At 37.6% G+C, this 144,179-nt stretch overlaps 2 protein-coding genes across 3 annotated transcripts; one reads left to right on the forward strand and one right to left on the reverse strand.

The window, feature by feature from the left end:
* Nucleotides 1-9,019: 9,019 nt before the first annotated feature.
* On the forward strand, nucleotides 9,020-36,630 carry ASB5 (ankyrin repeat and SOCS box containing 5; the record flags this gene model as incomplete). Of its 2 annotated transcripts, none has more annotated exons than XM_080636461.1 (7): nucleotides 9,020-9,215; nucleotides 29,922-30,001; nucleotides 30,890-30,997; nucleotides 32,460-32,610; nucleotides 32,746-32,880; nucleotides 34,956-35,147; nucleotides 36,503-36,630. In XM_080636461.1, 7 exons carry the CDS (start codon nucleotides 9,020-9,022, stop codon nucleotides 36,628-36,630), a joined length of 990 nt encoding a protein of 329 aa, XP_080492587.1. The 2 variants fall into 2 exon arrangements, with proteins under 2 accessions (XP_080492587.1, XP_080492588.1); XM_080636462.1 differs by lacking the exon at nucleotides 9,020-9,215 and adding an exon at nucleotides 26,726-26,783.
* Nucleotides 36,631-42,498: 5,868 nt separating this feature from the next.
* On the reverse strand, nucleotides 42,499-91,557 carry WDR17 (WD repeat domain 17; the record flags this gene model as incomplete). The annotated part of the gene is made up of 30 exons (XM_080638919.1): nucleotides 42,499-42,618; nucleotides 44,320-44,503; nucleotides 44,689-44,784; nucleotides 46,935-47,036; nucleotides 47,919-48,021; nucleotides 48,111-48,252; nucleotides 49,009-49,120; nucleotides 50,081-50,101; nucleotides 52,516-52,655; nucleotides 53,910-54,009; nucleotides 54,898-54,989; nucleotides 56,367-56,499; nucleotides 56,875-56,939; nucleotides 57,223-57,378; nucleotides 58,891-59,016; nucleotides 60,761-60,891; nucleotides 61,021-61,170; nucleotides 61,306-61,508; nucleotides 63,576-63,740; nucleotides 64,496-64,582; nucleotides 65,487-65,569; nucleotides 66,745-66,836; nucleotides 69,323-69,491; nucleotides 70,117-70,304; nucleotides 70,642-70,764; nucleotides 71,586-71,837; nucleotides 74,675-74,905; nucleotides 80,477-80,660; nucleotides 81,189-81,317; nucleotides 91,447-91,557. 30 exons carry the CDS (start codon nucleotides 91,555-91,557, stop codon nucleotides 42,499-42,501), a joined length of 3,990 nt encoding a protein of 1,329 aa, XP_080495045.1.
* Nucleotides 91,558-144,179: the final 52,622 nt, after the last annotated feature.

Here is a 144,179-nt window from a genome sequence, read left to right on the forward strand (position 1 = left end):
AGAAATTTTCACTTGCCTTTATATTGTTATTGCTAGTCCTCCAGCAAGAAAATTTCAAAGAATTTAAAAATCCTGATTTCAGAATGAACTTGATATTTTATTACATTGTTTCATTTTAGCGGCATAAGAACGCTCCATCAGTGATGGAACCAAATGTTCATGGCTCCAAAACCAACTCTAAGTATGTTATGTTTTGGGCTTAACTAGTAAGTTATGTTTTGGGCTCCAAAACATACTTAGAGTTGGGTTTGGAGCCCAACACAGTTAATTTTTGGCTGCTGGCAGATTGCTATTGCCCATTCCATGTCATACGAATCCATGTTATGTAAAGTCCTTTCATACATCACTGATGCAGCTGAAGCTTTTACACTTCATTGTGCTTTTCATTCTGTGGCAAGCAGCCTGTGTGCTATGAATCCACCTCATTCTGGTTTTACCTCATTCCCTAAGTCAGTTACAAATTCTTCATCACAAAATATTTTTTGTGTCTCTTGTAAAAGTACCAAGCCGAGACCGTCATGCCTCGGCTTGCAGAAAAGAATGTTTTGCCAGCTCTGTCATGATGATATCTCTTAACTGATAGCAATTTTAGTGGATGGGAAAAACGTTTCTGATATGAGCACTAGCCATGGGAGTCACTGTGTAGGGACATAGGCTTGCAGAATAATCTTTTTAACTCTAGTCCCTATCAAGTAATGAAATTGACTTTGTCATTCCCTTTTATTTGTACGATTCACAGACACTAAAATATACTTTGTACAGAAAGCAGTCAAATAAAACAGTTTTTATTTATTCTAGAAGAAAGCTTGGCAAAAGTTTGAAGAAAGTATGAAAGTATGAAAGGGGTATAAAGTTAAAGGAAACAGATGATTTCACTGGTTTTAGAAACAGTTTGTAATGAAGAAAAAATCAGTTAATTAAAGAAGAAATAAAAGACAGACCATAATGTAGGATAAAAATTTTGAAAGGAATTCAAATTGGTGAGAAAACATTCATAACTTGGATATTATTTCAAGCAAACTTTACATTGAGAGTAATTGACACTTGTCTTATAATGACAGCATAATTTAAAGGTCTTACATATAAATAAATAAAAAAAAAATACAATGGATCTAAAATAGGTTCATAAGTCCAGGAAGTATTAATTCAAACAGCTGAAACGGTCTGTCTAGATTTCATAGTGGCAGAGAGATATTATTTACAGATGCATATTCGGTACTTTGAAAACTCTCATTTGAAACATGAAATTTCTGTCAAGTTCATTTCCCATGTACTAAACGTATATGTGATGAAAAATCTGCACATGATGGCTGTTCTGGGATTTGAATGTTACTAATTTATTTACTTTCTCATTTATTTAGAGACAGCTATTTAATAAGAACATGTGACATTTTTGCAGTTCATTAAAGCAAAGGGTAACTGTAAAAACTACAAAAATACCAGGGTCAGTTGCATGAATTTAGATTAATAAGGTGATTGCACTGCCTACTAGAAAAATAAGAAAGAGCAAAGTTTGTTCTGTCAAGCTACTCCAAATACCGAAAGCATAGTAGCTACTGTACCACATGCCTAAGGAAGGGTGAATTAGTTGCTGAAGAAGGAATTTTTAAAGTTCTTACAGACATGGGGCTGGTGATGAAAACACTTATTTGGACCTAAGAAAGGAACTGCACAAAGGGAAGGAGATGCAAAATGAGACTTTTCAAAGTTTCACTGATGCAGCCATACAAGTACACTGAGCCATCAAAAAGTACAGCTAAATATCCTTTAGAGGAAGCTTGTGTGGTGCATTGTGACATACTCGCCCCTCAGTTTGATACTATGTTTTAACAGACAGTACGGTCTCTATAGCAGAATGGGTGGTAGGGGGTGAGAGTGTTTTTTTCAGTGTAAAGGCCAGCACATTAGGTTAAACTCATCAACAGTTTAAATTGCCAGATTTTGAACTGAAGTGGCTGAATACCAATACACATTCCCTCCTGTGGGTTTCCAGGAAGGGAGAAAGAGGGGAGGAACCTTTAGCTGAGGAATGGAATGGGCAGCTGGAGGTGGTAACTTTTTTAACTCCTGGGGGCCAAGATTTGCTACAGTTTGTCTGTCAGCAGGCCGTGTGTGCCTGCTGTCTGACACGTTTCTAGTTCGAGTAATGTCTCCAAGCACATACATGACTTATTTTGGAATCATCTTCTATAATGCTTTTAATAATTGGGTTGTGTTATGTATCCAGAGGACTGCAACAAGTACTGTAGAGCAAACTTACTGTATTAGCAGAACTCAGATTGAATTTACTTGTAAGCAGGTCAGTTATACTTCCCTTCTGTATGGAACTCTGCTGCCAGTGATTAAATAGACTGGTTAAGCAGATCAAGCATGCTCATATAATAATGTTGCTGAGAGCAGGGATTGCTTGACATTAGACTTGTACTTGAAGTGGCATCTGTCACCATTGTGAGAAACAGGGTGTATAACTAGATGATGCAGCTTTAAAATGTCTGTGTATTCTTTCAAAGGAATGAGAAAGTGAGAAAACTGGAATTTCATAATCTCTTAAATATCCAAGTCACTTTTTATATTTTTAAATACACGTGGTACACGGAATGTCTGTTTTGTCTAGAGATATTGATTGATATTTAAACCCTTGACTGGTAATGCCATTCTCTGGAAATCCAGATATGCAAGTCCGTAAGTTAGAAGTGTTGCCTAAGATAGGAGTACAGACAGGAAAGACGAAACACCCGAATAAACCCACCTTAAATTCATTAAAAGTTAGCAGCAGAATAAGCAAACTTTTTGTGATGTTACAAACGAAAGGGTGCGCCATTCATGTACCAGAACTTTGTTTGTATAGAGCCTAAACTGTATAAGAACACCAATTTTTATACAGTGAAAGAAAAAAAAATGAAAGTATTATGCTATCCACCCAAAGGCATAAATTTCTACTTTCCGAAACAGTTTGAGAAATAATGGAAATAATGTACTACACTAAAATACAAAGAGAAACTACATATGTAATGAAACTTGCTATAAGAAATCTTTGTGTTAAAGCTTTTTAAATAAAGTGGTGCCTTTCATAGTCATATGAGAGAAGAGGAATGGTGTCTAAATACACAGCTGCCTAGCAGAATGAGTGTCAAAAGTTGGAGCATGACTACTAAGAGGAGGAGGGTGACATGTTTTACAACACTTATTCTGATTTTCCCTATTACGACACTTAAGACACCATTGCATTGCATTTTGAAAGAGACTTTTGGTTAAAGTCTTCAATTGGGTGATCAGAGGGTTATCATGAATTATAAGAACTGAAAAAATCTGAATGAAGCATAATTTTGGATATCAGAACTTTATGCTGCATTGTTTATGTAGATTCGGGGTAGCCATGTCATGAAGGTACTTCAGGAAGAAAAACTGTAAAAGGGAGATACAGACCTTTTGTGTGTTTTACAGTGTTGTGTTTGCTTCAGTGGGTGACACAACTCTTGGGGTTTTGTGCCACAAATCTGGCTTTGTCATGTAAGTCTGTAGAATTTTTAAGGATAGCAATAGGATGCAATGAAAAAATGGTTCAGATCTGAACCAAGCTTCGTCTTTTCTGGACCAAAGTTTGTCTTCTCTCACTATTCTTCTTTTCATTCCCCCCAGAACAGACACATAAAGTCCATGCTTCTCTTTACATTTTACGAAGAAAGAGTGTCTGAGTTGTGCTAATGTGCTTGTGTTCCTGTTTGGAAAAGGACTCAGCAGCTGTTCAATGTCTCCCAGTTCTCCAATTTCTGGATTTCTTGTAGCTATCAGATGAATATGATTTATTTGGTTTTCTATGCCTAAGCGTAGATGCATAATATCCTTAAGTTGTGAAGGTTATTGAACAGAACATTTAACATTTTTTGAAGATCGTTTTATGGTATGTCTGTCTTTTTTGTCTTACTGTCAACGTTAAGGTAACATTTTGTGTAGCAACATATATGAGCAAATGTATTTTAAAATAGATGCTCTAGATTTGTTCAGTTCAAATGCTTTGAGTAGGACATAATAGAAAAAAAAAAGTTTAACATACATCAAGGAGGAAACAACATAAACAACATCCAGTAACTTTAGAGGAATCATATAAAATTTTAAGTGTTGAGGATTAGCATCCTGTACACCTGTTAAAATACAAGTCAGCAGGTCATTTTTCATTTTGAATTAGACATTGCCTTTTTAGTAGCTAGGGCTTCTCAGCATTTCTAAGTCCTTCATCAAGTGTTGTGTGCTTACATCACAAACTTGGTACTAGAACTAGTGGCTTCTTACTGGTTTTATTTTAAACTCTGTTTTGACATCATTGTTTTAGAAGTTTTTCCTGCTTGGTTGTCTATAATGTATAAAATAATGTATTCTTCCAAGCACCTATGAGTTCCTGTTCCTCTGCCTGGCATCCCATTTCATTAAATCATCTCCTGTTGTACTTGGTATTAGCCAGAAGCTTCAAAACAGGAACAGCTACCTGAACTTCTTGTGTATTTTTAGCTATGTAGAGAACGACATGCAAGTGAAGCATCACAGGAATAATTCCTTATACTGCATTGCATATCTTGTCCTTAAAAAAAAAAAAAAAAAAAAAAAAACCAAACAAAAATATTTTCTTTTTCAGACCTTTAGATGCATCTCCAAAATATTTGAGAAAAATATTAAGACTAAGTGTAACAGAATTTGTGCCATAACTATAATTACTCATACAGCCCATGTTAATCTCACTTAAGGATGTTATTTTAAAAGATTTAATTAGAAATATGTTTTCCAGAACCAGAGGCACCATATATGCTATAAAGAAATCATATTTCTAAGGGGTTTACAGTCATTAGTATTAAAAAATGCCTTCAAAGTCTAAATATTATGTCAGTTGTGTTATTTTTCTTGTGTACTTTGTCTTACTGAAAATTAAGCACACCCATCTTCTAAAGCATTGAGGAAAAATTGCCAGAATAAAATAGTTTATTAATGTGGTTATGTAATTAATCATAGCATATAGCGCATACTTGTTTCTAAAAGTTACTTCCTTAGCTTGTAGGCAAATTGCACTAGATTTCACAAACAGTTGGAATTAGCATGAACAGGTGCCACTGCTAAATACTTTCTTTCTGTGTTTGACTCCTACATAGTAAAGCAGTAAAAGGCAGGTTGATTTGTCTGAGCATTGGAGTTTGAAATGAACCCCTTTCATAAATGTCTTAATAAATGGCAATATTGCTATCTGGGATGTACTGATTATGTTATTTAGAAATGATAACTGACCAACCTACATTAAGTTTTAAAATGGTTTTAAAATTAAAATAGTTAATAACCCAAAATTGGGAAAGCATACCAGATGATTACATTGTTCTTGTTCTTGTTCCATTTGCTGGGAATGTGCTAATATGTCAAGCTGGAGGGATCCTTGTGTGTTGCAGTATTATTGTGTTTTTAAAACAAACAAAAAATCCTAATACTGTTTATCTGAAGTGTAGCTTTGTGCCATTTTCCTGTGTGCTATAATAAAACCTTAAAGGTTATAATAATTTTACATGCAATCCATTTTATAGCCATTAAGTGAGTGAACATTCAATATTTCATCTAGGTTTGTTATTCAAATTTTGTAAAAGAAAAATTATTAGATACCTAATGAGTTTCAGTATTGTTTTTCCAGAATATCTGAGTGTTTTATTAAGGGCAATGAAGTCATCTTCAGAATACTCCTCTTGAGTGGTCATTTAAAACCCGTTTTATGAGTGAAATGAGGCAAAACCCAAAACTATACAGGAAATGTGAATGCCCAGACTAAGCTACTGCTCTTTTCAAGTACTTTGATGCTTTTGCAACGTATATTTGTTGCATGTTGCTGATGCATTTCTATTTGGAAGCTCTCAATATTCTGTACTGCTGCAAGACCTGACTCCAATCACTTCATGTTACTGTGCAATAGAAAATTTGGAACATTTATATGCCAGGTTTTTTACACTTTAATGGCATCACATTGACTGTTGGATCCTATATTTGTTTACTTACTCTTCTACTTTCTGATTTCTGCTACAATGTATGTATTTTTCTGTTCCTAGCTCTCCCAGTCTGCATGGGCTTGCTGTCAGCTATTTGATAGGTGTTCAAGTCTCAGTATTCACATTCTTGATTCTTCCAAAATGCTGTGTGAGTGTTAACATCTGAACAATTGTTCTATTTTCATGACTGGGTGCCTGGTAGCATGGGTTTGTCAACAAGCTGTAATGGCAGTTTCTGCAGAGCTTTAGTAGCCTTAGATTAGGATAATTTGGTTGTTCTGTGCAGTTCGGAGAGTTTCCAGTTAAGCTGGCGCTTTAAAAAAGGAATATTATTAGGAGAGTAATTTTTCTAGCTTCTTATGAGCATGTGTGAACTGAAATTCTGAAAACTCATAATTTCTTTCATTTTTATGTAGCTTATAGCTGAGAAGGGAAATTTTTGAGAGGATAGAAGACAAGCTTTGTTGTAGGAATAACTCTCCTGCTCAATATTCATATTGTTTCTAAGAACAGGAGTTTTATAGATCAATGAGGATTTTTAAAAGATCTCCTACAAAATATTACATACATCTACAGCCTTATTTTTGAAAAAAGCTTTTTTTATTTTTGTTGACCCTTTATGGAAAAATTCAGGTTGAAGAAGACAACCTAACAACTGAGAAATTTCTTTTCAGTGATTTATCTAATGCAGATATAAGAAGCAGGAGACAGTACTGTAAGGAGAAGATTGACTCTGAGCACTGCTGTTAAGTACAGACAGCTGTTATTTATAGTAATTACTGTTTGGATTTTTGCCTCTACACAGAAAGACTATTTTGTTAATTAGCAAAACATGGGAAAAGTCCAGATGACAAAGCACTGTTACAAGATGACACAGTGTGGCATGAAGAAAAAATGGGTCAGGTAGAACACTGTAAAGAAGAGAAAGGTTTTCTGTGAGATAATTAGGATTCTTCCTTATTCTGCATGGTAAATTTGCAAAACAGGTACTTAAGATGACTGTGGAATTCTGTGGACTGATTAAGCTTAATAATACTAGTAGAAATATGGAAGAAGTAAGAAATTCCAATACTAGATGTGTCACTAAGGAAAATATCATTTCTATTAATGATTGAAACGGAAATTGGCAATGGTGTCTCAGAACATAATGCCTATTTATCCCTACGGAAAACATGACACCTCAATTCAGTGTCAGATAACAATGTGCCAAATATAAAAAGGGATTTTCATTTGGCATTTTAAGTACTCATTCCTGCTTCTAACTATGGTATGAAGAGAGCAGCTCCTATTCTGGCTGGATGAGAAGATGTCTATAAATGAAATTTAGGAGAAAATGTGTTTATTTTTCTTCACAGACTAATATAGTTAACAGTATAACTGCTTTTAAGTTGCCTTTTCTGGATACTGTTTTGACTTTTGTGTGGATTAATTTTTTTTTGAAAGAAAAAGACAAAATGTCTGTTTCTCTCAAGATAAGCTCAATTCAGTTTCTGTCTGTAAAAAAAACTTTATTTTCAAGCACATTTCCTTTTATCATTGTCTTCATTTTATAGGCTTATTTCAATTTAGTTTTCAAACATTATATATTCTTACTCTATTAAATTACCTCTGGAGCCAGATGATAAGAGGTACTTTATTTTGCCACTTTCGTTTCAGAAATATGATTTTGTATCATATCCTTAGTGTCTGCTATGTTGTTCATTGAAGTCAGGGGATCTGTGGATGCAGTGACATTTGGATCATACTCTCTGTTCCTGATGAACACTTGCCAACATTCTAAAATGTTTTTTTCTGACCATCAAAGTAGAGAATCCAAGACAGAATAGAAGGGGTGTTTCAGTTTAAGATTACTGTGGGTAGACTATTTTAAACTGTAATTCAAGACATTATTTCTTTTATTTAAAAGGAAATATAAAAGTTTAGAACAGGACCCTTTTCAATGCTGTCATGATTCTTTATTTTAGGATCATAACTTACTTAGGAATCCAGTTCTGTCTGGCAGCTTCTCAGTTTGTATCATGTTGTGACACCATTATTCACTCAGCAATTACGCTAATGGAACAACTTGTGCATAACTGCTGATGACTGTGAGTAATAGCTTTATGGTATATAAGCAAATTAATACTTGAATCATCTGAGGAATTTAGATTCCCCTCTCTAAAACTGGCCAAGAAATAAAGCCTTTCATGTCATAGATTTAAAATAATGCAATGCAGTACAATGAACTGTATCATAAGCATTAGAATTTTCCCATGTTGTATGCTTACCAATTGCATTTACTCAATTTTAATTCCATTTTAAGTAACTTAATTTTAGATGCCTCAAGATCTTATAAAAATATCTAGTGGTTTCATTCTTATAATATGCTCTCTGTTTTTTGTATAATGCTTAAGGACATGTATACTAGACGTTTTCATTCAGCCTGAACAAAATAATAAGAGACTGTCATAGCTGGTATATATTCAACATCTGTTTCTTTATTAATGTGTATTTCATGCATTCAACTGATGTGATTTTAGTTTTGTAAGAAAAAAATATTAGTCTAACATAAAATGAAGGATTGTACTTGAGAAGCAGGAGAACTTGTTTTAGCAAAAAGTGATTACCTGGGTTACCTGGTTTAGTGCATGAAATTGTAGTCCTTATTAATAATTTTGACAGTGTATTTTTAAACAAGTATTAATAAGGTAAGAATAAATGAGTTAGAAAAGCAGAATTTGTAATGAAACAGACCTTTCAAGTGGAACAAGTACAATCCTGAGTCTTGGAACTTGTCTCTGTTATATTCTGTCTCACTTTGATATCACCAGGCTAGCAGGAGTGGCAGTGAACTCAATACTATGTACAGTATAAATAATCGTCATATTTTGAGCAGCAAGCATCATGACCAGCTGATATGTTCTCTCCTCAGGACCAGTTGTTCCCAAGAGTGCATGGCTGGAGCCATATGATCTTATCAACACATTTGAGAGCCCTACCCAAACACTGAGAGAGGTTTTGCTGCAGCAATGACTGTCATAGAAGAAAGTCGCCCTTTTGCCCAGCAGCTATCCAATGTCTACTTTACTATACTTTCACTTTTTTGTTTTAAACTTTTTGTGAAGATCAGCCTTGCTATACTTAGTCATTTCTACATTGTGAAAGGAAACCGTAAGGAAGCAGCAAGAATAGCTGCTGAATTTTACGGAGTTCCTCAAGGACAAGGTATATTTGTACTTACTATCTTATCACTACTGTTTGGGGATTTTCTTGTTACTCTTTGTTTTCCCAGGTAATTACTTACTTGCTAGCCTCATTTATATTCAGTTTGTCAAATGATATGTGTGACTTGTTTTTTTCTCTGTAGTTCTCTCTAGTTTTTATCAATCTGTTGACAGATTATTTAAGCTTTTTTCTTTCCTTTTCTCTCTCTTTTTTTTTTTTTTTTTTTTAGGTTAATATTAGGTTCAGAATGAAACTACAGTGTACAGCCAGTGTCTGTTAGGAGAGAGGTCTATACTTAAAATGGCTATATTTAAGATTGCCAGATACTTTCCAATCTAAGACTTTTTTCTCAATTTCTTCTAAAAGTTAAAATGTTCTTATAATAATTTATTTGAGAAGATATAGTCCTTCTGTACTTTGAATAAGTTAGTGTCTTGGCTCATATCAGGAAGCTTATTCACTGTTTGTCAGAGTGAGATTTTGGGCGTCTGTGTGGAAATCCATCAAATTTTACTTGGTTGAAAGCTCTTGTAAATATTCCTCTTTCTGTTTGATCAAGCAGAATTTTGGCAGAGCTTGGCAATGGTGTTCCCCAAAGCTCATCTGTGGTGAGGCAGTACCCTCTCTCTTCTCAATTGTGATATCCTAGCCATGATTTTGCTCAACTTGGGATCCCTACTGCCTCACTTGTCTTTATTGTTGTTCCTTTTATTCTGGGATAACATCAAATTTCAGTTAGGTGATGGAACAGGAAGACTTGTCTTTCCTCTTATCGCCTTCATCACTCATCCCTAGCTACCATAAACAAGAAGAAGTAATCCAAGTTAAATGCAAATGAAGAAACTATAGAAAGGAGCCAGAAACTGTTTCAAACCTAAAGATATTTTCCGTCTTCAGTGACAAAAACTAGACATTTTGTGTGCATGTGTTTAAATTTGCAAACCAGAGAGACTTACATCCTAAAGCAGGAATTAACATGCTTTGCAGAATATTTACTCAAGGTAGGTTTTTAACATGTGTTCCCTGAAAAGTTTAGAGGTAAAGTTCAGAAACCTAGGAGTTTTACATCTGAGCATGTTAATGACATAATTTGAACTATTAAACAGTGTGTTTGTGTGTGAGTATATGTACAGATATATATGCATGTGAAGTTGTGTGTATGTATTCACTAGAGTAGGATGGGAAGGACTGTCTATCCCATTGGCAGAAATTCAGAGAATGTGGTAGCCCCCACTTGAAATCAAGAATTTTTTGACAAAAGGTGCTGGGTAGCTCATTCTGGGAAGGCTGATGCAGTATCTGAGTAAGGAAGGAAAAAGACTGGGGAAAAAACAGGAAAAAGAATAACAACATCACATCCAGCACATAAGGTTGGAAAGTAAAATGATCTGTCTACAGTGTTACTTGTTCCTAAATCCAGGAGATTTTAGATTGGTCATTTGTCAAATGTCTGAACTATTATATCTAAATAAATGTATATTCAGCATTCTAGTAGCTAGCCTATGCAAAACATGAAAATCTATCACTCTTACAGGTTACTGTTTTGCTCAGGTAGCAGAGATTTATATTGATTTCAAGGCTTAAACATATGGTAGAGTTTTTTGGTTTTCTGCTTGGTTTATTAAAAGAAAATAGTTGATGCAACTATTTTGCTCTTAAACTGTACTTCTTTCAACTTGACACCAGCGTGTCTTAACTTTTCACTGCCCAATTTGTAGTGATTTGTAGTGTTTAGGTCTGGGTTTGTAACAGTTCTAAGCACATGTTCAGCTAATGTTACATAATCTGCAAATTCAGCCATTTGTTGTGATTAACAAGACCAGTCTTTGCTCTTTGCAATGCAGGTAACTCTCTTCAAAATTATTATTTTATCCCATTTTCTGTATGCCTTTGTTCTGTGTTTGCAGAAGGGGGCATGTAACTGTCTTAACTCACATCCTGTTGTGGGATTTGGTTTGTTTATGTTTGTGAAATACAGGACAGAGATACCTCAGTAGAGTTTGTACGATACCATGCAACGACGTATCCTGTTCAAAGTAATAGCTAGAAGATGTACAATAATTAATGTGAAGCTGCAGCTTGATACATTAGATGATAAAATTAAATACTTATTCTCCTAATTAGTGTTCCTGTTCTGCGTTTTTTCTTAAGAGTGATGCCTGAGCAGAAAAAAAAAAAAGAAACAAACCAGAAAATTAGCCTATCATTGCCTAATAGAAGTTTATAGTGTTCCAAGAAGTAATTAAAATTAGAGGAAATGTTAGTTTTAATTTTCTAGTTGTAACCTGATTACATACTCTTAAAAGTCTGTTAGTGCTGGTATTTTCAGTTTGCTGGTAATAGCAAAAAATTACTTTTTGCTGTTGTAATGGCTTGGTTAGGATGGAGTGCTGTAGTTTTGAAGAACAGCCTTTGGAAATAATGTGCTACTAGGAACAAGCATTATTTCATGTTTGCTGAATTTAGCTCTTGAGTTAAAATAAGCCTGCCTTTTACAAAGCCTGTATAAATTACACATTCCATGGCTGACTTTGTTTTGTGTCTTGTTCTTTGTTGAATACAGGGAAACAGCTTTACCTGTGTCATCTGTCTACTGTGTTTTTGAAACTACATGTTAGTAGTGAGACAGGTCATATTTTGTTCCTTAATATTTCGGGAGTATTTTCTCTCCAGTTTGGATAGTCACCAATTCACTGTATTAAATCTATCCTTTGATCTCATGTGTATGTGAATAGCTAGATAGGGATAATGTCCCAATAATTAATTAGAAATTATTATATTGTATATATGGTATTGAAATATAAGAGCTAGATCAGTGCTCAGCATCAACTAAGACCACAAAAGTGTGTATAAAAGCTCTATTGATTATAAGTCGCATTCAGTTGTTTATGGAGAGGAGGTCTGAATAAAACTTTTCTTGTGTACAGGTGAAAGGTACCTTCAGAGGTTATTTGGATATTCTAGAATCAAATACACATGGGTTGTCTGGCAAATGTTTCACTAACCTGTTTTTAAAATGCTTAGTAATCATAATTCTTGCAGCGTCCTTATGCAACTAATCACAGCTTTTACTGTTCTCATTGCTAGGCTGCTTCCCACTCCACCCAAGACCTACCTAAATCTTCATTTCTGCAAACTAATACATAAAATATGATTAAGATATTCATCAGATTTTCTCCATGTATGAAAAGTAATCAATTTAAAAGCTATTCTGATGTGTCTTCCTACATCTACTGTGTCTTTTTTACAGTAAAGGGATTTAACTTAGTCTGTCCTCCTAAGTCTTGTTTTCTAGACCTGGAATTGCTGTAGTTGCTCTCCTTTGGATTTGTGCCAATTCATCATATACAGTTCATAGGCCTCTTTACTGAAGTCTAATTCCTCATGTTAGGCAGAATGCTCCAGCTGAGAATTGATTAGTGCAACCAGTTGAACTATTACTTGCATAAAAGTGGAACAGTCACTTCATGTGCCATATATGATACCCTATGTATGTAAGGGTACAGTCTGTAGCTTATAAAACCCATGTTAAGATAGAGTCACTGTACTATGTATTTGCTTTTTCCTCTCTAAGTATAATATGTTGTGCTGGCCTTCAGCTAACTTCATGCTTTTGATATCAGAGAATTTCTCCATTTTGCTCAAGTCCTGTTTTGAATTGTTTCCCTCTGGGCAGTTGCAGCATCTGCCATTTAGTGTCATCTACTGATTTTATAAAAATAAATGCAGTACTCTTTCATCCACAATATAAAAAACTGAACAACACCAGTTCAGGACAGAAGTTTGTTTAAAGTTAAAGACCCATGTCTTTATAAACTATGAGAATTGATTTTTTTTTCCCTCAGTGAAGTCAGTGGTATTACTATCATAAAAGAATTAAAGAAAAAGGGATCCATTCTATTACAAAGGTCCCATTTACTGGATTAATTTTAACTTTGGCACTAATTTTGTATACTCTTACTCATGTACACATATTTGCCCAATTGAATTGAAAGGGACTGATAAGCTGTTCAGAGCTAAGTGATTTGCAATCAGGGACTATAGCCGTGTTGTAAATAGGCTATGGTGCCTAGCTTTTCTTTTTTTATTGTGTTGAAGTGAATGTGTATTTATTCATTACACTAGAAACTTTGGAAAAGTCAACACTTTATTAATTTATTTCTTTATGGAAAAATTGCTGTACATATATGTTTATTCCATTTTAAAATTTTGTGCCCTACCAAATGACCTACAAAAATGAACTCACTTGCAAATTAACTGTGGATGTAATTAGCTCCTTAGCAGGCTAGTTGCAGTGGCAGTGATCTGCACAGTAAGGTTACTTCTCTCGCTGTATTTCCAGACCTGTGCAGATTTACTAACTCAGCCTTTGTACAGCTGTTGTTGGATACAAATGGGAAGATCAAAAGCAACCTTTAAATTCTCCCTACTATACTGAGTAGCTGGTCATATTGTGAAAGTGCTCTGTATATGCAAGGGCTGAGTTGGACCTTCAGCTGAATTTTATAGTTCAGTTGCTTTAGGATGAGGTAATAGCACTGTGGTATGAAGTGATTTCAAAGTGTGTGTAGCAACTCTTAAGAGTTAATTCATTGTTAGGTGTTTTGGGTCTGTAAGGTATAAACTTTACTGACTAATGGTAAGAGCTTGGTTTGTATGGAAAAATCCATTCTTTGATAATACAGATGACTTTATAGAAGAAGATATAGTTCCCATTTATAAACTTTTTATAAGGCAAAAGGTCTATTTTATTAAAATTAAACCTGATAATAACTGTCAAAATGCTTTTAGCTGCAAGCAGAAGGTGTTACAGAAGAACTTCCTTACGAAAGAATCATTTTGAAGAAGTTAATATATCATAAATGACAAACTAGTCACGTACTTAGACAGATACCTGGAGTCTGATGCACAAGCTGAAACATAAACATAAACATAAAATGCATTTCTTTAATATCTTATTTTTTAATCATGTCAACTCTGTTTGCAAAAATTTTCATAGAATATCACTTTATGCATAACTACACTGCTTTAAAGTAATATTTGAAAGTTCTTTAAAAACAGAATTTATAATTGTTGTTTTTGAGTATAGCTTCTCAAAATACACTGGTTTTTGCAGAACTGGCAGAATGAACATGGCCTGATTTCTTTTAAGCATTTTTAAAACTGTTTACTCTTGAATGAACACAGCAAGTTCTAAGCTACCTGTCTTTTCTCTGTCTGCCTTTGCCAGGCATGGTAGGAATGCTCAGTACACTAGTTACTCCTAGTTACCATAAATTAAGCCATTGTGGGATTGTGGGAGTTCAAGACTGGAGTTGCCATCTCCTTTCAGGAGTAGGAAGCTTGTAAATAGTATGAAGCCTTATGTTCCCTTCTTTTTCTTGTACATTGAGTGCTGTTTGGGTGGACCCAAGAAACTGGTCCATTAAATACAACTCATAAATAGGAAATAATGCTATGTTTCACTGTTAGAGATCCACTATTTGGGAATCTTGATTACGTTTTGAACTGTAGTGAATGTTTAGAGCAAAGTTTTCCTATTATTTAGTTTTAACAAGTTGCAATTGATAATGTCACTCAGCAACAGTTGTTAGGTAGGGAAGATAGGCATGAGGCATTTTCTCAACTTGCATTCCACAGAGATCACAGTTCTATTAATAAAAGCCATATAAGACCTCTACTAGCTTCCTGGATACAATAGAGATTAATTTAGTAATGATAGGAATATTGTATGGCATACCTATTTGCCATACCACTTGGTGTAAGGCACCACATTTAGCATTTGTTTTTCATATGCAGCATGTAAGCTAATGGTGTAAAAATGCTTAAGATGGTGTGAATGTTCTTTTTGAAAGTTCAGGATGGAGGCTTTCTTTGATACAGTTCATCACCTTCTCTTAATATGCTAAATAACTTTGCCTAGTATGACAAATAACTGCCAAAGAAGACCGGTGCTTCAAAATAAATCTCAGGAAGACACTTGCTTAGAATGAAGCAAATAACACCACATATCAGCAAGATACCAGAACCATTGATATAAAGAATATAATCTACCTTAAAGTGGTTTTGGTGAAAGCTACATGATGCAACTAGGCCGGCATGGCCGGAGCACTGACCTATTTGCATCAATGAAAGCCAAGCACTTCTGTTGACAAGCATTGATTCTTCCTTTAACTTTAAAGAAAATCTTCAAGGCTAAAGAAACTTATAGTGCATATATCTGCTGGAGCCTGTCTGCATACTTGCTTCCCTGAAAGGAACTGAGATATCCTACCAGGTGGATTCCTTTGTGGTTATTTTTTTTTAACTTCTCTCTGTATTTTCATGTCAGGACCTTCTTGAGAATAGCATTGCCACAGCTGTATTTTATTGTTAGTATAATTTATGTGTGCATCCTTGAAATGTGTCTTATCTGAAGTTGGACCTTAACTTGTCACCAGCCTAGGTCCTATTGGCTTGCTTGATGTGCACACTCTTAAATCAAATAGAAATCCTCTTCATCAAATTATTTCTTTAATTTTTCTGGATGAAATGAAGAATGTTTGAATTACAAACAAGTGCAAAATGAAAGATTATGAACTCTGATGTATCTTAAAACCTGGAGTTTTAAAGATACATAGCAGTAAGACTGAAAGCTTATCCTGGAGCAATCTGCCTGTGAGGCCTTAAAGACAACTGTTGTTAAAGAAAAGCCATTAGGAAACTCCATTACTGGACTGGGGTAAGCTCAAACATATCACCTGCACTGGTCTTTTTTGTGGAGGTGCGGAGTAAGGCAACAGGGAAAGACCGAAATAGTATAGCTCTCTGAAGGTGATGTTCCTTCTCTCAGTCATAGACTTGTTATGGACAGGGTTATGCTATTCACACTCCTCTCTTGTAGGGGATGTTCTCAAACATTTGCAATGCAGGCAAGCAGCGAGTGAACTTTTGCCAGGTTTAGATGATGGCTTTGGGGGAATGCATTACATGCCTAAGTACTGAGCTCCCTTCATGATTGCAGCAATGCTGGCTGGTCGGTAATAAATCCATTATGGCATGCTGCATCTGTTGCACTAGTGGATGTTACTCTTTGCTACATCTAGTCTTTTTGGCAGTACGTATGATCACTATGACTGTTCTCTCATGGTAGTTGGCTGAAGATTCACACTGTGGTGCTCTATGCCACTCCCATGCTGACTGCTGATCTCATGCCTTCTGTCTGTCTTCTCTGTCAATATCTGAAGTCCAGGCCTGCTTGATAACTGATTTGGCTAGATTCATCAGCATGACTGCTGTGATTTGTTTTACTTTAGTCTGTGTGTTAGCACATATGCATTACCACTGCCTGCTTGTGTGAAAAGGTCTGGCAGGCATGCATTGCAAATCCACAAGCCAAGAAATGTAGTAAATGTATCATTGTTCCATATTTGACTTCTGTGGGGGCTGAGACAAAGCCTTTATCATATCAGAATATTAAATCTTATCTTAGCCTTCTGTTCTGATTCCCAGCATCCAAGGATACAAGGCCTAACAACTGTAAAAAATTCAGGGGAAGAGGTAGCAAAATTACTAGCCATCCATGCTGCTGCTACAATGATGATGATAATAATAATTAATATAATAATTCCCTGCAGGAGAGGTAGATGACAATGTATATAGAAAGAGCAGGAGTGTGTAGAAGGCTTTTTTAGTCCTTACAGTGGCATAGAGAAATGTCATTTTATGCTTAAATAACTAATGACCATTTAAGTGATGTCTGCATACTTGCTGGCATTTGTCAAGATGTGGAGGACAGAGGGTAGTTTGGTGACACCTGGGTAATGCCTAAGCTTCTGGTTGTCTGCTAATGACTTGTAATCATTGTATTGGCCATGAAGTATGGCTTGATACAAGAATGTGTTTAAAAAAAATTAAAAATGTTCCAGTCCTTTCCCTCTCCTATTCTTAGAGCTTTATCCTGTACTTTGATGGTGCACTTAAGTTCCCTGGTGCTGAGCCAGCACTGCAGGATGTAATAGTGGCACTGTGGCCTTTTAGGATTTTGGTTTTGTCCGTAACCATGTTTCTGTAATTATTCCTAAAAACCTCCTTTGTCTTGGCTTCTCCTACAGGGAGAAATATTCGAGATCTCTGCTGGTTCCTTTTTGGCAATGTCAAATGGCAGGCAACTCTTGGGGTACTGGCACTGAGAACCAAGGAACCTGTTGATCATTTAGCTTCATGGCTGTAGTCTGCGGATTACATCAGCAGGCAGAGATGGTTCCTAGTCCTGTTCTAGAATTTAGTGTGGCAGGTCCAGTGTAGTCACTGTGACCCTACGATAATCCTGGTCATTAGAGTGAATCTGAAAATACAGAATGGGATGTGGCTCATCAGTTGGCTACCTTGAGGAGGGTTGCACATATAAAACACTCACATTTGAAAATAGTGCAATTTTGTCCAGTTTTTCCCAAGTTAAATTGCTGTTATGGGAATTCGGACTGTATTGAATTGGGCTGCATCATGTGTCAAAAGGTGAAGGGTAGAGGGGGATTGTCATTGTTTTTCTTAACACTTTCCTTGTGCTGTCACAATTGCATCTTTATTGCATTAAGAACAGTCTTCAGAATAGAACAAGTTCCCCACTGAAGGGGAGGAATAAAAATATCTTTCCATTTTCATTCCCACCTATTAAGAATTGCTGCCCTTGTAAACTCAGAGCTATTTGCTGACAGAGAAGTTGAAACTGTACTGACATTTCTTGTTACAGAAATCTGAATTAAAGACTAGTCTGAAGAAAATCACCTTAAAGTTTCCTTTAACAATTCTTCCCTTGCATTATAAAAGTTGAATACAACTTATTAGTCAAACACAACATCACAGTGGTTTGTTTAAAGCTTGTCTGCTAAATTAAGTCAGAATTCCAGACTCATCAGTAAAATCCTCTGATTTCCTTACTCTCAGACTGTAGTGTCCACCCCTTCCTCTGGCTGCTTTTTGCGGGTAGCTGTGTTGCTTTCATAAGTAACCATAATCTACTGTCCCTAATTGCTTGTGTTCCCAGACAGGGGAAATAATGGTCTATTGTGCTTTCTACATACTCGTATGTCGACTTAGATTTCTGTATAGGTTTTCTGGCAGATTTTGGAAGTGTCTGAGTGTCTTCTATAGAGAAAAAACCTGAAGAACAGAATATGAATACCAAGTCTAAGTAGTTTCAAATATTAGTAGTTTTATTACCTAATGAAGTCAAGAGATACTCATTTTTATATTGTAGCTAATATAACCCACTGCATGGACAGCTGACTTGAGGAAGACCACATGCTATTTCACTTCCACCTCTAACATGGAATTACTGAGTTCTTCAGTCTTACTCCACAGCTTTAATTTTATGGTCATTCCCTTTTTATGTCAACATTTCAAGTATATTTTTAATACATTTTCAGTTGGTTTCTGATGTTGGTCTGGCTTTTTTTTTTTTTTTTTTAAATACCCCTTTTATTTACACACTGCTTTAATAGGACTTTTTAATGGGGAGGACAAACAGTTGTGCCTAACGGAATTTAGTGAAAAGTTGCTTCTAGAGTCCTGAATGGGATAAGCTTTTCCTTCTTTAAAGGCTGAAGAAAGATAGTGTGCCTATTTTTATACATCGCATTCTGATGTCCTACAAAGTATTCAAAGTAACTTAAAAATAGAGTGGTACATCCCTATGGAATAGAGGTACCTTTCCTAGTACCCTTGCCTTGAAGATGGCAGATTCTGTTGATAGCGGACTGCTTCCTGTGGAGCATTGTGGGTGAGGGGGACCGGGTGCTGCTGGCTTCCTCTTTGAAGCCATGGCAGCTGTCTGTGCGTCTGCTGGTTTTCTTGCTCCTGCAAGTTGCATCTCTGAAACTAGTAAGAGAGAAGGGGGGGCTGGAATATCTGTGGGAAGCAAGTTGTGTGAACTACTTCCATGTTTGTACCACTCTTCTAGAAGGACTCAGCTTCATTCTCAGCTGGATAGCTCACCCACAAAACTCTTACAAAAACATGTAAGTCTTTTCTTCCCAGCTCACTGTCAATCCCTGCCCTGCAGTGCCAGATGTTTTTTTGCTTGATCCTGATCCTCACCACGTTCTCCTGGAAGTCCTGGGATGCCATTCCAAATGGAAAGGAAGTGTAAAACTGAGATGAGCCTCAGAGCTGTGGCAAAGCACAAAAATTGTCATTGGTTATTTCTCACCTGGAGAATAGTGCTGATACCTCCCTAACAGAGACATCTGTAGTCAGCTTTCCTGTTAAGTAATTTTCCAGTATTTATTTAGTTGAAGAAAGCATAATTTTTAACAAATAATTCTAGAATTAAAGTGACATATTTTCAATGTGCCTGTTATAATGAGCCCTTTAGTAAAAGCTCTGTTCAAGACTTATTTGCTGAGTCTGATTGCTGGATGTATTGAAGTGTTTATGTCAGTCTGTGAGATACCCTGGCTCATTCAGCTAGATAAAACTGAGGAGAGCAACTGTCTGAAAGCAGCATATACGGCCTGAGAGAGTGCAGTTTTGTTCTGTCTTGCGAGAATAACAGTAGCCTACCTGCTTCTGTTCTGTAAAGAGTATAGCACCATTCTTGTGGGGCAGTTCTCATGTGCTGCAATTTCAAGGCGAAATTTGCAGCGCTTGTCTTTCTTTCCCTCAGCCTACCTAACTATAGTCCTGCCTCTGATTTTTCTCCGAAAGAAAAATAAGAGGGATATAAAAAATTTCATTAAATGCCTGTTTGTTATGTCAACATCTTAGGGATTAATTTTTGTCAGGTACTGCAAGAGGTAGTAATAATGAAACCCTGTAATGGTAATTTTCTTTTTAAAAGTTTGCAAGTTGCTAGTTGTTATATCAGTAGAAGAAGATAGGGAGGAAATACTAAAAGTGGTAAAGCCAGCATCTTGGCATGTTATTAGTACAGACAAATCACTGTCCTTTTTATGCATTTGGAATTCTACAGATTGCTTCTCCTTGCAGATTTCTGTTGCATAGTATCAGTGTGATGCACAGTAGCAAAAAAACCCCACAAACACAACCCCCCCAAAAACCCCACCAAAAAACTCCCAAAAAACTACCATGTGTTTTTGTTATTATTTAGATAATATTGACTTGTGCTTCTTTAGACAAGACTACAGCCTTACTTTCATAATGGGATCAGACTTTCAATGAACCAGTTTTGTGAGTCAAACCATGCTTTTGGTTATTCAGGTTTTATTTTCTAGTTGACATCTGTAGGATACCTTGTCACCTATTAAAAAAAAAAAAAAAAAGCCCCAACCAACCCAACCCAAAACAACAAAAAACTCCAAACCAAACAACAACCAAACAACAACAAAAAACCTACAAAACAAACCACAAAAGATAGAATATCAAAAGTTGGAAGTGTTTCATAGTTCTGTGGATTCCTCTGAACTCCAAAATCTCTCTTGACTGCAAATTACATGAATAAAGCCTGATGCACTAATAATTATTGTTTCTATTACTAAAATAATTGATAGTCTGAGAATACAGCTTTATTTTTTCTGTTTTAGGTTGCTTATTATTCAAGCAACAAAACATTGAATAAGTATGCTTTAAGAATCTGTTTGGGGTTTTTTTTTTGGTTATATTGTTAAAAAACTAACACCTTCTTTCCATTTAAATCATGTAAATAGTTAAGACTCATGCTGTAGCTAAGCTGATTCTTTCTCTGTTTTAAAAATAGAAAATGCTAGAGCAGTCCTTCCCTTCCCCCACTACGTACTCACTAGTCCAAGCTAGTAAATGTTACTGAATGGATTTCAGTGTTGTAGCCATTCTACAGTAAGTACAGCAAGATCCTTTGTGAAAAAGCGAAAGGAGGAAAAGAGGTAGTAGAAATCCCTTTGGCAGTGCTCGTCAGACCAGAGTACCTGCACCAATGACAGACAGGCTTTCCTCGAGAAACAAATAATGACAACAAGCACTGCTGTTCAGAGGAGCCAGAATCTCCCCAAAAGACGCCTAGAATGTATAGGGGAGTGTCCTGCGAAACGAAAAGCTAGCTGGGGTATTCTGACCAGCCAAGGTTAGTATAGCAGCCATTTCAGCAACCGTGTACTGAAATATGCTAAGCTGACCCAATTTGTGATATTGTAGCTCTAAACTGTTTTTTATTTTTTATTTTCTTAGCTGTAATATAAATGCATGCTTATGTTAGTGGCACTTTATTGTCTTGCATGGGTTAACACAAGGGTGTTGAAGCTATTTTAGTCTGTTCTGCGCTCTTATCAGCTGATCTAAAATACCTTTTCTTGTTTATCTGCCCTATTTGTTTTATGCAAGTGTTTAAGGCTTGACTTACCCTGACTTTTGCTGTCCTGTCACAAGGTAACTGGATACTGAGGGGTAATTGTTTACAGCAAGTAACCGGGGAAGGAAAGGAGGGGGAGGAGTAAACTTTACATATAACTTTATACGTAAAGTGTATGGGTAGCTGAAATAGGAGGCAATGGAGGAACTACAGGTGACAGAACTTGTAATTTGCTAGGATACTAGAACCAAAGATAAAATTGTAAAGGTTTGCATAGAGAAGTACTTAGGGGGCATTTAAGTTGCTGGACACGTTTTCAGCCATGAGGAACAAACTCTATTATAAAAGAAGTGTTTTGGACTGCAGTTGTCTGTGTCATATTTTCCTATATTTTTCATAACACAAATGTGTAAAAGGGGGCCATGAGCAATTGCAAGAGTAATAGGAATGTTCTAATCATAATTATTCATATAAGTCATTGTAATTCCAGTTTACATTGATCTTATCACAAGGCTTAGAGTAAAGAAAAAAAAAAAAAAGAAACCCATAATAATAAGATGTCAAGCTAAAACCTGGAGACGCAAAAATAGTCAAGGAATGGCAGATTTGATATATTGTACATAAAAATATTTATGAATTTACCATGTAAAACATAGCTGTATGCTACAGGAATCAGAGGTATTCTTAAAATACTTTTGCTAATTTCCAGTACTGCCAGTTTTAGAATTAAGCAAAATTCAAGAACTTAAGCAACAGTTACCATAGCTTCACAAGTAGCTGTTTGAATGTTTTAATATGCAGTGTATCTTTTGCCCTCACACTGTTTGCTGTTACAGATTTCCTGATCTATAGCAATTTCTATTTCTGAACATTTCAGCTAGTTAGGTCAGTAGTTTCCAAAAAACTAGGATATTCTTCCTTGGACAGAAAAGAAATACACAAGTTTATCAATGTTAGCACTAGTCCTCCTCGATATGGTTCAGGGTTAGCCTCTTTTGCCATTCTTATAAAGAATTAGCCAAATTCAAGTTTTGAAATTTTGAAAATCACAGTAAAACATGGAAAGTAATTTTTTCTGAAGAGTCCATCTCAACTCAGTGCAGCTACTTACAACCACTTTGTGATTGCCAAGCTGGGCGTATATATATTTATTGATGGACATCTTTGAAGTACTGAGAGGCTTGTGTTGCTGTTAAGGCTTCTGGTTGCTGCAGTTCACTTGAATAGCAAGTATATCTAATATCAAATCTGAAGGAGGCTCTGTTCTTCCCTCTCTGTTGCCATCCATGAAGGTATCCAAACCTGACTTTATTCTTCAGCCACCCTTGCAGAGCAAAGTCATACTGCAATGCATCATGAAATTAAATACGCAGATTGGAAAATGGACTAAAAGTGATGCAGGAGATGGGATGTGTCATGAGAAGATTTGGTAGGGGGGTGAAAAGATAGAGTCATGCTAGGAAAAGGTCTTCAGCCTACTGGCTTGAGGGTCCACAGCCAGGCTAGTTTGCCAAAATCTCCTGCATGTGGTAAAAGTCAGCACACTAGGCCCGGGTTTGCTGCCCAGCTGGATTCTGCTTTTAAGGCTAGGGTTTAGGTCATGTGCTACATTCACTCTCCATCAGGCTGGGAAAATACTAAGAATTTTGAGCACAGCTAGGGGAATATTGCTTCCAGTCTGGATTAAGGCTGAGACTGCATTTGAGGAGCAAAATTATTCCCGGCAGAAGTTCTCCAGAGTCTGGACTCAGCTCAGAATGTTTGTATGCCTTTTCTGTCACTTTCTAGTTGGGAAGGCTACTTAAAAACCCTTACTTTGTTGTTGTGACTTGTTCAAGGAAATAATAACAGCCTAAGAGTACTACCACCTGCTCCATGTACTCAAATCAAATCTGATGTGGATCTAACAGATCACTGAATTTAGTGGTTGATGTGATTTTGTACTTGTCACTCTACCTCTGTCACACAGAGCTTGCAAGCTACTTTCAGCTAGAAAATTATCCAGCCAGTTGTTGAGCTTTCAAGAAGATGGCAAAACCAAACTGTTCATGAGCAATGGACTAGGGGAGCTGTGGCTATGCTTTCATGTGATGGGAGAAGGGGTTGACACATTTCCTCCTGTGTGAGCAAAGCCTGGCACAGCTGCCATCATCATTGCCAGTGGCTGCACGTAGGATAATGTTGCTTCTGTCAGGAGCCAAGTGAGCTATGTTTGGATACTGCTGCTGTGATTTTTTAGAATTTTTAATACAGTTTAGTGACTCATGTCTCTGTGTGAAAAGTATGTTAAATTGCAATGCCAAAGCACTCAAAATTTAGGAATTGTTAAAAGTAACACTGCCTGCACCACACTGATTTGACCCTCTGATGCATTATCTCAGAATCACAGAATGGTCAAGGCTGGAAGGGACCAACACAGATTGTCTAGTCCAACCTCCCTGCTCAAGCAGGGTCATGTAGAGCACATTACTCAGGATTGTGTGCAGAAAGTTCTTGAGCATCTCCAGGGAAGGAGACTCCACAAACCTCTCTGAGCAGCCTACTCCAACGCTCAGTCACCATCAGTATTTGACAACATGTTGTACTCTTCCACAAAACCCCTTCTTTCTTTAATGTGTAAGATGGGTAATGTGCTGAGAATGCAATCACTTTATACTCAGAAAAGATACACCCTATATTTTCATGTATATTGTAAAGTTTAGAAGGCCTGTAGTGAATGGCAGGGGAAAAGGGTTGACATTTTAATGTCCTTGAAAGCAAATTCTATTCTTGTCTTCGCTGTGGCACCTGTGTGCTTTAAGACCAATCACCTAACCTGAAAGTTTCTTGACTGATCATGGTTATTATTATCTAAGGCTGAAATTTCAGAAGCTCAAAGGTCTCATAACCGTAATTAAACTATGCTTTCAGTGTACACTCTAAGGCCTAACTACTCTGAAAAAAATAAACTATTATATTGGTCTTAAAATTTTAGCATTAAAACTCTGTCTTTTGGTTCCTTAGTTATAAAATAGTAGGAATGGATGACATTATGAAGATAGATTCAGCAAGGGTTATTCTTTGTTATTGGGAGAATACCATTAAAATGCAATATAAAGTTAACAATGTTATAGTCAGTTTATAATTTAGATAATGTCTCGAAGAGCAAGAGATCCTATTAGATATGGAGGTAAAAAATTGTTGGAATGCTAACTCACTCATCGAATAAACAGTGGAATGGCAAAACTACTGTGTGGTCACATAATATGGGTGCACTGCAAGCAGAAGTGTGTAGGAAGATAGACACGGTTTGTATGGTTTTCAAGAGTAGGATATAATTGGCACTTGCATTTGGAATGAAATCCCCACATTTTGAAAGTCTACATGACAAGAAACAATGGAAAGAAAATTGGTTTGAACTAATAAAGGTTGAGTTGGGGTTTTTTGCATGTGTATATTATATGTATATATTTAGTTATTGTTATATAATTTTTAGTCAAATGAGAACAAAGATTTTTTTAAATATTTAAATGGAGTATTTAAATGCCACTTGAACTGTATCTTCTCCCTTAGACACATTTTAATCTTCTCTAGACTAAATTGCGATTCTTTTGGAGTTCTTCAATGTTGATTGCTGGAATTTCATTTGTTAAATAGAAGTGGCTTGTTTTACTGTTCATATTTAATCACAGTAGTTAAGCACCAAAGATGCATTTCTTAACTTTTAAATCCTTGACTTAAGATTCTTTAGAATTGTTTTTAACATCAAATATCAATTAAGTAATTGATACGCCTCTTTATCCTGTATGGGCATTAGAGAAATGGGTAATGTTTTAGTTCCGCACTAAAAATCTGTTAGAACTTAAATCCATGTACAAAATATCAGGCAGTTTTAATAACTGAAGTGAGACCACTGATCATGGGACTATAATGTTAGAGTTTTTCTATTCTAGTTATTGATCCTGTGTGTTGCTTCTGTTGCCACAAACTGAAACACTCAAAATACATCTTAAGGCATAAAAGGGAGCAGTGATGAACTTATACATAGCATTTGTTGGATTTGCAGAAATGAATGTTAGCTGCAACACTTCCAGAATAGTTTATGTTTCTCATCTCCCAGTAAAAGACTGTGGCAGGACTCTATTTTCAGTTTTTCTCTGATGATATTGCTTTTTCTGAGGGCTGGGACATCAATTTACCTTTATGCAGTATTTTTCTGAAATGATGAGCATTGTCATGAATCTTCTCTCACTGAAGTCACGGAGGAGCCTTTCATTCATTTCCAGTCTTCCTTGCTTCAAAAATCCCATTTTTATTTTTTTTAATATATCTTTTATACTGGTGTGGGGTTTGCTTCGCTTTGCTTTGGTTTTTTTGTTTGCTTGTTTAAGACTACACAAATTTTTAGAAATAAAACCAAAAAGGACAGGATGAATGGAGTGAAGGACTTCTACAAAAATTTATTTCTACTTAGCATTTTACTATTGTGATCATAACTACAGGAACGACAAATAATAGCAGGTAGATGCAAAGAAATGAAGTCTGTGGGAAAACATGAAGAAAAGAATATTAATGACTCAGAAATGGATCAAAGTCAGAATTAAAAATCCCCATTTTGGGGATTTTCACTGCTGTGAATGGTTATCAGACCCCCAATTTAACAATCAAAGAATTGTTTAGAAAATGACTGAGGCAATAGTGAACTGCTAAAAGAAAAACACAGTTCAGCATACAAATCAAATAGCTTTTGGCATATGTTCAGAATATCTGTACATATTTCTTTTCTAAGTATGTTTTGAGTAAGTAGTAAAATAACATGAACATTTGGCAGTGCTTCTCTTACAAATTTGTGTACTAGCACTGATTTTTGAGGATACAAAACTGTGTATCTCATTGCATGAGGTTAAAAAGGAGGAGTTTGTCCTGCAGTTCTTATTCGCCTCAAGGTACTCTTGATTTCACTGTGAGTTTCTCTTGTGTTGAAATTCCAGTCCATCTGTCGTGGAAGGCAAATGCACAGATACTGGTACTATGAAAAGTTGTTATATTACAAAATGAAATGTGAAAATGAATAAAAAGGGCTGCAGTCCTTCAGCATAGGAAAAGTAACCAGCAACTTGTTTACACGCATATCTTCAAAGCTGTGTTTACTGAAGGGTGCAAGTTCGTGTTACAGTGAGCTGCTGATCTCCTTCCAAACATAGCTGGAGTGAACAGGCCCAACTAGCAAGAACAGATGTTTGTTTTTTTATTTTCCAGATTGAAAGAAATGAGTAGGATTTATAATTGCAATTGGCTGGAAGTGCCATGGGGAGATGGAGACTTAGGTATTGTATGATACTTTGTAATTTATTTAACTTCACCTATTAATACAGTGAATATAGTTATTCTTTCTTGTTAGTGTTTGCAAGGCAATGTAAGTTGCCCTTCCTGGTAAACTATACACCAGAGAACTTGGAACTAATGTGACTTCTATATATAGTTAGAGATACTTTGTAGTCAGCGTGTCAGAGACAACTTCAGCAGGGAATTAATGCATTAACAGTTTCGGAATAGATCATGTTTGCTAAGGCTGCTGTTACAGACAACAATGAATGAAAAACTGTCCTTGTTTATGTTCTTGTTAATGCTTTCTAAGTGAGAGACATAGCAAGTTTGTAGGTTAGCAGGAGGCAGCAATCTAGACAAAAAAATTAAGACACCTTCGATGTTTGTTTATGATGCATATTTATTTTGAACATATTCTTGTTCCTGTGGTATTTAATGATGATTTATTGATCATTATTGATCAATAAAAAAATTTGAACTGTTTATTGATAAATCAGGTGGAATGTGAGGGGTCTTTTTCCAAACTGGGTTTAGCACAAAATGTTTCTGTGGCATTTTGGTTGTAGATTTTTTTTCTAGTAGAGATGATACAGGCCTTTTGTTTTTAATGGATTTAGCAGAAACAGCTGCCAGATGTCTCTACATGAAGACAGGGATATAAAGTGGGTCTAGGTGCAAAATGGAGCTCACTGTGGTATCTGGCATCACTTGATTGATCTCAAATGTCACTGGAGTAATGACATTAACAGACTTTCTTCTGAGCAATCCAAGAGGGAAGGAGGTAAAGGGAAGAAAGATGGAAAACATGTTGCTTTCAGATCGTACCTGCACATTTGTTCTCTTGAGTTACAAACAGCTACAAAAATGTAGTGTATTTATGGGCATAAAAACCTCATGACACTTACAAATTTGTTAGATGTTTTTCTTTATAGTAAAGTGTCCTTTTTTTGCCTGTTAATTTAGGAGTAGGATAAACTGTAAAGAGAGAGAGAAGTTCTCATCTATAGAGACAGGGTGACAAAATTTCAAACGCAGCCTCTAAATACAGCTATCATTATTTTTGAGGAATTCTTTGCAGCTGCCAGCAGGAGAACTTAATGGATCTAATTAAGTTGAATTAGAACAACTCGCGTGCTGGTTCACATACTGCTAAGAAGAAGGAAGACATTGGTCAAAATTCTCATAGTGATTGCACACATCCAACCTACAGTAGGATTACTATATCTTAGCTTATTGGGATGACAGAGAAAATATTGATGTGTTGTCAAAATTGGGTCACTTTCAGATTTCTGAGGTCAGGTTTCGTAGTATAATACCCCTTAAAATCCCAGTCACTTTTGCTCACAGTTTTTTTAGCTGTTATTCTGACTAACAGTAAGAATTGCAAAATATTACATTTATTAAACCTTAAGTAAAAAGTATAAGGAATAATGTCAGATTTTAGTGCAAATAATTCTGGGGGTATTGGAAGCCGGATCTTGCCTGTCAAGGACACTCCAGGTACTGGATATTCTGACAGAATAGAAATCTCAGTGCATTTTTAAGATCAGATTTACAAAGCTTAAATTTCCTGCATTTTTTAACATCTGTGATCAGCTTTATATGGTTTTAGGATAATTTTAATACTCAGCAGTGCTTTTTGCTATATTTTTTGATCTGAATAGCATCCAGTAGTGCTGAGTTCCACAGTGTAGTTATATGTTCTGTGAGTAAGTTTTAGTTTCATTAATTAACACCTCTAGGAAAGCTGAGGTTTTATCTCAATTTCCATATTGTGCACTATTTCACAGGCTTTAACTGTGCCCCAATTTCTTTTCAGGTTGAGCAGGTTCTTTTCTGTCATTTGAGGGAGCTGTTTATTGTAACCAAAAGTGTCCTTTCTGAAACAGGCCAGTGGACAGAAGGGGTCCAAAAGTACATGGAAATGGTGTATTTCTACTGAATAGTTACCTTAGAGCTTAGAGGGATGATTGCCAGTGAGCAATAGCCTTCTCATTTAAATTTCATTGCTTGTCACCAAATTGCAGTAAGTGGCTTTGAAGGCAGACCTAGTCCATTGCAACAAACAAAGTCAAACACCTTTACACATTAGAGATTTATCTACTGTTGTTACCAATTCATTTTACTTAGCTAATTCTCTCTACCTTTGTGCAGGGATTTTTTGGGGATTGATATATCTCACGTGAGTGATTGCATTAGCATTTTTAGAGTTCCAGTGATTGTCTTCTTACAGGAATAAATACTGGTAATTCATAATATATTATGAAGATGGTTCTTCCTTTCACAATCTCTCAAAATTTGATCTGCAACTGTCATACAATAAATTGGTATCAGCTGGGTCTGCAGCCATGTCTGGCTAGAAGGGACCTGTCAGTGGCCCATCTTCTAGAGGAAAGGGACAGGTTCTTCACCAGGAGCCATGGGATGACCCTGGGACCTGGGTTGGGAGTTACAGGCGGGTATGTGTGGGTAAGGTGGGGTTGTTGTTGGGTTTCTTACTTCCCTCCTTCCCCCCTTCTTTTTTGTGGGTGATAAGTAAATGAAAATAAATGCCAAATCTTTACATTAAGCATATCTAACTTTTTTGTTCTAATTGGAATGAGAACTTAGACTCATTTCTACTATAGCCATTTTTTAGAGTGATTCTCACCATACTTCTCTCCTTGCACTTGTGTAGTAGCTGCAGAATAGTCTCATACATGAGGATTTCTGTATTGATTTTCATATGCATCAGCTTTTCCAGACATTTTTAGGCAAGTTTATGTCTAGTTTAGGTCCAAATATCAGTTTGTTAAAGGCTATAAATTTCTATATGCCAGCTGCAAAAATAAATTAATTTTTTAAAGGAACAAAAATAGAAGTGAGAGATGGGAAACATGGTAGTTGATGGATTTATTAAATCAGATTAATGAAATCAGTATATATTTTGTTGTCTGCAACACAATCATTTATTAGAGGTGTTTACAGTTAATAATTGTCTAGAAACTGATCATTTGAATTAGAGTCTCTAAAGAGGAAAAAATAATTTCATTGGACAGTTGTCTTCATTCTATGCATTGTGGGTTTTGCTTTGCTCTATGCATTTCAAAATCTTCTTAATCCATATGGTTTACTCAATAAATGTTGTTATTATATAGGTTCTTGGGCAGATCGCTCACCTCTGCATGAGGCAGCCAGTCAAGGACGTCTTCTTTCTCTAAAGACTTTGTTGTCACAGGTGAAGGCCATGTTCTTAAAATTGCTTTCATTTTTAATGTTATTTAGTCTCTCATAGATTATTAATGCAGATTTAGTATGCTTTTCTTTGCTTTGTTCGCTTGAATTTTGCAAAGCAATAAACATTTAAGAATTGTTTTATGTGATAAGATACAAGTTAATATTTAAAATATATTCTCTGTATGTTTTAAAAATTCTCTCTCCTCTAAAAAAAAACTTACCAAAGCTGTACTTAAATTCATATCAATCTTCCCCTCTTGCATGGTATAAGTTAATGTAGTTCTACTGCGTTAAGCCCTCAGATAAATAGAGCTGGTCAGGAAGATACCTGCTGGGGGGAAGAATCACTGAAACATTCTGGGGTTTGCACAGCTGTGATTTAAAAAAATATATATTTTTTTTAATACAAAGGGAGGGACTGTGAACCACTATACTTATACTATTACAGTATTGTCATATTATCTACTACAATACTAAAAAATTATACTATGGAATACATTTAATAAAAGCCAATAGATACAATTATTAGTTCTTAAGAATCAAACAACATCTACTGCAGAAAATTTCAAGGGCTTGATGATTTTATCAGTCCAAGATGCATTTTCCTTCCTAAATTCATGGCTTTAGATAGTTCAGACCTTAAACTGGAGAATCATAGGACAGTTTAGACTCAGGGCCTTGTTCAGTTTTAAAGTTCGTCATCAGTGGAGATGCACCAACCACTCTAAACCGCTGTTCCAGGGTTTCACTGTCCCCACAGTGATTCTTTTTGTGTTCACTGAAGATTTATTTATTGCAAGTAGAGTTTTAAGCCTAATTATTGTAAACTATTAATTTGAAGAAGAACAGCTGTTTTATGATCTTTATATGTCATTCGTGTCCTGCATAGGGGTACAATGTTGACACACTAACAATTGACCAAGTAACACCACTTCATGAAGCCTGCCTGGGAGATCATGTAGGATGTGCAAGAATCCTTCTTGAAGCAGGAGCAAACGTAAGGAGGTTTGACTTTGTATACGGAGTCCAGTGCTAACCTTGGTTTAACTGAGAAGGATATATTCCGTGATTTGTATTTTATTTTATTTGGTATTTCTCTCTGCTCACCCTATTGATTGCATTGATCTCATTTAATTACAATAAACTGCCATCTGAAAGCTAGCAAAGTAAAGTGATGGGCAGACACTAAAACAAGTAACAAACTGGAGAGAATATGCTAGCAGTAGGTCACCAGCCTTATTTCTTTGAATTTCATTACATTATTTCCATTGTAACTATGGAATGCATCCCTCTCCTTTTCTGGTTTCCTCTGGCTTTGAGTGTCTTCCAGAAGATTGCCCTTTTAATCTTTTAGTCTTCAGAATGTCTTTTTGTCACACTGCACTTGTGTGCTCTTACAGTTCTTTGGTCTAAGTACAAAAAGGCACAGGCTCTTTTCTGTGCTCCTGACACAGGCTGTCTATCTGTTATCCCAAAACTTTATGGGACCTTAGAGACCACTTTCCTACAATGTCTGCTGACACTACAGTTCATATGCATAGTTTACCAAATCTCTGATCTTTGTGATGGAAATATTTATTGTCCTTAAAATTCAGTTTTGAGAACTATGTAGATTATATTTGTTATTACAGAAGACAAAAAAAGATAAAACATACATAGATGTTTCCAAACCCAATTCCTCTCCACCTCAGCTAGCATGAGGATTCTAAAGACACAAATCTAGAGATCCTATGGACAAAAGTATAAGAACAAGTATCATTTTTCTATCTGAATATTTTAGTACTTTTGTTTTGGTGGGTTTGGGTGCTGTGTGGAAGAGGATATGCCAGAACCCTGGAAGGAGTCCTCTCCTAATACCTGTGCTCCCTCTTTGAGTATGATTAGCCCTCACAAGTTTGCCTAGTTTCTGTCCTCATTCTCTCACACTGGGAATATTTGGTTAACCAGTGAGGTGGTGAGGTTGGTATTAAATCAGCAAGCCTGTACTATCAGCTTTGTTTCCATCCTGTGAAATATCCCTTCAACCTGGAGGTTAAAACCACAGAAGAAAATGGCAAATCTGACATTTAACATGGAGTTTGCATTCTTGACAGAGGTGTGGAGAAAAGGCCCCCATTACCCCATTATTACACACAGTGTATATTTTCAGTATCAATGAAACAAACTAAATGCAATGACTTTCAAAAATTATTTACTGGTCAGGTGTTAATGTGTGCTCTTTGGTATTCCCGGTGTGTTTTGGTTTATTCAACATAGCTTAACCAGAATAATAGTAAACTAATTTCAGCTGAGGGGTGTGGTGAGAAGAAGACAGTAGCAAAGGGACTGATCAGTTAAGCAACCTTAATTCTAGCCAGTATTTTTTTGTTGTTGTTGTTATTTTAATGCAATTTCTAACTATATCCTTCTCAAAAGTTCACCTTTCAGTTCTGTTCTGAAATAGATTTTATATATTCTAGGTAAATGCTACAACAATTGATGGAGTGACACCTTTATTTAATGCATGTTCGAGAGGCAGTGCGGCATGTGCTGAGCTCCTGTTAGAGTATGGTGCCAAAGCTCAGTGGGAGTCCTGCCTTCCATCACCAACACATGAAGCAGCCAGTAGAGGTAAGAAATTACCTGCTGAATAAATGTGGAGCAGTTGACAAATGTCTCAATGACATTGTTAAGAAATGTGTCTTGTTTTGTCTATGAGACAGCTCACTGAAGTTGAGCAAAATCTGTCATGCTTTGTACTGACAGGTCACAGTGAATGTCTGGAGGTACTGATATCCTCAGGTATAGATGTTGACCAAGATCTTCCTCATTTAGGAACACCTCTGTATGTAGCCTGTGTTTCACAGCAGATCCATTGTATTCGAAAGCTTCTTTATGCAGGTATGTAATGTTTTAAATAGAAGTATTACTAGTTTGTGAAATAAGCCTTTGAAGTGAGCTGTGCTCCATCAGTGAAACTAGAACTCTTGCTTGGAGGGCTGTACTATGAAGTTTATTCTGTGCTGCATGTTTGCTTATGATAAGTTACTAGGTCTTTCATCATTTTTGTGGCATAGCAAGCATATTAGGGAAAAAGGAAGTAAGACCAATAAGAACAGATGTTCTAGTAGATGCAAATTTTTAGCATCTACTACTGGCAACTTTGTAGGTGTTTATTTTCTGTAGGAAAAACAAAGGTTAAAAATTGGCTTTGGAGAAAAGAATTTTTTTACAGTAATCATTGAGCTTTCAGCAGAACATTTTTTAGCAATGTAGTCCCACCATTTTTCATTTTTCAGCATGTTCTGATAGATCTTTTTACAAGGCATAGAGACCGAGGTGCAGAGAGTAGTAAGGTAAAAGGCATTTGATCCCAAATTTCACATTATTTATTTAATCAATGCAGAGGAGATGATGGAGGCTCACTCTATTTCAGCACAAGTCCAGGGATACAACTGGCATAGCTAAAGGATCATTTGCTGTGTTTCAGGTAACGACACAAAAAGTTTTTGTGTCCTGTAGCACAATGCATAAAAATGTATATATGAATAATTACAGACTTGCCATCTTTGCATTGGAATTGTTTTCCTAGTTAACTGCAGGTTATTTAAAACATAAGCAAGCAATTAAATTGTCTGTCATAAAGTCAGTCTCCTTGTGTGATTAACTGCCCTGTGTCGTGATTTTTATATTTAAGAACCACAGAGGTATAATTAGTGTATTTGGGATTCAAATACTGCCATACTTAAAAACAGTAACAGAGGGACATATTCTACATTCATTGGTGGCCTGAATTAGAAAAGAATATGTAAATTGCGATATAAGTAAACCACTTATGTGAGTCTGAATTTTTTCTTATTTCAACAATTTGTAAGGACGTATTAGAAGTCGAAAAGCAAATAGACAGTGAAATAAGCAAGAGAATAATATAGTGGAATTGTTTCCAAATTGTTAATACTGAGAACAGTGGGTTATTCAGACTTACATTCTAATTGCCTGGCCTGTGATATTATTATTATACCCAAATGGGAATTAAAAAGGCAAAAAGTATTGATTAAGGGAGAAAAGTTGGTACAGAAGCCAATATTTGGTCTCAGAAGATTAGTAAGTCTCTCTTAAGAAGTCTGGGTTTTTCTCCTAGAATAGTCTAGAATGCTGTTCAGCCAACGTCAATTTTAGGTGATTAACATCTTGCCTATAAAGGAAATTCTTTCATACTGTCTAGTTTTATTTAACTCTTGTATGGACAATTTTTTCTGGAATATGAGTGCATTATTGCAAAATAATTTAGTCCATTTTAACTTAAGATAAGTTAGCAATTCCTTATTAATACAAAAGTGTAATAATTACAATTTTGTGGATTGGGAGAATGAATGGTTTGGGGTTTTTTTCCCTATTGGGTTTCTTGACTGAATTAAAATTAAGTCTTTTATAGAAGAATCCTTGATAATGGTTGAATGGGATGACAATCTATTTTAAACCCTTTGCCAACTTCAACACATGAAAAACTGTAAAGCATCCAAGTTACATTCCTTGCTGAGTTGGTGTACTTACAAAAATATAAATACTGCAGTTTAGTGATCTTTTTTGTAGACTTAAATAAGGAAAATATATTTTTATGTAGCGCAAATATTCTTAAATATGTACAAAATGTACTTTTTTATAATTAGGGCAACAATGATGCTCACATGACCTAATCTGATTTTTTTTTTTTTTCCTTTTATTTTTGTGAAGTATTTTCCTTTGAAACCTAGTTGTGCTTGGGTAATAAAACCTAGGATAAGTGTACGGGTTCAAAACAATTCACTGATATGATTAGCTACATTGCAATGCAACAAAATTAAAGAGGTGGCTAACTTCACTGTGGGGTTCTAGGACAGTGGGTGTTTTTTTGTTTGTTTTGTAATATCATCTTTGCTCAATGACAATTTTAATTAATCTCTTCTTACGTCTCCTTATGTTCATATGCCCACCAGGTGCCAATGTGCAGAAAGGAAAACATTTGGAAACCCCACTCCATGCTGCTGCCCAGCATTCTAGTACAGAGATTGTAAACTTACTCCTTGAATTTGGGGCAGACATAAATGCCAAAAACACAGATTTTGAGAGGCCTGTCGATTTAGCTGCTCCAAGCAGTTTAGTGGAGAGAGTGCTGCTCCTCCATGAAGGTAAGATTGACATGTGTCTTTTAGCAACTGTGATTTGTATTCTTAAAAACAATCCCCTCCCCCCCAGAAAAAAACCCAACAGCCCAAAAAACCCATGTTACGGAAGCTAATGCTGCGCTTTATGAAATAATCAAGTAAATTCCTTTCTGACTATGAAAATACCCAGTAATATTTAGTCTCAAGACAGAGCCTGTTGATCAAGCAGCATCTGAATTTTTACAAGTCAGAAAAGTATCATCTTATGTTTACTAGGTGTTTACACAATTATACATTAAATGATACATTAAAGCTACATTTTTTATTGGCTGTTACAGACCTTTTCTTGTCAAAAAGAAACAGAAAATTTCAATTTCAGATGAAAAATATGTTGTTTTGACCAGCTGTCCCAATAATTTTAAAAAGATATTTTGAAGTGCATGTAAAGCAGTTTATTTTGATAGTAGGCAAAAAGTTTCATTTTCTAAATGTTTTTTACTGTTTTGTTAATACCTGAGAAGTAGGAGCTGGCACTTTAGAGTCCCTTAATACTCTTAAGGTCTGTTGCCTGAGAGAGAGAGAGAGAGAGAATATCTCAAAGGGAATTGGATTTGTTCAGACTGACCTACGTGCAGCATAAAAATAAGTTAAAAGAAAAAGGTGGAATATAAGCAGAGGAACTATTGCAGTAACTATGAACATGTCTTTAGAGGTAGCACTAATTAATGATTTTCCAGTCTGAATACTGTTAAAAAGGAAAAAACCTCTAAAAACATTTGGTTATCACAAAATTATCAATGTCAGGAGGATTTCTAAAAGCCACAGCAAACGTCAAAAATGAAAATGAATTGACATGGAATGCATGTGGGTTTATTGCCCAGGGAAACAGCAATGTGTTCATCTTGAGGGAGTGGAGGCTTAGAGGGACAAAGGCGTGATCGTGAGCTAGTAAATGCAATAAACGTGGTCCAGGATCTTGGGGCATTTTCCCTACTTATGTGTGTTGCAATGATGCGTTGGTAGTGCAGCTTGTAGTGCTGTAGCACATATTTCACCTGCTGTGGGAATAAAAAATATAAAAAATGCGATTTCCAAAGTTGCTGGCATGTTAACATCAGGTATTTTCTGGGAGCAGGTTTTTAATTTAAAAACACAGATTGGCTGACCTGATCTTGCTTTTTTGAGTGTTTGCCTGACTATAAATAAGGCTTTGGCAGCCCCAGTATTTACCTTTGAAGGCAAAAAGGCCACAAAGAAAAAGGACAAATTTGCAAAATGTGGACTTTTTTTTAGAAATCCCATTATTGTGCAAGCCTGTTGTAAAACAAGTACTGGCCTTCACAGCTGTATGATTACATCCTTTCTTTTTTTGTTTGCAGCCACACCATCTTCTCTTTGTCAGCTCTGCCGATTATGTATCCGAAATTACATAGGAAGAGCTAGACTGCATCTTGTCCCACAACTCCAGTTGCCAACCATACTGAAGAATTTCTTACAGTACAGATAACAGAGTAACTAACCTTTATGAACATGAATAACAAGTACTTCTTCCTGTTTATTGTATGTTTTACCTAAAAAACTGCTGGGCAGAAAAATGCCTTTTACATATTACTTAAAAAAATATGTATCTTTGACAGCTGGTGTTAGTATATAATAATTGGGAACCATTCAGCAACTGGTACCAAGGTGCTATTAAGGCTGAATTGAATAAGTGTGCTCATACTCGGGGGGGAAATGATTGTATAGCTTTGTATAGCTTTAGCCTAACACTTACTAAATGGCTTTAATGCTGTTAATTTTAATTGTATTTACACTTCTAAGATCTGTTTGACACACCTGAAACATGAAGAGTTTCTTCATTATTATTTGTTAAGTTTGTCCAGTTTGAGTCATTATTTTATCTGTTTTTAAATTTCCATTGTTTGTGTACCTAAAAAATACTTGATGACAGGTGCACTATATGCATTGTTAAAAATAATAATAAAAAAAAAGTTAATTTTTTTCTTTTTCTTTATATAGAAAATTCATTAATGACAGAGAGTGAGAAACTTCCTTTATTTCCTCCCAACTGCCTATGCTGTGAATTGGAATTATGCTGCTGCAAACATAACCACAGTTTTTTCAGCCACACACACTTTTGTGGTGGGGTGACCTTGGCTGGATGCCAATATCCCATGAAAGCTGCTCTGTCACTCCCCTCTGCAGCTGGACAGGGAAGAGAATATATAATGAAAGGCTCATGGCTTGAGATAAGAACAGGGAGAGATCACTCACCAGTTACTGTCACTGTTTAATTTATCACCAATGAAATTAGAGTAGGATAATGGGAAATAAAAACAAATCTTAAAACCACCTTCCCCCACCCCTCTCTTCTTGGGATTAAGTTCACTCTAATTTTCAATACCTTCTCCCCATTAGTCCTCCACAAAATTCTCCAGTATGAGCCCTTCCCACAGGCCTTAGTTCTTCATGAACAGCATGGGGCTCTTCCACGGGGTGCCTCCTTCAGGAACAGGCTGCTTCAGTGTGGGTTCCCCACAGGGTCACAAGCCCTGCCAGCAAACCTGCTCCAGCCTCGGCTCCTCTCTTCATGGGGCTACAGGTCCTACCAGGAGCCTGCTCCAGCATAGGCTTCCCATGGGGTCACAGCCTCCTTCAGGCATCCCCGTGCTTCAGTGTGGGGTCCCCCATGTGCTGCACATGAATATCTGCTCCTCTGTTAACCTTCATGGGCTGCAGGGGACAGCCTGCCTTACCACAGGCTGCACCATGGGCTGCTTATACCCTTGCATGGTGACAATTACCAGTCGTGTCAAAAAAGGTGACATGACTACTCCAGCTAAATGCAGTACTCCTTTCCTTAGGCTTTTCATTTGGTCTTTGAGAACTTCCTCAGTGGCTGATACTCAATTCCTGCAGACCAAAGCACGAGATGCTTGAAAATTTACCACTTGTCCTTGGTGATTCACCCTCTTCCATTCCTTTTCAGTGATTCTTTTCAGTATTTATGTTCCTACTGGAAAGATGCTAAGTGAGGAACTAACTATAGAGGAAGTTTTCATAAAGAAGAATGCTAATTCAGTTGCTAAATTATATCCACCTAACAAAAATGTAGCTCTCTGACACTTGCCCTCATTAAAAGTAATCTTAATTCGTTTCTATTCTCTGCAAATACTCTAGTGGGGGTATTTTCTAGACTCCCTGTAAAAGACAGGCAGATGCAAGTAAGAGGAACTGCTTAGGAGTCCATATTGTACATACTCTGGAGCAAGTTGGGTGGTTTTGGTTTTCATCCAGAAGCTAATAAGTTGTGGTTTTATGTACAATACCAGTGACATGTATTACTTCATGAAACACCAAAGTGCCGAGCCAACTATGGCACTGTTGAACTTTTCTATGTAGAATGAGATCATTTGACCCTCACCTTCATTCAGGTGTGGCACAGCACTTCTCAAGTTTGACTGGAAAAAGTCAGAAAACAAAGCTCTCCCATGTTCTCTACAGTAAGATTAGTTTTCAGCAAGCAAGGCTATTCTGCAAAGCACGTGTTCCAAACAAAACTAGATGGTGTTAGAAGTTTTGCTGAGTCACATCAGAGTCCAAGCCATCTCATCCCAAATAGGTGTGTTCATGCTCTCATGGCATCTGCAGTGTTTGTTCCCACCATTTCCACTGATCCTTGCCACCATCCAGAGAGCAAACAAGACCATTTTGAGAGTCCATAGGTATGCGGCACTACTTTCTCAATTGCACAGAACAGTAGGCTAGCTTGAAGAGTAACCCAGAACTAGTTTATGGGAATATTATGACTTCAATCTCAGGCAACATGTAGCTGTCAACATAATGTTTAATCTGTGCTACCAGATAATGATGTGAAAATAGAGTCACTTTGGCAAGCTGAGCCAAGCTGGATAGGGCATCACTTCTGTTGCATAGTAACAGGAACAAACAAAATCTTGAATGGATGTTGCCCCTGTACAGGACTATGTGCTGGAACAGGTCTCCAGCAGATCAGACAGCTAATGTTGCATACCAAAGATACATAGTAACAAAATACCTGACATGAGTGTTTGCTTGGTAACATTCTTTCCCAAAACTAATCCCTTCTTCAGCCAGAAACGAAAGCAAGGAAACAGGCTTGTTCGTATTCTCACAGAGGTAAAGAAGAAGGGCATTCTGATGGGGCTTTTACGCTGAATCGTTAGTATGAAATAAATGTTAAGTAACGTATTAAAATATTAGGAACTAGGATCTGAAACAAACATTGAACCATGTCAGAGCACTGTTAATGACTACTACAGCACAAAGGAGCTTTCTTTACTTGCTGGAGTACTTCTTATTACGTGAACTGTTTAATAAATAAATACAAGTAAATAATAAAATAATAAATAAATAAAAAATAGCAAGTATTTATTTTCATAAAAATTAACTTAGTGCAAGACCTCAATTCTCAAGAAACCCAACTGTGACATGCTGCGGGTGTGCGACAAGCACTCCAGGGACACACAAACGGTACCGCGCTCGGAAGCTCAGGGAACAGACGGAACAAGATTTGCCGTGTGCTTGCCACCCCTGCCCGCTCGCCAGCCCCGAGGGAGGGGACGGGAGGGGAGGGCAGCTCCGTCAGGTCCCACCAGCCCGCGGAGCTACCACCAGCCGTGCTCGCGCTGCCCGGGTCCCTGCCTCGTCGCGGCCGATGCCGAGAGGGGATGAGGGGCCACACGCAGCCCACAGCGGGTACCTGGGGTGGGCGACGCTGCCGCACTACGGCCCCAGACACAGCGCGGAGGGGAGCGGAGCTTGGCAGCTGCGGCCGTGCGTTCCCGGTCAAAACTGGTTTCCAGTTACGAGTCTCTCACACGAGTGCAGCCTGTGAGGCTTATAAACACGTCAGTAATGTTGGTCAGACAATGGACTGGATTTTGTAGCGATAAAGCAATGTTAAACTTAACTGAGATTTAATAGTAATTTGAAAGCACTAGCTGCAGAGCTTGACATTTTTCATTCAAATACAAATATGACTTTTACAAGAGGAGTCAAACAACCGTTTAATGTTAAGGGGAAATAACTATTTGACTAGCTGTGTGAGACAATGGAGTCACATGTTGAACAAACTGAACTTATTTTTGAAGATGAAGAATCTATATTTTGAGAGTTGCAAACACAGTTGTAGCAGTAGACACAATTACAACCTTTTCTGCATGTTGCCCTCACTCACCACATGGGGTACAACCACCTTAAAGAAAATGCAGCCTTATTTTAGACACAGTGACTGTTATCTGATGGATTCCCAATGCAAAAAAGTGTCTTTTGACTTAAGGTTTGTATTTCACACATGAAAGCATTCTTAACCCTCACTGTCTAATTTAAAGATGGACTACATTTGTCTAAGGTTCCATGTTAAGGCACAATTTATGCACAACAAATTGATGCAGTTATACTACATAATTTAAACTGTGAAATACTGCTAAAAATCCTTAGGATGCAGCAAAAGATTTTTAATATAGTAGAGTGGCAGCTGAGTCAATCCTTCAGATCCCAATCACCAGTCACGGGGTTATATTTGTAGCTCTTACCTTTGCTCTCCAAGTCTGTATTAACAACTTCTGCATACAAGGTTGTACAATTTATGTGATAAAAGATAATTAGTCTTTCATTTGACAGAAGCAACACATCAGATACTGGCTGCTGGAAAATTATTTCAAAAACTATGAATTTTTATTTCAGAAATCAAACTCTCATTCCCCAGCTTCCCAGAGTTAGCGAAAGGAAAACATTTGCCAAACAATATCTGCAAGAAGTAAAACATTCTGTTCCAGCATCCAAGCATATACAAAAATGTTTTTGTATAGGCTGCAAAACAACTAAGCTTATTTTGCCCTGCCCAGTATGTTCATATACCAGAAACCCCATAATAATAGCCTAGGACATCAACAGAATGAATCCTTAACATTTTTTTTTTTTAAGAGAAAAAAAAAAAAAAAGAGAAAACAAAATGATTTTTTAAAATTCTAATCTCCATTCCACCTTTCCAGCATGGTGGCATTGTTATATCCAGTTAAATGAGGGCATTGCTTACCTATATATTGAGGATTTTGTTCAATATGGTCTACAAAAAGAGACCATGTGTTACTTTCAGCTTTACCACAGTTTCTCTAGAAATAGTTCTGCCAGTTTTCAATTTCTACTTCTTTCCATTTTATGTATCTAGCAGGATTTCAAAAAATATTTTAAAGCAGCAGCAAAAAATGTGACAACAGACAAAGCAGATTTCTGCTTGTGTGCCATCAGTTAAGCTAAGAAAGAATAGTATAACCAAGGCATCTTTTCTACAGGCAATTCTGATTATAAGATGTATTAATAAGAATAATTATTAATAAGAATAAGATTTGTCTTATGATTAAATTCCATACTATACACAGCTTTAAAATTTAAATATTCTTAGCATTCTATTGCCAAAATTTTCTTTCCATTTAAGCAGAGCTTTAATAAATAAAAATATATGCACAAGTATATGCTTCTGGTCTTTCATACTATGTGTATATTTATAACTAATATAAAATGTAAAAAGAAAACTGGTATTTTTAATGTATATAACATTTAAATAATTTCAATACATTTTCTGTTTCTTACAAACCCTTTGTTTAAAAAAAATAAATAAAATTTAGAAATAGATATTAGCTTCCCATGAAAGTATAAGGGGGACAGCTGCCAAAAATGAACTTGCTAGAAAATAGAATTTTATAATCTAGATAGTCAAACCTGTCTAAACAAAACATTATTAAACATCTTTATACTCTTATTAAAGCACAATAACTAATGGATGAAAAAATTATCTAATTTTTGTTATAGAATCCTGTGTGTAAAACCAAGTTTAAATTAAAAAGGAGAACACCATGTATGAAACAGCCACAGGATTCCAGTTAGTTTAAAAACAGGTTGCAGTTCCCAACAATAAAGTCATTCTATTATGTACTTGAAATTATCTATTTGAAAGTGTGTTTATGGATATCACAATTTGTTACCAATATTTTGAGAAGCTGATAGTTGCTTACTTTCTTTACAAGGCTTCTGTTTACACAGAGCAGGCTGAAATATGTCTGCATTGTCTGACAACATCATTCTTACTTAAAAAAAGACATGGCTGTCTATGTAGTTAGGACTTTCTTTGGATTCTTAAATAATTTTTCTTTGGATTATCAACAAATTTTTGTATAGAAACCCTTTTCTTATTCTCATTTTACAATTGTAAAAGTACAAGTAATTTCCCTTCCAGAGTCAACTGCCATCCTTCTGTCCTTTGACAAGGATGAAATCATTATTAACCCTCAGAGTGGTATTTTAAGCACTACAAACTACAGAGGAAAACACCTCATCAAAATGGATTAAGTCGTACTCCTGTTCCTAGTGGTGAAAAAGGATTCACTTTGGCCCACATCAAAGCATCATTCAGTGAAATAGCAGATTTGCCATCTTCGAGGAAGAACACTGGACCCTGCACAGCAAAAATATTTGGAGAAGGAAATTAAAATAAAGTATACATGTATTGTGTAAAGGCTACCACAACAGCAAGCACATTTTGTTTTATCTGAGAAGAACATGAAAACCTGATTTACAGCTACCACCTATATTCATGCAAAAATTGTACCCCACCAACTTAAAGCTTTGGCAATAGTCACATTATAAACTGAGTGAACTTGTTATATTTTAAATTTGGAGACCCAACATTTCATAACCCTTAAGTTATTAGTTTGATTTTTAATAATTGTGGTATTTCATATGTTTGGCAATTATTCCAGAGTTAAATTTAGCCTGAATTAGAAACTGAGGTAACATCTTTTTTTTTTTTTTCCCTTCAAAATACTGTACATATTTTATTGTGTCTGTCCTTATCTGTGCTGATCTGTGTGTTTTCCCCATCTACCAAAAAAAAAAAGAAGCCTCCATGAATTGCTTGAAAGCATGAAGTCTACGGAATAATTTCAAATGTTCACTATGAATATGACAAAATACTAATTTATCTGATGGAAGAAGAGCTATTTGCTAGTTTCTTCGTTCAATATATGGTTTCAAAGCTGCAATTCCATTTAAGTGCCTTCTTCAATAGTTATGTTCTCTGAACTTGCTACTTAAAATTAGTAAACCTACTCAATTAGGCTACTATACCTTAGTATCAGTGAAGAGATTTGTGAGCTGATCTGCATGTCTAAAGCAATGGCTCCTAATGTTCACTAATCCAGAAATAAGGATATTGCAGATGACAAGTTGATGACACCATATTTGCTATTCTTGTTGATTTGATTATGACAATGGCAGCTTTATGTGGCTCTTAGCAAATGCTGAGAGTACAGCATAGCCAGAGACCACTGGTCTAATGTGGAAGTGTGGGCAGCAAGGTTTTTTTTAGATTTGATGGTGTGCAGTTGTGAATCTTGTTTACCTCAAAAATCCCTCTAGCATTTTGCAATCTCCAATTTCTGATGCAAAACTATCCCTCTTAATCCCTGAGCAACACTGTTACTCTTTGAGCTGGCATCTTGTACTGGGCAGAGGAAACAGGCTCAGTCACAGGTCAGACAGTAAATTCATACTGAGGCACTGTCTGGAGACAGGAGCCTGAAAGCAGTACTTTCAGGCTGTGTCAATTTTCCCCTTATGGAAATGACAACATATACCAAAGAGGTATTAGAAGGACTAGTATGATTTGATCATAAAGCCCTATGTGACTGATGAATAAATATATTTGAATATTTAGTCTAATATCTGGCTTTAATTAACCATGAATTACAACTTTTACAGCGTGCATTTCCATAATGATAAATACCGACAACAGAATAATGTTAGTATGTGGTTGAAGATACATAATTTCCTGGGGTTTTATTCAAGCTGTGGTGAGGCAGTCAGCAATAAGTTAAATGCACTTTAGACAGAACATCTGGCAAAGGAAATCTGTCTTTCTCAGGGAAATTAAAAAGTTTTGCATTGGGAAACTGGGCAATTATTTGATCGGACAATTCTTTATGTAGCCTTTCTTCTATAGCAGATGCCAGCACTTGTCCTCTTTAACTTCTGCTACTGCGACAACAGGGAAAACGTTTTTCTTCCAGGTGACAGAAGGGACCTTAGATTTATGGTAAGCTCACAACTGGTCAATGCTATCACTGAGAAAGAACACTTCAGCTCTCTGAAACCATACCTGTATCCTTAGCCCTGTCAAACAAGAGATGTGAACGTCTGAATGACTAGGAAGATTTGATCCAGTGACGCAGTCTGGCCCAACCATTCCTTTCAGAGGCTCCTCTTGTATTCGTGATACAAGTATGGAATACACTGTTCTCTGCGATTCAGATGGCGGCGTGCATGGCAATTCACTGGCAGGCCTATGAACAAGAGACACTTGTTTTTCAACTATACGTCTTAGTTTGTGTTAGAAATTAACAGCCACAGAGTACTATTTTTTTACATTAATATTTAGATTTTAAAAAGGAAATAAACACTGTATTTACAACTTAACAGTTAAATACAAATAGTCTCATTGCTGATAATTTTATATTTTTCCACCTACTTGTTTAACTGAGTACAAGCTCTCCATGCATCTAGTTCCTCAGAAAGCTGTTCAATTTTCAAAGGTACGGATACTTCCCGTCTTTTCAAAAGCTGACTAAAAAAGAATGCAAGTAATTAAAGTCTAAATTAATTCTAACAACAAATATTTTCTTAGAAGAAAACCAAGAGAGACAGTAGTAATATAAAACTATTGTTTACTGGATATAGAAATAAATTTATGAAAATAAATTGATCCTTCACAATAATCACTATATTAAACCTTAGAAATATTATATCACTAGATAGAAAAGTATACATTTTGTTTGTTTTTAATTATCTCTATTTACACCTTATTTAAGCTTATCTTTAATTAGCTCTGTTTTTTATTTTTCTTTGAGGCCATTCTTATTTTAAGGTTATACGCGTTCTTATTTCTTAATAATGACAACTTTACTAAAATTAAGGACCCATTTTGCCTATATATAGCAGATATTATAAAAATACAGCTAGAGAAACACGGTTCGACACATGCTCTGAGACAGCCTTGTTTCACCTGATTACTGTGGAAAACACTTTCAAAATCCCTGCAGTGAACAGTTATTATCTGACCTAATTCAGCAAATTTTCATTTGTGTTGGGATGCCTTAAAAATGTCCAGCTCTAGGCATGCGAGTGTCCAGTAAGTTTAAGATGGGATGGAATCTAAAAATCTATGAATCCTGAAAACATTGGGCAATGTGAGAAAAAAAATTTGAGCAGTATTGTTCTGAGAAAAACTTATAGCTGACAGCCAAAGTGTCACTTGTATTTCATGTTGCTGCTTTCCATAAATAAGTCTGATGGCTCGGAAAAGCAAAGAAAGTAAACAGACTTTTTCCTTTTCTCTATCCTGTCATCAAGTTTCAAAGACATGTATGGCTAAGAGGAAAGGAGTGTTGTCAAGACATCTGACGGAGTCAAAGAAAAGAGGCAAACATACGGTTCTAAGACATGATAAATTTATGGTAATTATTCTTGTTGGGCAATTCTAATAAAATAGCAGGAGATGTAGAAAAGGTCACAATTCTCTTAAGGTTTGAAAGGACAAAATTTATTATTGATGAGGAGATAAATGAGCGAAATTGTCAACAAAACTACAGTGGTTAGACAGAGCAGCTAGTGGAGCCATAACAGCAAGAACAGTGCCAACACAGCTTGCACTATAAAATCAGTGACATCTTGGAGCTGGCCTTGCTATACAGCAAGTCAGGCAACAAAACCAAAAGGATTTGACAGTCCCAAACTGTAAGGGAGAAATAGAAGTTAGTCAGCCAGAGAGTGGCATTGTTACCAAACCAGACAGGAAGACTAAGCAATCCTGGTTATACTCTGAGGAAGAAATACTGAAGTATTGTATATAAGTCTGTTTTATTTACCAGATAAGATAAAGATTATTGATTTTAATCTTTCTCCTTCTAAGTCTGAGTGTTGTCAGGTCAAGTCAAGTGTATCAAGTGAAATCAAGTGGGTCAGATTGAGTAGGGTCAAGTGGATTGTGCCAAGCCAGACTGATCTGGGTCAAGCCAAGTCTGGTCAAGTCAAGTGGGCCAAGTCGGATCACATCAAGTGGATTGGGTAAAATCAAGCCAAGTCCATTTATATCAAGTAGGTAAGATCAAGTCAACTGGGTCAGGCCAAACTGGTTCAAGTCAGTCAAATCTAGTCAGGTAGGCCTAGACAGGTGACTGGTTGGGGATGAGCTGGGCCAAGTGGGCAGGACCAGGCCAGGTCAAGTATATTAATACCTCAGAGTATTAGCTCACTGAGTAACAGAAAGTCAGATCAGGTTTCTTGGTGGAAATCAAGCTAGTACTCAGTCATGAACTCTAAATTCAAAGCTTGTCCTTGTTGCTACTGAGGAAGTCTTTGTAAATGGTCTACACATAGATACAAAATTAGAACTGTTACCATCAACATATACTCATGCATGGAGCTAACGCTGAATACTCATCTACTTCTAAACATTCTTTTACTTAGAGAATTAAGAGTTTCACTGAAATCTTGTATTCATAACTTGTTTCATTACCTCAGAAACTTCTACGAGTATAATTCATACAGAAAATAAGAAAGGTTCTATATTCAGGCTTGGGTATATGCTTATAAGAGACCTGTGAACATTTGGGGTTTTTCTGGGGGGGAGGGGTAGTGTGAAAGAAGTGGGGATAATGTATAGCATACGTCATAATAGGGACAGATTTCTCAGTGTTACTGAAAACACAGTATTACCTTGTATACTCATAAAGTGCAGGTACAATGCTATTGTACTGTCTTCTGATAGCAAGTAAAGCACCAATGTAACCACACAAAATCAGCAACTCATTCCGAAATCTGTAAACAGACCAAGTATTAATCATGAATAACAACAAGCATTTGCAAAAACATTAAAGATGCTCATACTCAAATTATAATCATGAAACCTAATTTATCCATCCATCTTTTGTGGAGAACCTATGTTTGCTGATTATGCTTACTTTTTGCGTGATGTAATTGTTAAAACAGACTCCATTTGCTTTATATTGATCTCAATTATTAAATTTTAAACAGCATGTACAACACATAGGTATTAAGCACAATAATGTGAAGTTACAAAACCAACATCCCTCAAACCTTTCAGTAAACTTTAAATGTAAATAAAATTGCCCTATTTATTAGCGTGGACTTCAGTTTTGCCAAGTTTCCCCACAGGCCACAGTTAAGAGTTAAGCTTTTTGCTCCTTTAGTTCTTCACAAGTACACCTGTGCAGGCACTCATACCCAGCTTCAATCACCTGTCATAAAGGTGAACCACAGCCATCCAACTACTCTAGAGTTAATTCTGAGAGCAGTAGCTCAAATTTCCTTAACACTTTGACATTAAAACCTGCATTATGTGTGGTATCCATTGTTCTTTTTCCTCAGAAAACTGAAACCAGAGTGAGATTCTTCTGACCAAAGTGAGATTCTTCAGATAGGACCAACATTGATTCACATATTATAAATGTCCCGCAGAAGAAGTGAAATATCTTTTTTCTCCCTGTTAAACCCTGAAAATTTAGGAAAATTCCGTACTCTATTCTCCAGATTTGGAACTAGCCTGCTTGCTGAATTTTCTTTTTTACCTCTTCTGGTAAACAAAAAATTATACCAGCAGTGTACACCTATATTTTTTTTAATTCCAAACATTTCTTTTAATGAAAATTCCACTTTTATAAGTAAGGAAAATATACTTACTCACTCCATTTCTGCAACACTAATCGTTCAGTGCGTATATAACTTAGAAGATCAAGATACGGACAGATGGAATCTAAAGTCCAGTCTGAGCCACAAAGTTGCTCTGTTGAAAAACAGAAATAAAAGATACCTCAGGAGGCAAGCTATACAAATGACTTATGCGTTAAAAGGTTTCTTCACCCAAACACCTACCTTTCACATACTGAATGCCAATAGGGAGAGCTTTTTCAGGTTCTGTGCTTAATAGATAGTATTTTATAGTTTCAAATATATCCCCATCAGCCTGAATTGTCTCTGCCAACCTCATACATTCTTCTACATCAGGAAGATTACACTGGAAAACAAAGATTTTGCCAAAGAATTACTGTAGTGTTCAAACAATTCTCTAAGATGCAGAGAAATACTGAAGTTTCCACATAGCAATAAGATCAAACTCTCTGAAAGAAGAGTCATTGTTTGAAGGACAAACTGCATATAACGCACATTATGCAAGCCATCTAGAACAGAGAACACCACAGGAGAAGGTTCTCTAATTTTAATTTAAGCACTACCAGTTTCCATTGCTAATGTTGTTTTTGTTTGTTGTTTTTTTTTTTTTTAAATTTTTATTACTGCTTAATTTGCAGTCTCAGATTTGCAGTCTGAGTTGAACCTTAGGGTCATTCATGGAGCAGACCCTGCTGCTGCTGAAGAGGAAAGGGGGCATTTAAGGAGATACCAGACAAGATGAAAACCAATTCAGGATAGTACAGAAAGCTGATCTGCCAAGACATGATTAGGCTGCACTTCAGTGATGAGGAGGTTATAAATCTGAAGACCATAACCTACTTCAGGAAATAACCTCTGTCATGGAAAGACTGCACAAAGAGTAGAATTAAAGAATTAAAGTTCTTCTTGTGCAATACTGAAAATAAATTCAATTAAGACTGAAAGAGAGAAAAAAAAAAAAAAGAAGATACATAAAAAAGGATAAGACTGTTAGTGACAAATTTACCCAACAGATTTATTTGACCCTAAATTTTCTAAAATTTGTAAATAAATCTATACATAACCTCTTGTTAGCATTCAGGTAAATTCTTTTTCATTGTACCTTTTCATGCAGGTCATTTATTTCTTCTGTGCATCCAGGATAAAAAGCACATAGCTTTGCTAACTGCAGTTTATTATCAGGAATCATCATAAGAAGATCAACTGCTAAATCCCTGCACAAATAAAAGATGATACATAGTTACTCTTGATGGTTTGTAATATGAGGAAACTGTTTTCTCTTTTACATTACTTTCAGAAATAAGTATTCACTGAAAAAAAAAAAAAATATATATTTCCAGAGAAGAGCAGAAGAGCAGAAACAACCTCAGTCTCCAAGACTATTTTGGTGCAATAAATAAGGCTTTTTTTGGGGGAGTCATGAGTTAATTTTCTGTTGCTTTAGTTGATTGAATTAAAGAGCTGTGCAACCTAAAGCATCAGAACCACCTCAAAGTGAGAGGGAAGAATATGTGAGCAGGGATGGGAAGGGAACGTAGGACCCATCCAGTCTTGAAAGAAGGGAAGATGTTTATGTGGCTCTGTCATGAAACCATCCTCAAACCTCAAGGCTTCTAGAACTCCATGGCATCACCATAAAGCATCTCTTAGTCATCCAGAATGGCTAGTGCTCCTATGACATTACAAAAGAGATTATACATGAAAAGAATGTGATCTTTCTGAAAGGAAAATTGTGTTTTAGAAAACTGACATTTCTGAAACACTCCTAACTTTTTACCATTGTTACTCCCCCCTGACACAACAAGCAGCTGAGGGGAAAAACCAAAAATATTAGGAAATGGTTTTGAAACAATTATTCTACTGAGCTTTTAATAACTGGTTATGCTGGTTGTTCTGTGACTTCTATTCGTGTAGGCATAATTTCTCCTGTGACCCACAAGACTGACTTGCCTCTGTGTAAGGCATAAAGCTCCTACTGAATTCCCCTGGATGTTCAGGATGTGGTCTTTGGCTTGAAAATGTTTGAGTAAGCTAGTGTCCAATATTTCCACTGCTTTCTATCCACTCTCAAGTATTGATCGCACTTAAAAAATTAGAACACTTAGTTTAAGCTCATTTTTAGCATTAGTAAAGTCACATGTTTTGAAATCTCTTTTGATAAACAAACAAAATACCTGTATCCAAGTGATGGAAAGCTAAAAAGAAGACATTGAAACAGTAATGAACAAAACTTTGGTTTGTATTCTTAATTTACAAAGGAAAAATTTAATAGAAAATAATTAAACTATAACAGCAAATCTAAGGGTCAGGTTAACTGACCTTAACAACAAAAAAATAGCTTTCCAGTGCCTTTTGACAACCTAAAGAAGCTAATGGCACAAGGTCTTTGGAAAATCCATTATACTATTACCATGCAAAAACCACTTTTCCAAGTTACAGAAAGGCTTTTTCAGTATATAGAATATTTCACAAGTTTTTAAACTATTTTCAAGATCAATTACTCACATGGACTCATCTTCACAGGCAACTTAAACGTTTTTTAAAACTAATAGAAATTTTTCAGCCAAAACCATGAAATCAAATATTTTCTAAAGAAAAAAAAAATCTAAAGCCCTCATATAATGGCCTATGAATGGTGTTACCTGGAGCTTTTAAGAATCAAACTGAAAACACAGTCAGTATAAAGAACAAAATCAGGTGGCTGGGTCTGCATATGCGGAATTCAGTGTCTTCAGTAAAATATCATTAGCCTTCTGAATAGCAGAAGGTTGATTTTAACCATATTTAGATGCTAAGCACAAATGAAATGAAAATGTTGTTCTTAAACACTCACACATTTTCCCAAGGCTGTAGATTTGGAAAGATGGGGAAGGGCATGAATTTTTAGTTTTTTTTGTTTTGTTTTGATTTTATATTTTAGAGCATTTCTAAAAAAAAAACCAACAAAACACAACAACCAAACAAAACCCCCATACCACCGAACCCCAAAATACATTTCATCAGTAACTGATTTCATTATTAACCCATTAAGGTCTTTGTGGTATTCCTTGAGGTGTCTACAATTAAGTGCATCTCTACAATGGAATGTTTCCAATTGATGGATATCTCTAAGCATAACAACTAGTAAAAACAAAAAAGGAGCCCTTCAATATCAGAGGCCCTTGAAATCAAGCTTCCCCATACATGAACTTATACTTGCAGTGGCCCAAGTGGTATTATGTTGTGCCAGTATCTCTTTATTACAGAATATGAAGAGATTCAGGATTCTCTAACCTTTTCCTACAGAACAGAAAAATATGCTGTAGTGGCTGCAAATCAGAATGCAGGATTGCAGGCTATAGCTGTAATAGGTATTCAGTATAGCGTATGAAACCCACTGAAAAGTCCAAATGTAAACTTAGGCAATATGCAGTTTTATCATGTGTACCCATGTAGACTTCAGTGTACACATGCATAAATTTGCAGAAGCTTTATGTACATATGCATAAATACCATACTATTATAAGTATGTTATACACTAAGATCAGAACTAGCTTTTGTTATGCATTTGGAAAAAAATATACACTGTTTATCTTAACTTTATATCCAGTGCTTCTTATCAGAGGCTACATAAAAATCACTCTTCACAATGAAGGCAGGGAGATCAGAGGAAGAGTTTCAGAGACATTAAATGCTGCAGAATGGAGTTTACAAAAGAACCCTGTTAGAACTGGTGCAATGCAGAAATGCTAAATCATTGTAAAACCAAAGCAGCACATCATCCATTTCTTATTTTATCTTTTTCTAAAATACTTCATTGTCTAAGACAGCCTAAAAGCTTTGTAAAGATGAGTTCCTCTAGGCTTCTCTCAGATACTTAAGCAAATAATTCTGTAGCAGAAAAATTGATGCTTAATTGCAGTATCTGTTTATACACATATTTTCTGTGAAAAGTTAATTCTGAAACACCTGTACAGATGCCAAATATACCTTAGAAAGATTTCCTGCTTTTCACTGGTACACAAAAACACAGACCAAAACTGTGTCCTTCAAAGTAAAACCACTATGAGAAAGAAAAGGAAATTTAGCAAAGTTTCTCCATACGCAACAGGTAAGTTACTTACTCCTGCAGAATTAAATAGTAATCCCATTTTATCCTTACATCTTGTTAGCTATCTTGTATTCCTGAAACCAATATAAAATAATTCCTCACCCTCATAGATTTGTATATTTTTCAATCAAGCACTTAAAGATCACCTCACAGATCCCACTTAAGCTTCTGTTCTTTTTGACTTTTTAATTCAATTGCAGTTTTACTTTGTCAAGAGTCATTTTTACTCAGTACAGACTAGGACTTGCAATGCTACCTATTGCCAAAGTACCTAGGGTTTTTATTTCAGTGGGTTTCATATTATGTTTGACAATGATTCTTCTCTCATTTATACCAAATATAATGTATTTTGAGATTAAAGCAGAATATTTGCATGGCCTGTACTTCAAAAGTCTAATATAGCAATTCTGATTGAACCTACCCATGGTAGTTTGGTGTCTATAAAACTTTCAGTATGAAATACTTTATTATTTTGTTTGGGGTGGGGGGAAAGAAATCTTTGGATTAAGAAATTCTTACCATGTTGTTACTGTCATACATTTTCTTGCTAGTAATTCTAGGGCATAATGTGTTGCTTGTGCTGCACTTTCTCCTAAGACAGTACCCACACTGATTGCCAGCTCCAGTTCATTTCCACGAATCAGGTTTGTCATCGCAAGCTTGTTCAATGAAAAAATTATATCATCAAGGGACACAAGCATTTTTGGGGATTCACCATGTTGAACATACGACATTCATTTATGAGACTGCTTTTTACAGAAGGACAAAATAGGCATTAATTAAAGCAACTCTATATATAATTTGGATCTCTTAAATGAGTAAATAATTGTGCACCATGTGTTAAACAGTTTATAAATAACCAAATAGATTTACTTTAGCAGAACCTTTTTATTCAACCAAAAATATTACATAAATATTATACCTAAAAAGCATGACAACAATTCCTTCTAGTCTTAAGTAAGGACAGTAGGTTTCACAACACATATTTCCTCTCTTCTGATGAAAGAAGACTCAAAAAAATCAAAACCAACCAAACAAAAAATAAACCAACTAAGGACTCTCCTGTTCTTACTGGTCAGCTGGAGTTGCTCATAGACACAGCAGAATATTAAACAGAAAGACACTACACAATGACTTGAAATATGTCTATTTTGAAGTACAGGCAATGATGGATTATTGATTTCTGTCTTAACAGCCCATTATGACGGAATTTTACTCATTTGGAGGGATAGAGGAGGAAAAACATTGAGTCAGCAACAACAAAATCTAGGGAGAATAAGGGGACGAAACTATTTTTAAAACTACAAAAAGAGAAAATTCTAATTAAAAGTTTCCTGTGTGTCACTGGTTCCTACACCGACTTTTTCCTACAGTGGTGAGGCACTGGAACAGGTTGCCCGAGGAAGCGTGAATGCCCCATCCCTGGCAATGTTCAAGGCCAAGTTGGACAGGGCTTTGGGGCAATGCGGTCTAGTAGGAGGTGTCCCTGCCCATGGCAAGGGGGTTGGAACAGAGATGACCTTAAGGTCCTTTCCAACCCTAACTATTCTATAAGTTAAAGATTGCATCAAAATGAAGTTTCAGTTCTGAATGGGCCTTTTGAGTCACCGTAAACAGTAATACTTGTATGTATATGTATATACGTAAAGTACAACAAGATACTATATATGTGAAAATACAGTAATAAAATACTACTTCCTGTACATGAGGGAAATCTTGAATTTAATGGAATCAGGGATATTGTAAGGATCGAACTCTCTATAAATTCATAGAAAGCAAACACCAAGAATAAGTAACACATTTTAGAATGTGGTACATACATTTTTAAAAATAATTAACATGTGGAGATGTAAAAAGGAAGTCAATGTTGGCCTTTCCAAGGCCCTTCCACTTAAAAGAGAAAAAAAAATTACCTCTATATTTTCAACAGCCAGATGGCAACATGCTGCAAGCGCTGCATGGCCATCCTGGAAATACCATTCTGCCAGTTCTTTACTGACCTTGTGCAGCAGCCTGCAAGAACAAAATGTGAATTACGCAAGGTTACTTAAAGGCTGGAGTTCTTCTGCTCTTAATTTATGTACAGGTCACCACATTTACTTCTGAACCCTAAAATTTCTCTTTGACTTACAGAAAACGATACCACTAACTTTAAAAATGCAATCAGTTTGAGCTTCATCCACCACTTATATTGCTGCACATTCAAGTGGGTCAGTTTCCCAAAATCTACTTCAGTATGGTAATGTCTCTTCATATTGACAGAAGAGAAATCCAATATTTGGATATACCTGTGAACTCTGCATTAGTATTTCTCCATTTGCTCAAAAATTGTACATGTAAATGAAGTAACTACACAACCTCCAAGCTGCTTTTGTTACTACACACATAACTTGATAATGTAACTTTGGTTTTTGAGCACAATTATAAGCAAGGAGAGATGCATGTTTTCTGTTACGGGCACATACAATGAAAATATGGCCATAGCATACATTGTCAGAAATTTCACTGATAATAAACAGTAAAAGCTTCAGGAGAAGATGCATAAAACGTAGGGTCTCACATATATTTGTTAATGCTAAATCTCACTCTACTTACCAAAAGTTTGATGTTAAAATGCTACATATTTAACTATATTTAATTGCAGAGGAACACATCAGGCAAATGAAAAGGATTTTTATAATACATACATATGAAAAATCCATTTGGTGTCAGAAGTGACAACAGAAATTATTCAGAGGAGCATCAGATAGTAGGTAACTCTATCAATTAAGTTCTAGATGTAACATTTTGTTGTCGAATTCTTCATTGCTGATGCCAAATTAAACCACTAAGGTTTAACTCCCTTGATGACTTTACATTCTGCATTAAAATGAGGCTTTAGATATAGAAAGAACAACTTACTCATTATAATCATCTGTACTGTTTCCACCAGAATTTGAAGATCCACCTTTTGTGGAGAGTGGCGATATCTGTATATTTCCCTCACAAGCTGCCTGGCAGTGAATAAAAAAATTAAATAAAAATTAAACTGAATATGAAATGCATTGTTTCAAAACCAAAAAAATAATCTATGATCTATAAAAAACCTTCTAAGGGCCAGGTATAACAAAGGAAATATTTAAACCAATTAAATTATTCATAGGTAAATCTTTGCCTAGTTTTACTCAGCCATACAAGAAATTCTATAGAAGCAAGCGACTTTTCTTTTCCTATGCATTTGTACAGGACTTTTCCCAGCATTTGAATATGTTTAAAATGGACAGTCAAGGGTAAATCTGGAAAGGCTCAGATAGTGGCATAAGATGACCCTTTTTCATGTCTGGCAATAAATTATTTCTGTCATTAAATAAGAAGAAATCAGTATGGGTTCAAATGAAACTCTTTCATGTGCTTTAAGGTGTAGCTTGGTTGACAACATTAAAACTCAGGGCTCAGTTAAAAGGGAAAGTTCTGGTATCTTATTGCTTAATATTATCTGATTAAACCCTTGAAACAAAGACTATTCTATGAATTGTACTAAAGGCAACCCCTGCAATGTCTCTCTTACAAGAAAAATAACCTTTCTAAAGCTTTACAGTGCTTGGAGGTTTAAACTTTATAATTTGTTGAATTTAAGCATACCTCAAAGTTCCATTCTCTGCACAACAACATACAGACAATTTCTAAAGGACGAATTCGCATGCATTATTAATGTTCTTATCTATGAGGCAATTGAATGTTCAAGGCAAGAAAGAGTGCACCAAGGACAAATTGTGACAGTTTATTTAACAAGCTATATTAAGTATGTAGAAATTACTCAAAAAAGAATAAAGGCATGGTGAAAGAGAGTGAAAAAAATATATCAGTTTCTCATGTTTTGTGCTGTGTTTAACTCGGTGTTTACATCCGAATCAGAATGTGCTCTTGGTAGTCTCTTGTATTGTTTTTTTACACTAATTTGAAAGTTTGGTTTCCTATATTACTACTGTAACTGAGCAGTTTCACCCAGAGATTCTATAGGAAGTAATGTAAGCAAGATCTCAGTAGAAATGCAAGACAAATCCTAAATGTCTTTGATGTTAAGGACAATATTGACTGCTGAAAATCAGGTTAATTTTCTATTTCAACCAAAATTAAATACACTGGTTCTCATTTGGACATTTGATTGCCATTTAGAAGAATTGGGCTTAAAATCTGTAAATATGAGATACCTTGTTATGATTTCTGGATAAAAACTGGTCAATACAATATGAACATAAAGAATGGGGTAGTATTAGTATTTAGCCATTTTGCAGAAGTGAACAGAGCTAGCCTTTTAAATATGCTTGCCACAGTCAGAGTTATAAACAAATAGCTAAATACATCTACCATACCGTTCTATGTAATAATACCTGTGCAACAAGAAGAGCCTCTTTAAGCTGGCCTCTTGAAGTAAAGAAAGATACTAGTTTCTTCACATCTCCAACAGCTATACAGTATGGGATGACATCATCATTTTCTTCCTGAATTAACTGATCAGCTCTCCTAATTAAAAAATTAATAAAATATATAATTGATCACTAAACTCCTCTCTATGGTGTAGGTGTTAGACAAAGCTATATAAAGTTCACTGAAACCCATCTGCCTTTCCAGACCTCAGAAGACTTGCAAACTGTGGATACTGCACTAAAAGGTTAAAGTTGCAATTTATGCTCAACTCTTTAACTTGATTCCTGTACACAAAATCGTTGTTGAAATCCTCCACAGTTCCACCCCAAAGCTTACTGAACAAAAAGTAACATCAAGAGAATGTTGTAGCAAAAGCAAAGTACAACTGGTGTTCATATCCATCCTTCCTACTTATCTTTGTTCTTCTATGGACAGAAGCCACAATTCAGCACCATATTTTTACTACCTTACCTTTGCATTAACTTCCTCCAATATTTCATCGAAACACCAGGTGCAACTGAGAGAGCTTTGTCCCACTAGGAGAAAGCAGCAGTACATTTAACCTAAACATTTTATTTTGAGAAAGAGCTATATTTTTAGCTAGTTTCATGTTTCTTCCATTAGAAATAAATTTGTCAAGAAGTTAAATAAGGAATGAGCTATGCATTAGACTGCATATATTAAAAATAATATAATTGGAGCAAGATTCCACTTTTCTGGACTTGTGACCCATTTTGCTGCTACCTTATCTTTGATAGGGTAGCTAGTTTTCAGAACCTTCATCTTTTATTGTCCTTCAAGAATGTTCTGATGTTTTACCTCTCCAAGTTCTACCATTAGTTCACAATATCGCTGAATTTGTCCTAATCTTAAATGTATTTCTGCCGCTTCTTTAAGCCTCTCTTCTTTGCTTGGTGCACCAATACCACTTCCAAACTTGGACATTTTTACTGTTGTCAGTTCTTGTGCCCTGGACTGAGGGAAAAAATCCAACAGAAAAACAACAGAAAAGATAAAAAAGTTAAAAAAAAGGACAGTTTTCTGTGGTGAAAACAAGTTTTCTTCAGAACGAATTAGTGTCAAATATTGCAATGAAATACAAAGGAATTAATTTAAAAAAAAAAAAAATCCTTTTAAGAAAAGGCTAATTGGAAGATATTACAGTGAAGTAATTAGAAGTGATTACAATGAGATTACAGTAAACTATATGTTAAAGTTAACTGTTAGGGTTTTGTTGCACACATTCATTTTCCTCAATTATTTTTAATCTCTTACATATATATATATTTTATATTCTCAACCATTTTCTCATATGTAATAGTAATTCACCCAGATATCCATCATGAAAATCTTGATATTTATGAAATTTCAAAAAATATCCCTGAACATAAACCATACAGGGCTGGGAATTTTGCTTAGTACCATTACAATGATGTCCACATAAAGATAGTTAGCAGTCAAACAAGCAGCCAGCATTACCCTATCTCTACTTTTTCTTGAAGTTGTGTAGCAAGATTCTGAGTCAGCAAAAAGGGAGCAAAATGCTTTTAATTAATGTGAACACTTAATCCAGATCCACAGAATGAACAGCAATTACTGTAGTTACTCTAGGCTGTCTGAGTTGTAAATGCATGAAAATGAGTTGCAGGGATAAACAGACTGTTTTCATTGCATGAGTCAAGAATTAAATGTCTTCTTCTCAGCCTAACTGGCTGAGAAAACTGTTTTTTGGATACATGGGCACTCACACAAACCTTCATAATATAAGCAGAGCAGCTGCCATTATTACAGTTAACATCACTAATAAAAAGTTTCCAGTACTTAAGAGTCATGAGGTATGTAGGACACTTTAAGAGTCTGATTTTGCAAAAGGCAGCCTGAAACAACAAACATCAGGTGAAACCTGGCAAGTCTTTAGCCCTGGAGGTGGCAAGTGGGGTGTTATGTATTTCCTGATCCATACCACTAGATAATCTTTCCTCTATTTCCAAATCAGTCATTAGAGTATGGGACTCTTTAGTATCTCTGAGAAGTCCCCGACAATACCACATATCCCTCTACACTGTGCAAATTGTATGTCTGGTTGCATATTCATATTTGCAGCTACTAAGAAATTTATGGCCTACTACTTGAATTTCACATTCATATCTGAATCACTCTTTAGCTGCATATCTGTATTAATGACAAGTTCTTGGTTTTCCACTCCTTCCAGACAGCTTCAGAGCATATTTCTGAAGGAAAGACAAACTTGCTTCATAGCTCAAGCTGTTGTGATGCCCACTTTGCAATTTCTTTTTCATTATTTTGAAAATTCTTTTCCAGTTAATAACTGTAACCTAGCATTTTAACACTGACTGTGCATGAAATATATTTGGACATGAAATAAATTGTGACCCTTTTGTAAAGCATTACAAGTTCTTTTTAAAAATAAATGAAACACTATATAGATTAACAACCATTTTCACCTGCTGTTTATGCTTCACTTACCATTCTGAATCTAATCAGATGTTTCATATGCATAATTCCTCTGCAGTAGTTTTGTGGAAGCAAACTGTCGTCCTGTCCTTTTATTACAGCAACCAAATCCCATAAATTTTTGCTGCCTCCTGGAGGCTAAAATTGTTAGAGAAGAAAAGAGTTACATTACAGGAATGTTCAAGAGAGAAACTTGAACTTTGTTCAAGACATTGGAAAACATTTGTTTGGTGATTCCAAGAAACACAATTTCAGACAATTTTGATATTAGAAGCATTCCTATGAAGACACGAACTAGTTCAAGATACATTTCCTTCTACCTTCTTGAAGGCTGTGAACATACAGCAAAATCCATGAACCTAAATATCTGGTTATGTGTGGACACAGTTGACGGCTTGCCATTAGAGCTTTCCCTTTTGCTTCCAAAGGAATGTAAGCTATTTGGTGGCTACTAATGGCCTAAAACAACATTCATCTGATGGGATGCATTTGCTGCCCCAGTAGTTGTTTACCATTTTCTGTAAAGCAAAGGTGTGGGCCAGGCAAAAAACAACTTCAAAGATTGACTGCCACAATCTGGCTTACTATCTTAATATTAAACCTCAAAATAGATACACATGGTATAAATGTATATGCACAGAATATTTCAGGCCAACAAGGCAATTTTTTTTTTAATAAATTTTAAGCATTTTTATTGGTCTAACATTTGAATCAATCCTTCTGTAGAGCTATGACAATGGCTTAACATTGAATAAGGCCTAAAAGAGAGAAGAGAGTGAGTAATTAAAAGCTTTAAAAACAAACAAACAAAAAACCCCACCAAACCCTGATCTCAAAGAGCTTTTCTAAGAACAACAGGATTACAAGTTGGGGGTGGGGGGCATGGAGAAGAGAGAGACTATTCCCTTTTGTTTCAGTCTGTTAAAGCTCTTATTGACTGCTTACAGATTAAGCACAATGCTATTTTCTGGAAGCAAAAAGCACTGAATACAATCATCAAAAAAAGGTTTTGTTCTTGGAATATTCTAACATACTTGTAAAAGTTTTACTGTCAAATCAACATGGTACATCAAAAATTATAACTTCTGTAAAACAAAGAATTCCATAAAAATATATTTTTTAATAAAACAGGAAATTTCAAGATTTGTAACTGAGGCAGATTGTTTCAGCATTTCATACACTTCAATTTAGCTAGAAATCAAACCAAATATTTTGGATCAAATAGGTCTGCGTAGATCAGTGTATTGACTTAAATTACAATAGAGCTTGACAGAAGCTGTAGTTCCAGGTAATTTTTGTCCTCATTCTACCTCAACTTCAGTTGCTGTGTAGGTAAGCACTCTCAGGACAGTTCCTATTTTTAACTCAATTGCAGAGAGAGGCTGCAGTGATTCATAGCAAATATTACTGTGCAATGGAGCACAGGGACAGGGCCATGGGTCATCCAGATCTACAGCTCCTGGAAGGTAATACAGCAGTTCTGTCACAGACACTTGGGCAGTTCAAAGCTTATCTGCAACAAGGATGTCTCTTTGATGGATAAAAATTAAAAACTTCAATGTAGTTTGATAAAGCATATTTTTTTATTTGCTTCACTAGAAAATTCTTGCCAAATCAAACCTTTCCTACAGAAAATTAAATTATCCCACTTATTACACTTTGTGAACAATTGGTGTTCACAATTGACTAAGAATTTAGTAATGTACATTTTTACATGCAGAACTGTTACTAGACAGAATTGATTTCTGCGTATTTTTCAGATCCCTTTAAGAAAAGGAGATTAAAAAATGGTAAAGTAGAAAGAAATTTCACTTCTGGGAACTGACTTCAGAAGAGAAAGTCACGCACATTGACAACATCCTTAAATTTGCACCATACTTACTGAAAAACATTCTGAAAACCATCTTAGTTTTTTTACTCGAGCATTTCCTGGTTTTTTTTCCACATCTTGTTTAATATCTCTGGAAACTTTACCACACAGCAAAGGAGGAGCACCAGATTCCACAGCACGATCTAACACACACAAACATACATCAAAATTAAAAAAAAAAAAAAAAGAAAGAAAAAAAGAAAAAAGAAAAAAGGAAAAAAAATATAGCAGCATACAGAAAAATAAAACAATGGTATAAACAATTTACTTACCTGTATTGCCAATAATCTCGTCCCAACATCTATCTGCTAAGATATTTATTTGTAGAGGATTTATAAGAGGTGTCAATGACCAGAGTCTCACAGTAGAGTCACGAGAGCAAGAAGCCATAGTAAATGGACGGCTCGGATGACACGTTAATCCTAATGGAGAGGGCATTTAAAAATGTAGTCAAGTAATTAAGTTTATCTAGAGAATTAATATGATTAAATTATTTTCTAAATTTTAAAGTATATCAAAGCACATTTCAATACAGAAATAAAATTTTAAAACATTACCATATACATCTGCACCATGATCACAAACTGTGTCCAAACATGTTCCATCTCTTGTGTCCCAGACTCGAATTGTATGATCCCAACTGCCAGATACCAGAAGGTAAGGAATTTCAGGATTCCACATCAGTCCCCGTACTGGAGCTGTATGTCCACCAAGAACATTTATACAAGCATCCTGTGTATAATCCCATATTCGAACAGTTCTGAAACAGGATAAAAGAAGAAAGCCTCTATACAGGACATTAAGAAGCATTCCTTTACCGAGAGTGGTCAAACGCTGGAACAGGCTTTTGAACTGTGAAACTCTGACCCCAATTACACACGTAATGAGGAAGAATTCATACTAGCTTTCTTACTATTCTTTTCTTCCCTTTTAAATAAGTAAGTTTCCGGCATTTCCTTTTCTTTTCAACAGTTGCTATTGCTGGGTAGAGCTAATTCAGCACACTACAGAATAAGGAAAAGTTCAGTTCTTGAAAGGATCATGGTAATCCTGGGCTGCATCAAGAGGAGCGTGACCAGCAGGTTGAAGGAGGTGATCCTGCCCCTCTGCTCTCATGAGACCTCACTTGCAGTATCGTGTGCAGTTCTGGTGTCCTCATCATAAAAAATACATGGAACTGTTGGAACAAGTCCAGAGGAGGGCCACGAGGATGATCAGGGGACTGGAGCACCTTCTGTATGGAGACAGGCTGAGAAAGTTGGGGCTGTTCAGCCTGGAGAAGAGAAGGCTGTGTGGAGACCTCATAGCAGCCTTCCAGTATCTGAAGGGGGCCTACAAGGATGCTGAGGAGGGGCTATTCATCAGGGACTGTAGTGACAGGACAAGGGGTAATGGGTTCAAACTTAAACAGGGGAAGTTTAGATTGGATCTAAGGAAGAAATTCTTTACTGAGAGGGTGGTGAGGCATTGGAATGGGTTGCCCAGGGAGGTTGTGAGTGCTCCATCCTTGGCAGTGTTCAAGGCCAGGTTGGATGAGGCCTTGGGTGACATGGTTTAGTGTGGGGTGACCCTGCCCATGGCAGGGGGGTTGGAACTAGATGATCTTAAGGTCCTTTCCAACCCTAACTATTCTATGATTCTATGATTCTAATTCTGGCTAAATTTTACTATGCAATTAAATAAGTTATCTAAGCTCTTTCATGGCAGCACAACCACCTATTACAGTTTTTCCAGTGCTGCAAAGGGGCAATTTGATAGACTTTGCTTCACAAAGTAGAATTACAAGTTAGAAGGTCATTTTATATATTTACCTATAGATTGTCCTACAACAATATGAGCTCATGTGTGATCCTTACATACTGTTCCTATGTGCTGTATAAGCCTAGGTGCTAAACAGGTCATCTGAAATTACTGACTTTGACTGTGAACAGGAGTGTTACAAAGTAGTATAAACTCAAAGGACTGCTTACTTTTTTCTACCTAGGACTAAGTTATCCAGTGATCCCCTCCCCTCAACGTGAAAGTGTGTCTGGAAATTCCTCTGCAATCAAGTCTTATTACATAGCCATGATTGGTAATAAAATCAGAATACATCATAATGACACCTTGACAGAATTTTGGATTCACTACTTCTTGCCCATGTGAAATTGGATTTACACATAAGAAGTTTGTTTTCAAGTTGGTTTCTTTCATGAATCATTACACTATGAACTGACAGATTTGCTGCAAGCATAGACATCTATTGAATGACAATGGCGAAAGCAGTAGAAGCCAATACCCCAAACTGCTATACTTTAAAAAAAATGTTTTGTATACTGTGGAGGGACATCACTTAAAATCATAAAAAATTCCTTCCTCCTGCTTACCATAGACTGATGTGCTCTCCCTCAAAAAAAAAATATTATCAAACCAGAAGTACCTAGCACTCATTAAATATCTCCACAGATTCTACTTACACTTTTGAAAGGCATCAAATAAGGGCAGGTGTTGCATTCATATCTTTAAACATAATGTAAGCATATGTTATCCTCTTTGTATCATTCCTGGGAATAACACGTATCAGTCACTGACTCTACTCTTTGGAAAACATAGGGAAAGTTGCTTTGCTACAGCAGTTGTGACAATTTTGGATAATGATCCTGCTTCCCAAATACTGTATTAAGCTAACAGCAAAGCTGCGGCCTGAATTGGAGCAAGGCAGAGATTTAAATTATTATATTATTCAGAGTTTTCGAAGGTACCATCACCAGTACTACTTAAGATCCTTAAATTTCTCTAATAATCCTGCTTGAGTTTTTAAATTTTCTAATAGTTCAGAAATACATACCCATCATCAGAGCCACTGCAGAGGATTCCTTCTCTCAGAGGAGACCACCGTACATGAAACACCTTTGCAGTATGCCCTGTAAAAACTTTCAGTGGCTGATCAGAGCTGGTTGCCAGGTAAAAAACACGAACATTTTTATCCTCACAACCAGTAGCTATCATATCTCTGAAAAATAAAAATAGTAAAATCCTCAGGTACAGGGATCATAAAAAGTACTTAGGCTTTTTAGTCTAAAAATAAATATGATGTGTATTTTGCAGTTTACTTTTTAAAAAAGTGTATTTTTGCTTCACCTTTGTCTCTGTGTGATGTAATGACTGATAACCCAACAAAATCCACTAAATCAGAAAAAAAAACCCTGCTAAAGATCCATTAGTTGCAATAGGAAATAGCAATTGCTCTATACTCTGACCAAGCAACCAACACACAATTATGAATAGACTGAATTACCATGTAATTATTTGTTAGGGCTTTTTTCAGTGAGAAAAGGTTGTCATTTTGTTATTAGGAATTATCTGCAAAATTACCATATATCACAATGTATTTAGTTGTCTGGTACATCTTCATCTTAGCAGTCATTAAAAGGAAGTCAATCTAATCAATCTAAACCCCAATTTTGTGGTATTTAACATCTGCCTTTTTTGTTTTTCCTCTATTATATATTCATCCAGAGAACATGTTTTTTTCTCTCATCAATATGAAATGATTTTCTTTTGAGAGTTAAGTAAGTTCATGTTGGGCAATGAAATACACTACTGAGAACACAGAGCTGCTACAGACATATACTATGGTGGAAGAGAAACAATTTCAGTGCTCTAATATCACAGTAAAAAACACATTCTAAATAACTTTGTGTTATTTTATTGGTAATCAGTTTTAATAGTAAATATTATAAAATCGTTGGGTTCATTTTTACTTACTTGTTGTTTTGACTCCAATCACAGCCAAATACTGCAGCTGGATGTTTGTACTTGTGAAGAACCTTGCCATCAATGGTTCGAATAATACTGAAACCAATAAAAATGTAATATTTTGAGGAAACAGCATTCTGAGTAGCATATCCAAAAGTTAACTTTGATTCTGTGCAAATAAGCCAGATAACAAAAAAATGTATATGGAAAGAATATAAGAAATCTTTATTTTTACACCCCCTCAACTACTAAGGCGAACTATGTATTTCTCAACAGAACATTTAATAGGACTTCAGAGTCCATGTTCCTTCAGAGGGACTGTAACGATGCTCACTGAGGTACCTCCTTCCCTGAAAGGATCCTCATAGCCAAAATTTAAGTTGTAGCTATGGTTTTAAGGTACAAAGGGATTTAGGGATTTTAAATAAATAAATAGATTGATTGTTTTCTAGAATTCATGCTCATTATATTTGAGCTAAAATAACATGGGTGGCAGAGAAAAAGGATGATCAAGGATTTAAAAATGTACTGAAACACAATACATGCAAAATTGGTCTCGGTGAGCAAGTTTTCACATGTAAGCTATTATAACCCTGTAATAGTAGCATTGCAATTACTTTGTTCAAAAATAATGATTCCTAGTCCTTGAAATAACAAACTTAAAAAAAAACCCCCAAAATCCTAAACCAAAGATAAGTAAAGTGGGATAGCTTTAGAAAAGTGTCCTCCATATCTTCAAATAAGAAACCTAGAAGAACATTCTTGGTAAAAAAGAAAATCAATATTCTGTTTCACTGTCAAAGTGTCTTAGACATTATTTCTTTTACTTTTATTTTTTTCTTAAATACATGAAAAATATATCCTAACAAGTACACGAGATTAATATAATCCTAGTTTTGCTCAATAAGAAAAGTTTTCAAATTAATCACTGATAGTACTATCAAAGCTTACTGATTTAAGTGCATTTAGCAATTTTTGATTTTCTTCCAATAACACTCACCAAAATCCATCACTGCTGCAGGTTGCTATTCTTTTGGAATCTTTATGACTCCAGGCAATGCAGAAGATTCCATTCTTTCCATGCTTCAAAAAATGCAAAATACCTATCAATAAGAAATAGTTCACCCCTTTTTCTCTCATCTGTTGACTCATCTTTTTTATTTTATTCTCCTACGGGCTTCAGCCCTTTATTTCCCAGTAAAGAATACAAAAACGCATTACAATGAGTCCCCAGTATAGCTTGGATGCTTGAGAATCCAAGTCCAAAAAATTGGGACTGAGAGGAGAGACAGTAAAGCTGCCACATTCTCCAGGATCCAAGAGACAAAACTGGGTCAAGCTGAAGAATGAGCCATCCATAAATATATAAATCTGAAGCTTGAATAAATGATAGCTACTTGTTGGAATAATGAAGTTAGTGGGCATGAAATGTGAAAACTTCAGTGGGGCATGTACCAGGACAAGCCTTTGAGATGTTTAGTAACAAAAATGCAAATCTAAGTTTTGGGACTTGGGAACTCCTGAATGTATGTATGTATAATTGTTTTCTGCCTGCTCCCCACCCCAGTCCCTGTCTTCTTAATGAGCATCCTTTGCCCTCCAACACTGATGCCACAGTTAATTATGTCTGTATAACCTTCAGAATACAGCTATATACTAAGATAGCATACAAAATAGTACAAAATATTACATATATTAAATATATGTATATATACTACATATATTAAATATATATACATATATATATGTATATACACTACATATATTAAATAGCTCCTTCTGCTAATAACAGTTATTCCACTGTTTCAGGACTTACAAATGCTTGCACAGATTTTAGGTAACACAAAGCAAGATCTAAACAAGGCATGCTGTTTAGTGTACTGAAAAATAGAGGTTTATTGGTCTAGACTTCAGGGACTCATAATTTTTCTGAGCCTTACATTTGAAAATACAGAACAGCATTTCAGATTTTGATAACCAGGTAAAGTCTATATGTCTATATACATTTACATTTTTAAGACTCAGGTAGGATTTTGCTGTGTATCACAGCAAATTTTAAAATAATGGTGCCTTGTTATTCTCATGTAAAATCCATTCTGAGGAGATATAAGCTGGCACACACATAATTTTTTCTATAGATTTTTATATTATAGCACCTTTTAAAAGGCTACAAACTTTGACCTATGTTTATTTATCAACACTAGAGGGAACAACAAACTTACATTTTATATAGACAAAAAAAAGTAACCTCATCTTACCTCACTGAATCTGGTTATCATTTTCCCTTTTTGGACATCCCAGATGAAGCCACCATTTTTGGATGTTGCACCTGCTATGCAGTTCAGATCTCCTTTAGAGAAAAATATTTGTAAGGTCTCACAATAAATATAAGATCACAATATTATTTGTATAATGTGTTTCTACTTTAAGTTCAAGAAATTTAATATCAAAGTAACAGAAGAAATTAATAGCACATAAACAAGAGATTTTCATATTTTAAGGTTGTCATTTGTTACTGTCACGAATATCAATTTCAACAAAAGTCTGCTTTTCTACATTCCTATTTTGAGGAAAGGACAAAATAAAAGTTGTATTGTTGTAAAAAGTATTATTCTCAATGCCTGCTGGAAGTCTTGCAGCTAAGGTGACAAAAAAAAATTATGTCCATGATGTATATGACTCATACTGAAAAAGAGATACAATCAATGTGTCAAACTTAAAAGTTGTAGCAACCAGAGCATTTTCTGTTAAAGTTCCCTACATACCAAGACAAATGTCAAAGAACGTGTCGCGGGTTAACCTCAGTCAGCAACTAAGTACTGCACAGCTGCTTGCTCATCCTCCCTCCCCTTCCCCCATGGGTTGGGATGAAACAGTTTAATAATTGAAACAAATTAAAATGCAATAATAATAATAATAACCCCCAAGAAACACATGTAATATTAATAATAACCATAGGAAACAAAAAGAGAGGAATAAACCCCAAGAAACATAAGTGATGCACAATACAATTGCTTACCACTCACTGACAAATACCGAGCATGACCCAAGCAGCTATAAGCCCCTCCCACCCAACTCCCTCCAGCATATCTACTGGCATGGCGCACTGTGGTATGGAATACCCCTTTGGCTAGTTTGAGTCAGGTGTCCTGTTTCTGCTTCCTCCTGGCTTCTTGTGCCCCTCCTAACCGGCAGAGCATGAGAGCCTGAAAAGCCCTTGACCAGGGTAAGTGCTACTAAGCAACAACTAAAACATTGGTATGTTATCAGGATTGTTCTCAAACTAAATCCAAGACAGCACTGTACCAGCTACAAGGAAGAAAATTAACTCTATCCCAGCCAAATCCAGACCACAGTACTTTATTTTCTTAATCTTGCACCACTACAACACCTAAACCCATTAAGAATGTACCCAAATCTAACCACACCCTATAGGGCAGAAAATTTGAATAGATGACTCCACAGTGAGAAAATGAGAACTAAATTCAGACTTAATCCAAAAGCCACTGAATCCTCCTCATCACAGTGACCCTCTATCCCAATATAACTATATTTTTCTTAAATAGCTTTAAGGCACATTTATGTAAAAGTTTTGACTGTTGCTTTATGCCACACCTCAGAAGCAGAAAGGGCAAACTGCAGAAGTCTAGGAAGGTATGTATGTAAGATGGAAAGAGATTCATGTAGGAGAATGAGAGGGAAAAAAAAAAAGTAAAAGTGAGTAAACCCTGTTCAAAGGCCTTTGAGGCCAAATACGAAGGGTGGCATGCATTGGATTATACATTAGGAATAAAGCACTCTCTAGGAGTAAGGGATGTAAAAGAAGCAAGAAAAGTTCTGTCTGGGATGGACAGGAACCATTGGAGATGACAGTAAGGAATTCAAGTTGAAGCACATGCTTACAATTAACGTAAATTTATTTTAAAAAGGTAATAAAGAATCAGAACGCAAGACTTGAAAAGCACCTCTCCAGTGAGCAAACTATTCTCTCAGTGTGAGATACTACTACAAACTGAATTTAAATTTGAAAACAAAACAACACGAAAGAAAACACCGTATTTCATACTGCTGTAGTTGCCATATAGCAAGAAAAATTATCTGTGAAGAGAAAGAAAGTGCAAGAGACTCTAAACTGAAGGAAGTGCAAATTCATTTCACATATGCAGACTACATTAAGCTTTCCGTCACAGTATTTATTTCCTTTCAGCTATTACTTACTAAGGTTTAAAAGCATAGGAGAGAAAGGCAGTGAGCTGAATTAGACTTTTTAAAAAATGCATCTAAGAAAGCCTACCTATCATCAGCTATTGTAATATTAATAACTATCAGTCCCACGTTCATTTAAGTGGGTTGCTGAACAGTTTTAAGAAGAAAATTTCCCACTGACTTCAGTGACTTCTCTAAGAAAATGTAGATGCTTTGGAGAAAAGGTATTCCCTATTCTAATAAAGTAAAAGCAGAGCTCTTCAGTGATTAGAATCCTAAACAAAAAAAGGAAGAGAAAGAACTAAATGCATACCTTCCACTTTTTCTGCACAAAATAGAATCTGGATTCCTTCCCACACAAAGAAAGCCTTTTCCTCATTTGCATAATGTAATGCTAGAAAGGTTCTAGAGATTTTCTTCCCTCCATTCTGACTGAGTATGAAATACTGAGATCATTCCTCAGAAAAGCAAGCCTCAACAAAGTTTGAAGCACTGAATTATACAGGTTTCACAGATAATGATTCAGTTATGTTTAAACCTTATAAGATACAACTAATACTTTTATAACAGAAATTCTGCTAGTCAATGGTAATTCATAGAACATTTACACTTAAAGCAAAATATTCTTACCTGGAGCCCAAGAAATGGAATAAATAACCCCCTCATTACCAGGAGATGTGTAAACTGCTGTTAAAGTATTTATGTCCCAAACTTTTATTGTGCCATCAAATGAAGCTGTAGCAAGAAGATCAGGGTTATCAGGTTTGAATTTGCAATCAAAGATGGTCTCAACATGTCCCTTAAATGAAACAAATATTTAATCCATTTTTATTACATTTGATTTTTTTTCAGAAGTCCAACTCTAGATCAAACTTTAAGATAAATTGTATTATAACCTGTCAAGTCAATTATGAGTTCCAGAAAACCTGCATGTTATGGCTCACCAGTCAAAATTTAAAGTCATAAAATATCTTGTTCTATAACATCCTTCTCTTTCATAGATCATTATTAAAGACAGAAAAATTCTGCACTGAAACAACAGGATATGCAATGCCGGGGATTTGTTAGCATCTTCCACCAGAACAGAGTTGCTAAAAGATAGAATTACAAAATATAGCTAAAAAAAAACCCCAAACTACTTAATTTTTTAAAAACAAAATTAATTTTGCCCTTTAGGTAAAGGTATCTGACTAAAAAGTAAAGCTTTGTATGTTGATCATGTTCTACAAGTTTTCTATATTTCTAAACACAGTCTACGTTCTATTCCAGTTTAAACTTCAGTCCATTAGAAATGTCACATTTCAATTACTTGTTTTCCAAGACACGTATTTGTAGAATTTAACTTGACTTCATTCTCCATTTTTTGCTGTTAGAAGAAAGTGTATAAGACAAACTCCCATTCCAAAGACAGAGACGAAACATACCAAATCTCTAAGGAAATCCCACTTTCTGGCTCCCATGTCATAAAGTCCTACTCCACCATCCATGAAGCAACAGACAGCGTGACCAGGAGGAAGAGAATATGCTTGGTTTTGGGTTAAAGTTGGAGGAGGAATAGCCTCACTTGTTGAGGATGTATAGCGATTTTTAGTAGAATGCTGTAATGAACATGCTTTGCAAAATAAAGCAAAAGATAGAAACAGATAAGATTATTATTATATTTTTCCATTTAATAATAGTAACAATTATAAAGAGTACAATGCCTTTTATTCCAATGAGATTAAGAACAAAAGAATTCCAGTACGAAGCCTGGCCTACTGAAGTGCTTATAAAGTGCTTGATACTTTACACATTTGTCTAGCTGAGTGGCACCAGGGGATACTTTGTTTAATTAAGAACTGCAGGGCCAACACAAACCTACAGAGATCAACTCAGATATAACAAGATTCACAAACAAATTTTCTTAACTTGCAGCCACTGCAATGAATTACAACCAAAGTTATACTCACACTTTTTCTTTGGAGGAGAACTTAGCACATGCAAACCATGGAAGCCAGTTTTCTTCAATTTAAAATTTTCTATAGGTGTTGCATGTGACACATTCCAAACACGTAACACACCAACCTGAGAATCTGAAGTTTGGAAAAAAAAAAACCAAAACTATAAACCACCACATAAAACCTTTTTTTTTTTTTTTTTTCAATTTATTATCCTCTTTTTACTGTACACAGTGGTATGTGGTTAAAGGACTGATTTACGCAAAAATACAACAACGAATAGAACTTAGAATCCCAAGATGAATTTTATAAGCAGATACTGTCACCTCCATTGTAATATCACAATTAACAACAATAATCATTAACATTATTTAAGCTTCAGCAGATAAACTCTATGAGACCTCTGTCATTAGAATATATTCTGACAGTCTCACTATCTTTATTCATTAGTTCAACCTGATCACTAATGTCTATGGTGTAGAAAAGAGGTAAAAAATAGATTTAAAAAAAAAAAAACAAACAAAAAAACAACAACAAAAAACCCTTCTGAAAATAGGGGAAGAAGAGGATCAAGAAGTGATATCTGCTAGTGTAATGCATTTTTATTCCTGTTCCCAAAGTAACACTTATATTTGTTGCTAAAGTGTGCATGAGCAAAATATTATTTAGTATAAAAATAGTATTATTTAGTATGTAAAAAAAGTTTAAAGAAGCCAGTTGTTTCCGTACTCAACAAAGTAAGAACTGCTCAGTGCAATTTGCTGTTCTTTTCTGCATTTTTATAGTTGGGGTTTTTTTTGTACAATGCAGGGGGGTTGGAACTAGATGATCTTAAGGTCCTTTCCAACCCTAACCATTCTGTGATTCTATGCTTTTATTTGTAGAAATGTTAAGAAACAGAAAGACTCAGCCCGATACCTATTACCTTTGTATATATCAGGAAATAAAAGGCTTACCTCCAGTTATAAACATTCCAGGTGCACTAGAAACCCAGGCTAAACACTGAACAGATGCTGCTGCACTGGGAAAATTAAAAGTTGTGATACAGGACAGAGATTCAGAATCAACTAGTCGAATACCATTATGTAAATTAGCAACAAGAAGGTAGTCAGTTGACAACGGGTCCCATTCCAGTGCTGTAATTGGATCCTCTTCATCTGTTCCTTCAAGAGACTCTGGTCTTAAGACATGTTTCTGATTTTTAGAACCTTTAAGGGCACAAGAAAACAGATTATTTCAACATGAAATCAAATATATACTTTACAACAGTTACAAGGTTTGCAAACACCATTTTTATCTCTCCCTGAACTTTTTAGTAGCCTACTCTACTGTATGCACCCGTGAAACTAATGAAGCTGTTTTGCAATATTTAACTTACAGTAGTTCTGGCTCCATCAGAAAATAGAAACAGCTATAAGATAATTTTTACCTAAAATAACATAATTTTATACTAAAAAAATGTATGCTAAATCATACACATTGCCCCGCCCTAATGATTTCTATGAGTAAAGGCCTGCAGCACAGCCTAAAATACAAGACTTTTGAGTAGAAGTAAATCTGCATACCTCAGTAAATGCAGACAAATGCAGCATAAACTAGAAAAAAGAATGTGGCAGTCAAAAAAGTGCTTATGAGCAACTGTGTTTAGATTTTTTAATTCCTCAAAACTATGTGTGCAATTATGAAGTGCTCATAGATTCTGAAGCCAGAACATGCCATTAAATATCTCGCTTGACACATGCCTAAAAGAAGACTATTTCACTTGATGATCCATGTTATCAAGAACTACAATTTTTAACATTATGTTTATTTCCTTTGTTTTGTTTTGGTTTTTGAGAGCTGAGTCTTAGTTTTATAAGAAAATGTAGTCTAAATGAGTAATTAACAACACAGAACTGCGTTTCTGAAGTTGTGATCTTGTATTAAAAAAACCCAAATCAATACAATTTTGTACCCATTTTCTAGAAACAAGGAATTGACATCTTCAATTATTCAATTTTTAATCTAATTTTCAATTTTAATAATGAAGAATACAATTAATTTGCCATATTATGATAAATGCCAAGACCTACCTATATTTCTTAATGACTGATGTAGAACAAAGCCTTTTCTGACACATACTAAAAAAAAAAAAGCTGAAAAGTTTTTGTTCCCTAGGGAACATTTTTAACACTAAAATAACTTTCATTATGATTTTCTAGGGAAAAAAACCCTTCATATATGTTTGTATTTAAGGAAAATGCAGAAGTGCAGTTGTCTCTTTTGAAGTATCAGGAATAACAACAGGAATAACACCAGAAATATCATAACTGCTTTAAACTTGCCAAAAATTTGGGGATTCTCACATTTTTAATCATGTCCCCTTGCTTACATTTCAGCTAAGATTTTTTTTTTTTTACTAAAAGAATCAATATTCAAATGAAAACTAAGAACTGACAATAAAGCAGAACGGTCATTTTCCAGTTAGTTTTACAAGAACCAAAAGGCAAAAAATCCTTGAGTGTTCAAAGCCTGTCATGTTCAAACACTTCAGTCCCAAGAAAGCACAATCAGCTGGGGAGAGAGTATGGATATCTAGGATCTATTCAGTTTTACCTGTTTGTCACAAAAAATTCCAGAAGTAAAGCTCATGGAAACCCTGTTACATTTTATTTTCCATTAAAAGAAGACATCAGCACTATGAATCATGCAACTGAGTCACAGTGTGCTTATTTTAAGAACAAATGGAGGTAAACTAATCAACAGCATTCGGCTCTACATGACTGCACTGTATTTCTTTAAAAATAGGGTACTAGTCTTAAATTCTTGCATATTTTTTATTCACACTAAATGTTCTGCTACATTAATGGACAGTCTGGAGTTAATAAAAAGAAAAGTCATGAGAAAAACCTTAACAGATAACAATAATGAGAAAAAAAAAAATTGTGTAGCCTGCTAATTACGCAGCAGTGACTCACACTTTTATAGCGAGACTAGAGTCAATCACACTGAACTTTGAAGCTATTAAGAGGAACTTGTGTATGTTCAGGTTCTCTCGAGACAGTGTTCTGTAGGGTATCCTACAACAGGACTGAAACCTTTAAAAGTAAGGAATAAGTTGGGGATTTTAAAATTTATTTCACTTAGTGATAAACTAGATTCTGGTCCTCTAACAAGTCATTTTACACATTCTGATATAAGGTAGGTGAGGGCTGAGCTTCAGTCTCAAAGCAAAAAATTAGCTTTCTATTCCTTATTGAAAAGCATCAATTCTTTGCCTCCCCCACACTTTTTTTTTTTTTTAAATAGACGGCCTATACTCATACTCTTGATACTTCTTTCTTCTAGGTATTGCTATTTTTTAAAAGCTATCAATTACAAAAGTCAGGTGAATTTTGACTATAAATTGCAAACTAGAAACCTGTAGTTGATAAAATAGATAACATTCAGATATAATTGAAAATGTAGCTTTATCCAAGTTAAGACACATATTAAAATTGTTTATAAAATAGTAACCATAGTAATTGTACTTATATTTTATTATAGTGATACAATCTATTTTTTAATAATACGTAATTTTGAAACATGTTTTAATGAATTTATCTGTCCATCAAAATTTTCACAATATGTTCTTAACCACATCTATGTTTTTAGCTAAACAAATTATTTGTTTTTTTCTAATAGTGTAAAGAAAGCATGTTAAATGAAAACTAAGATTAGTCTGTACTCTTTCAAAGTAACAGCCTAAGCAAAGATTCAAGTCAGTCCATTGAGAACAAACTTGCTGGGAAATACAGCTCAGTAGAAGATCATGGCTGTTATCATTCCCTAATAAAACAGTTTATTGTACTTGTAAAAAACTGCATTGTTATCTCGGTCACAAGAGGAGAAAATGCTCTGTGCTCTTTATCTAAGAAAATATATTTTTGTCATATGGAAGGATACTATGAACTAAGAACAAGTTTTATGTACATACAGACATTACAAAGCCTAAATGAAAAAGTGCAGAATTACAGACATATACAGAGATAAGAGATATCAAATATTTTACCATATCAGTTTTTACCTGGCTGAAAAATAGATAGGCTTCCATCAGTATGTCCAAATACTACTTTTCCTTTTTTCTTTGGATGCCATCTGAACAGACTGATGTCGGACAAAAAACTATGTGCTTCTCTATGTACAGTTACTCCGCTGTCAGGTCCTGAGATAGTCCAAATGTACAATGGACCTCTGTGGGACACAAATGCAACTGCATCACCTGCATTCCAGCACCAGCTAAGTGACGCAGGAATTCCTGAAACATACAGGTAAACCTTATGAGAACCACAATATGAAATTCAGTGCATTACTGCTTGACCCAGTATCAGCAATTGTCTTGAAAAGCTACAGAAATACTACATAAATACTACATAAAAATGATTAGACTGAAATTTAGACAACTGTGTGAACATCTTATGGTGTAAAAGTAATCTATACATATCCTTAGGCAGGAAATACAATTATTTCCCAAATTATTTTAATATTACTTTTATGGGCTGTATTTTATGATACCTATATTATATATAATATACTGATACCCATACTATTAGTGCCAAATAAAAATTAAACATATGAAAAACTATAAGCCTGATCCTTATCCTGAACAATACTTTCATTCATACACAATTCCATTCACCATTGTTTTACTGTAAGCTGTTTTCTACTAAGCTGGTAAAATATTGAAAACTTTAGAATATCTATTTTTGCAAAACACAATGAAATTTAATTCAGAGATAAATACAATAGAGGCAAATATTTGGGAAAAATTGAAAAGCTAACTTTGCAATCAAAAGGTTCTCTTGATAGCTTCCTTCTGGATCTATGACAGTTCTAATTCAGTTGCCTAACAACTGACTGTATGCATTTCAGTTTAAGGATTTCGACCTTAATGTCTCCAACCCTGATTATCCTCATAATTTAATAATGTGTGTTCCGAGGGAATAAATGATGGTAAGACAAACTCCCCAAGCTGAAAATTCAAAACTGTTTGCATTTAGACACTTAAACATGGCAAAAACTGACACAATATTCCTTTCAGACTAGATGAGTGTGTTTTACTTTCTTACAGGATATGCAAGACATACAAGAGTTTTCAGAGGTATCCTAAGCATTCTGAAAAGAACAGAGCAGGGGATGCTGAAGTGTCTTAGGTCCTGAGACCCTGTTCTTGGGTTGCACCTATTTTCCAAGAATGCAAATGTAGGATTTAAGGACACCTGACAGAGATTGACTTTAAGAACACAAATACAGGTACCGGTTTTGACTAAAGGGAATAATCAAACTGGGCAGGGAAAGGGGACAGACACAGACTTTTAACCCCCTAGACTTCTCTTACAATCTCCAAATCAACAGCTACAAGTCCTGAGAGAAGATGCAGGTAGACAAGCATAAGTTTATTTAAACAAAAATTGTTTTTCAAATTCTCTGATAATTTACCTAGAATACCTTAACTTGAATCTGTTGAAGAATCATAGAATCAATTAGGTTGGAAAAGACCTTCAAGATCAAGCCCAACCATTACCCCAGGACTGCCAAGACTGCCACTAAACTAAATCACTGACGGCCTCATCTACACAATTTTTTGAACACTAGCAGGGACAGTGATGCCACCACTTCCCTGGGCAGCCTGTTCCAATACTTGTTTACCTTCTGTGTGAAGAAATTTTTCCTAATATCCAGCCTAAACCTGCCTGGTGCAGCTTGAGGCCATTACCTTTTGTCCTATCACTTGTTACTTGAGAGAAGAAACCAACCCCCACCTCACTACAACCTCTTGTCAGGTAGTTGCAGAGAGCAATAAGGTACCTACCCAAGCCTTCTCTTCTCCAGAAAAAACAACCCCAGTTCCCTCAGCTGTTCCTCATAAGATTTGTGCTCCAGACCCTTCACAAGCTTTGTTGCATTTCTCTGGACCTGCTCCAGCACCTCAATGTCTTTCTTGTAGTGAGGGCCTGAGAACAGAACACAGCATTCTAGGTGCAGCTTCATCAGTGCCGAATACAAGGAGATGATCACTTCCCTGGACCTGCTGGCTACGCTGTTTCTGATACAGGCCAGGATGCCATTGGCCTTCTAGGCTGCCTGGGAACAAACTGGCTCATGTTCAGCCAGCTGCTTTGTCCTTTAGTAATGTTTCCCAAAGAATTCTGCCAACCAGCGTTCTAAACAGGTCAAAGTCAGTCTTCCTCAAGGCCAAGGTGGAGGTTTTGCTGACCTTTTCACTGACTTCTCCAGTGATTGAAAATTGAATTATTTTGTGGTCACTTTGCCCAAGATGGCCTCCAACCATCACATCACCAACCAGTCCTTCTCTGTTTGCAAACAGCAAATCTAGCCAAGCATCTCCTCTAGTTGGCTCACTACCCAGCTGTGTTAAGAATTTATCTTCCACACCTTCCAAGAACCTTCCGTATTGTTTCTTCTCTGCTGTGTTGTACTTCCAGCAGACATCTAGTAGGTGAAGTTCCCCAGAAGAACAATGGCAAGCGATCATGAAACTTCTCTCAGTTGTTTGGAGAACACTTCATCTGTAGCTTCATCCTGGTTGGGTGGTCTAGAACAGACTCCTGTCAGGATATCTGCTTGGTTAGCCTTCCCCCTAATCTTCAACCACAAACATGCAGCCTTCTCACTCGCAACATTGACTTCAAGGAAGTTGATGCGCTCCCTGACATACAACACAACCCCACCACCTCTTTTTCCTTGCCTATCCCTTCTGAAGAGCCTGTAGTCACCGACTGCAGCACTCCAATTATGTGAATCATTCCACCACATTTCTATGATGGCAATTATGTCATGGTTTCCCTGCTGAACAATGGCTTCTAACTCCTCCTGTTTGTTGCCCATGCATTGGCATAAATACATTTAAGTTGCCCTCTGGATCTGGACTCTAACAGCAGCACGCTACCCCATGCTCATTTCTAGACAGCCTGGTGTTACCCCCTTCCCACTTTGAACCTAGTTTAAAGCCCTTTCTATAAGCCCTGCTAGCTCCTGGGCTATAATCCTTTCCCCTCTTTGGGACAGGCATACCATATCTGCCGCCAGCAGGCCTGGTGCCATGTAGACTGACCATGGTCAAAAAAACCCAAAATTCTGACACTGACACCAGTCATGAAGCCAGGAATTAATGAATGAGATTTTTCTGATGTAATCATTGCCATTGATTGTGACTGGCAGGAGGCATGAGAACACTATTTGGGCTCCCGAACCCTCAACCAGTTGTCCCAAGGCCCTGAAGTCCTTCTTGAGTCCCCTCAGGTTTCTTGAAGAGATTTTCTCATTGCGTACCTGGAAGACTGGTAAAGGATAGTAGTTGCAGGGCCGTATCAGAAAAATGAGTTTTTTGGTCAAGTACCTTATCCTGTCCCCAGGGAGACAGCAGACTTCCTTGTGAGTCTTGTCAGGTCAGCATACGGGGCCCTCTGTTCTCCTTAGAGTCACCAATCACAACCATTCTTCCTTTTCTTTGTAGTAGAGCTGGTTGTAATACAAGGTGTTCTCTGGCTCTTCTGTGGGAATTCTCCTGACCTGAATGGTCCCTTATCATCATCTTCCTCACTTTCCTGATCCTGAAGTACCAGAGCTTTGGATCTGTTACAAAGGGACACTTGGAAAGTGACATGACCTGGGGGATAATATGCCATCTACTCCGAAGAGTAACCTGTTTCCAAACACCCCTGTCTCTTAGATCCCCTAAATCTGCCTGATGGCAAGATAGAGGATCCTGAAATTTTTTTTGTTTTGGGTGTCTGGCGTGCTTCCATCGGTGATGTTAGAGTGCGAGTCCGCCAGTCAATCTCCTCCTCAGATTTTCTTATGCTCCTTAGCCGTTCCACCTCTTCCCATAGCTTTGCCACCATGCAGAGCAAATCATCAATCTCTCAACATCTTACACAGCCACTAACGTAACCGACAGGCTTTGTCACTCACTACAGCCAGATGCCTGGACAGCTAAGTGTTTATGAGGGACCTCTGTCTGGGTCGTCATGTCCTTACTGGCCAGCAGAGAAAAATTAGTTTTCTTTGCTTTCTGTTTAGAGGATGCCATCATAGAGCACTTTGCGGATGACCATTGGCTGAGCTTACCTCTGAAGCCTGCTAGACTACTGGACCCTTTCCACTCAGCCTATCTGCTAACCATAGGCTACATTTTATTTGCTTTCACTTCTGTAAAGTTATCATAAAACCACAATAGGATTAAAACTTATATATCTTTTTATACAATGATGGATTTTTTTTTTTTTCAGCTCAAAAAGAAATCAATTGCAAATAAAAGACAGACTGGAGACAACGTGGGCCCTCTCCGGAAGATATCAGGAGAATTGGCTACCCTGGATTTGGAGAAGGCTGAGGTTCTTAATGACTTCTTTGCCTCATCACTGGCAAATGCTCTGTTCACACCACTCAAGTCTTGGAAGGCAGAATGAAGACAACGAAGACCTTGGGCCCTCTGTAGCAGAGGATCTGGTTCAAGATCGTCTTAAGAACCTGAACGTGCAAAGGTCCATGGGATATGATGAAATCCACCCACAGGTCCTGAAGCATCTGGCAAAAGAAGTTGCTGAGTAACCGGCCATCATATTTGAAAAATCATGGCAGTCAGGTGAAGTTCCCAACAACTGGAAAAAGGGAAATATAACCCCCATTTTCAAGAAGGGGAAAATGGATGACCCGGGGGATTACAGATCAGTCAGTCTCACCTCTGTGCCTGGCAAACTCTTGGAGCAGATTCTCCTGGAAGGCATGCTAAGGCACATGAAAAACAGCAAGATGGTTGGTGACAGCCAGCACGGCTTCACTAAAGGGAAATCCTCCCTGACCAATTTGGTGGCCTTCTATGAAGGGGTTATGGAACTGAGGGACAGGGGTAGAGCAGTTGATGTCATCTACCTGGACTTGTACAAAGCATTCGACACTGTCTCACACGACATCCTTGTCTCTAAATTGGAGAGACATCAGTTTGATAGGTGGACCACATGGTGGATAAAGAACTGGCTGGATGGCCACACACAAAGAGTTGTGGTCAATGGCTCAATGTCCGGCTGGAGACTGGTAACGAGTGGTGTCCCTCAGGGATTGGTGTTGGGACTGGTCTTGTTCAACATCTTTGTCGGTGATATGGACAGTGGGAATGAGTGCACCCTCAGCAAGTTTGCCGATGACACCAAGCTGTGTGGTTCAGTTGATATGCTGGAAGGAAGGAATGCCATCCAGAGGGACTTTGATGCGCTTGTGAGGTGGGCTAATGCCAACCTTATGAAGTTTAACCATGCCAAGTGCAAGGTCCTATACCTGGGTTAGAGCAATCCCAGGCACAGCTACAGGTTGGGCAGAGAAGAGATTGAGAGCAGCCCTGCAGAGAAGGACTTTGGGGTGTTGGTCGATGAGAAAATGAACATGAGCTGGCAGTGCGCGCTCACAGCCCAGAAAGCCAATCGCATCCTGGGCTGCACCAAGAGCAGCGTGACCAGGAGGTCGAAGGAGGTGATCCTGCCCCTCTACTCTGCTCTCGGGAGACCTCACTTGCAGTATTGTGTGCAGTTCTGGTGTCCTCAACATAAAAAGGACATAGAACTGTTGCAATAAATCCAGAGGAGGGCCATGAGGATGATCAGGGGACTGGAGCACCCCCCGTATGAAGACAGGCTGAGAGAGTTGGGCTGTCCATCCTGGAGAAGAGAAGGCTGCATGGAGACCTCATAGCAGCCTTCAAGTATCTGAAGGGGAGCTATAGGGATGCTCGGGATGGACTGTTCATTAGTATTTCTGATATCTGTGAATGAAAAGGCTGTACAGATGAAATAGATCTCCATGTCTGAAATACCTTTTGTATCGTCCAGCTTGGCCACAACTTTCTGTTCAGTCACATTCCAAATAATCACTAAACTATCTGCACTGGCACTTGCAAACATGTCAGGATTGTGGGGACTCCAAGATATGGCTGTGATTGTCTTCTTATGCTCAGACATAATTGCCCGGAGCTTGAATTCATTGTATCGGTGATCCAGCTAAAGAAAAAGTAAAATTCACTTTAGAAATACAAACTTTGTAAACTCTCTTTAAGTAGTGTTTGGTTGGAGACCAGTTCATATAACAGTATTAGACTTACACATGAATTTATAGTGGATTTAACAGTTGTCAGTACCTGGTATCTCAATAAATCAAATGTTCATATATATGATTTGGACAGAAAAGTTGTATAGAGCTATATTCAATTAGCCCTACCAGTATTAACATAGTCTATCCTCTTGTCACTTATAAACTATTACATCCCATTAATAACTGCATGCAAATACAATCTTAAAATGCTTTATTTATAGGCATTATTACAATCATTTTGTTATCTGCATCAGGTTAAACAGGATAGAATACGAAAAAATAATTTGGAAAGGGTATCTTGAACAGAAGACTGAACTTTACACAGACATTTTCTCAGTAGCAATCATACTTCCAAAAGCATTGTAGAAACATTTATTAAAAGGGTTCAAAGTGAAATAGGCAAGGTAAAAATGTAGTCTGTTAAATAAAAATTTTACCTGATAAATATAAATAGCAAGGGTAGCACAGTAGGCAAATCTGTCCCCACTAGCAGCACATACATCCTTGTTCCATGGCTGACATCCAGCAGCTAGAAGTCCCACTTGTCTAACCCGTGACATTTTTGCCTTTAAAACAGAAATTCATTAGACAAGATGACAGAATATTAAAGAACAGAATAATACATTTTTGTTTCCATAAATAATGTATACATATGTACCTTAAAAATATAGCTAGCATTTAACAGCAACATCTTGTTTATGAGGTACAAATGAATGTAACCAAAATAAAGCCAAGTAGATGTTCACAGGCTTCAGTGCTACCCAAGAGAGGGATTTTAATACCCTTCAGAGGAATCCATTTGAGAGAAAAAAAAAAAAAAAAAAAAGGGGTGGGAGGGCACAACACAACACTCAGCACATGAAACTCAAATAGTTTTTGATTTGTACTAGCTGCAGCTGTTCTTCATTACTTTCATTTTCTTCTGCAGTCTGGTTCAACACTTTCTGTATTACAGTGTAATTCCCTCTCTGTTCTCTTCTTCCCTTCATCCCCCACAAAGAAAGCCGGACAAAGTAAACTATATGCTAATATTTCTGGTTTAAGTGAGCTAAGCAATGTGTCTGAAAAGGTCTTCAAACCACTTGCATATAATAGCTATGCATTACTTATTATCATAATCCATTTTGGAAAAGCTTTCTAAATTTTCTTAATAATTACTGTTTAATAAAAAGTTGAAGTAAACTGTGGGAAACAAAAAACAAAGCTTAGTGTAACATCACTATATTACTGTATGGCAAACTATGCCTTAACTGTCCAAAACAAGTCTCAAACTACCAGCTGCCTCAGACCAAGGCAACAAATGACTTTTAACATGAAACCACAAGAAATGCTTTGCAAGGCCAGACCAATTACCCACCTAGGCCATATCTGATTCATGATAATGTCAAAATGTTACTCAGACCACATGAGCTGGGCCATTTTTCCATGATCCATTTATATACTTGACCAAGAATGCACACATTTGCAAAGGCACTGGTTTAAACTTAACTCCTGGGTGGTTGTGTAAGATGACCTTCAGAGGTCCCCTCCAACCTCAGCCATTCTGTGATTTAAGAAAATGTTCAAAATGAGCCTTGTTGCATTTATTTGCAGCTGACAAGTAGTGAAGGCTATCAGTTTTTACAGAATCATAGAATCATAGAATGGTTTGGGTTGGAAGAAACCTTAAAGATCATCTAGTTCCAAACCCTCTGTCACAGCCAGGAACATCTTCCACTATGCCTCTGAATTCACTTAGAAATCAGTCTTCATGTGATATAAATGTCCCAGACTCAAGCCAACTGTAAACTGATGCAATGCCAGCTCCTTCTCTTCTCAACCTGCAGAAATAATTGTGGCTTTACCTCCACTATAGAAGGCTCCAGTGACTAAACAGCTGCAAATGAAGTTGACAAGGATAACTAGGTGGATCACAGCTTGAAACAGTGTGGTGATCCAAATGGCATAACACAATCCAAATAGCCACAAACAGGATTCACCACTTCTGCACAGAAATTATATCAATCCAAAGAAGTCTCTGTGAGCATGACTGAAAGTACTACCCATACACAGGATATTTAGATAACTAATGGGTGAAACCTCTTCATACATATGACTTCAGCTGGGCTAGCAGCAGGATCCTCTTTTGTAGAGTGGTGAAGGACAATTCTGCTGAGTTTCACCATACCACTGAGTGCTTCAGCATAGGCTCAGGTAAGGTCCAGACATAAAAATGTAATATCTCCAGCTATGTTAGAATGTCTCATTTAAAGACACATTCATACTGTGGATAGATTAACGGATTGAGGGACATTTTGTGGGAAAACATTACATGGAGTATGGAGGAGGGATCTTTAGGTCAAAAAGCTGAGTCTATAATCTTTAAAGACAAAAAGAGTTCTGTTTAATTTACCAAGTGTTAGAACTAAGAATAAAAAAAAGATACTTTCAAAATCAAGTATTTTGAGGAAGCAAATGTTCAAGTGCAAGGGTTAGTTATGCAATGCATTGCTATGTAACATCTTTAGGAGAGATAGATCGTCTGCAGATCAATCTTCACCTACTTGGTATCAATTGCATGGAGGGGAACATAGTTTTCAGAATTATATTAGTATTAAGGTGTGTATCAAAAAAACTTTGTACAGGTATAGTAATAATGACTTATAATACCCAAGGGAACCCATTAGTCAATATTGACAAAAGCATGAAAATGAAGTTGAATGATCATTTTTTACCTATTTTTCTTATCTGCTTGGGGTATCTACTTGGCAGAAAAACAGTAATGACTAAACATAAGAAACAACCTCCATGAGATTACAAGTCTCTCTCACATTGGAAAGTGTGAAAGAAGAAAAAAAAACCTTAGAGACTTACTTTGGGTGCTTCTTTAGCAGAAGATCAGGATCGGATTGAATGTGACTGATCATCTCAAATATATCACTGACTGTAATTAATAGTGCTTAAAATTTCTGACTGTTGTAATGCCTAAAGGAACTGAAAAACCCACATTTAACCTCTGAATATTTTGATAAAGGAGACTGTACAACAAGAGAATAGAAATATACAGAGAAACAAGTAAAAAGATACTAGTGCTTTGGCTCTTACACTTTTCTGTCTCTGCCAACAATATTAATTCTGATTTTTGCAGCAAAGAGATTCTAGAGAGAACAGTTCTATAAATGGCACCTTGCAGCTCATTTGCAATCCATCTCATGTTATAAATTACATGAGTCTCACAGAAAGAAATTTATCTTATTATTATTATGAATCATCATCAGCACCAATGTGACAAAAAAATATACTCCAAGTTTCTGATTTTACCATTTAGTGTTCTTTTACTGCTAAGTAAAACTAAAATTCTAGAGGTCCCTTCTGTGCAATTGAAGTATTAATCACATGTATTCAGAAATATTTGAATTTTAGACATTCAGAACTGCAATACAGGCTTTTTCCAGTCACAATGAAAAAAAAAAGAAAAAAAAGCACCATTAACAACCTTTTCTGAAAGTAACCTGGGTGATGACGTAACAACTTACTAAAATGCAGAATAATACCTGGAACCAGAACTTCTGGTTGCCACTCTTGATTCCAGGCAAAATGATGATTAAACCCAAGTGTGTCAGCAAACAGAAGGAATGGTAAAAAAGCCATGGTTTTTGTAGGCTTACCACATATAAGAGTGATGAAAAGCTAACATCCCTTCAGACACTAAGAGTGCAAAAATATTTATTTCATGGTAATGACAGATTTGTCTTGACAAATCCTTTTTTTTTATGTTCTCATATGGTAGCAAAGAGGTTCTTGATTTGATGAAGATTAATCTGTAAGAAAATATTATCTTAACTTTTGTTTAATTTGTGATTTGATTACAGATAATATTGATTGTAAAGTTAAGATCTCTTACAGATGCTAAAACAGAATTCCTCAAATCCAGAGTAACAACAGATATTTCTTGTAGGATTCTGCAGTAATATATATTTTAAAAAAAGAAAAATTGTGTTAATATATTCAGCAGATCTTCCTTTTGCCTTGATATGAAAGAGATAAGTTATTCCTGACTACATGAAACCTAGTCTATAGGAAAATATTATTCTAATGTCTGAGAATAAAGAGGATTCCAAGCCTAAGTGCTGAAATCTAGAACAAAAAATAAGGTCCTCTACATTGGTTTTACAATTATCATGATCACACAAAATTGACCAGTGCTTCCGGTTTGGAGATAGTTCTACTACAAGTGCAACTATTTCCATTGTTAATTGGCTGCATGGAAAACGTGAAGAGGGTCTTATGTATTTTTACTTTTTTTTCATGTCATCGGGACTCCTGCACAGTTTAGGGTATTTTAACCATTTCCAAATGCACGTCACCAATCAGAATTCAGGCCAGATAAGCATGAACAAAAGTCATTGTCATGAAATGACTGATGAAATAAAATTATTTCAGCCTAGCTCTAAATATCTAATGTTTGTAAGCATTGATGGATACGTCATATTAAGTACTGTATTTGAAATAGAAATGGTTTTGTTCTACATTTACATTACAGACAAAGGGTAATTTTAATATGTTTTTGGGCTTTGTTGTTTTGTTTTGGCTTCTTTTCTGATTTTTTTTTGGGGGGGGATTGTGTTGTTTGGGTTTTTTTTTTTAAGAAAATTCACCAATGGAATCCTTATTCACAAGTTTATATATAGAAAAAAAAATTGCTTTAAATTAATGTACTATTTTCTGAAAGTCTGAAATTCAAATACAAATGTCTCCTAAATAAGATCAACATTTAGATGAAAATTGCAGCTTTGTAATATAACATTATTTCAGTGAGTTAATAATTCACGCTTAAGAAGCATTGTTAAACTTTGATTTTTCATATAGATTTGCCTATTTAAATATATGTGAAAATGTTACATAAAATATTCTGAGCTGTATTGTAGAAAGGAATTTGCACTTCATTTACAGCTTAAAACTTTTTAATATTTTCTGCTCCTTTTAATGATTTAAATACGGTTTTAAAAAAAAAAATGGAATTAAGTATGGTTTGAAATTCAGTACAATAGTGTCTAGAAGAAGAAATTACAATTGTGTGGCATACTGACTCTCTTGTAAGTATTATGCATGCAAGCAGTTTCCTGAAGATCTTTTCAGACATTATGGATTTCTGTTGAGCATACTTATAGTACAAGGGAGAAAGCAGCATTCATCAGGACAGCCTGAATAAAACGGCAGTAATCTAGAAATGCAGTATAATAAATATATATATTGTTTAACACATGTTGCATTTTTGTACAATAGAGATTTTCCATACTTTGTTAAAAAAACGTTTTATTTCAAAATAAGGGATGTACAAGTAATGATGCTGGACTCTTAAGCATATACTGGAAAAAATATGCATGTAAAAAACCTATACCACACTGGGAGTGCTATCAAAGGATGCCCACAGTTTCCACAGAGATGAAGGGGAAGAGGGAGGACAACAAAAACCTTTCTTTTCAACTGGCATGAGCAGCAACATTCTACGTCCTTCCTTTTTGCTACGTATAGAAAAAAGAAAAACCAAAACAAACAAAATATCCCAAAACCAATAAACTGAAATTTTGTATATTATGGGTTTAATGTTACTTAAAAATAACAACTGAATAGACTAGAATCATAGACATGGCTATATATCAATAACTTAAAGACAAATGCCTAATAATCCCTACCTTAGCATAGGTATCATTTTTTGTAAACCACTTAAGAATTTCCATGTTCATTCCAATACTTTGCAGCTCCCAAAAATGCAAAATCTTGCTCTGGTTGTAGAATGAAACCACTTTACTTGACAGATGAGGAACTAAACCTTGATGTTCACAGAATAATGCAGTTACTACAGGATTCAGAAGAAAAGACTGAGCATCGTGTTGCACTGCACACACAAACTGGCACTGTCAGTAGCTTGGCAACTGCAGCTCTTTAAAATTTTAGTTTTAACATAACTCCTTTTTCTCTGCTTCAGCTACTCAGAGTATTTCATTGATTGTTGTATTTCCCAATTCTACAACAATGATATTTACAGAATAATAATAGCTGTTTAAATCCATCACTTAGCACCCTTTAATTATCAAGAGATGTGCCTGTATGTTATAACTATTCATAAATTTATAACCATTAAGCACAACCAATAGCATATGCTTACACTGTTAGATATTGTGGTCCATATGGCATATGGCCTGTCCAGATGAGTACATATGCAATGCGGCATGCACACAGAAGTGAATATACTGTAGCCTTATGTTACTCAATCTGCTTCTGTGTATACAAACCCCTAGTTTCTGAACAGCTATATGCAGTGTTGTCATCCTCTGCTTCTGTTCATTCTATTGTCATTATCTTTCAACTAAGTTTGTATTTTTGATTATATGGAAAGCTTGCTGTCACTCCTGTATGTCTGACATATAAAACTGCTATATCCCATCCACACTATTGTCCAATATTGTACCAATATTTTTGTTAACATGTCAATGATACTGTAAATAATTAAATATCTTCTTTGGTAATATGAAGTGTTTCCTTAAAAACATTGGGTATATTTTTTCATCTTCATAGGAAAAAACTATTCTATGATTCTATGAAAATCCATTGGAGATGAAAATGACCTGCGAACTATGAAGTTTCAATTCATTACACTACCCAATGAGGCCAATTTAAAGCACCAGATAACGGACAATGAATTTATCTTGATAAAAACTGGAAGGTCAGCAAACCTGTGTGTTTGCAAGACACAGCGGAAACCAACCTCTTCCTGACTGTGCCTGCCTCACTAACACTGAGTCTTTGTAATAGTGTAAGCATAACAGTACCAGCCTTCTCCCAGTGGGGCTGGAAAACACCAAGTACATTACAGCCATGTTAAGAAATTAATTTCTGATTATTATGTCCAGACCCATGAAATGGGTGATAATTGGAAATATTCTGGTATATATTCAGCTTAAAAGCCAATAGACAAAATAAATTTACTAAGACTAAACAGAGATATAAAATTTCCAAAAGCTTTAATGTTTCTGGGCGGAGCATTTAAGAAGTTAGTACATTTTCTAAATTCTATTCTATGCTATTTATCCATTACATTTAAATGTATTTATTTATACCTAATACTTTATGAACCTGGGGGATCTCAAAAGTAAAAGCAAGCACATCAGAAGATGAGAAGAAATCGTACACTATGAAAATTTGAACAATAGGTATATTGTCAAAAATCAGCCATCATGGATTTTAATAGATCTGTAGGGTGTTCAAGGCCAGGTTGGATGAGGCCTTGGGTGACATGGTTTAGTGTGGGGTGTCCCTGCCCATGGCAGGGGGGTTGGAACTAGATGATCTCAAGGTCCTTTCCAACCCTAATTATTCTATGATTCTATGATTCTATGGCAGTGTCATGTATCAGCTAAAATTCTTAAGAATCAGATATCTCAATATCATTGGAGCTACTCCCTTTAAACAAAAATTCTTCCTACTTTGCATGAGTACCACAAAATACTAAACAATTTTCAATTCTTGATATTTTCTTGTGAACAATCAAACTGCAGTTACTAATGTAGGTCTCCAAATAGTCTTACTGAGACAGTAGTTGAAGCAACTGCTTCTGAACAAAGATGAGCAAAGACTGACTATATTAAATGATAACAGTCACAATTAGATCAATATAGAATAATTACATAGGTTTATGCATGTACTGCTTCAAATGAAAGTTAAGCCCTTTATGCTTCCCAGCAGAATCTAACCTAGGTAGCTTGCTGCTTGTTAAAGTGTCAGGTTGGTTGCTAGCTTTCTACTGATCAGTACAGAATTTGTATGCTTCTCTGCAAAAAATTAGGAAAGTTTTGTCTACTTTTGTATGCAATTCATGGCACAAAACCATTTGTGTCTCCTGGAGAATCAGAAGATTAATCGGAAGCTAGAAGAGAGTGTCTTGGACAGGGCTTTGAATTTCAGCAAGATTCCTCAAAAAATACCAGAAGCCTTGGCTAGACTCTTGCAACCAGCATTCCCAGCTGATATGTCCTGACTAATGATGACCTAGCAAGTGTTGAAAAAGGCACATTCAGTTATCCAGGTGCTGACTAGGAAAAGAACACTATTATTTAAAAGATCATTTTAAACAAGTATTCTAATAGCATTCACAGACATTTTAAACTTCCACAATAAACTCAGAGCCAAATTACTACCAGAATTTACCCACAGTACCTCTGGCTTCACAAGGGAAGAATTTGTGGGCCATTCGCTGTAGTTTGGAAAAAGTCTGGATTTGAAATCACAGCCTTAGACTGTATTTTACAAGAAAAAAAAAAAACCCAAAACCAAAAACCCAAACAAAAAAAAAAAAAAAAAAAAACAAACACACAAAACCCCCCACAAAAACCAAAACCCAACTCAAAACCAAAAAAAAAACCCAAACCCCACACTTATTTGAAATAAACACCAAATATATTAATCCAAGATAGATACCCTAAATTGTGATTTTTACCTTATGTTTCCTAACTAGGGTAAGTCTTACGAAACAGTGTTTTTTACTGTCTTGACTACAGTACTTGAACAGCTTGACTAGAATATCATAGAATCTTAGAACGGTTTGGACTGGACAGGATCCTAAAGATCACCTAGTTCCAACATCCCTGCCATGGGCAGGTGTCCTGTGTTCAGCAGTAGCAGTCATTTTTCTCCTTCTTAGTAGCTGGTGTAGTGCTGTGGTTTTGACTTTCAGCCTGGGAACAGCGCTGATAACACCGATGTTTTTAGTTGCTGCTCAGTAATGTTTACCCTGACCAAGGACTTTCTGAGTCTCATGCTCTGCCAGGGAGGAGGAGAAGCCGGGAGGAAGCAGAGACAGGACACCTGACCCAAACTAACCAAAGAGGTATTCCATAACACAGCATATCATGCCTACTATATAAACTGGGGGCCGTTACCCAGAAGGGTTAGAGCACTGCTCGGGTTGGGCTGGGTATCGGTTGGCGGGTGGTGAGCGGTTGTATTCTCTTCCCTTGTTATTTCCCTTATCATTCTTATTGGTAGTAGCAGCAGTGGTTTTGTGTTATACCTTACTTACTGGACTGTTCTTATCTCAATCCAGGGGAGTTACATTCTTTTGATTCTCCTCCCCATCCGTTTGGGAGCGGGGGGAGTAATAAGGGGGGGAGTGAGAGAGTGGCTGTGTGGTTCTGAGTTACAGCTGGGCTTAAACCACGATGGCAGGGATGCCTTCCACTAGACCAGGTTGCTCAAAGCCCCATATAACCTGGCCTTGAACACTGTCAGGGATGCGGCATACACAGCTTCTCCGGGCAACCTGTTCAAGAACTTCACCACCCTAATAGTAAAGAACTTCTTCCTAATACCTAGTCTAAATCTACCCTCTATCTTTTCAATCTACCCTTTATCTTTTATTGTGCAGCTGTAATAAGATAATCTAAACAGCAATACCAGGGTTTGAAACAGAGCATGGAGAAATGCTGGTATTTGTAACAACGTATCACCAGGAATGTTGAACTCCATACCTAATCAACCTGAAACATATTGAGCAGTGGTAATGAAACTATCAGCTAGAGACTATTGGTTAGTCATTTGGTATCAGAAATCTAGTTTTCAGATACTGTATGTAATACAAAAAAATACATACAACCATGTCTGATCTCAGTATAAAGCATCTAAGACCCTCTGTATGAATTTTGTTCGCATTTTCCTACCCAGAACTACCACAATCACCAGAAGATTGCTTTTCTCCTGGCAAACTGACAAGATGCTTCTGATTTCAAAAGAAGTTACCTCTTAACACATCTCACATCTCTTAACCTGAATCCCTGATGAGCAGCTATTAAAACCTAACTCCACATCTGAAAGATTCATATTTTACTGACACGAAAATGAGAACAATGGAAAAGTATTAAAATCTTCTAGTTTTTAATACTTATGAGCATATATAACTGGCATTACCAAGTAATACATAATAACACAATTAAGGCAGCTATTGGTCCTTATGTTTCTGCAGCATCTCCTGCACTCTGATTCATTAGCTGAGTATATGCGATCAAAATAGAAATTACAGAAATATATGGTTACATAAAGGAGCTTGATACAGTGAAATGTGACTTATATTCACCTCCCACTATAAATCTATGAAAGCAGCAGAAGATCAAGCTTTCCCAAGGCATGCAGTCAAGAAACATGACAAAAAATTCCAAGATATCCTCCATGTGTTGCTATAGTAACAACTCCTCCTCCTTGGAAAAATGTTAATAAAAATATGCAGATATCCAAGGTACAACTTGGAAATGACCCAAGGCGAATTTAACATCTTCCCAAATATTTTTCTTTTACTCAATTACCGCTTATAATTATTTTTTCCCAGGCACAGTATATTAATTCCTAATAAAATAAAATCAGACTTTTGATTTCTATCTCATTACATATTAAAGAATTACTAACCATTAAATTATGCAATCTAAAAAATACAGTAGGTGGCCAAACTTCCAATATCTTTTACTCAGCTAGCAACATTATTTTTCAAAAAGCTCATTTTAGATGTGCTTATCTATGACTCAAGACTTCATTAAAACTACTAAAAACCCCTTCATAGTACCACTATGGGAATATTACTTCTGGTACTAGTAATATAATACACTGCAGCTTAAAGAAGAAAAATATAAAGGAAATAAAAGAGAAAATATTAATTTAAGCAATTCTTACTCGTTGCTGTCCTTCATACCAATCATCTTCATCAAACCAGTGGGAAATATAAGTCATCCAAGCCATGACAGAAGGCACAGTTGAAATAAAAAGTACAGAACCTGAACACATGTAAGTACTAGTCCTATGCTAAAATTTACTCAACACTATTAATAGCTACTCAAAGATCAGATCTGAACTCTGTGCTATGATTCTACATTCATAAATATATAATCTGAAATTCTTCTTGCAGCAGTTTAAATGCTATATGTGTTGGATTCTCAACTGGAAAACAGAAATCAACACTAAAACAATAATTAGACGATATATTCCAGTATTTTAAATTAAAGCAGGTTAGTGCTTTAAGCTTGAATTTACTCTAAGCTCTGAAAACAAAGTGCTGTTGAAGTAATTCTTATTTGTCTCCTAAAAAATACTTTCCTTTTTTCAAATGCACTGTCTGTAAGAAATGTGGTTCAGTGCACAAAAGCTTGACTGAAATGTAAAATGTCTTCAGAATCATGAGGAGTGATAGGTTTTGGTTATGTAGGGAGTGGTTTCAACTGGCACAGTAGGAGGGGCCACAATTAATCACAAGTGCCAAATGTCTTATGTTTAACATTTTTTTAAAAAGGAAAAAAAAAGGAAAAAAAGATCTGCATCTCCATTGTTCACAGCCAGCAGAGCCTGAAGGGCTCAGCTACAGCCACCAGCACTGGCTGGGAAATTTAAAAAGCCTAATTTTCACTAATTCATCAGAATACATCTGCTTCTTTTCTCTGCCTTGGGATGATGTATCTGACTGCATTTATTTCTAACTGCATCTAGTTATCCTTTTCTAGTATGCTCTCCAGTTTCACATCAGATTTCACAGTGCATTATATCAATGAAAGCAAGAGGTATAAGGAGAAATAAAAGCTTTATTACTCACACCACAATTCAGTACTGCAGCAGCATACCTCATCAGCTGTGCTGTTCAGGAGACATCATCACACAAATCTTTCTAATGGCAAAGTTGTAGCAACTAGCAAATTCTCAACAGAGATTATGAAGACCTAAAAACCCCCAGTTTCTTAAGAAATCTAGAACGCAGACAAACTCTGTTTTTCTGTACTGGATTAACAAGCCATTTCCACAAATTAGTAATAGAATGAATGCAAAAGCTAGACTGTGAAATCAATTATCCAATTATTAAACAATGCAAAATAGGAAAAGAACAGTCTAAAGTACCAGATATTAATCTGGAGTTAGTGGTCCACATTAATGACCATTTCCAGATAGAAATTCAGTATCATTGCCAGTCCTGCTTTAGCACACAGTTTCCATTAAGATAATTGTATAAGCAAATTATGTTCTCAGATACACAGAAGAGAAATAAAGCAGCAATACTTTTGCTTTCCAACCTCTTACTCAGAAATGATGACATACAAGGAAAAAAAAAAGCACCAAATCACACATACAAAATCATAAAAATTGAAATCAAGACACCCACTGTATTTATCGGAAATAGCATTCCAAGCTTAGCAGACTTTTTGGGTGATTATAGAGTCCTCCAGATGAATAGATACATATACAAGAACATACAGAGCAACTTCCCACCATCCTGCTGAAATTTTTGAGATTATCTTCCCTTTGAGACTTCATCTTGAACATTAACAATGCAAAGTGTTAAAAATTGCATGGTCTCATACAGGAAACACAGGATAAATTCAAACACCTCTAGTCATACAGCTGAAGGAATGCCTCACTGTGCTCTGTGACTAAATGATCCAAATGTTACTGAGGTACCTACCTAGTATGTAAATATGTGACACAACAAGAATAATATTATCAACGTATGGTACAAGTCAAAAGGGTCTGTTACGATTTAGCACTCAGAAATATTAACTCCTCATCATTTGAGGTGGAAATTGCAATACCTGTCAGTGTTGTAATGTAAGACTTCTAGAATATAAGAACATATTTTAGACAAACCCAAAATATTTTCTGGGCTCAGCACTTTGGCTTTCTCACATTGCCATGTGCATTTTACAAGGCAAGTGAGACACGAAATAGGCCAACTGAAAGCATATAAAAGTAGCATTCTAGATTTAATGCTGTTCTGGGAGATTCCACAATGCTTAGCACCTCCTGCATCCACAGTAACATTAGCACATACTCAAGTGCATTGTCCAGACTGTTCACAGCCTTCACCAAGTCCCACTGCCACACTGAGATTGTGTCTCAGGGGTATGAATGAGCTGGCATGCTCAGGAGAGGGCATACTTCCACAGCTCCATAGAGGCAGCTAGACAATACAGGACTGTGGACTGTTCTGTGCCCTTTACATAACTGTGCAGTCTTTAGTCTTTATCTCCCAGCCTGAACTCCATTAGGAGTAGGTCTCTTATCTGCTTACAGTAAGACTAACAGGGAGCAGCACGAGTAGGCTACTTTGCAAAGTACAGAAGCCAGGAGCCAAAAGTAGGCACAAAGCAGGTGTGTGTTTGGGGTGACCTCTCTGATGAGTGGGCACAGTCCCTTAGTACTCAAGAGCAGCAGAACAGGTCCAATGGTGGTAACTAAGTTCAGCTGATAGTCCTGTGGCCATCAGAGAAGTTCACAGTGCCAAAGCAAATCTGAAATCAAGACAGGAATTTAGCAAAGCAAGGTCGGGATCAGAAAGGCACTAAGGTCAGGCACAGTGGAGCTATGGCATAGTTTAGGCAAAGACCAAGGTAAGGGCCTGATCTTCAATTCAGCTCTGGAGCCAGGGGGTGGAAGGTGCACGGATGAAGGCCTAGGCAAGGTTTCTCTTTGCTCTTTCTCCCACCTTCACTGTTTTCACACCTAGCAGAGCCTGCCTTTAACACAAGACAGTGAAATCTCTGGCACAGGGAGGAAAAAGGAGAAAGGTGACTGTGAGGGTGGTGAGGCACTGGAACAGATTGGGAAAAGAAGTGGTAAATGCTCTATCCCTGGCACTGTTCAAGGTCAGTTTGTACAGAGCATTGGATGACATGGTCTAGGGTGAGGCATCCCTGCTCATGTCAGGGGGGTTGGAACTAGATGATCTTAAGGTTCTTTCCAATACTAACTATTCTATGATTCTATTGCAGAGCAAGAATCACACAAGAGACTGGTCACACCAGTCTAAGCCTGTGCATTGGTGGAATGGCAGATGCAGAAGAGCAGCACTCTTTGACACCATTATCATCATCAGGTCAGAGAGTCTTGTAAGCTCTTAGGAAGTCACTACAGTGACATTTTGATCTAGAAAGAGCCTTAGTTTGAATGCATAAGGCAAATTTTATCTTCTCACAGTGAGAAGCAGCTGTTGCTGGCAGTATTATCTCTGAGAATCTAACAACATTCAACTAGCCATGCGTTCTGAAACCTTCTGCACAGAGTCACTTGGTGTTCTCCACACAGCTGTGTAATGAAAACCTGTATCTTGTTACCATGACAGGAGAAGAAAGAAAACATTCTTCTATAGGACCATTTCTCAGGTTTTTCATGTACTGCTCTGTTTGATAAACTTAACTCCAAGTGAGTTCCAGTGGGGACAACAGACAGAAGTGCAACATAAGATGGCTCACAAGATGAAAGCTACACTGTGGAGATGGGGAGTGACTAGAGAGCTGGAGAGTTTACCAACAGCTGCCTGGATGCTTAGTGAGCCAAGCTGACCAGCAAAGAGCTGTATAAATGGCAGACACTGGATCCCACAGCTGTGAGCCCTAAAACCATGAGTTACAAAGATTCAGAGAAGCTTGCTGACTCAGTAGGAAGAGTGCAAACTAGGCAGATGAAGGAGGTGGATAGAATACATAGTTTATTAGGTTAATAGCTCATACAGGAGGTAATATTATTCATATAAGGCATTTCCACTTACACATACAAGTAAATCCCATGATGGCTGTAATGCCTGTAGCCAGCACAATCCTAGGATCTGCTGTCACAAGCAGCTATGCCTCACAGTAGAATATAGTGACTAGACAAGTAAGTTCGGGAATCCTTCACGTAAGGTGTTGATACTGGGGGAAATACTCTATGCTAAATGTTTCGTTGTTGGTTTGTTGTTTGTTTTTTGTTTTTGTTTTTTATTTAATTCCAGCTTTACCAGTTGGTAATACGCATAGTCTCAGAGACATTAATATTACAGAGGAAATTTCTTCTCACATTTGTGAACTTCATCTGTCAAGGATAATGGAAATTGTACATATTCACAGAACTACTGTCTGAAATTACAATGGATCAATCCAACCACTAATACAAGGTTCTTTAATTCTTATTTGGATTCCTAAATCAAATTATTCTCAATAAAGTTGAATATTGAACAGTTCAACATTATTTCAGAATCAGAAACTTCTAGCTTCAAGCAGGAGAGGATTTCATTCCAAGTGAAAACTTACTTTATTGATGACAACCTTCAATTACCTTAAGTGTGGACATTAGGCAGGACAGAAACCCAAACACTATGAAATTTCCTCTAGGATATGATCCAGCAGGAGTAAGACAGTAATTAGGTTTTGCCAACTACTTTGAATGATTCTGCTTTATATGATAATAAGAAAGGATGTGCAATCTGAGAATAGTGACAGCTAGTGGAGGTTACTAACTCCAGTACTGGAGATAAAATAGCTGAATATGTGTCCCTAAAGTTTGACTGATGGCATAAATAATAAAACACCCAACCAACCAAAGCAGCCAGAAGGACAAAATGGAGGTGATGTTTTAAATTTTAATACTTTAGGATAAGAACACCACAGCGTGGTTAAAGTTCAGTGCTACAAAGATCAAGAATTAAATAAAATAAAAAAAAGCAGAAACAAAAACCCCACAAAAACCCCAAACAAACAGCAACAACAAAAACCAGGTTTGTGAAATTTTTTTGTGTCGGGTTTTGGTTTTTTCTTTTTTTTCCCCCATATGAAAGTTGATCTTACTTCTGGACACTCCAGTGCAGATATCTATTTATTTATGAGAGTAAGCTACTACCTTGCTCTCTAGAAAGACACGACCCTGGAAGAGTCTGAAGAGATATGCTAGAGAGTATATTGGCCTCAATCTATACTAAAACATATGCCTAAATATAACACATGTATACGGTTTAGCTAGAAAACAAAGGATAAAAGATTACATCTGAAAATAATGATCTATATGCCATTGGAATGAATAAACTGATACTATTCTCCCATGTTACCTGGCAATATCTGAAGTCAGCAATGCATTTCAGTTCTGAAGAAAGATCTTTAAGAATGGAAGAGAGGTAAGAAACCACTCTATCTTGATCTCTCACTTTTGACACCAAATTTACTATTATTTAATAATCTGTAGTTAATATACTGTGCCAAATCAATTATGCACTTATATTTTTCCAAATAAATTTTTTTACAATTTCTCCTTAAATTTTATATGGAGAAATACTTATATATTTGTCTATAATTTCTTTAAAAAGTCAGGTTTGATGTATTCTCATCATAGGTTTGATGTATTCTCATCATAAATCAGTAGCATTAAATATGCTTCAGAATTAAGAATGGATTTCAATTAATTGACTGTATTTATACCTCATAGAAAACGGTGTTTCATTAAGCTTGTCTCCAGATTCATTGAACTCAATTCAATGACAAAATTCATTCTCTGTCAATCCACGTAGACATTATTTCATATGTCACACCATAGCTCTAAAAATTATCTACTGAACTATTATAGACTAAAGATTGACATGCTACAACTTTGCATTTTCTCTTTTGACACATTTTGAATCCACCAAACTCATTATAGGAATTAATATCCTCATAAGAAAAAAAAAGCACACACACAAAACCCACCCCAGGCACAAAATACTTTAAACATTCCTTATATTAAAAGTATATAAAAATTCATTACTTTCATACTTTGTATGAAAGTTTATTATGTAAATTCATTACATCAATATCTATAAGAAAGTAGTTGGTTTAAAAGGCTCAGGTTTATTTCTTATCACTTTAAGAACCTTTATATTGAGAATACGAAGCCTAACTAATATGAAGAATATGAAGAATACCCAAAATAAATCCTAAAATACAAAGTTTAAAGAAAGACTGTGCAAGAAGCAATCATACAATAATGACACAGCAAACCTACGTCTCAGTGATCCTATGTCATCTGAGGTCAGTCCAGAATTAGATTTCCTAAGGGAAAGCTACTAGAGGCACAAACATAAGCAAGGCTTTAAATGATTGGTTTTTTTATTTTCCCCCTTTCCCAACAAACTGTATGGATTTATCAGGACAAGATAACATACAGGATAGCCAGGCCACCTCACAGTGAATAGAACAAGCTGTTAGAAATGTGTGCAAAACCATCATCATCGCCAGATCTGCAGCAGCTTGAGACTTTAGAACAACCTTCCCACAAGACTAGAAGGACAACAACATATCTACTTAATCTTAAGATTGAGCTTTATCAGTTTATGGAGGAGATTAGGCTCTAGCTGCCAACAATAGCAGTGGATTGGACTTGATCATGTATCTTCCTAGGGATGTTCCATAATTGGAACTTGAGAAATAAAGTCAATTAACAACTCTTAAGAAAAAAATACAAATTAGTAATAATATACACATTGCATCAAAACCAAATTCTCCAACCTGTGCTGGAACAAGGTAAGGAATAAATGGCCCTAATGAATTCAGTCAAGTTGTACTTATTACAGGACTTAAATGGGGGCAAAGAATACCATACAAAGCTTCCGCTGTTCTCCAGCACCCAGGGTATAGCTCAGCAGCTATCACAAATAATCACTAGCCTGAATGACACTATGTCACTGAATTGCCTATACTCTACAGGTGAATTCTCAGTTCTCTTAGCTAGCTGCTATAATTTGAATGTTATATTGATATTTACTTCTCTTGCTGTGCTGCACATCTTTTGCCTTACATAACAAAGTATGTGAGTTATATGGTACCTTCACTAGGATTTGCTGAAGTAACTCTCACAGTCTACACCAACCTTGACTCAAAGACTGCAGAAAGAGGAAATACTGCTTTCCCCAAATTATAATCTCCTGTTACAACTGCTAGAAATAAAATACCAGTCCACTGAGTTAAATAGTCCATTAGTCAAACTCAGTGAGGGTTTTCTTATGATGTTCTTGCTATGTGGAAGTTTGCCTCATAGCAAATTACAAGTTTAGTATTGTATCATGGGTCCTTTAAGTACCCAGAGCTACTCAGTGGGTCCGAGATGGCATTTCTATTGAAAGAAGGAGATGAAAGACAACAGTAGTTATCTTGTCAGAGAAAATAATTAATAAGTTACAAAAAAAAAAAAAAAAAAAAATCAGTAAGTAAAAAAGTGCTGCCAATATTTTTTTTGCATTATCTGTGTTACTCCATACATACTCCATACTGCCTTTGAAAGTTCTTTAGATCACCACATCCCCCTCCTGTTACAACAATTAGCCACAGCTGACTACAGTCTTAACGGAAGCTTTTGAACAGTTCTGATATGCAAAACATAAATAATGAAAATACAAAGTTAGCTTAACTGATTTGTAGAAGGCACTTGTTCCATAACAGAAACATATATCAGTAACCAATACAGTTGTGCCTTTAACCAGGAAAGAAATGGCACAACCTAAGTGAGTTTCCCCTATTTTAGGTCTACACAAAATTAGGAAGCACAGAGGTTAGCAACTAGAGCTTAATTTAAAACAATGGGAAAGAATGTGTTACTTGAATCACTTAAGCAAAATAACACTTTGCTAAAGTTTGAAGAACATCTGATTGTTTGCTATACATCTTTATTATCAGAATTCGTCCACCTAAATGCTCTAATCAACAGCAGGAAATTGCACAATGCCACTTTAAAAACCAGGATTATGATCCCTACCACAGCATTCAGAGTAATTACAGATCCCACTCTGACTTTGATTTCATGCCTACCATTTTCAAGCCTTCAAAATAGTTTCTGAAATTGTGTAACCACTTCTACATAAAACAACATCTCTTAATACATCAGAGGAATTTGTTTAACAGAAGAAACTTATTTCTTCATTTGTGGAGTCTGCTGTCTTATATTTGTCTTCATAAGCTTTGCTTCTTTAGCCTTAGCTTGCTTTTGTACTTGAATCATCTATTTTAATTCTCTAGCTTGTTCTTGCTGTCCCCTCCCACACTTGTCCCAGCTGGGAAAAGCATTTGGAGTATAAATAAGCCCAAAGCTCTCCTTCCCTGTAGAGAACAAGTGTCTTCAACACAGTTCACTTCTAAAGATTGCTGCTTCCACATTTACTTTATTTTTCCACACAAGCGCGTTTGTGCAGAAATACAGCTCCAGTGGGACAGTCCACAAACCAGTGCAAAAGCCGGATAATACCGTCAGCCCGCTCCTGGGTATATCACACACAACCACCCAAAGCCCCGAAAGACCCCCAGGGCCGCCCTGTTCCCGGGCCGCCCGGTTCCCAGGCCGCAGGCAGGCGCTAAGGCACCGCTGCCCGGCTGAGCCCCACAGAACCACTGCCCGCGGGACAACCAGGCCTACACCGGGCTCAAATGGTCGAGCCGGACCACACCCCCCACGCCACGCAGCGGGACAAGAAGCGCCGTACCGAACACATCCTCCCTGCCACCGGGCTAGGGCTCGCTGCCCGCCAGCAGCGGCAACCACCATCCCTCACCTGTCTGCCCGCAGAGCCGACACACATCCACCACCGCGCTGAGGGGATCCAACCCCGTCTCCAGGGCAACTAGGCGGGCCCGCCCCTACCGCGCGCTCATTGGAGGGAGACGCCGGAGGGCGGAAGCGGCTCCCTCGTTACTTAGCAACGGGGAGGTCGAAGCGAGCCGTACCTGAGGAGCTGTGGGCAGGCGCTGATTTCCTCGAGGCTTTCTGGAGAGCTGCGCCCCGGGGAGGTCCCAGCGCAGCTCGAGCCGCAGCCGTTAATGACAGCGGGGCCCGAGAGACGCTGAAGAGGCGAACCCCGACCCCGGCTCAGCTCTTCCGTGCGGGTTGCGGCCGGGACTGTAGCGGGGAGAGGGGAAGTTCTCCAGGGGCAGCAAACCGCCTGAGGGGATCAGGAACCGGGGGCAGGAGGGATAGGGCAGATTTTAAGCTGTCCGAGGATCTCCGACCTCAAAGAACCGGTGGACGCTGCTGTTGAGCTAAGCATTTTAAGATGACATGGGTTTTGAGCCATTTATCTGTACCTGCCTCTCGACTGTAGAGACCATTGCCCAGTGCTGAAGGACTAAAAAGAACGGCAAGTTGTCGCGTTACACGCTGACTGATCTCATCAAGTACGAGTCACAAAACGCATTCCACTGGATACGCATTCCACTGGATCCAAGTCTCCTAACTTGGAGTCATCAGGTCCACAGACATTGTATTGGACATCTTGGCTTTTTGCTTTTACTTTTTCCCCTCTCCAGTAGTTTGTGCAGCTGGATGGTGACTTGCAGCAATGGAGCTTGTTTACTGAACAACTGTTTTTCCCTTCTTTCTTAGATCGAACAATTTCCATATTCAAACTCACTACATCGTCATTGCTGTGTTTGTGTCAATGCAACGCCAATAGTGAGGAGGTGGCCTGTGAGTAGTGGAACTACAACTCCAAAGATAGTTCTTGATTTCTTGCATTAAAGCTAACTCAGCCTCCCCTTGCTGTTATTTCTGTGTGCTCAAATAAGTAAAAATGTCCTTTGTTTTATGGACAAGGAGAATCTATTGCTTGAGGAGATGTGTCCTACAGTATAATTCCTGACCTTGTCATAGCTGCTTCTTTAGTAGAAGGAACTGAGAAGAGGTGGATAGGGCATCACTTTGCATATGATTTACTGGGTGGAAAGTGTACAGCTCCAGCACGCATCACCTCCTAGTGAGATTTTTTGCTGAATTTGCTTCCTTCCTTAGAAGCCTATGCTAAGTTTAACCTGCATGATCTTCTTGAAGACAGTAACAATCATCCTTGGTCACACCAAAAGTCTCAAGCACTATATTCCATATCCAGCCACAGTAAGTACAAGAAGTGGGTGCAGAAAGAGTAATGAACAAAGCCATACAGCCTTTCTCTCTTTACATTATGCCTTTTGAAAACCACGAATTAGGGACTTGGTCATACAGAAGGTCCCATAAGTATTATATTCCATCTCCAAAAAAGGCTTCTAGTGGATGCAGGTGAAAAGAATATAAAGCAAAAAATTATTTGCCTTTTGATATTATATCTTTTGGTAATTATAAACTATGAGATTTTTGTACTAAATATTACATTCAGATCATGGATATGGAGCCCTGGCATTTATCTATCCCCCTAAACTTTTGATCTCCAAAACACCTCGCCACACTGAATTCTATTTTGAAAGTCCTGCAGAAAAACGTCTGCATTTGTTATCTTTAAAACACCCATCTGGTAATCCATGTGTTCCCTTTCTAATGGCAAGTAGCAAATAATAATTTTCAGTTTCTCTGCTTTCGTATCTCTTTCCAGCTGTCCCTTTCATAGGCTGAAGAGATCTACCCTATTTTGACTCTTAGATGAGACCTAATCTATAAATTCAAATTGCCATCTTTGTTGCCTTTTTCTTTATCTTTTCTAGTTCTTAATTCTTCTGAGATAGGGTGACTGGAACTGACTAAAGTTATTCCTGGGAAAGAGATAGTCTGTGGGTCATAGCATCATAATACAGTACAAGAGGATGATTTGGATTATAAAGGGCCTTCTGAGATATCCTAGTCAAACCTCCTGTTCACAGCAGGGTGAGCAATAACGTGAGACCAGGTTGCTCATGGCTTTATCTTGGTGGTCCTCTGCCAAACTTACTTCATTTTGTTGACACCTTTGTAGTGCTGAGGGGCCCAAAACTGGATGCAGTATTACAGATGTGGTCTAAGAAGTGCTGAGTAGGCTTTAAAAAAAGTTAGATATGTATAACAGAAAAATGTTTTAATACTTATTCTTTTACATGTTAAGGATAGAAACCTTTTAATTAAATGGGGCTACTCACATTTGAGTGTATAAAGTTGTAATTTCTTTGGATTTTGAGATTATATTTAGCACTGTATTCTCTGTTATGTTGTGGTTTATCTTAGTCGGAAAAGTAATATAATTTTTACTAACTACCTTGACTTGATTAATCTAGGCATACATAACTCCTTTACGCAAGGTGTGTAGCTCTATCACATTACTAAGAAGAACAAATCCTACTTCTAACTTTTCTGTGACTTTGAGTTCAAGAAATGTGGATATCATGGTGAAATGTGCTAGCTTATTGCCACCCACGTCCATTGTGCACAGTCTTACCTACAGCATTACAGTTACCAGTGCCTTAGGTTTTTACAGAATTGTTTCTTGTTTTTTCTCAGGCCTTGGAACATATACGGAAGTTTACCCAACTAGGTGTTTCTTTTTCTTACCAGAGCTCTGCATTTTCTCCTGCGCTCATGTAATTAAAACAGGATACATTTATCCCAACTATGAATGATACAATAAAACAAGTAGAAATAGAAGTTTAAATTGGGTAAAAAATGGGAGATTCAATTTCCTTCTTATGTAGAATCAGTGAATTTTGTTAACTTTCATTTTATTCCTATGATGTGACTGACCTCTGGTGGGAGTCAGCAAATAAAATTTTATATTAATTTCTTACTGAGAATGTTGGTTGGTTGGATTTGGTTTTCTTTTTTTTCACTAGTGATCCTATAATACTATTAGCCTGATGCCTGGCAGGGATCATGTGCTTTTTTACCTTGTATTAACTGTCAATTTACAACTAGCAAAGGATTTCGTGTAGAACTCAGGCTGATGGCTATTTTTCTCCATTCTTGCTGAGAACTGCTTACTGAAAGGTGTTAAAAGAAGAAAATACTTGAAAGAATTTTCAGTCATTACACCTAGTTCATGCAGTCATTTTATTAGATGCATACAATCTCTGTTGTGGCTAAAGTCAATAGCTTTTAATAAGCTATTTTAGCTGAAGGCACTGCCACCTTGGCAGTGTTGTTGATGTCCATTGGTAGTTACAGCATTAGGATTGCCTAGAATCCATTTTGGGAAATGGAATATCTATCACAGAGTCCAACATTTGCAAATGAGATCAGACCAAATCAGAGAGTCCTACTTGCCCTTAGCAACTTGTATGGGGTAGATTTTGAACACAGAGGTTCTGCAGGACCTGAGGAAGTACAAGGTGACAGACTTCTGGCAGATGGCTACCGGTAGTTTTCAAAAAGAAGCTTTTAGCAACATGGGATGTTCACTGCTCTGAACTGGCTGTCAGGCTCAAGTTACGCAATCTAGCGCTGGAGTGAGATTCACTTTGAGACTGGAGCACTTACATTGAAGCACTGAACAGGTAGGTATATAAACTGCCACTACCCTTAATTTCTCACAGGAGTCCCACAAGATCTTTCACAGTCTCTCACAGAGTAGTCCAGTTTACTAGAGACTAGGTGTTTAGGGTAAAGTCAATTGTTTGGTTGAATCTATTGACTGTATCATCGATTAGATCATTATTGACTGTAATGGGAATTTTAAACACCTGAATTTAAGTTATCTGAATCCCTTCCCAGATATTTACTGGCAACAGACATTTAGCCTTGGTAATGCCACCCTCCTGCTGTGATCCTGACCATAAGACCATTGCACATTGTGGAGCTTCTGGACCAGGTAATGTTGAATCTGAGAAGGTGCTGTGCTGCACTTCCCTCCTGGCTGTCAAGTCGGTGGTACGCTGCACTTGCCCTGTGGCTGGGGAACAGCCGCTGCCAGCTCATTGTAACAGAGGAGGCTATAGGGCAGCTCCAACTTGGTACCGGTGATTGCACCATCTGAGTGGCCTTGCCTTTATCTAAAAATATGGCAGAAGTTCCCCTGTGAATATCCTCCCCGTTTAACAGTAGCAATGAGTTACTGTCTTGTAAAAAAGTCTTATAGTATCTCAATTGACCAATGTGAGATAACCCTTTCTATAGGCAGACTCTGCACCGTGTGCCAATCAGAAGCCTATTTGCTGCTCTGCAACTTCAGGGTCCCAGCATCAAAAGAGATGTAAGGTTATCTGTACTATTGTCTTTTTCTTTATATTGTTAGCTACAATAAAGAGCATTTAAAATTATACTTTAAAAAGTCTGAGTGCTTTTCTAACCAGAATCATAATGGACCAGCAACTCCTGATGCAAAACAACTTATTTTCCTTCTTTTCTGGTTTTTTTTTTTGGTTTTTTTTTTTTGTTTTGTTTTTTTTTCAGAAATGTTTGTGGCATTTCAAGCCTACTGCAAAAACATAACTTAGCATATTGTTGCTAGTTAGTTTAGAACCAAAAAAGTGTTGAGGCTGATTCTATTTCCTGCTTCAGGTACTGTGCAGTTCCAGTTGGCTTAGCAGAATTCCTTCAAATCTGAAAAAGCAAAGAGCTGGCAAAAGTAATTATGTGATACTTCTCTTATTATAGACCAAAACAGATAATTTTTTTTAGACTAGAATAGAGGTTTGCAGAGAGCATTATGCTCTTGCACATCTGTAAAGAAACAAGCTGTTACAAATAGTAGGTACATGCCTTTTTGTGAAAGGAACTACATACTAATGTCATGACAAATGCTTGGGTTGTATAGCATTAACTCATGTCTCTGTATGGGTCTCTACAACCAAGGCTGATGATTAAACTATCAAGAGTCTGCCTGAAATCATTATCTCCTTGTTACCATGTCTTCTGCAGTGGCCCATTACGGCATCTTGCATAATTAAATGTCAAATGCAAAACGTAAGATGATAAACCCGAGAATTAACATTTCTAACTCTCCTGGATGTTATAAAACATGTACTCAGTAGACCTATTGATTTAAAAGTACATTGTGTTCTCCCTCTTGCTTGCTTCCTTCCTCTGCTCCTGCTCAGCCTTCTTCAGAGAGACAAGGAGAAAGAGATACTGTGCCATCATTCAATCCCACTACCACCTCTTATTTCACAGGTAGCAATCATTTTTTCTCTCAAATAGTTTATTTCATACGCTTCTAATCAAACTTGAACTGTTCTCATATTTAGCATTGAATTAAATCCTGTGAAATAGGATTCTTTCTTTTTTTTTCTGAATATCTCCCCCCTAATTTGAATAAAAATATCATAAAAGCATTGTGTTGAGTCAGAAGCTGTGTGTTATGAGTTGCTTATGTTTTATAACAACTAGGCACTCTTTTTTTTTTTTTTTTTGTAGTTTTAGAGATTTAGAGAATTGCAGAAACCAGAAGTAATTTCAGGCTAGATATGATAGACAACTTTTCTACTTATTTTCAGTAGCTTTTTGCTGGTAGGAAGAAAGATTATATTGCCAGCTCTACTACAACTATTTTATGTTGGTTTAAATTTATCTTCATTTGTGCTGCAAGCTCTTAATGCTTACAATGAACTTTTTTCTTGCAGCCTGGGTTTGAAAGAAAACAAGGCTCAATATGCCATGGAAGAGGATGATGTGCCACAGACCAGGATGAGACATAAGGATACTTGGTGAGGTGAAGTGAGTCCTAGCAGTTGGAAGGGAGAAAGAAATTTTGGTGGCTGAACAACTGGGGATGAACTCCTCCATATGCCTCCAAAGGCAAAGCCTCCTCTGTGGTGGGCGAGAGCAAGGTTAGCTGTGCCCTTACAGTTAACTCATCATGGTTCCCCTCACAGTGCCGTGTGAGGCCATGGCTGGCATAGGCTTGGGATAGTGTTTGCTCCAAACTAATGTGAGGCTTGGGATAGTGTTTGCTCCAAACTAATGTGAGGCTTGGGAGAAAAGGTCTTTCCATTACCAAAAATGCTGCAGAGGCACTTGTGTGTGTTTGAAATCTTACTTTTAACATGCACTCACTTATGCAAGGTGGTTTCTGAGTGCTTCTTTATATGTGTTTGTAAAGGCTAAACCTGCATGTGTTTTAATATTAGAAAATGAGAAATGTACTTGCACAGGGTTCCCACTGGTCCCTGTCTCCAGCAGTCAGATGTTGTAGCACTGCTAAGGCTTCAAGCCACGAAGTATTTCCTTTGATTAGGAAAGTCTTTCTGCCATGCTCAAACAGCTTTGGCTGGGCCCAGATGCAATGGGATTGCACAACTTCAAACACAGTGCTGTGTCCAGTGCTGATGGGCATGCAGATCATGGAAATCCCTGGGGCATGCAGTAGAATGGGGATATGTGAGGGGGCAGTGTGCTATGGGCAAGGACCATGCAATGGTGCTGCATGCTTCTGCTACAGCACATGTGGAGACAGATCTTGCCACTTTGGGAGAAAGAAACTGAAAATTGCCTGGAGTCAGAGTTTTCTCTGCTGCAACTTCATTTTTGCAGTAGTCCTGCTCACTGTTAGATACATCAGATTAGAATCATAGAATACTTGGAAAAGACCTTAAAATCATCAAGTTCCAACCCCCCTGCCATGGGCAGGAACACACCACACTAAACCGTGCCACCCAAGGCCTCATCCAACCTGGTGCTGAAGATCACCAAGAATGGAGCACTCATAGCCTCCCTGGGCAACCTATTCCAGTGCCTCACCACCCTCACAGGAAAGAATTTCTTCCTTACATCCAATCTAAACTTCCCCTGTTTAAGTTTGAACTCATTACCCCTTGTCCTGTCACTACAGTCTCTGATGAATAGTCCATCCCCAGCATCCCTGTAGGCCCCTCTCAGATACTGGAAAGCTGCTATGAGATCTCCACACAGCCTTCTCTTCTCCAGGCTGAACAGCCCCAACTTTCTCAGCCTGTCTCCATACGGGAGGTGCTCCAGTCCCCTGATCATCCTCATGGCCCTCCTCTGGACTTGTTCCAACAGTTCCATGTCCTTTTAATGCCGAGGACACCAGAACTGCACACAATACTCCAAGTGAGGTCTCATGAGAGCAGAGTAGAGGGGCAGGATCTCCTCCTTCAACCTGCTGGTCACGCTTCTCTTGATACAGCCCAGGATACGGTTGGCTTTCTGGGCTGTGAGCGCACACTGCCGGCTCATGTTCATTTTCTCATCGACCAACACCCCCAAGTCCTTCTCCGCAGGGCTGCTCTGAATCTCTTCTCTGCCCAACCTGTAGCTGTGCCTGGGATTGCTCTAACCCAGGTGTAGGACCTTGCACTTGGCATGGATAAACTTCATAAGGTTGGCATTAGCCCACCTCACAAGCGCATCAAAGTCCCTCTGGATGGCATTCCTTCCTTCCAGCATATCAACTGAACCACACAGCTTGGTGTCATCAGCAAACTTGCTGAGGGCGCACTCAATCCCACTGTCCATGTTACCGACAAAGATGTTGAACAAGACCAGTCCCAACACCCATCCCTGAGGGACACCACTCGTTACCGGTCTCCAGCCGGACATTGAGCCATTGACCACAACTTTTTGTGTGCGGCCATCCAGCCAGTTCTTTATCCACCAAGTGGTCCACTTATCAAATTGATGTCTCTCCAATTTAGAGACAAGGATTTCATGTGGGACAGTGCCGAATGCTTTGCACAAGTCCAGGTAGATGACATTAACTGCTCTGCCCTGTCCATCAGTTCTGTAGCCCCATCATAGAAGGCCACCAAATTGGTCAGGCAGGATTTCCCCTTAGTGAAGCCATGCTGGCTGTCACCAACCATCTTGCTGTTTTTCCATGTGCCTTAGCATGCCTTCCAGGAGAATCTGCTCCAAGAGTTTGCCAGGCACAGAGGTGAGACTGACTGGTCTGTAATTCCCCGGGTCATCCATTTTCCCCTTCTTGAAAATGGGGGTTTTATTTCCCTTTTTTCAGTTGTTGGGAACTTCACCTGACTGCCATGATTTTTCAAATATGATGGACAGTGGCTTAGCAACTTCATTTGCCAGCTGCTTCAGGACTCGTGGATGGATGTCGTCAGGTCCCATGGACTTGTATACATTCAGGTTTTTAAGATGGTCTCAAACCAGATCCTCTCCTACAGTGGGCCTAGGGTCTTCATTCTTACAGTCCCTGCGTTCGCCTTCCAAGACTTGGGTGGTGCGGTCAGAGCCTTTGCCAGTGAAGACTGAGGCAAAGAAGTCATTAAGAACCTCAGCCTTCTCCAAATCCAGGGTAGCCAGTTCTCCCAATATCTTCTAGGGGGGGCCTATGTTGTCCTTAGTCTGCCTTTTATTTGCTATGTCCTATAGAATCCCTTCCTGTTATCCTTCACATCCTAGCCAAGTTTAATTCTAATTGGGCCTTAGCTTTCCTAACCAGGTCCCTAGCTTCCTGGACAACAGCCCTGTATTCTTCCCAAGCCACCTGTCCTTGCTTCCACCTTTTATAAGCCTCTTTTTTCCTTTGAATTTTCCTGAGCAGTTCCTTATTCATCCAAGGAGGTCTCCTGGCCCTCCTGCCGCACTTCCTTCTAGTTGGGATGCAACACTCCTGAGCTTGTAGCAGGTCATCCTTGAATAACAACCAGCAGTCTTGGGCCCCCCTGCCCTCTAGGGCTATATCCCATGGAACCTTACTAAGCAGGTTTCTGAAGAGACCAAAGTCTGCTCTCTTGAAGTCCAGGGCAGTGAGCTTGCTGCACACTCTTCTCACTGTCCTGAGGATCTCGAATCTTCTTTACCAGTGCATCAGCCGGTTGTTTTTGGTGCGAGTGCATTTCCTCCTTAGCCCCCTGCAGGACAGCAAAGAGGTTCTGGGTGGGGACAACAGATTTAGGAGGAAGCCCCTTGCTTTTAATTGTCCTCTTCTTCCTTTTTTTGTTGCTTTTGTTACTGCTTCCCAGCTTCCTGGGTTGATGGCCTCCTTCTCTCCTCCATGAGCTGCAGGGGACGCTTGAGGCCCCTGCACAGTTTGGGCCTGGAGCAAGCAGCCCTGCTTTCTCTGCTTCCCTGACATCTCGCAGCCTATTAACAGCATCCCGCAGCTCAGGCACCTGCTGCAGGAGGATCTCCACCAGGGAGCACTCAGTGCAGCCCTGCCCATTGTGCACCCTCCCCTCTCAAGACCAGCTCAGGCACTCTCTACCTCTCATCGGCTCTGTCTGGGTGCCTACGCTGGCCACCGCCGGGGCAGCCAGAGCAGAGCTTCCAGAGCAGAGCTTCCAGACCGAGCCCTGGTCATACGGCGAGCGCTCACCATCCCGCTCGCCTGTCCGCGCGGACTGCCTCGAGCCACCCTTGGGGCTCGCGGTCCCTGGGGCAGGTTTTTATCCAGTCAGGGCTGGTGCGGCCCCTCCTGGCTCCGCCCCCTGTGAGTCAGCTGCTTGCGTCAGCTGAGCTGCCGGCTCCTGGGCAAGTCCGGTCGAGGACTTGAGGCTCCCTCGCTGGCTGTGGCCGCTCTGTGTTGAGGCTCTTGGACGCTGATCTCTCCCCCCAGCTCCGGTGTTGAAGGCATCCTCTCTCGCCTTCAGATTGTAGAGCTACAGTCTGATCTTTTCCTTTGTGGATCTCTGAAATCATATCTTTATTGTTTTTATCATGTACCCCATGAACTTCTGCCCTCCCTTCCTGTTCTTGTCTGCTTCCTACTTCCTTCAGTCCCTCATCTACATCTTTGATCCTTGACTAGCCTTTCAGGGACCAGGCACATAGCTGATTATTTGCTGCTAGCCTTCTTCCTTTCCTGTGCTTTTCCTACCTTAATGTAGCCTTTCCTTGGCAGGAGTTCTCTCTGCTTTTCTTTCTCCTATCATTATCTCTTGATTGCAAGTTAAAAGCTGACAGTTTTTAAGTCAGGGATGGTGACTTAGTCAACAGTTAGTAACATAACATCAGACTATGACAGTTCTGTTGAAGAATTAAAAAAGTTGGAGTTTGCACACTTGTCTGTAGTAAGATGAGTATTAATCCTTCATAGGCAGAGAATGGAAGATTAAAAACAATTCCACTTAATTCACATTTCTATCTTCTTCTATCCCCACCCTCTCCGTGGTGCCACTCAAACCCTTCAGTTTTCACTGAAACAGGATATCATGTTTCTTGTCAGGTGCTTTCATGCAGGTATAGTTTCTTCATGCTTGCTTACTCATATCTGAAGGCTAAAACAGTGGTTTTCAGGAAAGCAACATGGGACCAACTTCCAGAACTGAGATCTTGTTTTCAAATTTGGAAAATTATGGCATCTACATAAAGAGTAGTGTAACTGTTTTTATAGAAGCAATGCATTTTAAACCCCTGCCTTTTAGAGAACTTTATAGTAGTAAGATTCGGAGGTAATGAATCCTGCCTTTCATTGTATCAAGAAAAAGTTTTGTTACTGATTTCAGTGGGGCCAAGATGTTGTTTGGACATACATAAAACAGAAAGATGAGGTCAGATTTGAAGGCAGTGTCACTATTCAGAATTTACTGAAACATCAAGGGTACTGTTAAGAAAGTGCAGCAGAAGTACTGTGGTAGATAAAAGTATTGTACCATTTTGACTTAAAAGATGTTGGAAACAACTGTCTATTTTCAAGCTCTAATCAATGAACTCTGCTTTTGACAACTGCTGCAGTGTCTCAGATTTATAATGATAAAGACAAATAAGTCTTATGGTATCACTGTTTTGATCTGTGGTGTACTTTTTTATCTATATTGTAACCAACTGGGGAAGGAAAAGGCAAAATTTGGTCAGAACTTGACACAAGCTACTTACTGTACATGTGTGTTTAAATTCTTGTCTTCTGGATAGTTTCAGTTTTGTATAAGCATATCCTAGATTGCTGTCTGGCAAACCTAGAGGAGTTGCTAATAGGCTGATTTTGTTATAGCATTATGTATCTATAGTAATTTCCTTCATGTAGCCATCATAAGTTCTTCATTTTTTTTAAGTGTAGTGCTAAACTACTAAAGAATGTGATTCTAAATTATTGAAGTAAAAGGCAAGAAAGAAATACATGATGACAGTTCAGACTGACACATTAATCATCAATGTTTAAGCTCATCTTTTATCTTCCTGCTAGCTCTTCTAAGAAATTTGAAATCTTCAGAATCATAGGAAGCCTAGCTTCCCTCTTTTATGTAGAACTTCTGCAAGAGAAGAAAGACCATGTCTGCTTCTAGACTTCTATGGTTTTACAGTGAAATGTTACTTTCAGGTGAAATATTTTATTTAAATGAAGAAACAAAAATCAGTTGGTCATAGGACTTATGTATCTGGTATCTCCCTAACCATATCTACAATCTCAGTCTTATTCATTTGTACAAGGGACAATAACAGTTCATGTATTACTGGGGATAGACAGAGTTTTAAAAGTATTTTGAGATACTAATTAAAATTAGTTGCATTGGATCTTGATTACTTCATGGATTTAACATTATGCCAAGAATGTGAATTTCTTTCAGTCTGCATGTGATTCTTCATTCACGAAACAAGGGTTTTCATTTTTTCTCCTTTTGAGCTGCTTATTCCTATTGCAATTTGTAACTTCAGCACCTATATGTATTTCTCCTGAGTAATAGTTTCTAATATTTATAGCTTCAAATAAAATTATGTTGCCAGGAAGGATGATCAAATTAGAAAATGAAACATAAACTGAAATTGTCTTACTGCCTTGGAAAACCAAACCTCATATGGTTGTGAATGTTTAAAAATGCACAGCTGGTTTCAACATAAATTGGGAGATAAAAGGGAAAGAATTGTACTGGTTTGTAACTAACTTCCTCTTTTAACTGGAACAAGGTAAAAAAATAGAATGATTTTGTTTGGAAGGCACCTTAAAGATCATCTGGTTCCTATCTCTTGCCAGGGGCAGGAACACCTTCCACTAGGCCAGGTTGCTCGAAGCCCCATCCAGCCTGGCCTTGAACACTGCCAGGGATGGGGCATCCACTGCTTCTCTGAGCAACCTGTTCCAATGTCTCACCACCCCCACAATAAAGATTTTTTCCCTAATATCTAATCTAAATCACTTTCAGCTTAAAGCCATTCCCCCTTGTCCTATGAATGCATGCCCCTGTAAAAAGTCCATCTCCAGATTTCATGTACCTTTTAGGTATTGGAAGGCTGCTATAAAATATTCTTTGTTCCTCTTGCCCCCCGGAAATGTGCAGATGTGTTTTTTCTAAGCATAGACCTGTGGATGTTCATCCTGGACTAACCCCTTTTTTAAGTAAGTAGAAGTGAAAAAGAACATCTGTGTAATTATTAAGTGGCACTTGGTCACTTAATAGGTTTAGAGTTAACACACATTTATAATCTTTGAAAACCACATGATTTTATAATTTAATAAAATTATCAGTGTGCCAATTTCTAATAATGACTTCACTAGAAATTCTACTGGCATCAGATGCTGGTATATAACAGTGTTTCAGAGCCAGTGGTTGATGATGTATAACTGTAGTAGTTAAAAACTAAGAATTGGTCTGGAGGCCAGAAAGCTGTTCAGTTTGTTTTATTCTTGGGCTTTCATGCTGTCTTCTGTCCAGGCGGTTAATAGAAGTGTTCTTGGGCAGTGAATTATTTCAACTAGTCCCACAGTATAAAATACAAGATTTTCTTCTCATCTGACTAAAGCAAATATCTGTTTTTGCTGAAATGCAGGAAATTGAACATCTCTGACAGGCAAATAGTCCCTTAAAATAAACCAGTTTCCTATGGAAGCAGTAGTGTTTTTTTTTTCTTCTCTGTTTGTTAAAGAAAAAAAAAAAAAAAGAAATTTGTGCTATTATCATGTTTTTCTGGGAGCTGAGCAGTGATTCCAGTTAATTTTACCTGCTGGTGAATGCTAGTACTTCATGTTATTTGCCATCTGAAGTATGGTAATCTGCTTTTATGAGCAATTAGAAAACATGCATGTTTCAAGTGAAAGATGACAGTTGTTTTCTGTAGCCTATAGAATATAGATTTGAATTTGTCTGGTATGCTGTAAACAGATTGCTAATCCTTACAGTTGGCAGTCTGAAGACATGTTTTATATTCTGTGGCTGGTTCTTACTCAGATTATTGAAGTGTTTAAAAAATCATGATCTGCCTACATTCTGGAGTTTGTAACCTAGAGAATGTATTTGTGTGAATACAAGGAAAAATTATGAAATGCAACAATAGATTTTCTTTTTTTTAAGCAGTTGCTTATGATTCATAAAATATAATGCAACACTGAAATAGGGTCAAAACCATTTTTTGGTCTGCTACACTAGTTAAATAATAACATATATGTTTGACTTGTTGAAGACTACATTACTCATTTAGGCAAAATAACTAATTTTATTTGTCATAATGTTGAACCTCTCATAATCCAGTGTCAGCAGATACTCCATTACTCTCAATAGAAGCCAAATCTAGTACTTAGTCTGTACCAGATTATTTACCATCTGAGATCATGATAATGTTCCCCTTGCTGCACAACTGGAGTTTAAGAAGCAAGTTAGGGCATCATTCTACTTTTCCTATTTCTCTTGAACTAGTTAAAGATATTTTCCCATTCCTTGGCTATTTTTTTTTTAATAATATATTTTTTTTTTAATAATATATATTTTTTTTTAATCCTTACTTGCTCTCTGGGAGTTTTTTTGTTTGATTGGGTGGTTGGTTTTTTTCTGTCTCTCTCTCCCTCTTATCTCCTCTTCTCCTTCCTTTCTTATTCTGTGCTATTTTTACCTGTTGCTCTGGACAAAGATTAACCAAGAGCATTTTCCTTTCTGACTGCAAACCTTGCAGCTTTCAGAACACTCATCTCCAGTAACACACTCAAAGATTTTTGCCTTGTTTCTGAGAGACCCCACCACCTGACCTTACAAGCTCTGCTTGTTGAGGCTGATGTTTTCATTCCACATTACTGAGAAACGCAGCAGATAGTGGGGTTGGCTTTGTGGATGGAGATGTGCTTTTCTGGGAGTATTTGACTGGAGAATCTTGAAGATTAGGATAAAAGATACGGACTTTGACTTGGTATTTGCTGAGGAAACAGTACACCAGTGAGAACTGTGACTGGTTTTGAAGTTTTTATTTGTCTATTTGTTTTCTGTTTGGGATTTTTTTTTGTGGTGGTGGTGTTTTGTATGTGTGTTGGCCTTTTTTTATAATTTTCGTATCTTACCTGCATGGCAGGATGCTGTGGTTTTCTGAGCGATGGTACTTGGTCCAATAAAACCCAGGAGAGTGGTTGTATTGCTGACTGCTGTATCTCATTCAGGCTTCTTTATTTATTGCACAACACAGAGGTAATTTACATTTGGATTGCAGTGTGTGCTGGTAACATCTGCTGTTTGGCACTGCCAAGTAACATGAGTTGATGGTTGTGCAATGAGGAGTGCTTCTTCAAGGCTTTCTTTACAATCTTGTAAAATTATGTAGCATAAAAATGAATATAAAAAAGGTATCAGAGCCATAAAAAAAAACAAAAAACAAAAAACAAAAAACACAACAAACCAAAACAAAACAAAAAAAAAAAAAGCAGGGCAGAAACCTGTTGAGGTATTTGTTCTTTCTGAAAGTCACTAGAGAGGAGCTGCTTCTATGCCATGACAAAGGTTTTTGCCTGTGCAAAGCTGAGGTCAAAAGCCATCCCTACAAACACGGGAATGTGGCAAATGCTCTTGCCTGCGCTTTGTCCTCCTAAGGTTTGGAGATACTCCATGTAGTAAGTGAAATCGAAGTGCTGCCTGGGAAGCCTTGCTCTGGGGCACCACTTGTGATGGTACCTGACAGAGCAGTGAGGAAACGCGGATGGCAGGTTCGTGGGAAGCTTCCCTTTTACAAGAAGCGCTGGCCAAAACGGCGTGGCCGCTCACTGCTGGTACAACCCCACTGTGTTTTCTCTGCAGCAGCTGAGCCCCTGTTGAAGGTGTCCAGGGACTCATCCCCCCGCGTAGCTGGGCCAGGCGCTGGGGCGGCCCAGCAGGGGGCGATGTGCTCCTGCGGGCGCCGCAGGGAGGATGCTCCCCACTCGGGTTCGTCAACGGTGTGCTGAAAGGGCTCCCGCCGCTTCCTGTCTCCTCCTAGCTCTAGCCTTCGTTAGCTGATAGCTCCTGAAGAGCACAGCACAGTTTTTAACCAACTAGAGACCATTCAAAACTAGTGGAACAGAATTAGAGTGAGAGCATGATCTGAAATAATTTTGTCTTTTAGCATCCTGCTTTTTCTTTGCTATATTTAGTTCTGTCGTTCTTTTCATAGTAGCCTGTGGTAGTTACCTTTGTTCTATTGAGGGGAAAAAACAAATAATCAAAAAAAAAGACTATGTCACCTCTTCTTAAAGTGGGTGGAAATCCGTTTTCACTGAGGAGGAGACTGAAACCAGGTTGATGTTTTCTCTCAGCAGAACCTACTGAATGTGTGTGCATCTGCCTGCCTGCAGGTGGAGAACTGGAGCATAAGTTAAAGGTCCGTTAGGGAGCACGTCATGGGAGAGAACACAGAAGACAACACAGTTCTTAGTATTAGGAAGGTCTTGAAGTCAAAATTGTTGACCTTTATTCAAGTCACTGTCCCGTCTTAAAAGTAGCTGGGTTTTTTTCTGCTTGAGTAGAGTTGATTTGGCTCACAGAGAAGTGCAGTTTGTATTCAAGCCAGTGCGTGTCCAGCCAGTGCTAGGTAAGTAAGGACAATGTAAGGCAACGACCAGGAAGGCCTGTGAGAGGTAGAAGCAGTGTATTGTCTGACCTTGTTTAGTGGAACTGCACCTGGAAAAAAAATCTTTCCATCAGCATCCCTGAAAAGAGAACAAATTGTGCCCAAGCCTTTTAAATAGCCTTTATGACTGTTCTACATTAATTGCAACAGGCTGAGTTAAAATTCAAGGAGCTTTTAATAAAACTAAAAAATTGCTTCATAGCCTTTCTTAAAAACTGGGGAAATTAAATCAAATCATGTGGGCACTATATGCATAATCCGTCTCTGCTTAGAGGTTGCCAACCAAATAATATTTTTCAGGCGTGGAAAGGGGGAGGAGAAGGGAGAAGACTGGAGAGAAGAGAGCAAAACTAGCATATTGCATCACTTTCACTGTGTATCACTTTTGCCCTTCTTCCAACATAAGTTTCTAAGACTCTACCACTTAACACAGCTTAGACTTACAGGTAGGAATCTTCAGAGGATTTGTGAATAAACTTGAAGGATGCGTTCTGTCTGTTGGTTGTTTGTACAAGTTGTTCTTTATTAAATTCTAAAAGGTCTGGAGGGACTGATGTCAAAATCTGTGCCATGGAAGGTAGACTCCCTATGTAGTTTTCTGCCTTATTCAAAAATTTTTCTGGTCTTTATCCAGAACTTGTGTTACTAGGTCTGCAAACTGAAGCGTTGTTCTAAGGTGTCTGTTGACCCGCTTGGTTATCCAGATACTCCAGGTATTGTGAAATGTGATATTATCTCTTGGTAGACCTTATCAAGATCCTTATTGTGTCCTTCTATTCAGCTTCCCTTATTTCCCAGCAAGTTATTTGAAGAACCTCAAATCCCCAGTCTGCGCTCTCTGAAAACTTCAAGAAGGGACTGATATTTTCCTTTGGTCTTCAAGTAAGCACACCTATACACAGATATGGGCTTGGGAAGCCTTTATGAAATCATGTTTGGCATAAAAAGGTAGGGAAATGTAGGGAATTTTTATTCAAGGGACTTTAACTGTGGTAGAGCATGAGGGTGTGATGCGGACTGTGATCTAGTAATTAACCTGGGTAAAAATGCAACTTTTTAGTAAATGAGTGAAGATTACATATAGTGTTACAACTTCATTTTCCAATCAAGGTATTGCTGATTTCAGTTTGTTTTGGAAATGCTGTGTTCTAAGATGGAGCTTGTAAACTGTAGTCTGGGATCTTATTGAGGAATAGCTCATATATCTGCACAAGGAAACTGAAAAATTTCTGTGCCTGTGTCCTGGGTTCATCAGTAGCAGTCATTTTTCTCCTTCTTAGTAGCTGGTGCAGTGCTGTGGTTTTGACTTTCAGCCTGGGAACAATGCTGATAACACCGATGTTTTTAGTTGCTGCTAAGTAATGTTTACTCTGACCAAGGACTTTGTGAGTCTCATGCTCTGCCAGGGAGGAGGAGAAGCCGGGAGGAAGCAGAGACAGGACACCTGACCCAAACTAGCCAAAGGGGTATTCCATAACACAGCATATCATGCCCAGTATATAAATAGGGGTGAGTTACCCAGGAGGCTTAGATAGCTGCTCGGGTTGGGCTGGGTATCGGTCAGCAGGTGGTGAGTGGTTGTATTCTCTTCCCTTGTTATTTCCCTTATCATTCTTATTGGTAGTAGCAGTAGTGGTTTTGTGTTATACCTTGGTTACTGGACTGTTCTTATCTCAATCCAGGGGAGTTACATTCTTTTGATTCTCCTCCCCATCCGTTTGGGAGCGGGAGGAGTAATAAGGGGGGGAGTGAGCAAGTGGCTGCATGGTTCTGGGTTGCCAGCTGGGCTTAAACCACAACAGTTCTTTGTGGCACCCAACATGGGGCACGAAGGGTTGAGATAACAACAAATCTGACCAGAGTGTGTCTAATCGTATTTATGATAAGCATTCATTGTTTTGGATTAATAGTCACTCATCACAATGCTGATTTATTGGCTCTCAAAGTTGTTGCTCTTGATCTCACAGTTTCAGCATGTTGTACCTTACTTACAGATGGTGTTTGCTGTTTTAGTGTTTATTGGCTGGGGGGCCTAGGCTAAGGTTCTTGTTTCGCTGTACTTTATGGTAATGACTTGTGATACAATAGACTCATTGATCATGAAACTGATCTGGCTTGCGTTGCCAGTGTGGTCGTCACCCCTATACTTAGGGAGGTATATCATGGAAGCGTTTAGCAATTACACATCTTTTATTCCCTCCTCGGGTGGTCAACATATGAAGGAGACATTGCCTTACCTTCCCAGCTCCCCCAGCAGACTATTTACAGCATAATTTGAGAGTTCTGAAGGTGAATGTCCTTTGAATACCCTTGAGACCTGCCTGTTGATTGTGATGGGGATCAGCATGTTGGCACACATACAGAGTGTGTTTTACCCACAACCATTTTGTCTGATCTCAAAAGTTAAGCAGATTCGGGTTTGGGTCTTGTCTAGGGTTAGATGACGATATAGGAAGACCAAGAGATTTTCCCCAAGGCTGGACAGTCATGAGTGGCAGGATGTGTGGGATAGTATGGGCAAGTATTTATGGAGTGAGCCTCTCCAGTGCTTTGGAACTTCACCACTGAACAAGTGCAAAATCCAGAAAAACTAGTAAAACACTTAAATGAGTTGTGTTGTCATCCTGGTCATACTAGAGAGGGACAAATCATGGCAACGTACTGGGGCTTGGCCTACACCTACACAGCTCAGTTCAACACTATCCAGCACTTTCAAAGGGAAAAGGATATCTCTGGATCTGATGGCAAAGCAACAGACAATGCAGCTATTCCAACTCCAAGTACAGCAGCTACACCAACCCCAATTCCAAGTACAGCAGCTACTCAAACTCCCACGGAAACAGACAATGCAGCTGCTGGTGCTACTCAGCCCCCAAGCACCAACCCCGACAATAGATACTGCAGCCACTCCAACCCTAGTGACAGACAGTGCAGCCGCTCCAACCACAATGGTAGTCACTGCAGCTAAACCAAAGGACCAATTCCTGCCAATATCGGTTGCCCCCCTACACAAGGGGAAAAGCAAAAAAGATGCACAAAAAAGCAACCCATACAGTGAAGAAAGATGAAGAACCAATGTACTTACTATATGGAACAGCATCTGAACAAGAGTTATTATTATGTGGATCAGAGGAAGAGGAAGAAGAAGAGATGACTTCTCGACCCTGGACCTCGACTGAGCTATGGAATATGCAAAAAGATTTTACCCGTCAACCAGGGGAGCACATCATCACCTGGTTGCTCCGATGCTGGGACAATAGGGCTGATGGTCATGAACTAGGAGGTACGGAAGCCAAGCAGCTGGGATCACTTGCTAGGGAAGGGGGAGCTGACAAAGTGATTGCAAAAGAGAAATGGTCCCTCAGCCTTTGGAGGTGGCTCTTGGCAGCTGTGAAGTAAAGGTTTCCCTACAAGGATGATGTTATGAGTCACTCGGCCAAGTGAACCACGACAGAGAAAGGCATCCAGTCTCTGTGGGAATCAGCCATTCTAGAGATGATTGATCGTAGGCTGGATGCCAGGAATGCATCCGTAGATCCAGATGAAGTCAAATGTACACGACCCATGTAGGGGAAATTTACACGGAGTGCACCATCACCATATGCCCAGTCACTGGCATCAATAACCTGGCATGATGTAGCACCACCAACAGTGGATGAAATGATTCATCAACTCTGAGAGTTCAAAGACAATCTCACCCCTTCCATCATCTCAACTGTGGAAAAACTGTCCCAGGAGTTCAGGCAATTGAGAGATGATCTATCCTATCTATCCAGCTCCCCATGTATACCAACGCATGTCTCAGCTATTAACAAAAGGCATCCTACTCCTCGAGAGAGATGATCTAGGAGGTATAATCACATATCGGATTTACAGGACAATCGGATTTACTGGACTGTGTGGGTCAGATGGCCTGGCACATCAGTCCCACAGAAGTATAAAGCTCTAGTAGATACCGGTGCACAGTGTACCCTGATGCCGTCAAGCTGTCAAGGCGTGGAACCCATCTATATCTCTGGAGTGACAGGAGGATCCCAAGAGTTGACTGTACTGGAGGCTGAGATCAGCCTGACTGGAAGGAAATGGCAAAAGCACCCCATTGTGACTGGTCCAGAGGCTCCATGCATCCTCGGCATAGATTACCTCAGGAGAGGGTACTTCAAAGACCTAAAAGGGTACTGATGCACTTTTGATATTGCTGCTTTGGAGACTGAGGAAATTGAGCAGCTGTCCACCTTGCCTGGTCTCTCAGAGGATCCTTCTGTTGTGGGGTTGCTGAAAGTCGAAAACCAGCAAGTGCCAATTGCAACCACAACAGTGCACCGGCGGCAATATTGCACCAACCAAGGCTCCCCGATTCCCATCCATAAGCTGATCTGTAGACTGGAGAGTCCGGGAGTGATCAGCAGGACCCACTCACCCTTTAATAGCCCCATATGGCCAGTGCGAAAGTCTAACGGAGAGTGGAGACTAACAGTAGACTATCGTGGCCTGAATGAAGTCACACCACCATTGAGTGCTGCCGTACCGGACATGCTAGAACTTCAGTATGAACTGGAGTCAAAGGCAGCCAAGTGGTATGCCACGATTGATATTGCCAATGCATTTTCCTCAATTCCTTTGGCAGCAGAATGCAGGCCACAGTTTGCTTTTACTTGAATGGGGGGGCGTCCAGTACACTTGGAACCGACTGCGCCAGGGGTGGAAACACAGCCCTACCATTTGCCATGGACTGATCCAGAATGCACTGGAACAGGGGCAAGCTCCAGAACACCTGCAATACATTGATGACATTATCGTGTGGGGTGATACAGCGGAAGAAGTCTTTGAGAAAGGGAGGAAAATAATCCAAACCCTGCTGAAAGCTGGTTTTGCCATAAAACGGAGTAAGGTCAAGGGACCTGCACAGGAGATTCAATTTTTGGGAATAAAATGGCAAGATGGACGTCGCCAGATCCCCACAGATGTGATCAACAAGATAACAGCAATGTCTCCACCAACTAATAAGAAAGAAACACAAGGTTTCTTGGGTGCTGTGGGGTTCTGGAGAATGCACATCCCAAATTACAGTTCGATTGTAAGCCCTCTTTATCATGTGACCCAGAAGAAGAATGATTTTAGATGGGGCCCTGAGCAACAACAAGCCTTTGAGCAAATTAAACGTGAGATAGTTCATGCAGTAGCCCTTGGACCAGTCCAGACTGGGCCAGATGTAAAAAATGTACTGTACACCGCAGCCAGGGAGAATGGTCCTACCTGGAGCCTCTGGCAGAAAGCTCCAGGGGAGACTCGAGGTCGACCCCTCGGCTTTTGGAGTCGGGGATACAAAGGATCTGAGGCCAGCTATACCCCAACTGAGAAAGAGATACTGGCAGCCTATGAAGGAATCCAGGCTGGTTCAGAAGTGATTGGCGCTGAGGCACAGCTCCTCCTGGCACCTCAGCTGCCCGTGCTGGGCTGGATGTTCAAAGGCAGGGTCTCCTCTACACATCATGCAACCGATGTGACATGGAGTAAATGGGCTGCACTAATTACACAACGAGCTCGAATAGGAAATCCCAGTCGTCCAGGCATCCTAGAATTCATCATGGACTGGCCAGAGGGCAAAGATTTTGGAATGTCACCAGAGGAGGAGGTAATGCGTGCTGAAAAGGCCCCACCATATAATAAACTATCAGAAAATGAAAAGCAGTATGCCTTGTTTACTGATGGGTCCTGCTGTATCGTGGGAAAACATCGGAGATGGAAGGCAGCTGTATGGAGTCCTCAACGACAAGTGGCAGAAACTGCTGAAGTAGAGGGTGAATCGAGTCAGTTTGCCGAGGTGAAAGCCATTCAGCTGGCTTTGGATATTGTTGAACGAGATAAGTGGCCAGTACTTTATACTGACTCATGGATGGTGGCAAATGCCCTGTGGGGGTGGTTGCAGCAATGGAAGCAGAGCAACTGGCAATGCAGGGATAAGCCCATCTGGGCTGCTACACTGTGGCAAGATATCTCAATACTGTCCTGGGTTCAGCAGGAGCAGTCATTTTTCTCCTTCTTAGTAGCTGGTGCAGTGCTGTGGTTTTGACTTTCAGCCGGAGAACAACGCTGATAACTCCGATGTTTTTAGTTGTTGCTAAGTAATGTTTACTCTCACCAAGGACTTTGTGAGTTTCATGCTCTGCCAGGGAGGAGGGGAAGCCGGGAGGAAGCAGAGACAGGACACCTGACCCAAACAAGCCAAAGGGGTATTCCGTACCACAGCGCATCATGCCCAGTATATAAACTGGGGGGAGTTACCCAGAAGTCCTAGATCACCGCTTGGGTTGGGCTGGGTATCGGTTGGCGAGTGGTGAGCGGTTGTATTCTCTTCCCTTGTTATTCCCCTTATCATTATTATTATTGGTAGTAGCAACAGTGGTTTGTGTTATACCTTAGTTACTAGACTGTTCTTTTCTCAACCCGCGGGAATTATATTCTTTTGATTCTCCTCCTCATCCCTGTGGGAGCAGGGGGAGTTATAAGGGGGGGAGTGAGCAAGTGGCTGCATGGTTCTGAGTTACCGGCTGGGCTTAAACCACAACAGCCTGTCAGTCAGAGCCCTCAAGCTCCACTCTTCTAAAGAAAATAATGTATAATAGTACAGAACATAATGGCTCTTCCTGGTCTGAAATTGTTTCCTTGTAATGAAATAAAACCAAATTTGTTACTGATGTTATTTCTGGGCTTTTTCTTGTTTCAAGTGCATTCTGTGCTTCTCAGAGTAAAATAGAATCATAGAATGGTTTGGACCCTCAAGATCATTTTGTTGCAACCATCTGCCATTGTTAGGGACATCTTCCACTAGACCAAGTTGGTCAAAGCCCCGTCCAGCCTGGCCTTGAACACTTCCAGTGATGCGGCATCCACAGTTTCACTGAACAGCCTGTTCTAGTTCCTCGCAGTAAAGAACTTCTTCCTTATATCTAATCTATGGCATTAATTGTGCATTAAAACAACAACAACCAAGTATCATAGCTTGGGAAAAGGTAAATAGAAAAAGGAGTAAGACAGATCAGTTCAAGACCACAGACAAAAATATTAGACCAATTTCTTTCACGTAGATCTGTTTGTGCTACTGCCAGCCAGCATGCACTGAAAGTTGCAAAATGCCAGTATGTATTCTGTATTTATTTCATAGAAACTGATCTAAAAATGTAGAAGTGATTTGTGCAGTAGTTTTAGTTTGAACATAGTTCCAATAATTTATGTGTGTTTCTATTATCAATCATCATGCTCTGCATATAAGATGATAATCCTGTGTAGGACCAGTGGTTTTTAGATTGCCACCTGTATAATATTACTATCCTATTTAGTAGTTTGCTCATAGAGCTGTTCTTAGTAAAAACAGAGCCACAGTAAGGGTGATGATGGCTGTTGTGGCCAAGTATGGGCTACGGGTATAGTAGTGACTGATAGCAGGCACCACTGGTATCATACCAACTCACCTGGATTATTACCAACAGAAGTATTTGTTTAGTCCTGGTAGGTGATTGTTTGCATATGAAGTAGTCCAGCAGTTCAGATGTTGTTCAGGTGGATAGATAGTGGCTCAATAAAGTTGCAGTAATAAATTCTTCATGTGAGAAAAGTGCGTTTTCTGAATTGTTCTTTTACAGTAATTGCCCAGTAATGTCCTAAATAAATATTGGCATCGAGTGGCGTAAATTTTCCCTTTGTAAAGGCAGGCACATTCGGTGAATCTGTAGTATAGCTAATATACCTAATGCTTTTCCATTTTTATTCAAGTGCTCTCTTTGGGCCTCTGGTCATTAGCCTCCTAGACTTCAATGCTTACTGGGAGAGTCTAGGGGAGAGAAGTGCTGCTTATGTTAGAGGAAGATTGGGTTAGATTCCATGTAAGCAAACTGAAACTGCTGGATGTGTATCCAGTGTTGCTGTTATCATGAGGGGGCTATTCCCCATCTTTACTGAAAGCTGGTGGTGATTATGAGAGGTCTTCAGTGACTGGAGAAAGATAAATAACAGGCCCACTTTCAAGAGGGAAAAGAAAGATATCCAGGAAACTGTACACAGGACAGTCTTGTCTCAATTGCTGGTAAGATTATGGAATAAATCTTCCTGGAAGTCATTGCCAGGCACAAGAAGGTAAGTAAGTTGGTTGAGAACAGCCAGAGTGGCTTTACAAAGCACAAGTCATGTTTTTACCTCTGGCTAACCTGATTACATTCTGTAATTAGGCAGCTGGCTCTGTGGACAAGGGAGATCAGGTAAACAATTATATTTACCTTGACTCAATCAAGTATTTCGATTAAGATTCCTTACAGCATTATATACGGGTGACCACAAAGTGAGTGGTAAAGCAGCTGCACTGAATGTCTCAAAGAGCAGAGGTGAACAGCTTGAAGCATTAGTTGCTGATTACAAGCGATGCACTTTAGAGGGTAATAATGGTGCAAATATTGATTAAATTTTTCATCATTGACCTGGATGATGGGGTAAAAGGTGCCCTTATGTTTGACAATGGCAGTGAAGTGGGTGGGGAAGGGAGACAGTCTATATGCTGGGGCTAGCATGCAAAGGGACCTTAGCTAGCTCTAGGAGTGGAACAAAGTGTACCTGGTGAAATTCAGCAAAAGCCCTGCAGCTGGCCTGACATAACCCCATGCAACTGGTGAGTGACTGGCCACAGAACAGCTCTTTAGTAAAGGACCTGAGGGTGAATGAGTATTTAATTTTAAGTCAGCGCTGTGTAATGAAAGCCATCTACATGCTTGGTGGCCACAGTACCTGTAGCCAGCATAGCAAGGGAAGTGAATCTTTCACCTCATTCAGCACCTGAGATTGCATCAAGTAAGTACTTTGTGGAGAGATGTCCATCCTCCCCTCTCCCCTTCCTCCCCAAAAAAGAGATTGCTAAACTGCAATATATTCAGCAGGAGGCTATGAGAATGGTTAAAGAGATGGAGCATAGTGGAGATCTTGCACTCTTGAAACAACAAGAGTTCTTTTATAAAAGGATGAATATATGCAATTATTTAATACAAAATGGGTCATTAAAAATTGTGTGCTTTTAGCATCTAAGATTGTGTGGGCTGAGAAGTTCTGATGTGAAACCAAAATCTAATACCCTTGCTGGGAAGCTGTTTGGAAAGAATACTGGTCTTTCAAAGCATACGAAGGTTAAGAAAAATGAAGTAATATCTACCCTTAGTATTCCAATTTGCATTACGAAAAAGATTAAAAATAAATAGATTAAAGGAGGTTTTTGATTGGCTTATTCAGTATTCTCCTTTTACACTTATTCTAGTCTGCTTTGGTTTCCATAGCTACTAGTTTAATCATGATGCACGGAGCTATTTCTAATTACAGTATATGCCAGCATAAAATTAATTCTTTGAGTATCTTAAGTAACAAACAGCTTGTAGCTTGTTCTTTGCCATTTTATTTCCACAAATCCTGAAGTAGCACATAAGCACATCATGATCTGTTCAATTTTATTAAAAAGAAAATGTCTTCAAATATATACCTGCTTAGATTTGTGTCAAGGGAGACACATTAAAGAAAGAATGTATTGTACCTAAGGTTGATGCATTAATTTCAAATTATATAGATTTGTAAATGATCAGTAGCTATTATAGAAAAGGCTTGTCATACTGAACATCCAATACAATCCAATTTTTCTAGTTTCTATCAATGTGAAGTCTGTGTTATGTTTTTAAATTCTCCTTAGACAAATATAGGGTTTTTTTACTTAAAAAATAAAGCGAATGTTAGATATGTCTTTTGTCCTGAAGAATTTACCGTATGCAGGACTCAGGTTCCACAACTGAGTAGAGGTGAAGCAGACATAGAGTTCAGTGAGGAGTTATTCAAGTGCAGTGACTGCAGGACAGATGACAAATGAAAAGTGCTTTCCAGGAAGCAGTAAACATAAACCGTAGAGAATTCAGTTGATGATCAGTGCTGTAAAAACCATGCCAATACTTGATATTTGTTTTCAAAATGAAACAGATATTTGTCTTACTATTTTACCTTATTAGTGTGCAATCATCTCTTATGTCAAATAATATTTATATTTTATTTCCTTATTCAACTGTTGTCTGCCTCCAAAGCTCTGGCTGTGCTAAAAAATTGTCTTCCCAAATATGTTTTTGTGGTGTATAGTAGAAAGAATAGAATCAGAACTTTCTTCATTGTGACTGTCTGACGTTGACATCTTCATTGTGACATTGTCTGACCATAATAGATACTTAATTAAAATGTCTTCTCCATGTCTTTAACTGTTAATGATCTCTGTGGTCAGGAATCCAAAATCATCTTTTCTTAAATGTTTAAGATAAAGGTAGAAATTTTCAAATTTGTACAGATTTGAACTGGAGATAAAATTTCAATTTATTTGAAATACAGAATTCTGAAATATATATAAACAAAACCATTTTATGACTGTTGCTATACCTGGAATGAAGTGTGAAATACAGACTTCCTGTTTGCTATGTGGTGAATGCTTTGGCAGTTTACTACTTTTTATATTGTTTCATTGACTCACCTAAAGAGTGAAGTAGTATGCAGTGAAGTAGTATGCATTAAGAAATATGGTGTATTCAAAGAGGTAATTTAAATAATTCTAAACCTGAGATAATTATCATTCAAACAGGTGCACAGGTGGCTTATTGAATAGACTTAATTGATGCACTTTCTTTACTCTTGCTTCTTCAGACTAATGTAGATCTTCTGAGTTTCTTCTCATTTAGTAGAAAAGAATAGATCTATGTTAGGGATGAAATTCTGATTATGTATAAAAACCTTGTAACAGTAGAACCTGTTTAAAACCTGAAATGCTACACAATGAATTTTGATATTTATCTTCCCTTTGGTTTCAGTAGCAGTCTTGTGAGCAAAGGGTGTGAACTGAAATTTGAATACCTTTGTAAATAAAACATAGTATTTTAAAATTTTAAGAATTATGCACTGACTTTGCTTGATTTGGAGGTATTAACTATGTTTAATGTGTATAGAAAGCTTATGCTCATGTTTCTCTTAAACAGTTTTTGGACCATGGAATAGATAGAAGAAACAGTATGTCTACCATTTGCTTCCATAAACATCCTTGTTGTATTGTATAGTGAACTCTGTCTCCTAAATAATGTATATTTTATGTTTACAGGTATTAAAAAAAAACAAACAAAAAACCCCACCAGAAACCAAGCAAAAACCCCCAAAACAACATACCACAAAACCCAAAACAAATCCACAATAACAAAAAAAACCCAAACCAAAATGAACACTGCCCCTCCAAAAGAAACCAAAAACCCAACAACAACAAAATCCAAACAACAACAACAACAACAACAAAAATGCACCCAACCCCAAAACTTTGCCAAAATTTATTAATTCCATAACTTCTGGACTAGTTTTCACATGTCCTTCAAAAAATGTTATGTTCATTGTAAAATAATTATTATTCTCTCATCTGTCATTTGGAAAATGATTTGCAGACTGGGATTTTTCACAATTTTTCTTATGTTAAATCTCTTTTACTTCATCTTTAGCCTTCATCTCCAAACTTTCTGAGATGTCTTACAGGAAATCTGCCTGCCTGAGATGACTGGTCTACTAGACTTTAAATTTATTGGTTTTTTTTTTTTTTAAATTTTGAAATATATGTTTTGTTTTATTTTTTTTTTCAGAGACCTTAATTCTAGTCTTACAACAAATTTTACATTAAACAAATTTTAAATTAAAAATATGAAACTATTTCACTCTCATTTGTAAAAATTTAAGAAGGTGAAATATTAATGTGGTTTAAAACATAGTTTTGTGAACATTGTGTAAAAGAAAATAATAAATTCTGTTTCACCAGTACTGTTAGAGCTGCTAATCTATATTGCCCAGCAATAAGAAAAACAAAGTTAAAAGAAGAAAAACAAAGTTAAAAGAAAAAAAAACAAACACCCTCATCCCCAACAAAAAAAGAAAGTTTGCATAGTTTGATGAAGAATACTTGAGATGTTTCTTTTAATGCTCTTTCAGCTGTTGTGTGCTCCCATCATATTACTGTGAAAAAGTGCTATTGTAATATATTCGATACAGTAATCAATTGAAGTTGGCACAGCACACTCAAAGAAAATCCAATCTAAAAACTTCCACAATCGTTGATATTCTGATATATTGCCAGGAACACTGTTCAGTGTTCATCATTTGTTATTGGCAGATGGAAGTGGTGTCTGTGCTGTGATTTATAGTCAACTCAAAATTGTTGTCTCCTGATTCCTCAAGTCTAATGGATATAGCATATAAGACAGCTTACATCCATTTTTTATAAATATTGATGATTTACTCTTTTTATTTCACTATCTAAATAATCTTGTAGCTCTCCTAGTATATTTGAATAACCAAATAATTGCTAGATACCTCTCTGGTGAACTGAGGAGGGAGAAAAAATATAGGAGAAATAAAAGCACAGGATCGTATGAGAATGTAGTTTGATTTTTCCTAATGTTTAGTGATAGAGGAAGTGTGAATTGAGCCTACAAACCTAAAGAAGATAACGTTAGACATTTCAGGGTTAAAATAACATGACTTGTTTTAAAAGTAGCTGAAACCAATGAACCTTGCTAGATGAGAATTGGCAGCCTCTCCTTGTTCCGAGTCTGTAGCCAGATTACTTCCCGGTAGGAACACTCATACACACACACAAACACACATATTACAGGCACAGCCAGCCTTTGCGTGCGCTTACATAAGCACACACAGTGCTCATAAACACGAATCAGACAAGCACACTGACCAGTAGCTTGCTTATATGTCAGCTCTCTTTTATTCCCCAACTCCTCTCCAGTTCGTTGACCTTGTTCCTTGTCGATCCCTCTTTTATGTCCACCCTCGTCTTCCCAAAATGAACAACTTGCATGTAATTACTTCTACCCCATGGGTCCCAGTTGTACCTAGGAACCACTGGCTTAACAAGAGTTTGCTTCCCAAAAGGTCCCCCATTGCCCTCCTTTAATTATCCATGAGGTTTAGCCATATCTGTCCTGACTCTTCCTCAACCACCTGTGAAATCCAGCCATTCCTCTTAGTGCAATTTGCAACTTTTGTCAGAATCTCACTGTGTTATTTAGTATGTCCTGCATTTTGTGATATCATGTTCAATAGTTATGTTGTGTTCAGACAGCTGAGCCCAATTCCAGAGCCTGGTCATCTGCCTTCATACCTTAACAAGTCAAGCACAGAACAAACATTAAAACAAACATCATCTGTTGTTGAAATACTGCAACATATTTTTCATAGGCAATTCAATATTATTTCCTGTTTAGTGAGTGCAACCTCCAGGCTTTTTTTCTCCTGAAGCAGTAGGTTGGTTTGTCATGACTTTTTTAATTTTTTTTTCTTTATAATGTCCCAACACTTCTGTACACATGTGATAAATCCATATTCTTCAAAACGATTTTTAGGTTTATCTCTGCTGTTTCTTTGCACGGGTGTTTTGTACGTACAAAAAACCCTGCATGTAATAAGGAACAGGTGTCTTAAAACTGTGCTTGCATGAAGGGAGATTCTATTTACTAAAGCTGTACTTAGGTGTCTGTGTGGTTGAGATTTGTAGGAAACTGTAGGTGCTGAGCAGGAAAGTATTATAATCTAGCCTTTATGCAGGCTGTTCAAGACCACTTTTTAAAGAAAAAAATAAATGCTTCAGAAAAGTGTGGCCTAGTGAAGTGACAAAAATTTTACAGCCTTGCTCCTCTCTGTCTCTGAAAACTTTATTCTACTGGGGCAAAATAAGATCAGAAAATAGAATTAGTTTGTGACTTTCCTTGGTATGTGACCTGCCATTAAATTAGTACAACTTTCAAACTTTCAAATAAATTCTAAATTCTGTGAGTTTTAAAGCAGGAGACACTGCTTGTATTTCAAGTTACTCAAGAATGGTTACTAAAAACATATACAAACTCCCATGAAGACGTCCTGACTATCTATAGTTATCTACAGTTCTCTTCTAGAGGCCTTTTTGAGGCTTGTAGACATGTTTATATTTCAGAAAAAGAGGTACCCTACTGTTTATTATAACTCAGGTAATTTCTTTTGTCACAGAATACCTGCTGTCTTACTTTCAGTGAAGCCCAAAGATCATTTTTAAAAATTATGAGGCTTTGCCTGCATCATAAGAAGGCTTGTTTTTCTGCAGAATGTAAGCAACTTCAGTGTTAGTGCATGCTAGGCTAGTTATATGCAGAGATTTCAGTCACTGTTGAAACTATAGACAAAGATCTGATTTGTAAATACCCTTCATGCTACTTGTACAGCTGTTTTCAGATAGTTTCTATCTATGCAATGAGCTGTATTGCAATGACACTTTACTTTCTCTCTCTCTGGTAAAATAAGGCCATTTGGTTTATCTAAACTACCCAACTATTCATATTGTTTTGTGTAAAATGGAGAGTGTGTGTGGTGATATTGTTGCTAGTAGGAGGAAATGGGCATTTGCTTCAACAATGGAAACAGATTTTGGTAGCAACAGGATTGTTCATAATATTTTAGTTCATGTTGTATCAGAGCTTTAATGTGAAACATTGTTTAAAAATCTTGCTTCCTTCTAAAAGGCTTAAAAATATTCTGTGTGACTTATTTAAGGTTTATGGTTTCGTTCTCAAGGTAAACTGCAGTATTGTGATTTTTGTAATATCTATTGTCTTTGAAATACAGTGTATACTTTATACCAAATAAATTGGTACTGTTTGAAAAGCATGAAATGCATATGCTTAGCATGATGCAAAGTGCATATTTTGACTGGATGAATGTTCTGATAGGTGATGATGCAGACATTTAGATTTCATAAATAGTTGTTTTTCAGAGTTATAGGTAATGGAACTGAAAAATAGTATTGACTTTTTTTTTTAATCTTTTTCAGTATTTTTTCTTGATTTTTTTTTTTTTTTTTTTTTTAGTCTTGAGCAGTACACAAGATGTAATTTGAGATGCAGTTATGAACAGAGTAGTTCTATGAGGAGTTTTATATATAAGTGGTAATAGTAATACTGTTAAATTCAAAATCTTTGTAGGAGTAATCCACTCATTTGGTTTAATAGTGGCTGTATGCAGACTAAACCTTTAAAGAGGGTATTGGGAGTGACAAATTGATTTACAGAACAGAACTTCATAACTCACAAAGAGTTATAAAGCAGGTATGTTTATTGCGGCGCCGGGTGCAAGGGGGATCCCTCCTCCTAACTCGCACACCGAGAGCTCAACAAGCTGGATATTTATTACACACAAACATACATATTCATCAGGTTCCCAAAAGTTCCGCGGGGATATTACAGTTAGTTTAGGTACTCATTATCATAAGCTTCCTCCCTTTTGGCGCTTGCGCACTGCCCTTTGATGGTTGTGGGCAGGGGTCTTCAAGATGAAGTAAGCAGTCTTTCTCACGGTGCACTTTTCACCCTTGGGACAGTATTTCCCCAGCTGGCAACCTCAAGTCTTATAGAGACTAGCTGAAATGGGTTCTTGTCAGGCATTCATCTTCTTGAGGGAAAAGGGTCCCTGATTTTAAACAATGTGTTTCTGCTACCTATTCTATTCTGAGTTATAGTTTAACCACAAGACTAGCAAGAACAAGAGCATACCTGTTCCCTATACTAAGTTAAGACAATCAATACATAGTTTGAAGAAAACAACCCTTTCCTTAGTCAGTTACTATTCCTCACATCAAAATAAATAACAAAATATTCACAGGTAGCATGTACTTTTTTATAGCAGAAGGAAAAGATAAAGGCCAGCATTCCTAATCAGGTTCCTGATGGAAGTAAACTGACTCTGTTAATGAACCTTTTTCGAAAACTGAGTGTTGGGCTAGTGAGATGGTTTGGGTTGATCCACTAGGGTTATTTCAAGTGTTTGTGTTTTATTATGCTGGTGCAATTTTGACTAAACTTGTCTGTTCATGGGTGAAAAGGTATTTTAAAGATTGAAAGAGCCTATCAAAAGTTAGGCTAGCTAAGAATATGCCTGATTTTCCATAAAAAGTGCCCACTAACTCCTAGTGAATTCATATTGTGTCTTTGCCAGCATGTGTACCTCTATAGTACTTCAGGAGGTAGTACTTCAGGAGGTCCCTTATGGTCTGTATAATGAGCTTGGTAGCAGTTGTGAAAGAATATTAAAATCTGTGAGGAAGAAAATTAATTGCTAGTTTTAGCTCTTAAATATTTGAAGTAGCAAAAAGAGATTGGCATTCAAAACAGTAATTTTACAATCCATTGGATAGATGTAAGAGAAAAGGAACAGAAAATAATTCTGAATTGACTTGGCCAAGGAGAGCATTAGAGGGGATCATTGAGTACAGTGTGTCAAAAGCATAGCTATTGAGTCACTGATCTGCTTGGGGAAAAGTCAGAGGACAGAGAGACCTGAATTAGCTTTGAGCACTTGGTAGATTTTGGAGTGTGGGTGGAGTATTTTGTTATTTTCTTAACCCTGGAAGAAGTGAGTAGCATTTTATCCAGAGAATGCTATAATTTGATGATGAGGATGTGTCATTAAAGCTGTATTTGAATTGCCTCAGGCAGAAAAAGCAAATGACTTTGCATCTTCCATTTCACAGGTGAGTGTTCTTGGATTGTACTTTGGTGTAAAGTATGTTTCCTTCTTCTCCATCTGGATTTTACAATAGAATCATTATCTCCTAATTACTGAAAGAAAAGCAGTTAGCACTTACCCTGATTCTGACTTCTACTTTACTGAAGGTATGCCAGGAAATGGATGGATTTTTATGTATTTTGCTTTTCTTAGTCTTGTTGGTTATGTTTAAGCAACTTCCTGATTGGTGTGCAGGATATTTGTTATATCCTTTAAAATGTTTACCTTTGTTCCTGGAGTCCTGTCATAGGATCCTAATTCTCAGACTTGGGATTAAACACCTAAAAATTGAAATGAAAGGTAACCTGAGTATGTTATTACACCTAATTCTTATCAAACTATTGGAAAGATCTGAAAACACATGTGAAAATTTAACTGCACACTGATTTCAAATCAGGGAGAAGTAGGAGTTGTGGGAGTTACTTGTGTAAATAGATTTTTTCTTATTCTAGTGCTGTTCTCTGGGAATCTATTCAAGTGCCAAAGAAAGAGCTATTTAATTAGAAGCCTTTGGTTGCAACTGCCAGTTAGCACTTGCACTTCCATGAATTAACCTACTAACTAGGCCAATTTTTTTATCTTTCCTTTCTCTTTTTTTCTAATTTTTTTTACCATTAAGTTTTCCACCAGATCTATTTATATATTATGATGCTGAGTAAGCCTGAGAAAATCAATCCTCGTCTATTACATCTATTAGTTCTAGATGTATGAGACGAATTTGATGCTCAAGCAATTGTTAGAACTTTCAATTGCTGTTGTATCCCTTACTCAAATTGGTAAAAGTGGAACTTGCTTCTGAGTAATTTCTGCACAGAGCACACAGAGACTACCATGCTGAACACACTCCAGTCATGTGACTAAGAAGTCTGATATATGATTTATCTTGAATCATACCTTGTTTTTTTCAGGAACAAACAAGTTATATTTGGAGCTGCTAAAAGCATACCAAACCTCACTGGCTTTCTAAATATTTTTGAGACAGACATTGCAGTAAGCTCTTCAAAAGAGTAGAGAAGTTAAAGCTTTATCCCTTTATCCTAAGTTGTCCCAGGCGATTTAGACTATATTCCCAGTTCTATTTTCTTTCTTTTTACTTTATATCCAGGGGCAACTTGTCATCCTTGCTTGTTTCACACACGTATTCTTTGCTGGATGTGTCTGTGCTTTTGACTGTATAATCCAGATATTGCTTAAGTATTAGGTAATTTGTAAGCCACAATACCACAAAATACTTATAGTCTTATGGTATAAAGCCTGTACTGAATTACAGAGGCAGACTTCCCTCCCCACACCCTTCTCACCCCAGCCTCTGGGGAAGAGTAGATCCTCACTTTCACTGTCTTCACAGGCAAGTTCTGGGGTGTTCCTTGGGTTAACAGAGATACTGTCTAGAATGTCTAGGTCTGCCACGCTTTTGGAAAGGAGCTTAGATACTTTGAAGAGGAGAATAACCTGTAGCTATTACCATATCACAGTTAAAAGGAAGTCAGTAATAACAGCTTTCAGGTGACTTTTTTTTAATTTTTATTTAAAGACAAATTTTTTAGAATTCTAAGAGATTCATTCTTTAAATAGGGATTTTTTTTAAATTAATATTCCTTTCACTAGAATGGTACTGTAAATAGAAAGTACTCATGCTGCCAAGTGACAGTGAATGCAAGAGTTGCTTTTGGAATTGGATGGAGTTCTCTTGGTGTACTTTATACTGTGAAATATTTTGAAATGTTATGTACTTTTCCACACTATCTAAATGGAAATAAGAATATGTAAAAATATACAGCTTTAAGTAGTGTTTTTAGTTGCAAATTTCACTTTGTATGCTCCAGAGTGCAAATATGACTTTTTCTCCCTAGTGAAATTTAGTAAGTGTTGAATTGCAATTATATTTATAATAGAAAATGTATTTCAGAAACTACTTGCCTTGAAAAAATAAGCATGTTCATTTTAACTAGTCACAGTTGGTGAAGTGTATTCCAAAAGCAAAATAGAAATTTTTGTTTATTAGTACCTTCCAAGCAAACTAAAATAATTTTTAGTACATCTATTTTGGAATTGCCACTACCATTGTATTCTGAATCCTAAGTAAGCCTACAAAGAGATTTGATTTATGACCAATTCATCCACTATTTGAAAGTACTGACATGTATTTATGCTATTTTATGGAAGGAAGATGAAATGGTTGTAGCATGCAGTGGTTCACACTGTGATATCTGTATGTATGTTCTAGCTTTATCTGTATTGAATCAAAAGATTAATAGATGTATTTGATTGCAAATATGCAACAGGTATTTCAAGAGCAAATAATAAATAGCTGGACAAATTCTTTGGAGCATGTAGGCTGACATGGATACGAGCAATAACAAATGTTCTTTTTCATTTGTGTGTGAACAGCAAGATTGTTATATTTGGTATTTATATCTGATCCGCACTAGAAAAACTATTTTGTTTAAAGGTTAAATTTGTTAAAGTATTTCTTTCTACTCCTGCATTGCCTATAGAACTGTTAGCAGCAGAAAGCAACATATGCTGATATTTTTAATTCACTTTCCAATGGATATCTGAAAGAAAAAGTCATAGAATCATAGAATAGTATTCCAGCATGACTCATATCACAGATGCTGATGTGGTGACTCTAACGTAAAACTGCTCTTAAAGTTTTACTACTATAAAGTTCAACAAAAGCCTGTTTCTTCATTCTCTCTTGAATGGCATATCACTTTCTTGGTAACATCTTAACTGCATGTTGCAGTGCTTCTCTCAGTCATATTTTTTCTTTTAAACGTTAAAAACTAGATATGCTGTTTCCATTTAAATTGTAATTTCTTATGTATCTAAATGAGAGCAGAATTATTTTGTCAGTTACCTGGACATATGGAATTTTCTGTGGCCTTCCTGTTGAATAATAATACATGTTTGTCGTGGTTTAAACCCAGGCCGTAAATCAGAACCACGCAGTCCACTTCCCCCCCCACCTTCCTTCCTTCCGCTTCTGGAGGGACGGGGAGGAGAATCAAAAGAATGCAACTCCCACGGGTTGAGATAAGAACAGTTTAATAACTAAGGTATAACACAAATCACTACTGCTACCACTAATAGTAATAATGATAAGGAAATAACAAGGAAGAGAATGCAACCACTCACCAACCGGTACCTCACCCCCACCCTGCAGTGATCCAGCCCTTCCGGAAACTCTCAGTTCTACATCCTGGGCATGACGTGCTGTGGTATGGAATACCTCTTTGGCTAGTTTGGGTCAGGTGTCCTGTCCCTGCTTCCTCCTGGCTTCTCCTCCTCCCTGGCAGAGCATGAGGCTCACAAAGTCCTTGGTCAGTCTAAGCATCGGTGTTATCAGCTCTGTTCCGAGGCTGAAAGTCAAAAACACAGTGCTGCAACAGCTACTAAGAAGGAGGAAAAATGACTGCTACTGCTGAACCCAGGACAATGTTCTATATCTTTACAAAGCTGCAGTTTAAATTTTGGTTATTTGTGTGTTCTGTTAGGTTATTTTTGCCCCTGCTGGAGATCTTTTTTGGGTTTATCACCTATTTAAAAGTACAGATTCAATGCTTATTTATTCATACTAGGATATCTATGCTTTGAATTTTCACATGGTTGGTCTGAGAACTGGAAATCTTTGTCAGAAGTCCAACAGGACACATGGTCCAATTGTCAAATGCCCGGTTTTCACAATTTGATGAATGTATAGGCCCAAGAGACTGTTGTCAATAGATGCAGTTTTGAGGCAGTTCATTGTTCACTGTCGTTACTGACTGTACATGACAAGGACAGTTCAAAATAGGCATTTCTATTAAATCACTTAATTCCTGGTTGTATGCTATGCTCTCGTAACATCAGTAAAGCTGTAGCATATCCATCACATTACCTTTCTCATAAATCTGAAATGCAAATAGCTATCAGGAAAAGAGAGCAAAATTATATTCTACTTTAGTCATAGCCTACATATAAATATTGATTAAAAATCATAAGCAATAACCATCTCCAAACCCCTTCCTCTAAGAAAAGTTGCTTTTTAACATATGGCAAGTGAACTTTTTGTCTTAATTTCTTGACTAGACTTCTAACATCTGTATTATTGGCCTGAAGGTCTTATCCTTTCCAGGAACAGTCTTCAGACTATACCTGCTTTATGTATCTGGATTTGGATGAAACAGATGGCTGGTTGTAAAAGAGAATAAAAAAATGCATAGAAATATTCTGAATGCTCTGCTGCTTCTTGTCTTGTTTAACAGTAAGTCATTTTGTGTCATTTTTCTTATCCAAATTCTTGTTGAAGTTAAAAATGTTCTGTGGGTTGTAAAACTCTTAATTCCCCACCCATAATGGCCTGATTAAAGACTGAATAATCCTTGTGCGAGTTAGAACATTAACATAAAGTCCACAGAGACAGAAGGAAACTACAAAAGCCTAAAAAAGAAAGATCAACAACTTCTGATTAAACAACATGTTATTTTAATTCTGTCTTGTCTCAGTGGATGAGTTCAAATCAGTGGATTTCAAATAAAATCTCTGCTACACAGTCATGTAGCATTTGTCTGATGCAAGTTGATATTCAGCATAGAGGTTTATCATCACAGGAAGCTGTATACTAATTCAGGTGACCCAGCTTTGTTGATCTTTAAGGGATAGAGTTCTTACTTCTAATGAGCTTGAAGATCTTTAGGCTTAATTGATTAGGCAGATTTTTAAAGTATTAATACATGAATTGCTTAGTTTGAAGTTATTTCTGCCTGTGGTTCAGTGTGGTTTCCAGTATAACCATGAAGGATGCAGAACTTTCTAATCTGATAGTGGGTTTTTTTCCACCTTTCTTCTGATTATCATCTCCTGTTTTATTCCTGGGCATCCTAATCCATTTTTATTTTAAAATATTAATCTGATGGATTGTTTGCATACTAGATTCAAAAGGTGTATCAGTGGAAGATGACTGATCCCACTGCTGCACAGTATATAGTAAATAAAGCGAAATGGTTGTCTTATCTGACTTGCTCCAGGTCAATCATGACTAGCTGTCGTGGTTTAAGCCCAGGCTGTAAATTAGAACCACGTAGTCTACTTCTCCCCCCACCCCCCCACCCAGGGGGATGGGGAGGAGAATCAAAAGAATGTAACTCCCACGGGTTGAGATAAAAACAGTCCAGGAACTAAGGTATAACACAAATCACTACTGCTACCACCAATAATAATAATCATAAGAGAAATAACAAGGGAAGAGAATACGATACCGCCCGCCGGAAAAAGAGCCCGACAGAAAAGAGGACGTGCCCTTCCAGAGACTCTCAGTTCTACATCCTGGGCACGACGTGCTGTGGTATGGAATACCTCTTTGGCTAGTTTGGGTCAGGTGTCCTGTCCCTGATTCCTCCCGGCTTCTCCTCCTCCCTGGCAGAGCATGAGACTCACAAAGTCCTTGGTCAGGGTAAACATTCTGACCAGCAACTGAAAACATCGGCTTTATCAGTATTATTCCCAGGCCAAAAGTCAAACCACAGCACTGCACCAGTAGAAAAAATGACTGCTGCTGCTAAACCAGGACACTAGCGCTGCTGAAATCAATGAGTAGTATAAAGTCAGCGCTGAATATGTGCCAGAGTAAAGTTCAACACAATTTAGAACTGAACATTATTTGTTTTATTTCTATGGCCAAGTATTTTATCTTTTACTGTCACCTGGAGCACCACTGCAGACTCTGTAAAGCCCTCCATAGAAGCTCTATGCCTGCCTAAACACTGACTAAATCATTTTGAGAACTACATGGCAGAAGACTTGTTCTTAACCCCTATCTCAGGGTCCTATAACCAAAGCTGTAAATAACCCACATTCTTTCTGTCTGCCTGCTGGAATGTTTGCAGAAGTAGACTTTTCCTTTCTTTTTCTTAACTAGCATAATTTCTTGTATGTAGTGGATAATGAAGACAAGGCTATTAAGTTTTATTTTAAATTATTGTTGATAATTAGCAGTGTTTCAGAGTTCTGTAAAAGCATACATTTGATAAAATTTATCTTAAACAGCACATAAGTGGTGGTGCTGCCTCAAAATATTTTTTTATTAGATACAAATATTTCCAAGATTAGAACTGTCATCTAACTGCTATGTTGCCAGCAAAATCACATAAAGTGACATAAAGTCTCTAAAATGTTCTTGAGACTCATTAAATATCATGTTTTAATACTTTATTTATTTTCTTGGAATTCTAGAAATTACAAAGCAGAGTTTACAGGGAGCTGTTTGACAACCTGGATTGATAGATTAAATGCCAACCCAAGGCAGGCTTCCCAAGGAGTCTCAAAGAATGGATCAAAGAATGTCTTTTGCACTTGCAAGACTGCTGTTTGAGTTTATAGTTCCATTGACCTAATACTTATCTAGAATATAAGTATCCTGTTTAGTGGAGAAAAAGAGGTCACTTTGTCAGAGCCTGCGGCAAATTTCCCAGTTGCAAAATATTTATTCCACTTGAAGATCTGCTAGACACTCTGGAAAAGGTAGTTTGAAGATTTTGAATGTTAACAGAACTGATCCTTTCTTGCGGTTCAATTTTTAAAAATCTGTCAAGATATCTGTGACGTTTGGAAGAAGCTCTAAAAGTCAACCCATCCTGACTCAGTTTATGTATAATAGCTGGTATTATGGGTTAGCATGTGCACCTATTCTAAAAGAACTCCATATTGACTCAAGAAACCTGTGATAACTCCAGTCTCTTATAAGTTCTAGGCTTGATATGCGTGCTGTGAGTTTTCACTTCCATAAATACTTAGGTTTTTTCATATTATACCTAAATCCTTCCTAATACTGTCATCCTGATGCTTTGAGGAAGTATAATGAAGGGTGTCCTGGGTTCAGCAGTAGCAGTCAGTTTTTCTCCTTCTTAGTAGCTGGAACAGTGCTTTGTTTTTGACTTTTGGCCTGGGAACAGCACTGATAAAACCGATGTTTTTAGTTGCTGGTCAGAATGTTTAGTCTGACCAAGGACTTTCTGAGCCTCATGCTCTGCCAGGGAGGAGGGGAAGCCAGGAGGAAGCAGAAACAGGACACCTGATCCAAACTAGCCAAAGGGGTATTCCATACCACAGCATGTCATGCCCAGGGATGTAACTGGGAGTTACCCAGAAGGGCATGCTCTGCTTGGTCAGGCTCATTTCGGTGAGTGGTATCGTATTCTCTTCCCTTGTTATTTCCCTTATTATTATTATTGGTGGTAGCAGTACTGGTTTTGTGTTATACCTTAGTTACTGGACTGTTCTTATCTCAACCTGTGGGAGTTACATTCTTTCGATTCTCCTCCCCATCCCTCTGGGAGAGGGTTGGGGGGGAGTAGAAACGGCGTAGCTGACTTGCCGACAGGGCTTAAACCACAACAAAGGGAGACTAGGTTCTTCAGTTTGCTGAAAAGGTTATTCTTAAAGACAAGAAAAATATTAAATTTCTAGCTTCTCAGACATCACATTTTCCATCACAATGTTTTCATGGTGAAAATATCTTTTAGATGTTCCATGAAAAGAAAATGGTTCTAAGGACCTTGGGAAATTTAATCCAGTCTTTAATTTTTAATATTATAATCAAGTAGCTGCTGTTGTTTCCAAACAAAATGGATGAGATAGGGTTTTAAATAACAAAGTTGGTTCTAGTGAGGCAGAGATGCTTGTGCATGTCAGTAAAGCTCCTGGGATGACAGGAGAAGACAGGGACTGTAATTCCCCTGAATGAAAGGACAAGGGGATTTTCTGGCAATCCCTAAATGGAAGCTCCTGCCTAAAGATGTGTTTAATTGCAAGGTATGCTTTGGAGATGAGAATCCTTATATAACTCTTCAGGCATATCTGTATATTCCCAGAGTTGCTATAGGAACATAACTTTAGATAGAGTTAAGTAAAGAATAAACTCAGAACTTAATGTACAGTACTTTCTGATGAATAAGATGTCCTTTAATGCCTCACATCTTGCTGCCATCTGGACTATAGTTCATTATTATTCCACAATGGCGTATAGGTTTCTTTTAAAATATACTTTTAATTATGCTTCGGCAATAAATGCATAGTATAATACTGTTTGAGTGCTGAAGGAAATGCTGCTTTGCAGGGGAATGGGTCATTCACAATAAGTAGGAGACTTAGTAACGGATCTCTCAATTTCCCAAGTTAAAATTACGCCTGTAAAAATCCCTAAGCGTACATGCAATTTGCATAAAACTTAAAATATCAATTCTGGGAATTGACTGTACATAATTCTATTTTAAGCATAATAGTCTTTTTAATTTAGACTTCTGGTGGAAGATGGTGCCTGACTGCAGTGTGTTTTCACAAGTTAATGAACCTTTCCTTTGGTTGTATTGACTGAGGAATAAATGGCAGCACTGACTGTAGTTTCTGGTGTTCAAACATAAGGGCTGATACTGAGAAATGCTGAACTACTTAGACATAAAAAGGATGATCTGGGATGACATATTTAGATGTTTCAAATAGAGGAAAAAATAGACAAAATGGAAGTCTATATAGTGAAAGATGTGCGGTGAAGGCAATGGTAGATTTAATGAAATGAGATTTTTACAGGCTTTAGAAAAGCACAGTGAAAACTTAGAAGTGAAATGCACAAAAATATTTCTTTTGTTGCAAAGCAGCATTCCCTGAATGATGCAGACTGCTACCAAAACTTCATATTTGTCTTCTCTAAACACCATTTTCCCTATTCTCAGTCATGGATGTCCAGCTGTGACCTGAAACTCAGTAGCTTCAAGAGAAATTCTGTGCTTCCTGCTGTTGGATCCCCACTGCCTCACTACAGTGTCTCTCTCTTTTTTTTGTTTTCCTTTTTTATCAGAAGCAAACAATGTTATATCAGACCAACAGTAATCTGTCTTGCCTTTTAACTGACATCTAGGACTTTAGATTTTGAGCATGTGTATGTTTTGCAGACTCATTCTGCATAAAATCTCAGAGACCCATTCTTTCCTCTTTTTCCGCACAACTTAACCTTCCAACCTGAGTCTCATTATTTTGCGAAATAATAAGGATATAAGACTTTAAAGGAAGTTTACTAAAACAGTAGTTTCCCATGTTATGATACTGTATATTTATTTTAGCTTTGTTTCTCTGACTTTTAATTAAGCCCCATGTAGCATCAGATCTCATTCTTAATGTAAATAACGACATGATGAAGTGGAACCAAGAAATTGAACTGAATTAGTTTTCATTAACTAGGAGCAACGATTTTTGATGTATGTGAGGGTGTATGTATTACAGACGTGACAGATGAGAAGAATCTTTTTTGCATAAAACTATGGAAGTTCTGACTGAACAAACGTGTTAATGCTTAGTTTGTGTTCTTCGTTTGCTGATAGTATGGACCCATGTAGCCTCTCTAAAGATACTCTTGAGTGACAGTGTCGTGGTTTAAGCCCAGGCCGTAAATTAGAACCACGCAGTTTCTACTCCCCCCCCCCAGGGGGATGGGGAGGAGAATCGAAAGAATGTAACTCCCTCAGGTTGAGATAAAAACAGTCCAGGAACTAAGGTATAACACAAATCACTACTGCTACCACCAATAATAATAATCATAAGAGAAATAACAAGGGAAGAGAATACGATACCGCCCACCGGAAAAGAGCCCGACCCAAAAGAGGACGTGCCCTTCCGGGTAGCTCCCAGTTACATCCCTGGGCATGACGTGCTGTGGTATGGAATACCTCTTTGGCTAGTTTGGGTCAGGTGTCCTGTCTCTGTTTCCTCACGGCTTCCCCTCCTCCCTGGCAGAGCATGAGACTCACAAAGTCCTTGGTCAGGGTAAACATTCTGACCAGCAATTGAAAACATCGGCTTTATCAGTATTATTCCCAAGCCAAAAGTCAAAACCACAGCACTGCACCAGCTACTAAGAAGGAGAAAAACTGACTACTGCTGCTGAACCCAGGACAGTATCCACCCCTTATTCCATACCATTCACGTCATGCTCAGATCCCACATTTTCCATATACCCTCACTCTCATCTCAGTGTACTGTTATCTTAGTGCACGGACCAATTCCTATAAAGCTACTGAGTCCATTCGGTCCATGATGTTGGGCTCTGTAGGGATTGGTGCATGGACAGGAGGTTGCCAGGAGGGACAGGAACCAGCTGACCCTGGGGAGGTGCTTAGGCAGCAGATATAAGGAATTCTAACTGCGCAATAAATTGTTGATGACCCGCATTCCATGAATGCTCTATGTCTCAGCCCTAGTTCGGAGGGAACTAGTGCTTCCGTCCCTCACCACACGAGTAGCGAGAAACTACAAGTGGTGATCCCGATGTGATAGCGATGGATGTGAGCCACGTGGTACAGGTACTGGAGGCCCTCGTGCAGCAAGCTGGGTTGCCGAAGGCGATAAACTCGGAGCCAGCGGGCCACTGCATCCAATGGTTGCAAGGCTGGGGGGCGGTGGAGGCCCCCGTGGACGTATTAGATACCTCCCGATGGGGACGGATCCTCCAAGAGCTTTTGGAAGCGGTCTTGGCTGGGGAAAAGAAAGCAGGAGATCTAGGGGAGACGTGGGGTGCCATCGAGAAAGTTGTCTCCAGGACAGGAGCTGCTGGAGCGGCTGCGGGACACCGAGGCGCTGCGAGTGGAGAAGCCGCGGGTGCAAATGCGGGAGCTGTGGAGGAAAGTGCCCCGGGAGGCGCGGCCGGAGCTCCCGGGCCGCGCGGCCGAGCGGGCAGCGCCGGAGCTGCAGCGAGACTGCCATAAACCGCGGCCGCGGCAACAGCAACAATGGCAGCAGCAAAAAAACGGGAAGTGGAGTGTTGTGAGCCCTGGCAACACTCCCCTTTGTGCAACAGGGCGAGGGACAGGGGGGTTCCCCACAACGAGGGACAGCAACCCTCAAAGACTACCCTGGGGGAATCCTCCCTACTAACGACATTGTTTTTATCCTTGGCTACCAGGCTGGAGTGTTCAGTTTGGTTTTGATTTTCTAGAAAAAAAAAAAAAGAAAAAAAAGAAAAGGGTACCCTTATAGCCTTTTGAACACGGTGTGTGAGTGCTGGAGTGCTGTGGTGGGCTGTGGACTTGAAACCCCATATACGACTCATTTGATAGTCTCTCTGTGATACACATGTACTAGAAGTTGGCAAATATATATCCATGTATATCCATGTTTCTATTAGCCCTTGGAGAATTTTTATGGATATTGCTGACCACTTCTTCCCATGTAGGCTGGTCACCTGCATCGGAATGAGTGTGCATTTTGGTCAGTGTAAAAGCCCAAGGCTCATGCGATGTGGGGGAGGCAGAGCCTCTGCGGGGACGTCCGCTGAAGTTGAGCCTGCAACCTCACACTGCGATGATGCTACTTGGAGCTGATTTTTGATTGTCTTCACAGGGTCCTTATGCTACGTTCTGTATGAGGGACCGTATAGTGGGAATAATGATTGTCTGGGGTTTGTGTTTCAAATATTGTAATTGTATGGAGTGTGCTTGTGGGATCCCATGCGTGTGTGCGTGTGTGTGTGCTGAGGGCGGACAGTGCTCTATGTATTTTTTGTTGTTGGGTTTGTGTAAAAGTTTTAATGGGTAGCAGATTAACGTTTTGGACAAGAAAGGGTTAATGCAAAGTGCCGTTGCTGGCAGGTATTTACGGCTGCTGATAAGCAGGCAGGCAGC

This window comes from Psittacula echo (assembly GCF_963264785.1).
Source record: "Psittacula echo genome assembly, chromosome: 1".
Taxonomy (NCBI): Eukaryota; Metazoa; Chordata; class Aves; order Psittaciformes; family Psittacidae; genus Psittacula; species Psittacula echo.